Raw genomic sequence first — 144,179 nt, 5'->3', positions numbered from 1 at the left:
TAGTGATACATGTATTACATAAGGATGCAGTCGATGATGTAGAGTACAGTATATACGTATGCATATGAGATGAATAATGTAGGGTAAGTAACATTATATAAGGTAGCATTGTTTAAAGTGGCTAGTGATATATTTACATCAATTCCCATTATTAAAGTGGCTGGAGTTGGGTCAGTGTCAATGACAGTGTGTTGGCAGCAGCCACTCAATGTTAGTGGTGGCTGTTTAACAGTCTGATGGCCTTGAGATAGAAGCTGTTTTTCAGTCTCTCGGTCCCAGCTTTGATGCACCTGTACTGACCTCGCCTTCTGGATGATAGCGGGGTGAACAGGCAGTGGTTCGGGTGGTTGATGTCCTTGATGATCTTTATGGCCTTCCTGTGACATCGGGTGGTGTAGGTGTCCTGGAGGGCAGGTAGTTTGCCCCCGGTGATGCGTTGTGCAGACCTCACTACCCTCTGGAGAGCCTTACGGTTGAGGGCGGAGCAGTTGCCGTACCAGGCGGTGATACAGCCCGCCAGGATGCTCTCGATTGTGCATCTGTAGAAGTTTGTGAGTGCTTTTGGTGACAGGGCCGAATGACAGGCCGAATTTCTTCAGCCTCCTGAGGTTGAAGAGGCGCTGCTGCGCTGGAGGGTCTTCTTCACGAGCTGTCAGTGTGAGTGTACCAATTCAGTTTGTCTGTGATGTGTATGCCGAGGAACTTAAAACTTGCTACCCTCTCCACTACTGTTCCATCGATGTGGATAGGGGGGTGTTCCCTCTGCTGTTTCCTGTAGTGTTGTCTAGAGGGGTCTGTCTGTAGTGTTGTCTGGAGGGGTCTGTCTGTAGTGTTGTCTAGAGGGGTCTGTAGTGTTGTCTAGAGGGGTCTGTCTGTAGTGTTGTCTAGAGGGGTCTGTCTGTATTGTTGTCTAGAGGGGTCTGTCTGTAGTGTTGTCTGGAGGGGTCTGTAGTGTTGTCTAGAGGGGTCTGTCTGTAGTGTTGTCTGGAGGGGTCTGTAGTGTTGTCTAGAGGGGTCTGTCTGTAGTGTTGTCTAGAGGGGTCTGTCTGTAGTGTTGTCTAGAGGGGTCTGTCTGTAGTGTTGTCTAGAGGGGTCTGTCTGTAGTGTTGTCTAGAGGGGTCTGTCTGTATTGTTGTCTGGAGGGGTCTGTCTGTAGTGTTGTCTAGAGGGGTCTGTCTGTAGTGTTGTCTAGAGGGGTCTGTCTGTAGTGTTGTCTAGAGGGGTCTGTCTGTATTGTTGTCTGGAGGGGTCTGTCTGTAGTGTTGTCTAGAGGGGTCTGTCTGTAGTGTTGTCTAGAGGGGTCTGTCTGTAGTGTTGTCTGGAGGGGTCTGTCTAGTGTTTTCTAGAGGGGTCTGTCTGTAGTGTTGTCTGGAGGGGTCTGTCTAGTGTTTTCTAGAGGGGTCTGTCTGTAGTGTTGTCTAGAGGGGTCTGTCTGTAGTGTTGTCTAGAGGGGTCTGTCTGTAGTGTTGTCTGGAGGGGTCTGTCTGTAGTGTTGTCTGGAGGGGTCTGTCTGTCTGTAGTGTTGTCTAGAGGGGTCTGTCTGTGTTGTCTGGAGTGTTGTCTAGAGGGGTCTGTCTGTAGTGTTGTCTGGAGGGGTCTGTCTGTCTGGAGGGTCTGTCTGTAGTGTTGTCTAGAGGGGTCTGTCTGTAGTGTTGTCTAGAGGGGTCTGTCTGTAGTGTTGTCTAGAGGGGTCTGTCTGTAGTGTTGTCTAGAGGGGTCTGTCTGTAGTGTTGTCTAGAGGGGTCTGTCTGTAGTGTTGTCTAGAGGGGTCTGTCTGTAGTGTTGTCTAGAGGGGTCTGTCTGTAGTGTTGTCTGCCCCAGGACCGTGATCCCAGGCCTGTCCGGCTTCCCTCTGAGGAAACACTGCTGCTGGTTGATAGTGCGACTCATTACAGAAGTCGTCTTTGAGGACAGTCATGTCTTGTATTCAAAATGAGGATCATAAAAGAGGTTTCCCATGATGCAATTCAACTGATATGCCACACAGAGCCATGTAAGAATCAATGTGGCTCCCTTTAATGAACAACATGAGAGAGGCTGATTGCTGGGTTAAGTAACGAGAGGTGTAGTGATGTTAAGATGAGCTGACCACTCGAGACCCACTGGATCCTGGCCAGCAGGGGAGAAGACAGGAAGTACACTGTCACCGCCCTCCGAGTCAGCCCTGTAGCCATATCAACGCCCTTAGCCATACAGACACACATTTAAAATTCTGATATCGCTAACATCTCCATGAGCTCAATCGCCCTCATTCCCTTCAGGCAGACCTCGGTTCAAATAGTATCTGAAATATTGTTTGATTGAGCTGAAATAATTATTGATTGAGCTTGCCTGGCACAATATAATCAATAGAAGGAAAAAAACTTAAGTGCAAACGCTGCTCACTGTCACTACTGATGAGCTGTCTGTTCCTGACCACTGAGTGGATCCAACAGGAGGTTCTCCCTCACCGCCCTCAGTCTGCCCTGTGGCGATATCAATGCCCTGCGGCCCCCAGAATTCCAGACACACCTCCCTTAAAGCTACAGTCTGGGGTTCGAAAAACAACAACGCGACTGCCCCGCCTCTTATTTTGGTATAAGTCTGAGAAATGGGATCCATTTAATGTAACCCCTCCTATAGTCACAGAGACAGTTATAAGGTCAACCATCAATGGTACTCTACCTCTTTTAAAGAACCGCTCAGTCCTTCTTTTGAAGAACCGCTCTCCTTCTTTTAAAGAACCGCTAAGTCCTTCTTTTAAAGAACCACTCAGTCCTTCTTTTAAAGAACCGCTCAGTCCTCTTTTAAAGAACCGATCTCAGTCCTTTTAAAGAACCACTAAGTCCTTCTTTTAAAGAACCACTCAGTCCTTCTTTTAAAGAACCGATCCCAGTCCTCCTGTAAAGAACCGATCCCAGTCCTCCTGTAAAGAACCGATCCCAGTCCTCCTGTAAAGAACCGATCCCAGTCCTCCTGTAAAGAACCGATCCAAGTCCTCCTGTAAAGAACCGATCCAAGTCCTCCTGTAAAGAACCGATCCCAGTCCTCCTTTAAAGAACCGATCCCAGTCCTCCTTTAAAGAACCGATCCCAGTCCTCCTGTAAAGAACCGATCCCAGTCCTCCTGTAAAGAACCGATCCCAGTCCTCCTGTAAAGAACCGATCCCAGTCCTCCTGTAAAGAACCAATCCCAGTCCTCCTGTAAAGAACCGATCCCAGTCCTCCTTTAAAGAACAGCTCCCAGTCCTCCCGTAAAGAACCAATCCCAGTCCTCCCGTAAAGAACCGATCCCAGTCCTCCTTTAAAGAACCGATCCCAGTCCTCCTTTAAAGAACCGATCCCAGTCCTCCTGTAAAGAACCGATCCCAGTCCTCCTTTAAAGAACCGATCCCAGTCCTCCTGTAAAGAACCGATCCCAGTCCTCCTGTAAAGAACCGATCCCAGTCCTCCTGTAAAGAACCGATCCCAGTCCTCTTTAAATTACCAAAATAATTATTTGTATTCCCACTGCCCCTGACTTTGAATGAGGACTCAACTCTTTTGCCAGTTCACTTCACCCATGTTGTGGTCCGAGTCCTGTTTGCATTCACATTGTTATGTTAAGAAAGGAATCAAGATATTTTTCCAACATTCACTCAATGCATTCTGGGTTTTTACAAAGAGCAGGACAAGCTATTTCATCAGAATGTGTTATCAGACAGCTAGATATACCTACTTACATTTGGAAGCTAATAGATTGCATTTACAGTGGGGCAAAAAAGTATTTAGTCAGCCACCAATTGTGCAAGTTCTCCCACTTAAAAAGATGAGAGGCCTGTAATTTTCATCATAGGTACACTTCAACTATGACAGACAAAATGAGAAAAAAAATCCAGAAAATCACATTGTAGGATTTTTTATGAATTTATTTGCAAATTATGGTGGAAAATAAGTATTTGGTCAATAACAAAAGTTTATCTCAATACTTTGTTATATACCCTTTGTTGGCAATGACAGAGGTCAAAAGTTTTCACAAGGTTTTCACATACTGTTGCTGGTATTTTGGCCCATTCCTCAATGCAGATCTCCTCTAGAGCAGTGATGTTTTGGGGCTGTTGCTGGGCAACACGGACTTTCAACTCCCTCCAAAGATTTTCTATGGGGTTGAGATCTGGAGACTGGTTAGGCCACTCCAGGACCTTGAAATGCTTCTTACGAAGCCACTCCTTCGTTGCCCGGGTGGTGTGTTTGGCATCATTGTCATGCTGAAAGACCCAGCCACGTTTCATCTTCAATTCCCTTGCTGATGGAAGGAGGTTTTCACTCAAAATCTTACGATACATGGCCCCATTCATTCTTTTCTTTACACGGATCAGTCGTCCTGGTCCCTTAGCAGAAAAACAGCCCCGAAGCATGATGTTTCCACCCCCATGCTTCACAGTAGGTATGGTGTTCTTTGGATGCAACTCAGCATTCTTTGTCCTCCAAACACGACGAGTTGAGTTTTTACCAAAAAGTTATATTTTGGTTTCATCTGACCATATGACATTCTCCCAATCTTCTTCTGGATCATCCAAATGCTCTCTAGCAAACTTCAGACGGGCCTGGACATGTACTGGCTTAAGCAGGGGGACACGTCTGGCACTGCAGGATTTGAGTCCCTGGCGGCATAGTGTGTTACTGATGGTAGGCTTTGTTACTTTGGTCCCAGCTCTCTGCAGGTCATTCACTAGGTCCCCCTGTGTGGTTCTGGGATTTTTGCTCACCGTTCTTGTGATCCTTTTGACCCCACGGGGTGAGATCTTGCGTGGAGCCCCAGATCGAGGGAGATTATCAGTGGTCTTGTATGTCTTCCATTTCCTAATAATTGCTCCCACAGTTGATTTCTTCAAACCAAGCTGCTTATGTGACAGGTTAAAGGAAATATTCATAGCCTGTTATACATTAAAAAAGTATTAGTAAGTTCATAGTATGTGAGGATCTTAAAACATCTAAGGTTAAAATATGCATTCAGTATTAGTTGATAGAGATTGATAACATTCATATAATTGTGTTAAAGTTAAAATCTGTCAAATGGTACGAATTGTGAGAGTAATGTGTAAACGTTATATTGATTACTTTATTTTGTGGTGCCTAAAAGTGTTAATCTGTGATCTACGAAATGCTCTTAATCTATGAGCCGGAGATCGATTGCTCTGGTCTCCACCCATATTCCTGGGGGAAAATCGCGGTCTTTTCTCATTACACTAAACGTTGAATTGAGAATACAACACCGTATCACTGTCGTGATTATTTCTCCCCTGTTTTGTTTTCTCTGCCACTGTTCATCTCTGTCATTTCGTCTTTAATTCCGACATGCCGCCATCTTCTAACTCTGCTACTTCCTCTCTTTCAAGGAACATCATAATGCGAGTCATTAATGCTATGCAGGATTTGTCTTTAACATCTTTTCTCTGTTCGCCTGATATTTCAAGGAAATCACATATCTCTAGTAATTTGTCTTTAGTCAGGGTGTGCAATTCTCCTACTACCTCTTCCTGTAGTTCTTCCAAGGCGCTTGTCATGTTGACAGAACAGGAGGAACTTTTACTGTGCAGGAGTTGACTCTGAATTAGATGGTCCTTACTGTCTCTGATGGTCGATCAATGGCCTCAGTTGACACGTACTTTAACCACTAACTTCCAGCTTCCCTCGAACAGCAACACTTTCCTCACTGCAGCCTGCCTGAGTTGTTATGTGGAGATTTAGCTGGCTCGGAATTCAGCGACCAGGGTGTGGAAACTGGACATCTGAGCAGCTATCTCAACGGAGCCTCCAAAAATGTTACGCCCCTGAAAACAGGGGAGAAATAATCACGACAGTGATACGGTGTTGTATTCTCAATTCAACGTTTAGTGTAATGAGAAAATAATATTTCCTTTAACCTGTCACACTTACCTATTGCAGATTCAGCCTTCCCAGCCTGGTGCAGGTCTACAATTTTGTTTCTGGTGTCCTTTGACAGCTCTTTGGTCTTGGCCATAGTGGAGTTTGGAGTGTGACTGTTTGAGGTTGTGGACAGGTGTCTTTTATACTGATAACAAGTTCAAACAGTTGCCATTAATACAGGTAACGAGTGGAGGACAGAGGAGCCTCTTAAAGAAGAGTTACAGGTCTGTGAGAGCCAGAAATCTTGCTTGTTTGTAGGTGACCAAATACTTATTTTCCACCATAATTTGCAAATAAATTAATAAAAAAATCATAGAAAATCTTTGGAGGGAGTTGAAAGTCCGTGTTGCCCAGCAACAGCCCCAAAACATCACTGCTCTAGAGGAGATCTGCATGGAGGAATGTGCCAAAATACCAGCAACAGTGTTTGAAAACCTTGTGGAGACTTACAGAAAACGTTTGACCTCTGTCATTGCCAACAAAGGGTATATAACAAAGTATTGAGATAAACTTTTGTTATTGACCAAATACTTATTTTCCACCATAATTGGTAAATAAATTGATTAAAAATCCTACAATGTGATTTTCTGGATTTTTTTTCTCATTTTGTCTGTCATAGTTGAAGTGTACCTATGATGAAAATTACAGGCCTCTCTCATCTTTGGGAGAACTTGCACCATTGGTGGCTGACTAAATACTTTTTTGCCCCATTGTATGTCAGTAGTCTAGTGTGAGGGGTTATGTCAGTAGTCTAATGGGAGGGGTTATGACAGTAGTCTAGTGGGAGGGGTTATATCAGTAGTCTAGTGGGAGGGGTTATAACAGTAGTCTAGTGGGAGGGGTTATGTCAGTAGTCTAGTGTGAGGGGTTATATCAGTAGTCTAGTGTGAGGGGTTATATCAGTAGTCTAGTGGGAGGGGTTATGACAGTAGTCTAGTGTGAGGGGTTATAACAGTAGTCTAGTGTGAGGGGTTATAACAGTAGTCTAGTGGGAGGGGTTATAACAGTAGTCTAGTGTGAGGGGTTATATCAGTAGTCTAGTGTGAGGGGTTGTGTCAGTAGTCTAGTGTGAGGGGTTATGACAGTAGTCTAGTGGGAGGGGTTATATCAGTAGTCTAGTGGGAGGGGTTATATCAGTAGTCTAGTGGGAGGGGTTATGACAGTAGTCTAGTGGGAGGGGTTATAACAGTAGTCTAGTGGGAGGGGTTATGTCAGTAGTCTATTGGGAGGGGTTATATCAGTAGTCTAGTGTGAGGGGTTGTGTCAGTAGTCTAGTGGGAGGGGTTATATCAGTAGTCTAGTGTGAGGGGTTATGACAGTAGTCTAGTGGGAGGGGTTATATCAGTAGTCTATTGGGAGGGGTTATAACAGTAGTCTAGTGGGAGGGGTTATATCAGTAGTCTAGTGGGAGGGGTTATATCAGTAGTCTAGTGTGAGGGGTAATGTCAGTAGTCTAGTGTGAGGGGTTATGACAGTAGTCTAGTGGGAGGGGTTATATCAGTAGTCTAGTGGGAGGGGTTATATCAGTAGTCTAGTGGGAGGGGTTATGACAGTTGTCTAGTGGGAGGGGTTTTGACAGTCGTCTAGTGGGAGGGGTTATGACAGTAGTCTAGTGGGAGGGGTTATATCAGTAGTCTAGTGGGAGGGGTTATATCAGTAGTCTAGTGTGAGAGGTTATGACAGTAGTCTAGTGGGAGGGGTTATGACAGTAGTCTAGTGGGAGGGGTTATGTCAGTAGTCTAGTGGGAGGGGTTATGACAGTAGTCTAGTGGGAGGGGTTATGACAGTAGTCTAGTGGGAGGGGTTATAACAGTAGTCTAGTGGGAGGGGTTATGTCAGTAGTCTAGTGGGAGGGGTTATGTCAGTAGTCTAGTGGGAGGGGTTATGTCAGTAGTCTAGTGGGAGGGGTTATGACAGTAGTCTAGTGGGAGGGGTTATGACAGTAGTCTAGTGGGAGGGGTTATGACAGTAGTCTAGTGGGAGGGGTTGTGACAGTAGTCTAGTGTGAGGGGTTATGTCAGTAGTATAGTGTGAGGGGTTATAACAGTAGTCTAGTGTGAGGGGTTGTGTCAGTAGTCTAGTGTGAGGGTTATGACAGTAGTCTAGTGTGAAGGGTAATGACAGTAGTCTAGTGGGAGGGGTAATGTCAGTAGTCTAGTGGGAGGGGTTATATCAGTAGTCTAGTGGGAGGGGTTATGACAGTAGTCTAGTGGGAGGGGTTATGACAGTAGTCTAGTGGGAGGGGTTATGACAGTAGTCTAGTGTGAGGGGTTGTGTCAGTAGTATAGTGTGAGGGGTTATAACAGTAGTCTAGTGTGAGGGGTTGTGTCAGTAGTCTAGTGTGAGGGGTTATGACAGTAGTCTAGTGTGAGGGGTTATGACAGTAGTCTAGTGGGAGGGGTAATGTCAGTAGTCTAGTGGGAGGGGTTATATCAGTAGTCTAGTGTGAGGGGTTATATCAGTAGTCTAGTGGGAGGGGTTATGACAGTAGTCTAGTGTGAGGGGTTATATCAGTAGTCTGGTGGGAGGGGTTATATCAGTAGTCTAGTGGGAGGGGTTATGACAGTAGTCTAGTGGGAGGGGTTATGACAGTAGTCTGCTAAATGACTTAAATGTCTAGTGTGAGGGGTTATATCAGTAGTCTGGTGGGAGGGGTTATATCAGTAGTCTAGTGGGAGGGGTTATGTCAGTAGTCTGGTGGGAGGGGTAATGTCAGTAGTCTAGTGGGAGGGGTTATATCAGTAGTCTGGTGGGAGGGGTTATATCAGTAGTCTAGTGGGAGGGGTTATGTCAGTAGTCTAATGGGAGGGGTTATATCAGTAGTCTAGTGTGAGGGGTTATAACAGTAGGGGAGGTTAGCATTTTAAATCATACCCCCAAGACATGCTATCCTCTCACCATTACAATAACAGGGAAGGTTAGCATTTTATATCATACACCCAAGACATGCTAACCTCTCACCAATACAATAACAGGGGAGGTTAGCATTTTATATCATACCCCCAAGACATGCTAACCTCTCACCATTACAATAACAGGGGAGGTTAGCATTTTATATCATACACCCAAGACATGCTAACCTCTCACCATTACAATAACAGGGGAGGTTAGCATTTTATATCATACCCCCAGGACATGCTAACCTCTCACCATTACAATAACAGGGGAGGTTAGCATTTTATATCATACACCCAAGACATGCTAACCTCTCACCATTACAATAACAGGGGAGGTTAGCATTTTATATCATAGCCCCAAGACATGCTAACCTCTCACCATTACAATAACAGGGGAGGTTAGCATTTTATATCATAGCCCCAAGACATGCTAACCTCTCACCACTACAATAACAGGGGAGGTTAGCATTTTATATCATAGCCCCAAGACATGCTAACCTCTCACCACTACAATAACAGGGGAGGTTAGCATTTTTTGGTAGGGTATGATAGACACACAAATAACTTTCTCACTCATCATTATACACGCTTCATTCAGGATTCTCCTAAATCATGGTAGCATCCACATTTAATGTATTAGTGTTTATAAAGGAATATAAATTTCTATTTACAATAAAAGTGACTTCCAAAATGACATATTATTTATCATTCATTTCTACTGGGCACAATGTCATCAAAACAACAACCCAAATCAAACAGCCAATGACAAACAGCCAATGACAAACAGCCAATGACAAACAGCCAATGAGTGTGTAGAGTCTCAAGAGAGTCTTAGACACAACAACTCAAATCAAACAGCCAATGACAAACAGCCAATGAGTGTGTAGAGTCTCAAGAGAGTCTTAGACACAACAACTCAAATCAAACAGCCAATGACAAACAGCCAATGACAAACAGCCAATGAGTGTGTAGAGTCTCAAGAGAGTCTTAATCAGTAGGTGCTCTGTGCTTTAATACCACAGGTGAATATCGACCCAATACTTTTGATCACTTAAAATGGATGAACAAAAAAAAGTGCTGTAATTTCTACACGGTTCACCTGATGTGGATTAAAATACCCGCAAATTAAAGCTGATTTGTCTGCACTGTGACCTCATAGTCATTGTATCGTTTCAAATCCTGGAGTGCAGAACCAAAACATCAACAACGTTTTCACTGACCCAGTACAGGGAAGATACCCAGCGTCTGGTGATGTTACAGGCCTGGCAGAGCATCACCAGGGAAGATACCCAGCATCTGGTGATGTTACAGGCCTGGCAGAGCATCACCAGGGAAGAAACCCAGCGTCTGGTGACGTTACAGGCCTGGCAGAGCATCGCCAGGGAAGATACCCAGCGTCTGGTGACGTTACAGGCCTGGCAGAGCATCGCCAGGGAAGATACCCAGCATCTGGTGATGTTACAGGCCTGGCAGAGCATCACCAGGGAAGATACCCAGCGTCTGGTGACGTTACAGGCCTGGCAGAGCATCGCCAGGGAAGATACCCAGCGTCTGGTGACGTTACAGGCCTGGCAGAGCATCACCAGGGAAGATACCCAGCATCTGGTGATGTTACAGGCCTGGCAGAGCATCGCCAGGGAAGATACCCAGCGTCTGGTGATGTTACAGGCCTGGCAGAGCATCGCCAGGGAAGATACCCAGCGTCTGGTGATGTTACAGGCCTGGCAGAGCATCACCAGGGAAGATACCCAGCGTCTGGTGACGTTACAGGCCTGGCAGAGCATCGCCAGGGAAGATACCCAGCGTCTGGTGACGTTACAGGCCTGGCAGAGCATCGCCAGGGAAGATACCCAGCGTCTGGTGACGTTACAGGCCTGGCAGAGCATCGCCAGGGAAGATACCCAGCGTCTGGTGACGTTACAGGCCTGGCAGAGCATCACCAGGAAAGATACCCAGTGTCTGGTGATGTTACAGGCCTGGCAGAGCATCACCAGGAAAGATACCCAGTGTATGGTGATGTCGATGCATGGCAGAGCATCACCAGGGAAGATACCCAGTGTATGGTGATGTCGATGCATGGCAGAGCATCACCAGGGAAGATACCCAGTGTATGGTGATGTCGATGCATGGCAGAGCATCACCAGGGAAGATACCCAGCGTCTGGTGATGTCGATGCATGGCAGAGCATCACCAGGGAAGATACCCAGCGTATGGTGATGTCGATGCATGGCAGAGCATCACCAGGGAAGATACCCAGCGTCTGGTGATGTCGATGCATGGCAGAGCATCACCAGGGAAGATACCCAGTGTATGGTGATGTCGATGCATGGCAGAGCATCACCAGGGAAGATACCCAGTGTATGGTGATGTTACAGGCCTGGCAGAGCATCACCAGGGAAGATACCCAGTGTATGGTGATGTCGATGCATGGCAGAGCATCACCAGGGAAGATACCCAGTGTATGGTGATGTCGATGCATGGCAGACTTCAAGCGGTCATTGCAAGCAAAGGATATGCGACCAAATATTAACAATGATTACTTTATTCTACATTGATAAACTGTCCAATGTTTTTTGATGCCTGAAAACTATGACTATGTACAAAAGCTTTCTTTTTCAATTTAAAGTTTTATTAAGTTTTCTTGTTTTTCAATCAACCAACAAAACACATTCCACATTCACAGATGTGGGAAAAAAAGGCTTAAAAATAAATTAAAAAGTCAAAAAATAATAATACATTTGAAAAAATAAATATAAAATTAAAAATGAATGATACACACACACACACACACACACACACACACACACACACACACACACACATACACACACACACACACACACACATACATACGCACATACACACACACACACACACACACACACACACACACACACACACACACATACATACGCACATACACACACACACACACACACACACATACATACGCACATACACACACACACACACACATACATATGCACACACACACACACACACACATACACACACACACACACACACACATACACACACACACACACACACACACACATACATACGCACACGTACTCAAAAACTAAATTAAAATAAAAACACAAAAAATATATATATACCACTTGCAGCAGCACTATCAAGGTTCTTATCAGCTATTTCAAGCATTCGCTGAGACGACGGGCCAATAATTCGTTTTTAGGTTTTACAGCACCTTACACAACATGTATCTGCGCATTTCCCTAGTCACCCCGTTCACTCTGTCCAGTTTGAAATATAGTTGAATAGTGGAGACCAGAGTCTATCAAACTTGGGCTGTCTCTTGTGGAGGTCTTAAGTGAGCTTTTCAAGAGGAAGAAAGTCAAAAATCTGGTCAATCCACATTTTAAATGTAGGAGGGGTATTAGAGGCCCACAATAGAAGAATACATTTCTTAGCAAAGTATGTAATAGTCATAAGCAAATTTTCTCTGTCAGGATCAAGAACAAAGTCCTGCTGGGCATTAAGAAGATAGATACATGGGGTCATATCAAACTGTACCTCTAGTATTTTCTGTGCAGCAGTATGTACAGATTGCCAGAATCTGTCAATCTCCCTACAGCTCCAAAATACATGCATATAGGTTCCACATTCAGAGGTACATCTTTTACAGTTAGGAGACATATCTGTTTTCATTCTATGGAGTCTCAAAGGAGTATAATAAAATTTGTACAAAAATTTGTAATTGGATTCTTTCATTTTTACATTGGTAGAGGAGCAGTATACCCTGTCGCAAACCTCCGCCCATAACTCATCACTGATAGTCAGACCAAGGTCCTTTTCCCAGATTATTTTCAAAGGAGTAAAGGAGGAGCTTCCTTTCTCAGAAAGGAGTCTATAGACGTAAGATATTTAGCCTTTAATGGATTGTGACAAGAAGGGTTTCAACTCAGTTCTAAACCTCCTCTTGGAGGTAAATGAGGAAATGACATATCTAATTTGAAGATATTTTAAAAAATGGGATCTTGGCATATCGAATTCCCTGCAGAGCTCTTGAAATGATTTCAGTGTAGTGGTTTTCTGATGAAATAGGTCTGAAAAGGTCCTGATTCCTAGAGTATGCCAAAGATTAAAGTTGGCATCCCTCAGGGCTTTTGGCAAGTCTGGGTTGCCTACTATAGGTGAGTGAGAACATATTTGGGAGGAAGTGCCCAGGTATTTCTTACAGTCCCTCCACGCTAGTAGGGTGCTGTAAATCACAAAGGTTTTGGCTATGTTGCCCACTTCACTAAAGTTATTAATGAATATAATTGAGCTTAAGGGCAATGAACCACAGGATTGGGCTTCTATCTGAATCCACGTTGACTCTTGTCTGTTTGTGATCCATGTTAGCATGTTGCGGATTTGGGCAGACCAGTAGTACAATTGAAGGGAGGGAAGGGCAAGACCACCTTTACATTCAGGTTTCGATAGAGTGGAAAACTTGATCCTAGGTTTTTTATTGCCCCATATAAATTTGGTGATGCTTTGGTTAGTTGTTTTTGAAGAAGGAAACTGGGAGATAGCATTGGAGCATCTGAAATAAGTAGTTCAGTCTAGGGAGGACGTTCATACGGATTACATTAATTCTTCCTACTAAGCTAATTGGGAGGGAGATCCAGGTTTGGAGATCGTTCTTGATTCGATACAGGAGTGGAAGATAATTTTCCTTAAAAAGGCTATTCAGATCTGGTGTTATGAAGATCCCGAGGTATTGAAACCCCTGTGTTTTCCATTGGAAAGGACAAAGTGTCTTCATAGAGCTGGTGAGTGTAATATTGAGAGGGCAGACAGTGGATTTGTTAAAATTGATCTTATAACCTGAGAACTTGCCATACTGGGCAATTGTGTCTAAAATGAGAGGGAGGGATTTCTCAGGGTTGGATATGTAGAGCAAGATATCATCCGCGTAAAGCGAAATCTTGTGCTGCAGGCCGCCTGCAGAAACACCCATAATACTTGGATTGCTCCTTATCAGCTCTGCCAGAGGCTCCGCCCCCAACAAGTAGAGCAGCGGGGACAGCGAGCACCCTTGTCTTGTGCCCCGTTCCAGAGGGAATCTGTCAGAGTTCAGTCCATTAGTAGTCACCATGGCATTTGGATGGGAGTATAGTGATTTGATCCATTTAATAAAATTTGGGCCCATATTGAACTTTTCTAAGACTGAAAACAGAAAGCTCCACTCCATCCTGTCAAACGCATTCTCAGCATCCAGTGAAGCCAGCAGGACAGGGGTCTTCTGTGCGTTTACTTGATCAATAATATCAAGAAGACGGCGAATGTTATCAGAAGAGTATCTGTCTCTAATAAATCCAGTTTGGTCCGCTTTTATTATTTTGGGAAGAAGAGTGTTTAGTGGTAATTATTTTATAGTCGAAATCCAACAAGCTTATGGGCCGGAAGGACGAGCAGGATAGGGGGTCCTTGTCCTTTTTTAGCAACACTGTAATGCGAGCTGTGTGCATTGAGTCTGGGAGAACTCAGTTTTTGCAAAAATCCTCCAGCATTGGCATGAAGATAGGGCTGAGCTGGGGCCAAAAAGCTTTGTAGAACTCTCTGAGGAATCCATCTGGGCCTGGGGACTTATTAGGTGGCATGGAGGTAATTGCCTCCAGGATCTCCTCAGGAGTGAAGGGGGAGTTGAAATCTTCTTGGTCGGTCTCTGATAGTTTAGGTAGCGAGATTCCCTCTAGGAAAGAGTGGAGTTCTGCCTCCGTGTGTTTTCTCTCAGAGGTATATAGTTTGCAGTAAAAATCATGAAAAGTGGAGTACGTGATGCCGCGGAGCTGAGCAGACGTTGACAAACCGAGCTCTTTAAAGTTATTCTATTTTTACCTAAATAACAACGTTGAAACAATATTCTAACATCGGCTGATAAATTGTCAAGTACTTACCTTCCCAAAGAGCCATGGACCTCCGACCGAGAGGCAAGAAGGACGACCAAAACGTCGTTGATTCCCAAGATAACGATAACGCTACAGCTAGCAAGATTAGCATTAGCCCTCATAACTCAGACGACAGTTCCAGACTGTTGCTCTCAGCAGCCTCTTGCGAGCCTGCCGACATGCTGGCTACTCTCCTCCGGGAAATTCAGGATGGTAACAGAGGTCTTTCTCTGAAAATTGATAAGAAATCGGCTGAACTCCATTCTTCCATTGACGACCTGAAATCCTCCATGAATGATCTCCTTTTGAGAACGACTGAGGCAGAGTTGCGCATTAGCACAGGTGAAGATACCATCGCTAGACATGACCAGGTCTTGACACAACTGCAAAGGACAATGCCTACCTCAAAAACAAGGTAGATCAGATGGAGAACCAGAGTAGGCGTAGTAATATCCGTGTGGTGGGATTGAAAGAGGACAGCGAGGGCCGTGACCCGGTCCGTTTCTTCACTCAATGGATCCCGGAGGTCCTAGGCATAATCAACTTCACCAAGCCGCTGGAAATCGAACACGCCCACAGAACATCAGCGCCGAAACCCCGGCCAGATGAACCCCCACGAGCCGTCCTGATCAGGTTCCTCCGTTTCCAAGACAGAGAGAAGATACTGCAACTCGCAAGAGCCAAAGGGGACTTCACCATCGATGGAAAGAGGGTCAGCCTTTTCCCAGATATGAGCACGGATCTCGCCAGACGCCGCAAGCAGTTCAGACCTGCCGCCAAAGCACTGAAGGAGAAGAACATCACCGGCTACCTCATCCATCCTGCGCGGATGAAAGTTCAGTACAAAGGCCGAAGCCATCTCTATAACACACCGGGAGAAGTGCACACTTTTCTCAAAGAACTGAGCAACGTCTGAGCCAGGACGGTCTCTCTGGGGGATAAGATGCAACGTCTGAGCCAGGACGGTCTCTCTGGGGGATAAGATGCAACGTCTGAGCCAGGACGGTCTCTCTGGGGGATAAGATGCAACGTCTGAGCCAGGACGGTCTCTCTGGGGGATAAGATGCAACGTCTGAGCCAGGACGGTCTCTCTGGGGGATAAGATGCAACGTCTGAGCCAGGACGGTCTCTCTGGGGGATAAGATGCAACGTCTGAGCCAGGACGGTCTCTCTGGGGGATAAGATGCAACGTCTGAGCCAGGACGGTCTCTCTGGGGGATAAGATGCAACGTCTGAGCCAGGACGGTCTCTCTGGGGGATAAAATGCAGTTGGTTTGTTTTCTCTTATCCGGATTGAACTGCTGGTATCTCCCGGTCACTTTAATTGATTTGTACATTTTCAACTAACCGTATCTTCCCGGGGTGAGTTCTATTACATTTACAGGAGAGTATATTTTGGTTTAGTCCATATCTACTGGGCGAAGCAATAAGTGGGTTTAGGCCCACTGCTTTCCCCCTTATTTATGTTCATCTTTCGTAAAGAGACTCAAGCATCCCTTACCGTGGGCAGTAAATATTCAGCCATAAATATCTATTCACAACGTTTGTTTTCAATTTAGAGAGCTCGCAGGTTTTAGTTTACGCCAAGGTTTAGCTAGTAAGAGCAAGATGGAAAGCGAGCAGCAACGTATCTCTACAAGTGTATTCATGTTTGATTGTTGGGACTGTTGTTCTAGTCTGACAATCGGGGTGGGTGGGATTTTTATTATTTTTTTCTTCCTTTTTTCTATGTTTATTGTTTCCTTCCTAAAGAGACACACAGGTCACTTTTGTGCTCAAACCAAAGTTAAAACATTTCCTAATTATCTGCATATGCTAGATTTCTATTCAGTTACATATTTGAAACCCAACCTATGCTTAATCCACTAAAATATGTCACATTCAACGTAAAAGGTCTTAACAGCCCGATTAAAAGGAAAAAAATCTATACATACCTTAAGAAATTAAAGGCTGACATTGTGTTTTTACAAGAAACACATCTTACAGCCAGTGAACACAAGAAATTGAAGAGGGAATGGGTAGGACACGTTTTTGCATCCTCTTTTAACTCCAAAGCAAGAGGAACTGCAATTTTGATAAGTAGACTCATCCCCTTCTGCGTCAACAACACCATCTCTGATCCCTCTGGCAGGTTTGTTTTGGTGCAGGGGCATATGTTTTCAGAGTCTTGGACCCTATTGAATATTTATGCTCCTAACTTCGATGACCATATGTTTATCCAGAATGTCTTCCTTCAGGTTGCTCAAGCACCACCAGGATGGCTACTGGTTGGAGGAGATTTTAATTTTTGCTTAGATACAGTTCTTGATAGGTCTTCTGATAAACCCTCATTTCTTACCAAAGCCGGTATTATCAATCTCCATTCCTACCAAGGTAAATGGAGCATATAGATGGAGACTAAATTCTACACTCCTAAAGCAACCTGAATTTTGTGCATTCATCAAAGAGCAGATCAATATTTTTACTTTGACAAACAAACCCTCTGCTGCTGACAGCTTCATTCTTTGGGACACATTGAAGGTCTATCTGAGGGGACAGATTATTTCCTATACTAAAGGGCTGAAGAAAAAACACGGTGCGGAACTGAGTGCCCTTGAATCTGAAATCTCCGAGCTAGAGAAAACCTACCAAAGAGGCCCGACTAAAGATCTATACGGGCTTTTGGTAAATAAAAACTTAAATATAATATTCTGAACACATATCAAGCTGAGAGGGCCATCACTAAATCAAAACAGCGTTATTATGAGCTTGGAGAGAAAGCTCACAAAGTATTGGCATGGCAACTGAAAGCAGAGGAAAGTTAGAGGACAATTAATGCTATAGAAACTCTTACTAATGAGATATCTTTCAACCCTACTGTAATTAATAATACTTTTAAGAAATACTATGAAGACCTCTACACTTCCCAATCAAGCGATGATCTATCAGAGATCGACTCCTTTCTCTCCTCTCTCAACCTCCCATGCCTGTCAGGGGAAGACAGCGAGCGCCTGAGTGAACACTTCTCAGTTCCTGAATTGTTGGAGGCCATTAAATCCTTACCTTCTAATAAATCTCCTGGGGAGGATGGCTTCCCTCCAGAGTTCTATAAAGAATTTAGGGAGCTGTTGGTCCCCTACCTTATGGAGGTACTTAAAAAAGCCAGAGAAGGCAACTGCTTTCCAGAGTCCTTCTCTCAAGCAGTGATTACTGTAATCCACAAGAAAGGGAAAAACCCGCTAAAGTGCGCCTCCTACAGACCAATCTCTCTCCTTAACACAGATTGTAAACTGGTCACCAAGATGCTATCTAAGAGACTGGAGTCATGTCTTCCCCTGTTGGTCAACCCAGATCAGACTGGCTTCATAATTCATAGATTGTCCTCCAATAATCTCAGAAGGTTCTTTGATATAATTCACCTTACTAACAAAAACAAAATACCTAGTGTCGCAGTCTCCCTCGACGCTGAAAAGGCCTTTGATAGGGTCGAATGGCCACACCTCTTTCGCGTCTTGGAAAAGTTCGGTTTAGGTACCGTGTTTGTAAATTTGATAAAATCACTCTACAAATCTCCTAAAGCTAGGATTGCTACCAATGGGATTACTTCCTCCTCTTTCCCTCTTTATAGGGGGAACAGACAAGGTTGCCCAATTAGCCCCCACCTCTTTGCCCTCGCCATCGAACCGTTGGCTGAGGCTATTAGAACGTGTCCTGACATACATGGCTTTGAGGTGGGCCCCCATACCCATAAATTATCACTCTTTGCGGACGACCTTATCTTATTTCTAACAAGCCCAGAACACTCCCTCTCTCACTTGCAGATCCTACTACAGTGTTATAGTTCTTTCTCTGGATATAAGGTCAATTTTGATAAAAGCGAAATCTTACCGTTGTCTGTCTTTGACCATCATACCATCAAGCACAAGTTTCCTTTCAGATGGTCGCCTATGGGCTTCACATATTTGGGCATAATGGTGGATGGTAACCTGAACAACCTCTATAAACTCAATCTGGCCAGTTTGTTGCAAAAGGTGGAGGTTGACCTTTGTAAATGGATGGACTTACCTCTCACTCTACTGTAAATGGATGGACTTACCTCTCACTCTACTGTAAATGGATGGACTTACCTCTCACTCTACTGTAAATGGATGGACTTACCTCTCACTCTACTGTAAATGGATGGACTTACCTCTCACTCTACTGGGTAGAATCAATATAATTAAAACGAATGTCCTGCCCAGGTTTCTATATCCGTTTCAATCTCTCCCTATCCCTGTTCCCGCAGCATTTTTTTCCTCTCTCGACAAGCTGACCAGACGGTTTATCTGGCACGGCAAACCCCCTAGGGTTGGCCTGGATAAACTGACCCTTGATTACAGTCAAGGGGGCTTAAACCTCCCCAGTTTTAGAATGTACTACTGGGCTGCACAGTCTAGGTTTCTGGCTCAGAGGTTTGACAATGGTCCCTCTCCCTCATGGTTGAACATTGAAAAGCTTGAGGTAAATGATGACACTGGGTCAGATTTGTTTTACAAATGGGACAGAAAATCTATAAAAACCATCACAGACAACCCTTTAATCATACATTCTGTCCTGGCATGGTGCAAACTGCATGAGCTGTTCGGACGAGGGGGATTCCTTTCCCCTAAAACCCCTTTGCACTTGATGGTTTTTGCAACTGCACTTGAAGAAACATTCAAAGTTCTTGAAATGTTCTGTATTAACTGACCTTCATGTCTTAAAGTAATGATGGACTGTCATTTCTCTTTGCTTATTTGAGCAGTTCTGGACATAATATGGACTTGGTCTTTTACCAAATAGGACAATCTTCTGTATACCACCCCTACCTTGTCACAACACAACTGATTGGCTCAAACGCATTAAGAAGGAAAGAAATTCCACAAATTAACTTTTAACAAGTCACACCTGTTAATTGCAATGCATTCCAGGTGACTACCCCATGAAGCTGGTTGAGAGAATGACAAGAGTGCCTTGATGACAGCTTTGCACAAAGAGTGGCTACTTGGAAGAATCTCAAACATAAAATATGTTTTAAACACTTTTTTGGTTACTACATGATTCCATATGTGTTATTTCATAGTGTTGATATGTAGGTGTATCCAAACTTTTGACTGGTACTGTATATATTCTGCATTCTGACATTGCTTGTTCAGATATTTCTAGATTTTTTTCTTAATACATTTTTGGGGGATTTGTATGTATTGTTAGATATTACTAAAGCTTTAAACATAAGCATTTCGCTGCGCCTGCAATAACATCTGCAAAATATATGTACGTGTTTAGTGAAAATGCTTAACAATCATTAACTACAGTTTTAACACAGCAGCTGTTGTGGAACACTGTGATCCTGATTCCCTCAGCCAGCTCTCTGTGATCCTGATTCCCTCAGCCAGCTCTCTGTGATCCTGATTCCCTCAGCCAGCTCTCTATGATCCTGATTCCCTCAGCCAGCTCTCTGTGATCCTGATTCCCTCAGCCAGCTCTCTGTGATCCTGATTCCCTCAGCCAGCTCTCTATGATCCTGATTCCCTCAGCCAGCTCTCTGTGATCCTGATTCCCTCAGCCAGCTCTCTGTGATCCTGATTCCCTCAGCCAGCTCTCAGTGATCCTGATTCCCTCAGCCAGCTCTCTGTGATCCTGATTCCCTCAGCCAGCTCTCTGTGATCCTGATTCCCTCAGCCAGCTCTCTGTGATCCTGATTCCCTCAGCCAGCTCTCTGTGATCCTGATTCCCTCAGCCAGCTCTCAGTGATCCTGATTCCCTCAGCCAGCTCTCTGTGATCCTGATTCCCTCAGCCAGCTCTCTGTGATCCTGATTCCCTCAGCCAGCTCTCAGTGATCCTGATTCCCTCAGCCAGCTCTCAGTGATCCTGATTCCCTCAGCCAGCTCTCTGTGATCCTGATTCCCTCAGCCAGCTCTCAGTGATCCTGATTCCCCAGCCAGCTCTCTGTGATCCTGATTCCCTCAGCCAGCTCTCTGTGATCCTGATTCCCTCAGCCAGCTCTCAGTGATCCTGATTCCCCAGCCAGCTCTCTGTGATCCTGATTCCCTCAGCCAGCTCTCTGTGATCCTGATTCCCTCAGCCAGCTCTCTGTGATCCTGATTCCATCAGCCAGCTCTCTGTGATCCTGCTTCCCTCAGCCAGCTCTCAGTGATCCTGATTCCCTCAGCCAGCTCTCTGTGATCCTGATTCCCTCAGCCAGCTCTCTGTGATCCTGATTCCCTCAGCCAGCTCTCTGTGATCCTGATTCCCTCAGCCAGCTCTCTGTGATCCTGATTCCCTCAGCCAGCTCTCTGTGATCCTGATTCCCAGCCAGCTCTCTGTGATCCTGATTCCCTCAGCCAGCTCTCAGTGATCCTGATTCCCTCAGCCAGCTCTCTGTGATCCTGATTCCCTCAGCCAGCTCTCTGTGATCCTGATTCCCTCAGCCAGCTCTCAGTGATCCTGATTCCCTCAGCCAGCTCTCAGTGATCCTGATTCCCTCAGCCAGCTCTCTGTGATCCTGATTCCCTCAGCCAGCTCTCAGTGATCCTGATTCCTCAGCCAGCTCTCTGTGATCCTGATTCCCTCAGCCAGCTCTCAGTGATCCTGATTCCCTCAGCCAGCTCTCTGTGATCCTGATTCCCTCAGCCAGCTCTCTGTGATCCTGATTCCCTCAGCCAGCTCTCAGTGATCCTGATTCCCTCAGCCAGCTCTCTGTGATCCTGATTCCCTCAGCCAGCTCTCTGTGATCCTGATTCCCTCAGCCAGCTCTCTGTGATCCTGATTCCCTCAGCCAGCTCTCTGTGATCCTGATTCCATCAGCCAGCTCTCTGTGATCCTGCTTCCCTCAGCCAGCTCTCAGTGATCCTGATTCCCTCAGCCAGCTCTCTGTGATCCTGATTCCCTCAGCCAGCTCTCTGTGATCCTGATTCCCTCAGCCAGCTCTCTGTGATCCTGATTCCCTCAGCCAGCTCTCTGTGATCCTGATTCCCTCAGCCAGCTCTCTGTGATCCTGATTCCCTCAGCCAGCTTTAAGTTACACGACACCACTGGCAGAACTAAGGGGATGTTCACAGCCTATGCAGTAATGTGAATCTGAAATGGCACCTTTTTCCCCTATATAGGGCACTACTTCAGACTATGGCACTAGGGTGCCATTTCTGACACAGACATGCCTTTAATGAATAGCTCAAGCTGCTCTCAGGACTACAGAACACAGCAGGAAGAGAAGCAGAGTGACCCAGACTAGCCATGCAGTCACTCTGTCTACTCTGGTTTAGCTAAGCAGGTGGATGAGCTGATGATGTGTGTAGTGTGATTACTGTTAAATGATAGGACAGTCAGTTTGTCATCAGGCCCTGAGGTGAGACAGACAGTGACGTTGTTATCTTGTGGTGAGTGAGTCAGGGAAGGATGAGTCTAGACAGATGGAGAGAAAACGAGAGAGAGGGACTAATCTCCTGGAGGGACACAGAACAGAGGCGTCATGCACTGAATTGTCTTTGATGTGGGCACAAATGGCCATGTTCATTGAGACATGGAGAGAGACAGAAAGACAAGAGGGACAGAGACAGAAAGAGAGACATGAAGAAAGAGACACAGGAAGAAAGAGACACAGGGAGAAAGAGACACAGGAAGAAAGAGACACAGGGAGAAAGATACACAGGAAGAAAGAGACACAGGAAGAAAGAGACACTGGACGAAAGAGACACAGAAAGAAAGAGACACAGGGACGAAAGAAAAGAGGGAGACAGACAGACTGAGGGGGAGTGAGACAGACAGACTGAGGGGGAGTGAGACAGACAGACTGAGGGGGAGTGAGACAGACAGACTGAGGGGGAGTGAGACAGACAGACAGACTGAAGGGGGAGACAGACAGACAGACAGACTGAAGGGGAGGGAGACGGACAGACAGACTGAGGGGGAGGGAGACAGACAGACAGACAGACAGACAGACAGACAGACAGACAGACAGACAGACAGACAGACAGACAGGGGAGGGAGACAGACAGACAGACAGACAGACAGACAGACAGACAGACAGACAGACAGACAGACAGACAGACAGACAGACAGACAGACAGACAGACAGACAGACAGACAGACAGACAGACAGACAGACAGACAGACAGACTGAAGGGGAGTGAGACAGACAGACAGACAGACTGAGGGGGAGGGAGACAGACAGACAGACAGACTGAGGGGGAGGGAGACAGACAGACTGAGGGGAGGGAGACGGACAGACAGACTGAGGGGGAGGGAGACGGACGGACTGAGGGGGAGGGAGACAGACTGACAGACTGAGGGGGAGGGAGACAGACTGACAGACTGAGGGGGAGGGAGACAGACAGGCAGACTGAGGGGGAGGGAGACAGACTGACAGACTGAGGGGGAGGGAGACAGACAGACATTCAGACAGATAGGGGGTCGGCCATGTAGAGGTGACCCAGAGAACAACAGGTTTGGATCATAGTGACCACATCATGTAGAGGTGACCCAGAGAACAACAGGTTTGGATCATAGTGACCACATCATGTAGAGGTGACCCAGAGAACAACAGGTTTGGGTCATAGTGACCACATCATGTAGAGGGGACCCAGAGAACAACAGGTTTGGGTCATAGTGACCACATCATGTAGAGGTGACCCAGAGAACAACAGGTTTGGGTCATAGTGACCACATCATGTAGAGGTGACCCAGAGAACAACAGGTTTGGGTCATAGTGACCACATCATTCTGGCAGGTTCTCTTTACATCTCAGGGAGCCAAACTATACGTCACTGGACTGTGAGAACAAAGACAAATATACAGGGACAGGGACAGGAAATGTACATTGAGACACACTCACACACCAGGAATGTCTGTTGGGAAGAATTGGTGGTGTTACACACACACAGAAGCTTTGATTGGTAAAGTAAAGCCTGGGGGATGAAACATGTCTTTATCTCTATAAACTCTTCAACGATCAACATAAATCTGTCATAAAGCCTTGGCATCGCAACATAAATGTAGATCGTGAAACAGAGTTGAACTCAACAGCTGTCACTCGCTAGGCTGCAGGCGTGGCAATGTGTCTCTGCAAGAAGTTGTGATGCAATGTAGAACCACCCTGTGTGTGTGTGTGTGTGTGTGTGTGTGTGTGTGTGTGTGTGTGTGTGTGTGTGTGTGTGTGTGTGTGTGTGTGTAGGTAGGTAGAACCACCCTCTGTGTGTGTGTGTGTGTGTGTAGAACCACCGTGTGTGTGTGTGTGTGTGTAGAACCACCCTGTGTGTGTGTGTGTGTGTGTGTGTGTGTGTGTGTGTGTGTGTGTGTGTGTGTAGAACCACCCTGTGTGTGTGTGTGTGTGTGTAGAACCACCCTGTGTGTGTGTGTGTGTGTGTGAACCACCCTGTGTGTGTGTGTGTGTGTGTGTATAGAACCACCCTGTGAATCACCAGAGATCACGCATTGATCCGTTACACCGGAAACACCACAGAATCTAAAATAATCATAACTGTGGTTGCCATGGACACATCTACACTCGGAGGACGGGGGGGGAATGTGGTTTGGTTGATGTGAGGTCAGGACTTGTACGATAAGGTGTGGTCCTGTGCAGTCAATGTCATGGACTGAGGACCGCTATGTAGTTGAATGTGGTTTGCTTTTATTAACTATGTGTGTTTTGTTATTGTGTTTTCACTCTGCTCTCTTGTAAAAATATATTTTTAATCTCAATGTGACTCCCTGTTTCAATAAAGGTTTAATGTAAAAAATATAAATAAATATTATACCTCCCTTTAAATCCATGAGGCCATTCATAATGGTTATGTCCAAAAGTAACACTTTAAAATGATGATTTGTCAGTGGAACTAATTGGGTAATAAATCTGATAAATGAACACCTTATCAGATACAGAACCTCAAAATGTTTAAATTCCACCCAAATTGAATCTGTGGAATTTAGTGCAGCAAGAAGAGGAAGAGAACGATGTGTTCAAAGAGGTTTTCAAGAACTGTCGTTTATCTACAAGGAGTAGCCTACACACCTGAAAAGTATGACAGTTGATTATACCTGTGAGATGACAGGTAATAAATTAGGGCAGGACGGAAAGAGGAGCCAAACAGTGAACGTGTCGTCATCGGAAGTTGAAGTCGTTACAGGGATAAAGTGCAGTGCGCATGCGTAAGGCCACAGAGCGGTGGAAGACTCTGGACCGCAGGACACTGAACAGTTCAAACGCAGCGGAGCCAGCGACAGGAACACAAGACTACAACTCCAAACTATCTAAGAAAGAAAGCGGGGGGAAAACCCGTTAACGAGATGCCGGTTACAGAGAAAGACTTGGCAGACGACGCGCCATGGAAGAAAATCCAACAAAACACTTTTACGCGCTGGTGCAACGAGCACTTAAAGTGTGTGAACAAGAGGATAGCCGACTTACAGTTGGACCTGAGCGACGGGCTGCGACTTATCGCCCTGCTGGAGGTACTGAGCCAGAAGAAGATGTACCGAAAGTATCATGCTAGACCTACTTTCCGCCAGATGAAACTCGAGAACGTGTCCGTGGCGCTGGAGTTCTTGGACCGGGAGAATATCCGACTCGTTTCCATAGGTAAGATACCGTTTTAATTAATGTCACGTGGTCCGTCTACCTGATGACAATCCAAGTACTTTTTGTTTGGAATGATATCCTAGTCACTTCTGTATTGACTTTTTGTCTCAATTTGTATCAAATATGTTTAGCTGATCCTAATAGAATGGGCTAGATAAGTTTTATCAGTCGTATGTACGGGATACACATGTATACACCGTGAAACGAAATGCCCACTTGCAGGTTCCTTCTCAACAATGTAACAAGAAATAATGTGATAAAGTTAATGGCTCAGTAGAATATAATGAACAAATACAATGGAAGGAGCGATTTAAAGTCCAACATTTACGTGTTTTGGGAAGAGGGGATTAGTAGGGGGGGGTTAGGTGTTGTAAATTGTGCAGAGGAGAATCAGTCTAGTTAAAATGTTAAACAGTCGGATGTCCTGCATGGATGGGAGCTCGGTCCCAGTGACTGACGGTGCCGTCTGTCTTCACTAAACGTTGGAGGGCCTTGCGACCGTGGACGGAACGTCGCCTGTAATTATGGCACTTTCAAGACAACTGGAGACTCGGAAATTACCAAGCCATGACTTCAGGTCGGAATTCCGAGATGGATGACTGTTCAAAAGATGCCCCCCCCCCGTTTTCCGTGTTCCCAGATGTTTTGAACGCGGCATTATGCCCAGTACATCGGGACATATCTCATTACACCATACGTCTTCACGGAGTCTTGCCGCACTACTGAATGGACAAGTGTATTGTTTGTAATGCAAGATGAATGAGATCCTGTCTCTTTTCGGAGATCTAAATTATTTAGAGCGATTGCAAAATATAACTTGTCATTCAAGACATGATAAATATATGGGTTTTGGGTGTTTTTAACACGTTCTATAACGTTACAGCACGTTGGTCCTGCAGGGCAGCTAGGTAAAAGCATGGTTATGTTAAAGATGCCTCTGTAGCAAGCCGCCACCTAATGATCATTACCATCACAAACTTAGAGGGAGGCAACAGTAATAATTGCCTTAACACCCATTGTGTATTTAACATTCCTATTAACCTAGTACTCACTAATACAAATAGGTAAATGTTAAGTTGCTAGCTATCCCATAAAGCCATCCCAGAAAAACAAAACAAAAAACAAATTCTTCAGTGGTTTGGTAACTTCCAGTTCTTCGCTGGACTGAAGACGAAGCCAAGTTTTGATAATGTCAGAGTATGTAGTGTCTGTCCCGCAATGGGGCCTTCATCTGCAATGGGGCGTAGAGATTCCACCTCGTGGTGGACGTTCCCATTGGCATGCAGCAGAATGTTAAGAGTGCTTATGGGTAATGTGAACCAGGCCTGAGACTAAAGTCCACGTTGTGTCAAGTGTCGCTCAGGTGTGTGACCTCACCTGTAAAAGGTTTTCGTTTGAGGACCTGGGGCGGGTGATGGATCCCCCACAGTGGAGGTGTCCCATAAAACCTAGCTGTCAAACAGGAGATTGGTTCTAATAGTTTGACCACCCTTCATGTTTCCCATAGTGGATTTTTAGAAACCCTTAAAATAAGGGCTCTGTTTCGTGTAGGTTTCCCCTGCTGTGATGTGATAACCATGTAAATCTCACGTAACAGTTTAGTCATTTAATTGTTTGTTGACGAAGTTCCTCACCTTGACATGCATAAACAAAAAAACTCACTTCGTGGGCTTGTTTCCATGCACAGATTTCGGACAGTTAAAAACCCTCTTGCTTCGCTTCTTCCTCTCTGTTGTTGCCTAGTATATTAGGTAATGTCTCAGTGTGATGTTTTAAGGTGCAATTCCAGTCTTTTAATTGGTTACCACCTTGTACCTGTTTGTAGATTGGCAGATGTGTACAATGTTATATCAATATTGGCAAGGTTTAATGTTGGCCGTCTAGTACGGTTGGTCTTTTACAAATGGTAGAGGAAGATGCAACCTGGTCACAATTCTTGCTGGTGTGATGGCACACTGCAATGCTTCACCCAAAAAGATATGTGAGTTTATCAATGTTTACATATGAATGGCTTTTTAATATGGTCCTACATTTGGCACGAGGTTAGAAAGTCGCAATTGTAAATGAGAACTTGTTCTCAACTTGCTTACCTGGTTAAATAAAGGTGAAAAGTGCAGCTCAAGTTTCCTCCTGAGGTGCTGACCTGTTGCACCCTCTACAGCCACTGTGATTATTTCATGCTGCTGATCGTTGAACATGTGAATATCTTGAAGAACGATCTGGCCATAATTGCCATGTTCTCTTTTAACCTCCACCCGGCACAGCCCTCAGAGCCTGGTTTCTCTAGGTTTGTTTCTGGGGAGTATTTCCTAGCCACTGGGTTTCTAGATCTGTGTTGCTTGCTGTTTGGTTTCAGGATGGGTTTCTGTATAAGCACTTTCTCAACTGCTGATGTATGAAGGACTTTATAAATACTTTCGTTTGTCCTGGGGATCGGTTTGTGAATTTATCTCTCTGTAGGTGAGGGATCGGTTTGTTTGAACAAAGTCTCAGAACCAGCTGGCTGAAGGGACTCTTCTCTAGGTTCATCTCTCTGTCGGTGAGGCCCCTGTGGGATCAAGTGCCTTTGAACGGATATGGTAGTAGGTGCCAGACGCACCAGTTTGTGTCAAGAACTGCAACGCTGTGTATCAATAACGGTCCACCACCTAAAGGTCATTACGCCAACTTGACACAACTGTGGGAAGCATTGGAGTCAACGTAGACCAGCACGCCTGTGGAACGCTTTGGACATTTTGTAGAGTCCACGCCCTGATGACTTGAGGCTGTTCTGAAGGCAAGCGGGGGGGGGCGGGGCTCAAGCCGTGACTGAGGAAAGACATCTGTATTATCCTTTTTAACTACACGTTAGTTTATGTACCCCCCCCCCCCCCCCCCCCCACAAAGAAACTTATTTCAGGCCATGTTGTATAGCAGGCCCTCGTGCCAAGTTGAGTCCAACACCTCTTTGGAATCAACAAAGCATGTGAGGATTTTATTTGTTGGTTGTCTTATCAATTAGGTTGTGATGACTACGTGGTAGTGCCAGACGCTTTGTGTGTGTGCGTGTGTGTGTGCCAGACTAGAGACCTCTCCGGCGCTCCCACTACATGTACACCTTGTTTACCACCAAGAAGTGGTGGTAAATACCCATGGAACAGCTTGGGATTTACCTACAGGTTTCATTCCAGTGGTAAGCCAGGATTAGACGTTGCTAAAGCTTTGGACGTCTCGTCTATTGGCAAGGAGACATTTGCTCAGGACATTGTTTTCACTGAGAATGTTGTATTTTGTTGTTTTTATGCTGCAGAGGCAGTTCCTGAGGTTGCTGTTAACGCAGATTCCACGGTCGTTGTTGGGGTTAAATATTGTTGAAGATGCCGGCGCTGAGGATAGTGTTAAGGATTTGTGGTCGGTATATTATTTTGTTTGGGATACCGTCCACACCACAGTCCGTTTTGGGTTGTCGGGTGTGTTTTGTCTTTAGCAGCTTAGTTGTAAATGATTGTGTGAGGGTTTTTACTAGTTTCTTTGTTTTATAGAGCTGAAAAGTGTTTTATCCATCGAGCTGTTTTGACTAGCTCGCTCTTCATGTTTGTTTAGTGTGTTCTAATTTTCCCAGAAGTGATTTGATTCTTCAATCACCAGGGTCTGTTTTCAGTCATGCTATTCCTTGTGTTTTTTTTCTTCTTGTGTTTTGGCTCTGTTTTAGCTTCCGCCTTCACTATGGTGAAACACCTGTGGTTTTCTGGGTCTTTCTCGTGCCTTCGTAATGGATAAAATCCACGTTGCTTTAACAACATCAGAAACATGCTTGGTCTTGTGTGTAATCAGGTGTTCTTCAGGTGTCCGATCAGTAATCCAAACCAGCAGGGAGACTAGCTTGATGCGCGCACACACACACACACGCAGCAAGGCGAAGTTGGTTCACACCTGTGGCGTTTCAGCTGCCAAGGAGAAAGAACAGCGTGTGTTTATATCAACTAGGTCCTTATCTTTTAAAGCCCTGTATGAACACAATGTATTTACCCAGCCCATTTACTAGTTTAGAACGTCAAACATAACATGCATCACCATGGAAACGCCTATTATAGGGTGTGTGTGACCTGAGATCACTCCTCTTTGGTCTCCAGGAAACATGTGGTTGATGGATGGAGGGATGGTAACCTGGCAACATGATAACTTCAAAGCTGAAGCTCTGGTTACCTAATAGTTTGTTATTGGCTTTTGATCTGAAAACCATGAGTTAAGCAGCACATGCTCCAACGTGATTATTAAGTGATGTACGAGTACCTGATTTTTTTTAAATTTATTTTTTAAATGAAAGGTTAAAGTAGAAATGTAGCTATTCATACCCTGCAGCTGACGTCATAGATGACCGCTTCAAAAAAAAAAAAAGAACAAAAAAGTTGCTGCTATTTTGAGTACCATTACGACAAACAGAACCCATCCGTCAGGCTACATAATGTGCTCTATATGCTCTGTTGTCGACTGCCACAACAAGAAAGGGGGAAATGCTGTTATCTCTTTCTATAAACCGCCAAAAGATCCAGGCCGAGTGCTGAAGTGGTTGGCAGCGATTTAAATAATACTTAAAATATATATATATATTTTTAAATTTAAATATTTATTGTTTAAAATCAAATAAAAAGTGGACACAATGTAATGTCTTTGCAGTGCTCATTTTGTTTCCGGTGAATGCTAATGTTAGCTAGCTAGCTAGCTCTCTTCAGTCTTGTAAAGGATCGCTAGCTAGATGGTTCCACGGATGTGCTAGTTAACCTCCATTATTTGCTCAGTAGATAAGGCCACTGCTAATAGAACTCATTTTAGCTAGACTAGCTGTCTTGCTGTGTGCTAGCAAGCGAGTACTGATGCTAATAGCTAGCAAGTGGTGTGTGTGCCAGACTAGAGACCTCTCCGGCGCTCCCACTACATGTACACCTTGTTTACCACCAAGAAGTGGTGGTAAATACCCATGGAACAGCTTGGGATTTACCTACAGGTTTCATTCCAGTGGTAAGCCAGGATTAGACATTGCTAAAGCTTTGGAGGTCTCGTCTTGCTCGTACACCTACACAAATAAGCCCAACATTAACGTGTTACATTGTATTTACACACACATCTGTCGTGACCAGGATGTGAGTCAGTCAGACTCTACCAGTCATCACTTCTCTATCTGTTGTTCTGCAGGACCAGGATGTGAGTCAGACTATTGAATATTGATTGATTTTTGAAGAGGAAATAAGCAAATGGCAGACCAGCTCACTACTTAACTTTAATCCTAAATGAATGTTGACCTGAGAACCGACCCCAGCCTTCTGCAGCACTAGATTCTGTCTCGGGTTCATTAGGGACAAAATGGAAGACAATTGAGTAATTGTCACTATCCCCATTGTGTATTTTGAAACTTTGTTCCTATGGTGCTCCCAAATGAATACAATTTACCTGCTTTATGACTCATCTCCCATGATGCATGTTGACTTTCTCAATCTTTAAAAATCAATGCACACAGACACACACAGAGAAATTGCGACATGCTTCGCACACAACAGGTGGAGATGAACAAAATGACATGCTTTCTGACGGGCCCTTCCCAACAATACAGTGAAATATTTTATTTTTATATTACTTTTTTTACCTTTTATTTAACTTGGCAGGTCAGTTAAGAACAAATTCTTATTTTCAATGACAGCCTAGGAACAGTGAGTTAACTGCCTTCTTCAGGGGTAGAACGACAAATAGAAGGATAATGACAAGGAATTAATACTTCGGTTCGGTGTAAATTATGTAGATGTCAGTGGCGGTTGTTTTTAAGATGTTTTAAGATGCCATTTTTATTGTTTGAGCTTGGCCTTTTTTTATTGCTGTGTATTAGATGACTGTCATTCATATTCCATTTACCCAGCTCAATGTAACATGGATAGGTTTACACTAGGATTTAATACTGATAGGGTTACACTAGGATTTAATACTGATAGGGTTACGCTAGGATTTAATACTGATAGGTTTACACTAGGATTTAATACTTGGATGCGTTGTGCCTTTACACCTGTGGATAGACCATGTTATTTCCTTAGTGACGTTAAATTCTCCGAACCGTTCCACTGTAGCCCTGTCTGTGGATGGATTGGGGGGGGGGGGGGTGGTACTCAGCCCTCCGTTTCCTTTTGTTTTACTGATGTTGAGGGAGAGGTTGTCATGGCACCATACTGACCCACCCCCCAAAATAGTCTGTCTCGTTGTCGGTGATCAGGCCTATTACTGTCGTGTGATCAGCTAACCTGATTATGGTGTCAAATCGTGCGCTGCCATGCAGTCGTGAGGGAACGGAGTACAGGAGGGGACCAGACAGTGTTGAGGATCAGCGTGGCAAATGTGTTGTTACCTACCCTCACCACCTGGGGGCGGCCCATCAGGAAGTCCAGGATCCAGTTGCAGAGGGGTGTTTAGTCCCAGGGTCCTTAGCTTAGTGATGCGCTTTGAGGGCACTATGGTGTTGAACGCTGAGCTGTAGTCAATGAACAGCATTCTCACACAGGTGTTCCTTTTGTCCAGGTGGGAAAGGGCAGTGTGGAGTGCAATAGACTGCATCATCTGTTGGGGTGCTATGTGGAGTGGGTCAAGGGTGACTGAGATTGCATACGCTATATAAAATCTTTCTGTCCAGGAGGCTCTAATACAGTAGTCAGTACTATATAAACCCTTCCTGTCCAGGAGGCTCTAATACAGTAGTCAGTACTATATAAACCCTTCCTGTCCAGGAGGCTCTAATACAGTAGTCAGTACTATATAAACCCTTCCTGTCCAGGAGGCTCTAATACAGTAGTCAGTACTATATAAACCCTTCCTGTCCAGGAGGCTCTAATACAGTAGTCAGGACTATATAAACCCTTCCTGTCCAGGAGGCTCTAATACAGTAGTCAGTACTATATAAACTCTTCCTGTCCAGGAGGCCCAGCTCTAATACAGTAGTCAGTCAGTAATATATAAACTCTTCCTGTCCAGGAGGCTCTAGTACAGTAGTCAGTACTATATAAACTCTTCCTGTCCAGGAGGCTCTAATACAGTAGTCAGTACTATATAAACCCTTCCTGTCCAGGAGGCTCTAGTACAGTAGTCAGTACTATATAAACCCTTCCTGTCCAGGAGGCTGTAATACAGTAGTCAGTACTAAATTAACTTTTCCTGTTGGTAGATTGGTGAGGTTGTTGCCAGCCCTGTACTACATAAGTTTGCCCTGGCCTAGCAGAACCTCTACACCACCCCTCCCCTGGGAAAGGCCTTGGTGTGTTTTGAAGGCTGTTGAAAGCCTCCTTACCCCTCCCACACCCCTCCTTACCCCTCCCACACTCCTCACACACAGACATGCACACACACACTCATCTGCTTCTCGTGAACGGTTACAAAACTTGAGTCTCTAGAAACAGCGAGGTCATGCTGATGGAATCCTGCTCCATGTTTTACCGCCCCTGGCCACCGCAAGAGAGGCCCCTCGCAAGAGAGGCCCCTCGCAAGAGAGGCCCCTCGCAAGAGAGGCCCCTCGCAAGAGAGGCCCCTGGCCACCGCAAGAGAGGCCCCTGGCCACCGCAAGACAACTGGGAAGAGGAGAGGTCGAGTAATACTGACATGGAGAGTTAATGATGGACTGGCTCATATGGCTCCCTGCATTTTAGACAGAGCTTGTGGGAATAAGCTTCTGTTTTGAGTCTGTAGTCCGTGGCTGAATGGTGACCTCTCGGCAGTGGGGATTCACTCATTCCTCTGCACTAGGCAAGCAGAACATGTTCATTCATTTAACTCTCTTCGTCTGCCATGTCACAGCAGCAGAACCAGTGTCATTTAACTTCGTTACCTTGTGCTTGTGAAATCAGGAGCTAGCCCCATAGCCCAACGGTAAGACTGTAACAGGGCTTTTCCTATTTTAATGGGGTGGTTGTTCAGGCTGTGGGTGCTTTTCAGCTTGGCTTAATTGGTGATGAATTTCACCCAGGAAGGCACGTGAAACGCACCCCTCATCAGGGACTGATCCTTCCCTAGAGACTGTTTTTAAAAAAATATTTAAAAAATAAAAAGCTCTTCTGGTTGCCGTGACGACGTCCCCAACTGAACTCTTAAGACCAGGTTCTAAGGATGAAATATCAGAATTCAAAATTGTAACAGTTGTTGCTGTAGATCGTTTTCGATGTCCCGAGCTACGCAAATAAAATGAGCTGTATTATGCAAATCCTTTGGTGATATCGTGGCACAACTGACCAATCGAAACTCACTAGCTTTGCAACCCTTAGTGAATTGGCTGTTGGTACGTAGTACTACCTAGCATGCTTGTTAGCACCCACATGAGTGCGACGCTAGGAGAGACTCCGCTATATAGTGCAGTAATATACAATGGTGCTCTCCCTAAAGCTTTGTGTCCCCTGCCTAATGGGACAACCACAGAGCATGCTCCACTTGCCCGGCTGCCATAAATTGTCAGTCTTTCAATTTTACAATGGGGATGACCAGTTTTAGGTTAAGCCTCCTGGAATTCATTAGTGTTTCGCCCCCCAAAAATAGGTTTTGGCGACGAGGTGATTGATTTACTTCCCCAGAGTGTTTAACTGAAAAATACAATGCGTCTGTGCTTTTTGAAGGAACTAGCGCAATTGCTAACTATCATGCTAGCACATACCCCCATAGACTGCCATTAATTGTGCTAACACTAGTTAGCATTGGCTTGCTAAATTATCTCAGTCTTCCTTCAAACTGGACACAGACATGACATTATATCCACAAGTTAATGTGACTCTGCCAGTAGATCGAGGGCCGCTTTGCCAAAATCCTGAAGTAACCCTTTAAGGTCCATGCTACAGGTTCTGAAGTTTGACCTGGTTACCACCAGGAGGACAAATGGAGGGGAGGAAGGCCCCATAACTCTGGGCCCACCTCTGTCATTGGTACCACTACTATGCAGTCTACAGTGACGGGTTTGGGTCAGGTCCTACGCCTGCCTTCCTTCCCTCAGAGGCTTTTTATGCTGCTCAGAAGAATACCTTGGTCTTCAAGGGCACTGTCTCCATTCTGTGACTGAATTATACAGCGTGATTGAACAAGCAGTGGGACTTAGTGTTTTCGTATCACTGCAGGGTTAGCGTTGTGAAATCTCAATGTTCAGTATAACCTATCCATCACAACCTTCACTCACTGTCTCTAGTGGGAATGTTTAAACGAAGTTGATTCGTAACTGAAACCACTTTCTTTTTTCTTTCTCTCTCTCTCTCTCTGCGCATTAAAATCACAGTGCAGCTATCACATTTTCTGTTTCTTTTTTTTTTTTATAGCCTAACTAGGCGATGGGCTATAAAGGCCTGGGGTAAAGTTGTTAATTTAAATCAAACCAGAGTTGAACTTTAGACTGTGGTGAATTGACGAGGGATGCTAGACAAGGTGAGATACGGATTACCAAGACGGCAAGAGCAGAAAGACTTAAGCTCATTGTATTTGTCACATGTGCCAGACAACATGTGTTGACTTTAAAGGGAAATGTTTACTTTACGAGCCCTTAACCAACAATGCAGTGTTAGAAAGTGAGACAGCCTCGTTATTATGTAACTATGTACAAAGAGTGCTGGTACAGAGTTACCTTTTACGGTGAGATGCCAAGCAGTGGCCATATGAGTGCCCATGCCTTGTCTTTTCAACCTCCTGAGGGGGAAGAGGTGTTGTCCTCGTCACTGTGTTGGTGTGTTTGCACCATGATAGGTCCTTAGTGATGTGCACCGAGCAACTAATGATGCCAGTGTGTTAAGTCTTCGGTCTGTAGAATATCCTTGTCTATTCATTGATCATAGGCCCTGCTTTACTGAAGTGGTGAGACAATAAGTCAAGAAATTGCCAGGATACAGTATCCCATCGCGAGATTCAACTTCTGATCGCTGGTCCTAGTGTATCACTCTGACTCGGTCTGGTGGTCAACATGCCTATACTGTGCCCCTCACTAGCTTGCGATGAAAGATGCAAAGTGTTCGACTTGTTTCCATACTACCGAGACGACTCATTTACAAAAACATACTGATTCTTAGGAGTTGATTCCTTAGTGGAATCTAATCTTGACACAAAATACTGATTCTTAGGAGTTGATTCCTTAGTGGAATCTAATCTTGACACAAAATACTGATTCTTAGGAGTTGATTCCTTAGTGGAATCTAATCTTGACACTCTGAAATGGGAGTCGACGTTCAAAGAGTTGGAATCAAGTCTTTTGGAGTTGGTAGAGCAAAGAAGTCAAGTCCTGTATGACAATACTATGAAGTTAAACGATACTGAGTTTTGGATACTGAAATACAACATTTGCTAGGTGGAATTGAGGACCAGTAATGTCGGGTGCAATTGCTTCACTATCTGAACGGGGTCTCACCCCAAGACTCAAACCGGTGCTGTCATTTGTGAATTCACATTTCAGCTGTGGAAATCCTCCATTTTTATTTTTAACAAGTTCTTTCCCTTGACTTATATTGTATCCTAGTTATATCTCGTGTCGGTACTTTAGTTAACTACCCAGCTAAATCTGGTACGTTTACAATAAGGTCTTCATATGCACTGTCCCAGTAAAACGGCGTTTTAATAAAGGCCTGATTTAGTTGTGGTTCTGTCTGTCCTTCGGGTCGGTGGGCGTACAGGGCTTAGTCCTCCAGAGCACAGAGACGTTTTAAAGTCTAGTAATTCTTCTTGATGGATGATGTGGTGGACCCTGTGCCCTTCACCTTCCCACTTCCCTCTCGCTCACCTTCTCTCCACATGGAGGTATGGCATCTCACAACCTGGTGCCACTCGGACCAGGCCACAATACCACTCTGTTACAGAGAAAAGGAAACCCGAGGCCTGAGCTTGGTGGCCTCTTATCATATGATCTCATGCAGCCATTAAGTTTATTAAAGGAATTTTTCACCCAACCTCGTCCCTCTCTCACCCCCACCTCGTCCCTCTCTCACCCCCACCTCGTCCCTCTCTCACCCCCACCTCGTCCCTCTCTCACCCTCAGAGCATGTAGGCATAACCTAGCCTGTAACTAGGGGTTTAGTGAAAACAAGAACACTGGGAAAGCTTCTTTTTAGACCAGCTTCCTGACTCCTCAGTCCTCTTAAAGGTGAGTTGCTGCTCTGTTATTGGAGTATGAGGTGCTGGGAGCTAGGTGGGGCTTGGTAGTTAATAAATAACTATGTTGTGTTTGTCCCCCCCCACCCCCCACCCCTTGCACACCATGGGTTTACGTCATTCACTCTGTTGGAGGAGTAGCTGTAAGCCTCTGAACACACCCTAACTCACCGGGGTGGCAGCGAGTTGAGCTTTATCTTAACATTATATTAGACAGAAGCTGTTTGGCAAATAAATGTTATTTGTGACATGCTTTGCAAAACAGGTGACAGAGTGAAAACATGAGATACATTTATTGGAACTAAAATACCTCGTTTAATTAATCACAACTCCTGAGCAGTTTTCTGTGCCTGTGCACCGTAGCCCGAGACTGCTGCACAGTTCCCTGGGACTGCAGTGCAGAAATATCAGAGAATCAAGAGATTGCAATTCACTTAACTTTCTAGCGCCGTGGTCACCAACCCGTCAAACGTGATCGACTGGTCCATCTTTAATGCATTCCTAGTCGCTCGCCAAACATTTCTGTAGATAAACAATGATAAAGCCTTGTAGGTGTTTTACTCTTCATGGGCTGTTGGCAGTAGGTGCACCTGATTTCCACTGCCTGGCGTGCCGGGTAGGTGAACTTGCAATTTTTTTTTGAACCATTTCATGCGTCTGAAGATACAAACTGCCTTCCTGGCGGGCCAGAGAGCAAATGAAGTGCACTGATGGGAGACCTCTCTGATAGGCCTGCATTATGATCAAATAGCCACATTGGTCTACTTGGCCGCATTTTTAACTTAAAGCGGGTACAGCCTCAGTGTTCACAGTAAGGAGGTTTTGACAATGTTGAAGTTTGCGCTCAGCAGACCTGAAATTTTGCTCAGTGCTAAAAAAAAAAGGGGTGGGGTGGGGGGGGCAACTTGCCGAGTCGATACAACGTAAGGCTCATTTACAGTTGGTCTATCAAGATGTCTGTAGACAGTTGTCGTCCAACAAACTCGTCGTTATGAAAAAGTATAAACACAAAATTATAGGCTGCGTGACATCAGCAGCCTGGTGGTCTGAATTAGCATAACGGGTGCATTTTAACACCAATAAACCCATCTGTTTAAAAATAAATCCATCTGTTTTTAAAAATATATTTAGTATATGTCAATTTAACAAACCAGGTAACTAAAAGCAACTTCCTAAACAATGTTTTGGTTTGTTTCTAGCTTGTTAGCTGATGTGCCAGTTCAAGTAATGATATCATAGCTGACAATGTCTTGAACTTTGACCCCGTCTGCGTCAACTATAGTCAGTTTACAGGCAGTCTACTGGAGTATAAAGTGAATGCTGTTTTGGCCATAGACAGTTGTTGCATTCTAATTGTCTAGAGTCATGTCGTTAGACGAGGTATAAACCAGCCTTATCACCTGGGGCAGTGATTACTGCTGTGAGTCTTTCTGGGCAAGTCTGAGCTTTCCACACCTGGATTGTGCAACATTCTGTCCGTTATTCTATTCAAAGTTCTTCACGCTCTGTCGAATTTGGTGGTTGTTCGTTGCTTGACAACCATTTTCAGGTCTTGCCATTTATTTTTCAAGCAGATTTAAGTCAACTCTGTTACTTCCTCTCAGGAACTTTCACTGTCTTAGTAAGCAACTCCAGTGTAGATTTTTACATTGTGTTTCGGGTTATTGTCCTGCTGGAAGGTGACTTCATCTCCCAGTGTCTGATGGAAAGTAGACTGAACCAACTTGTCCTCTAGGATTTTGCCTTTCCGTAGCTTCACTGTTTTATTTTTAATCCTGGATAAACTCCCAAGTCCTTAAGTACAAGCAGACTCATAACATGATGCAGCCACCACTGTTTGAAAATATGGAGAGTGGTACTCAGTGCTGTGTTGGCTTGGATTTGCCCCAAACACAACACTTAGAATAAGATGCATGTTTTTAAGTAAAGTCACTGTTTTTAGTGACAGGGTGTATTGATATACTTTGAATGGTGTTTTTAACTTAATGCTCAAAGGGATATTCAATGTGTGCTTTTATTTACCCATCTACCAATAGGAGCCCTTCTTTGTGAGCCAATGGAAAACCTCCCTGGTCTTTGTGGTTGAATCTGTGTTTGAAATTCACTGCTCGACTGAGCGACTTTACAATTATCTATGTGTTGGGTACAGAGATGAGGTAGTCGTTCAAAAAGCATGCTAAACATTGTACACAGTGAGTCTGTGCAACTTGTGATTTTAAGCACATATTTACTCGTTAATTTATTTAGGTTTGATAGAGGTTGAATACTTAATGACTCAAGATATTTTTATTTTTTATTGTCTAAACATATTCCACTTTGTGGTCCCAGTGATGGCAATCTCAATTTAATCAGTTTTAAAATCAGGCTGCAACAATGTGGAAAGTCTAGGTGTAATTACTTTCTGAAGGCAGTGTGTGTTTTGGGTGGGTTGAGTGGTGTGTGTTGGGTGGGTGGTGTGTGTGTGTGGAGTCCGCTGTGCGGCATTAATGGAGATGGAGCAGATATTGAGTAATGTTTCTTATCAGGAACCTGTCAGAACAAGTTTAACAATAGGGTGTGGACTTATACTGGAGTGGCAGCAATATCCTTTCACTCTCACTTTCTCTTACTCTTTAGAGCTCACTTTCACTCATTCTCTCTCTGGTGTAGGCTGAGAAAGTGATTGAGATGCTGTTCCTTTCTTTGTGAATCATTAACTCAAACACCAGTAACTTCAGGAGGTGGAGAAATTCTCCTGCAGTTTTGTCTCCACAGCTAGATGCCTGCGCCTAAAATGGCACCCCGTTACCTCCCTTTTAATGCTTTACTTCAGGGGATAAAGCCTGAGATTGCAAAAGTGTGTGTGCTGAGCGTTGGGTAACCAGGTAAATGACGGAGGCTCTGCCTGTGCAAGCCTCTGTTTGACGAGCTGTGAATTATAGTTGATGTTAGGGAATACAGGCAGCTGCCAGAACACACACTTTGTGTGTAGTCTCATTCCCAGATGGCGCAGTATTCCCTTCCCTAACTGCACTACTTTTTAACCAGAGCGCTATGGGCCTTGATCAAAAGTCATCCACTACACAAGGAACAGGGTGCCATTTGGGACTGAACATACAGGGCATTTAGAAAGTATTCAGACCCTTTGACTTGTCCCACGTTTTGTTACGTTACAGTTTTATTTAAATCTTTTTTTTCCCCCCATCTACACCACACTGTTGGTTGTTGTTCAGCAGTCTGATGGCTTGGGGGGGTAGAAGCTGTTCAGTAGTCTGATGGCTTGGGGGGGGTAGAAGCTGTTTAGGAGCCTTTTGGACCTGGACTAAGTAGTAGCTTCCGTCTGGCCACTTTACCATAAAGGCCTGATTTGGTGGAGTACTGCAGAGATTGTTGTCCTTCAGGAAGGTTCTCCCATCGACACAGAGGAGCTCTGTCAGCGTGACCATCGGGTTGTTGGTCTTCTCCCTGTCCAAGGCCCTTCTCCCCAGATTGCTCAGTTTGGCCGGGCAGCCAGCTCTAGGAAGAGTCTTGGTGGTTCAAAACTTCTTCCATTTAAGAATGGTGGAGGCCACTGTGTTCTTGGACCTTCAATGCTGCAGAAATGTTTTGGTATCTTTCCCCAGATCTGTGCTTCGACACAATCCTGTCTTGGAGCTCAACGGACAATTTCTTTGACCTCATGGCTTGGTTTTTGCTCTGAAACACTGTCAACTGTGGGACCTTTTATATAGACAGGTGTGTGCCTTTCCAAATCATGTCCAATCAATAGAATTTACCACAGGTGGAGTCCAATCAAGTTGTAGAAACATCTTAATAATGTTAGGGCTACTAGTTCCCCTTTGGGAACTCACCCCACCCCCCCTGAGCTGTAATGTGGCGCAGGGAACGCAAGAAATAATCCTAAAAATATTTAACCTCCACAGAATCGCTTGAAAAATGGCTCAAATGAAAGATAAAGAAGTTATTTATCTACCCAGCAAGTCAGATTTCTAAAATGTTTTACGGCGAAAACATAGCACATATTTATGTCCAACCACCACTGCATACATACTTCATTAGCTTAGCCAAGTAGGAAAAAATATGCAATCAACAAACGCAGGATTAAAAGAAAAATAATTTCACTAACCTTTTGAAATCTTCATCAGATGACAGTAATATAACATGTTACACAGTACATTCATTTTTTTTCAATAATATGCAATATATATCCATAAATATCTGTTTACAATTATGCATCGTTCAAAAAATGCTACTCCAATGTCAGGAGAAATAAATAGCTCCGGCAGATAACGTCAGCAAACAAGGAATACACATCATAAACTTTGACTAAATATGCATGTTTTACATATGTATGGCAAGATAAACTTCTTCTAAATGCAATTGCTATGTTACAATTATTTTTAACGTTACATTTGGCGTTTACTAGGCTATAATAGAGAGTCGGCCAAGCTGTGGTTTAATATTTCTCAGTTAGCATGCTGACTCCTCTATCATGGAGTCGGCAGAAACCCAAAATGAAGACGTAAATATTCCCTTACCATGGCTGTTCTTGCTTCAGAAGACGTGGAAGGGTTAATACTCACCAAGTTAGCGTTCAGTTTGCAAGTCTGTGTCTTTCCGTTCTCAAACTAGACACTTTTCAGTCAAATGTATGCAAATTTCAAGTGGCTGCGCACCAAAACGATGCGAAAGTATACATTATATTTAACGAGTAAACTTATCAAACTATGTTTATAATTAAGCCTTAGCATGTTATAAAGGTCTACAGCAATCGTGAGGGCGAACAGATTAGCACACGTTGTTCAGTCTGTCCTGGGAGAAAGAGAGAAATCTTCAGTCTCCCATTGGTGAATTTTTTTTTGTCGTCACCGGGGCCTGGTTTGGTCCGCTGAACGTCTCGTGAGCACGTGATTCTCGGAGATCAGTTACAGGCCTCATCTTCAAAACAGGCTTCACGCTGAAGACATAGAACGTGTTTCCATGGTTATAGCTCTTTGGGAAGTGTGTAAACAATGATCGTTTCATATCGAAGTGAGGGCAACTTTTCCCATTACAAGAGAGACTTTGGGAGAATGCATGCCCTGAGAGTTCTGCTTTAGCTAGAGACAAAATTTAAACGGTTTTATAAGCTTTAGAGTGTTTCCTATTCGATAACAATTTTTAATTGCATATATTAGCAACTTTTGACAAAAATTTATCATGGTTTATATGGGTGCCGAATTCCTCCAGAAGGGGCAGTATTCAGGGCTAGCCCTAACAGGTTTTAAGGATGATCAATGCAAACAGGATGCACCTGATCTCAATTTAGTCTCATAGACAAGGGTCTGAATACTTATGTAAATAAGGTATTTCTGTAAAAAAAAAAAAAAAATCATTAGCAAACATTTATATACCTGTTTTCACTTTTTTATGGGGGGGGAGAAATTAATTTAAATACATTTTAGAAAGGATGTAACGGAAAAGATGGAAGAAAAATAGTCAAGTTGTCTGAATATTTTCTGAATGCACTTCATATTGAGGGTGTTTCTGAACTGGGTTTGAACCGTCGTACTCTCTTCTCTGTATTTTCACTCTCTGCCACTTCATAATCTAGTGTTTCCCCATGTTGTTGTGTTATCAGTGTGTCGCTATGGGAACAGATCAGAATAACACAGAAACTGTCCTCGGAACTGTCTTAACAGGCTCTGCATGTAACGGAGGGGGTACTCACGGGCATGAAACTAATTTCGGGTGTTGACATGGCAACCTGAGTCAGCAGTCTGGTGATTGGTTGGTTTGACCTTAAAGTCGAGACCTGGCGTTGTTCCAAATGGCTGAATGCCCCGCCCCTTTCCTACCAGCAACATGGACGTCACCCAACAACCAATCACCAGTTTGTGATAGTTGGCGTTATAATGGTGTTTTCCTGGTGGTTTAGAGCCACTCTCGTATAAACTCAGCAAAAAAAAAGAAACGTCCTCACTGTCAACTGCGTTTATTTTCAGCAAACTGAACATGTGTAAATATGTGTATGAAAATAACAAGATTCAACAACTGAGATATAAACTGAACAAGTTCCACAGACATGTGACTAACACAAATGGAATAATGTGTCCCTGAACAAAGGGGGGTCAAAATCAAAAGTAACAGTCAGTATTTGGTGTGGCCACCAACTGCTTTAAGTACTGTAGTGCATCTCATGGACTGCACCAGATTTGCCAGGTCTTGCTACCCCACTCTTCCACCAAGGCACCTGCAAGTTTCCAGACATTTCTGGGGGGAACGGCCCTAGCCCTCACCCTCCGGTCCAACAGGTCCCAGACGTGCTCAATGGGATTGAGATTCTGGTTCTTCGCTGGCCATGACCGAACACTGATGCTCCTGTCTTAATCCCCGTTTCCTGTCTTATAGAACGGCTGTCAGTGGTGCTGTGAAAAGACATCAGACAGAACAGGGAGGATGGGTACGGTCTCAAAGGAGTTTTACCTTGTCCCCTGTGCAGCATGAATATCACAGGACGAAGAGGACTTCAAACCCGGCCGCTGCTGGGCCAATTGTGTTCCGCCTTATGGGACTCCCAGTCACGGCCAGTTGTGATACAGCCTGGAATCGAACCATGGTCTATAGTGACGCCTCTAGCACTGAGATGCAGTGCCTCAGACCGCTGTGCCACTCGGGAGGGCTCTTCCTCTCCCCATAACCCTTCAGACAGGCCATGGTCTACTTTACGCAGCAATAACCCCTTCAGTCATATTTCATCTTGATGTCTATTTCTTGTGCATCCAGCCAGTGTGGTTTTAATATTTCTGCAACATTGTTAACTCAACTTTTCAGATTTTGCAACTATCCTCTGCTGTCCAGCTGTGTACATCAGGTCCCAGTGTTTGTGACCATGAGAAACACCAGTACAGCAGTCATCAGTATTATCAGTCCTGTTAATCTCTGGGTGTATTCCAAACAGCACACCTATTGTCTATGGGGCCTGGTTATAGGGTGCCATTTTACTACAGAGACCTTGGTCTGGGATTACACTGCCTCAAACAGGTCTGTTCTGGTCAGGGAGCGGGTCTCGGGACTGGAAGTCTCTGGAGCTACCTGCCTCCACTGTCAACAAAACGGCAAGACTCCGTCCCCTGGCCACCTTTTTAGTAAGGTAAGTCATTGTACCAGTAAAGAAGTGAAATAATAGCCCGTCCCCTTGGCCCTCGGGTAGAAGTGAGAAGTAGAAATGCTTGTCTGTGAGATCGACACGGCTTCAACCATAACAATGACGAGCTTAAAGTTCAGTCTCGAGACCCAGTTACTTCCTGGGGGCTTTACTTGGAAACGACGTAAGATTTAGGAAGTTAACTCTTGCGTTACTCAGGTGGCATAACGTTTATTTGGATGTTGACCAGACAAACGGCTTGTCTGAAGTCTTTGTCTAAACTCAGCTCATCAGAAACTTGATGGAACCTCGAACGCCCTTTTTTTTTTCCATGACCTGGTTGTCTCGATGTTCAGACTAGAGACATTCTATCCAATGGATTTACCATCAGACATGACTCAACAATGAGCATCTCAGTCGGACTGAAATTATAATTATTTATTTTTTTCCCCCAACAGCCCTCTAGTCAACTAAAGTGTTGGCCTGATGTCATTGGTCTCTATTGTTAATGATAGATTCATCTTTCAGCTTTGGTAATACCCACTTATAGAATAGCACTTAGCTTTGGAGATCAGGGTGTGGCCAGACACCCAGCACAAACACTGCTGTGTTTAACCAACACTTATTTGAAGTGGCAACAAGGAGAACCCGCTCGTTTACTGAGATGTGTGTTGAAGATGTTCTGTGTGGTAAAATGTGTCGGTAGTATATATATATATATATATTTTTTTTTAGGTCTGTTCAGTTAATAAAGCAATCACGCTTTCATATCGACAATTAAATAAAAACATTAAATGCACTCTGCATTATGTGGGTTGACTGCTGTAACAATACTAAATAAAACGAGATATGGTAGTGGCTGTCTATCACTTATTCGCATTACTTTAATACAATAAGTTGTGTTCATTACACGTTTTATTTAAAGACTTTAGTTCTAAGTCTAATTTTATATAGAGCTGCTTCCTGTGTCTGTCTGCCTCAAGTAATGCAACGTATTTTGCTGTGATGACACACTGTGGTATTTCACCCAGTAGATATGGGAGTTTATCAATATTGGGTTTGTTAATTCTTTGTGGGTCTGTCTAATCTGAGGGAAATATGTATTCTTTTGGCAGGAGGTTAGGAAGTGCAGCTCGGTTTCCACCTCAAGTCTGTGTGCACGTAGGCAGACCTGGCTCGAAAGAGAAGACGGGCTAAGGCGACCGTTCTCAATTGCAAGGCTCAGTCTGTACATAGTCAAAGATTTCCTTCATTTTGGGTCAGTGGTCAGGTATTCTGCCACTGTGTAGTCTCTGTTTTGGGCCAAATAGCATTCTAGTTTGCTCTTTAAAAAAATATGTGTATATATATTTCCTGTGTCAATTAATTATCCTTGCTTTCTCATGTGTTTGGGTCTAATTGTGCTGTTGTCCTGGTGCTCTGTGGGGTGGGTTTGTGTTTGAACAGAGCCCCAGGACCAGCTTGCTTAAGGGGCTCTTCTCCAGGTTTCTGTCTGTAGGTGATGGCTTTGTTTTGGGAATCGTTTCCTTTTAGGTGGTTGTCAAATTGAATGGCTCTTCTGGTAATTGATAATTAGTGGGTATCGGCCTAATTCTGCTCTGCATGCATTATTTGGTGTTCTACGTTGTACACGGAGGATATTTTTGCAGAATTCTGCATGCAGAGTCTCAATTTGGTGTTTGTCCCATTTTGTGAAGTCTTGGTTGGTGAGCAGACGACCATAAAGGGCAATGGATCCTAATTGATATGCCCCATTTTCTGTTCCGATTGATGGCATAGAATGCACTTGTTGCATTTTGTTAGCTGGTTCAGTGTTGTGGAAGGTACCTGTGGCGGTGATGTTTAGGGTGTATATATATATATATTTTTTTTTTTTGTGCTAGGGCAATGGTGTCGCTGGAATTTGTATTTGTGGTCCTGTCAACTGGACATTTTTTTTGGAACGCCATAATTTTTGGTCTGACTGATTTACTGTCAGGGCCCAGGTCTGGCAGAATCTGTGCATAACATTTACATTTAAGTAATTTAGCAGACGCTCTTATCCAGAGCGACTTACAAGATCTAGGTGTTATTTTTAGGCCCTCCTTGGTTGGGGACAGAAGCACCAGATCAGCAAACAATAGACAGTTGACTTCAGATTCTAGTAGGATGAGGCCTGGTGCTGCAGACTGTTCTAGTTCCCGCGCCAATTCGTTGATATATATGTTGACGAGGGTGGGGCTTAAGCTGCATCCCTGTCTCACCCCAAGGCCCTGTGGGAAGAATTGTTTTTTGCAAATTTCAAACGTACACTTGTTCGCACATGGATTTTATAATGTCGTATGTTTTACCCCAAACACCACTTTCCAACAATTTGTATAGCAGACACTCATGCCAAATTGAGCTTTTGCCTCTTTTGGTTTGTTTGTCAATTAGGGTGAGTATGTAGTCTGTCATGTTGTACTGTAATTTGGTAAAAAGACAATTTGACATTTGCTCAGCACATTGTTTTCACTGAGAATGCACTAGTCTGTTAATGATAATGAAGAGGATTTTCCCTAGGTTGCTGTTGACTCATTTACATCGGTCTCCACTTTGGGGTGATAAGTCATTGATTCCAAATATTGGGGAAGCTAAGGACTGTTAAAGAGTTTAAGTATAGCCTGTTGGAATTTGGTCTGTATATTTGATCATTTCATTGAGAATACCATCAACACCACAGGCCTTTCTGGGTTGGAGGGTTTGAATGTTGTACCTCATTCAATGTCATTTGAGAATCCAGTGGGTTCTGGTAGTCTTTAATAGTTGATTCTAAGATTTGTATATGGTTTTGTGTTAGAGCCCAAAAGATTCTAGTGGTGGTGTCTCAGTCTGTGAGACATCACCCCCCCCCCCCGGTGAATCTCCCCTTTCAAACTTGTTTCCTTCCCCCTCATCGCCTCCTTTCTCCTCTTGACCGCCCCTCCCTCCCATGGCCACCCTATTGCTTCTTTCAAACATGTTTTCTTCCTTTGCTTTGTAATTGAGATTTATGCTTAAAGCCTGGTGAACCCCTATGGGGGGTGCGGTGCTGCTGCTGTGACTGTGTATAATTCCAGGCCAGAAAACCATCCAGAGTGGTTTGTCATTTTTAACTTCTTGGCTTCAGTGTCTTAATGCATACAGCCAAATGTACCGATGACACTGCAATCCCGTGCAGACATTTCTCTCCCTTTACTGTAGTTCAGCAAACAATGATCCATGTAGGATAGAGGAATCCTAAGTCCTCCTACTTCCACACTAGATGGTTTCTAGAGCAGAGGACAGACACCATGTTGGGTGTATATATGGTGTTTCTATAGTAATATGACTCTTGACTTCAGGGCACTCTGACCGTTTTCACACTGGATGTGTAACCAGGCCAGCTCAGTAGTGATGAAACACCCTTTTGTTGGCTTCGTCCCAATGTCCTGTCCTTGGCTGCACTGTCTGTCAGGACCCTAAAGCCCTGTCTAGACCTGACCGTTCATGTAGCTTTTATATATTCTGATCGTAAGAGTTCTGCTCATGGCATTAGGAACACGTCCGGATTCCATTTTCCTGCGCTATATTCAAATTCCAGTGTGCCTTCTACAAATGGAGGAATAAGTCAAATACGATAACACCAACTGATGGTTTTAGCTAACTAGCCAGCTAACCTCCTGTAGCTAGCTAACTAGCCAGCTAACCTCCTGTAGCTAGCTAACTAGCCAGCTAACCTCCTGTAGCTAGCTAACTAGCCAGCTAACCTCCTGTAGCTAGCTAACTAGCCAGCTAACCTCCTTCGTAGCTGTTCGGTTAAAATTAGCCAGCTAACTCCTGTAGGGGACCCCAGGCTTTAACTAGCCAGCTAACCTCCTGTAGCTAGCTGGCTAGCATTTGATGCCAACAAACCCTTTTGACACGCTGGAAAAGTATTTCCTCCAACGTCATAATGTTACGGTCCAAATCCCATTGGTCCCAAAACAAAAGTTTTATCTGTGGATTTGTGGGAGGAGTACTGATGTCGCCCACTGTGCTTTTGGGAAGCCTGGTTTGCATTCCTGACCACCTCCTTGAAGTGGTCAGACAGATCGGAACACAATCCGACCAAAAAGTAACTTTTGAGTCGAGACCCGTATTTTCAATGCGATCTTTGTATCCTGATAGCAGAAGTGGCATGTAAAGTATAGACCTGACCTTGGTGTCTGAAGTGATCTTTATCTTGTTGGTGATTGTACTGGGTCATTACAGTATTGGGACACATTCATTGTGGACTCTCGCTAGGTGCTACACCAGGTATAATATTCCCTAAATAGTTCATTACTTTTAACCATAGCCCATAGGTGTCTGGTAAAGTAGTGCATTATGTAGGGAATAGGGTGCCATTTGGAACATATCACACTCTTGTTCCTCTGTCTGCTCATACAAAGCTGAGGCCAAAATGGAGTCCTGTTTTGTAGTTGAATTTTTCAGAATGGTCTTTGTGGTTTTGGGCACACTAGGATTCTAAATAAGTTTGTAGCAAATGGTCTGTGGGGGTCATGATGGAGGCTTTGACAAATGATTCAAGCATTGACTCAACACCCCGGCGAGGCCGCAACAGATACAGGATTCCCCAAATAACTCTAGGGTAGGATGTCCCCCACCAAGACGAGCCTGTCTACTGATGTCCCCCACCAAGACGAGCCTGTCTACTGATGTCCCCCACCAAGACGAGCCTGTCTACTGATGTCCCCCACCAAGACGAGCCTGTCTACTGATGTCCCCCACCAAGACGAGCCTGTCTACTGATGTCCCCCACCAAGACGAGCCTGTCTACTGATGTCCCCCACCAAGACGAGCCTGTCTACTGATGTCCCCCACCAAGGCAGCCTGTCCAAGATGTCCCCCACCAAGACGCCTCTACTGATGTCCCCCACCAAGACGAGGCCTGTCTACTGATGTCCCCCACCAAGACGAGCCTGGTCTACTGATGTCCCCCACCAAGGCCTCTACTGATGTCCCCCACCAAGACGAGCCTGTCTACTGATGTCCCCCACCAAGACTAGCCTGTCTACTGATGTCCCCCCCCACCAAGACGCAGCCTGTCTACTGATGTCCCCCACCAAGACGAGCCTGTCTATGATGTCCCCCACCAAGACTGATGTTGTCTACTGATGTCCCCCAAAGTGACGAGTGTCTATGTGTCCCCCACCAAGTGTCTACTGATGTCCCCCACCAAGACGAGGCCTGTCTACTGATGTCCCCCACCAAGACGGGAGGTCTACTGATGTCCCCCACCAAGACGAGGCCTGTCTACTGATGTCCCCCACCAAGGAGCCTGTCTTTGTCCCCACCAAGACGAGCCTGTCTACCAAGACGGCCTGTCTACTGATGTCCCCCACCAAGACGCAACTGATGTCCCCCACCAAGACGCAGGCCTGTCTACTGATGTCCCCCACCAAGACGAGCCTGTCTACTGATGTCCCCCACCAAGACGAGCCTGTCTACTGATGTCCCCCACCAAGGGGCCTGTCTACTGATGTCCCCCACCAAGGCAGGCCTGTCTACTGATGTCCCCCACCAAGACGAGCCTGTCTACTGATGTCCCCACCAAGACGAGCCTGTCTACTGATGTCCCCCACCAAGACGAGCCTGTCTACTGATGTCCCCCACCAAGACGAGCTGATGTCCCCACCAAGACGAGCCTGTCTACTGATGTCCCCCTACCAAGACGCAAGTCCCCACCAGACCTGTCTACTGATGTCCCCCACCAAGACGAGCCTGTCTACTGATGTCCCCCACCAAGGCGAGCCTGTCTACTGATGTCCCCCACCAAGACAGGCCTGTCTACTGATGTCCCCCCACCAAGACGAGCCTGTCTACTGATGTCCCCCCACCAAGACGAGCCTGTTACTGATGTCCCCCAAGACCCTGTCTAATGTCCCCCACATTGTCTACTGATGTCCCCCACCAAGTGCCTGTCTACTGATGTCCCCCACCAAGACGAGCCTGTCTACTGATGTCCCCCACCAAGACGAGCCTGTCTACTGATGTCCCCCACCAAGACGAGCCTGTCTACTGATGTCCCCCACCAAGACGAGCCTGTCTACTGATGTCCCCCACCAAGACCCTGTCTAATGTCCCCCACCAAGTGTCCCCCACCAAGACGAGCCTGATGTCCCCCACCAAGGAGCCTGTCTACTGATGTCCCCCACCAAGACGAGCCTGTCTACTGATGTCCCCCACCAAGACGAGCCTGTCTACTGATGTCCCCCACCAAGACGAGCCTGTCTACTGATGTCCCCCACCAAGACGAGCCTGTCCGTTTTTATTCAGAACTTGAATTAAAGTGCAGTATGTTGTGTATTAAAGTACCTTATGGTTAAGGGGAGGGGGATGTTTTTAACATTAGGTACTAACAATATTACCACGAGGGAGCCAGCAGGGGTGAGGAGGGTTGGTGTGTCGAGTTAGAGCTGTTCTGTTGCATTGTGGGTGTTTTATAGGAGATGAGATGAGGGTTGGTGTGTCGAGTTAGAGCTGTTCTGTTTTAACACCCGTGGGTGTTTTATAGGAGATGAGATGAGGGTTGGTGTGTCGAGTTAGAGCTGTTCTGTTGCATTGTCTAGTTTTAACACCAGTGGGTGTTTATAGGAGATGAGAGGAGGGTTGGTGTGTCGAGTTAGAGCTGTTCTGTTGCATTGTCTAGTTTTAACACCAGTGGGTGTTTATAGGAGATGAGAGGAGGGTTGGTGTTCTCCTGTTGCATTGTCTAGTTTTAACACCAGTGTGTTTATAGGATGAGAGGAGGGTTGATTAGAGCTGTTCTGTTGCATTGTCTCCCCGTGGGTGTTTTATAGGAGATGAGATGAGGGTTGGTGTGTCGAGCTGTTCTGTTTTAACCCCGTGGGTGTTTTATAGGAGATGAGATGAGGGTTGGTGTGTCTTAGGCTGTTCTGTTGCATTGTCTAGTTTTAACACCAGTGGGTGTTTATAGGAGATGAGAGGAGGGTTGGTGTGTCGAGTTAGAGCTGTTCTGTTGCATTGTCTAGTTTTAACACCCGTGGGTGTTTATAGGAGATGAGCTTGGTGTGTCCTGTTCTGTTGCATTGTCTGTTTTAACACCCGGGTGTTTTATAGGAGATGAGATGAGGGTTGGTGTGTCCAGTTAGAGCTGTTCTGTTTTAACACCCGTGGGTGTTTTATAGGAGATGAGATGAGGGTTGGTGTGTCGAGTTAGAGCTGTTCTGTTTTAACACCCGTGGGTGTTTATAGGAGATGAGCTGGCCTTCTCCCGTAGGTGTTTATAGGTGATGAGCTGGCCTTCTCCCGTGGGTGTTTATAGGTGATGAGCTGGCCTTCTCCTGTGGGTGTTTATAGGAGATGGGCTGGCCTTCTCCTGTGGGTGTTTATAGGAGATGGGCTGGCCTTCTCCCGTGGGTGTTTATAGGTGATGAGCTGGCCTTCTCCAGTGGGTGTTTATAGGAGATGAGCTGGCCTTCTCCAGTGGGTGTTTTATAGGAGATGAGCTGGCCTTCTCCCGTGGGTGTTTATAGGAGATGGGCTGGCCTTCTCCAGTGGGTGTTTTATAGGAGATGAGCTGGCCTTCTCCCGTGGGTGTTTATAGGAGATGGGCTGGCCTTCTCCAGTGGGTGTTTTATAGGAGATGAGCTGGCCTTCTCCAGTGGGTGTTTATAGGAGATGAGCTGGCCTTCTCCAGTGGGTGTTTATAGGAGATGAGCTGTCCTTCTCCCGTGGGTGTTTATAGGAGATGAGCTGGCCTTCTCCAGTGGGTTTTCAGAATGAAGCTTCAAAACAACATTTAATTAATTATCCTCAAGGGCTGTCAATCAGAACACTGCAGTTCTGTCTCTTGTGTTCTCCTTCCTTCCCTTCATACTCGGATCTGATGGTGGTTTAGGTGACAGAAGTTGCTGGGAGCTGTAGTCGTGTGACTGGCTGTTAATGGGTTTATGGGGGCGGGGCTCATTGTTCTCCTACATCCTCATTGGCTCCCCTGAGGTGGTGATCTCATCCGAGAGGAATTCCCTCCACTATGTACTACACCACACACAGCTCCAGCTTGGCAGCCCCCTGTACTGTCCCGTGAAATCATACATGACTTACTCCATTAGCTGCTCGTCTGTCTCCCGCTCTGCAGAATGGCATGGGTAGAAACCGACTGCTCTCGGGGCAGGCCTGGTTAGAGCTATACTGAACCTAAATATCAACGCATGTGACAATTTTCACTTAAATGTAAGGAAATGTATCCATTGAAAGAAATTTGGGGGGGGCCCTAATCTATGGATTGCACATGACTGGGAAGGGGTGCAGCCATTCTAGGCCCACCCACATTCTAGGCCCAGCCAATCAATTAGTTTATCCCCAAAAAATAGCTTTATTACAGACTAATCCACCCCCCCCCTCAACTTGATATCTGTGGCGTTGTGTGACACAACTGCACATTTGATTGTCCCAAGCACAAAGTGCACCTGTGAAATGATCATGCAGGTTTAATCAGTCTTGATATGCCACACCTGTCAGGTGGATGAAATGCTTACTCGCGGGGATATAAACACATTTGTTCATAACATTTTTAAGAAGCTTTTTTTAAATTGTAATGGATCATTTCTGTGATCATTTATTTCAGTTCATGAAACATGGTAAACTTTACATGTTAGATTCACTAGCTCCTGATGTAGGGTCAACAAGTGTCCTGGGAAAGGGTGTGTGACACACAGACAGGCGGACGGACAAACAAAGGCCTCTGTGGTTCTCACACAAACCGGTTTATCTGCTACCCCACAGAGGACCATGGTCTCTACCACGTACTCACACAGCCCTGTCTTCTCCGACATGTACATTTACCACTCAACTTGTATTTATTTATCTGTTATTTTACCAGGTAAGTTGACTGAGAACACGTTCTCATTTGCAGCAACGACCTGGGGAATAGTTACAGGGGAGAGGAGAGGGATGAATGAGCCAATTGTTAACTGGGGATTATTAGGTGACCGTGATGGTTTGAGGGCCAGATTGGGAATTTAGCCAGGAATGTACAGACACCAGAGATGTTAAGTACCAACAGCCTTTCTGTTTGGCGTGTCTAGCTCTCGCTGGGTCTTCGTGAATACCTTTCCTGTTTGGCGTGTCTATCTCTCGCTGGGTCTTCGTGAATACCTTTCCTGTTTGGCGTGTCTAGCTCTCTCTGGGTCTTCGTGAATACCTTTCCTGTTTGGCGTGTCTAGCTCTCGCTGGGTCTTCGTGAATACCTTTCCTGTTTGGCGTGAATACCTTTCCTGTTTGGCGTGTCTAGCTCTCGCTGGGTCTTCGTGAATACCTTTCCTGTTTGGCGTGTCTAGCTCTCTCTGGGTCTTCGTGAATACCAGAGCAGGAAAGATGGTGCCGACAGACGACTTTGCTATTTGGACCTTTTTTTTTTTCCTGTTATTTTTTTGTATTTAAAGCTCACACCGTTATCACTTCAAGTACTTTTGAACTATGAATCAACAACTACTAATCTCAACCTATTTCGGCTCCTACTTCAACTCAGCTATTCCCTACTTTACACTGGACCCTAATCCATTATTTTGGGCTACCCAAGAGACTCAAGTGACAATGCTGTAGAAGGGCTGGAACCCCCCCCTTTTACATTTAATGTTTTATTGGATAAAGTCTAGATACTGGAGAACAAGATCGGCGAGCTCATTTCAAGAGTTTCTACCAATGGGATGTTCATTTTTCTACCATAAACCGCCTCAAACGTTTCAGAATTTGTCGGTACATAAAACACCACCTCACAACCGCAGACCACGTAACCACGCCAACCCAGGACCTCCTACATCCGGCTTCTTCGCTCCGTGGGATCGTCTGAGACCAGCCACCCCGGACAGCTGATGACACTGGGTTTGGATAACTGAAGAATGTCTTCACAAACCGTCTCGGGGAAGCTCGTTGTCCAGGGTCTTGACCCGACTGCATTTCGGTGTCGTAACTGACTTCAGTTTGCAAATGTTTACCTTCGATGGCCGCTGGTACTTAGAAGTTTGTGGCTTAATCCCGGTCTCAACTGGACCGGGTAGACTGACTGTATGGCGTCATGTAGGTGAGCGGGTTACTGATGTCAATGTTCTGAACAGAGCGCCCCATGGGGGGGGTGTATGGTAAGGGCAGGCATAAACTACGGACAACTAACACAATTTCGCATTTTATCGATTAGTTATTTTTGAATGCACAGCGATACCAGGATTAGATCCTAAGTCCCATTGTCGTGCCATTCATTCATCACCTCATGTTTCTGTACACAATTCCTGGAGTCTGAAAAATGTCCCAGTTCTACCATAATCACCAGACATGTCGTCCCATTGAGAAACTCCTGGTAGAGACGAGACATTATCTGTAATCATCACGCCTGTCTATGTAACAGTATATACTTTACGTCCGTCCCCTCACCCCGATCAGGGCGCAAACCAGGGGCCCTCTGCACACATCAAGTCACCCTCGAAGCATCGTTAACCATCGCTACACAAATGCCTCGGCCCTTGCAGAGCAAGAGGAACCACTACAAGGTCTCAGCAAGTGACGTCACCCGATTTTTGAAATTCTACCAGCGCGCACCACCGCTAACTAGCTAGCCATTTCACATCGGCTACATCTACATTCCACCACTCAGCGAGCTGTACAGGGCCATAAACAATGCACCACCGCTAACTAGCTAGCCATTTCACATCGGCTACATCTACATCCCACCACTCGGCGAGCTGTACAGGGCCGTAAACAATGTTCGCCCAGAGGCAGCTTTTTATAGTGGTCGGAGACTTTAAAGTGGGGAGACTAATCCTTTTTCGCACCACGTCTCGTGCACCACGAGGCGCTAATACTGGACAACTTTTAGTCTACCTATAGAAATGCATGCAAGGCCCTCCCTCGCCTTGCTTTCAGCAAATCAGACCATGACTCCATCCTCCTGCTTCCCGTCTACAAAAACTCTAACCGAAGTACCAGTGACGGGCTCAGTATTGATGGTGTCAGACAAAGCGGATGCTAAGCTACAGGACTGCTTCGCTAGCACAGACTAATGTTTCTGGGTGGGGATGCTGGTTCTGCCAGGACTGCCTGCTGGTTGTGTCTTGGTCACATGGCTCAAATCCTCTCAATCCCTTCCTCTGTATTACTCAGCTTAATATCAGATAATATGATTTAGTTTGAGCTGTAAGATGAAAGCTGCTTGTATTAACTACCATACTGAAGGAATTGGTTGAGACTTTACAGAAGTCCAGCTTAGTCTAAGTTATTGTCTCATGTAGTCGGTGGTTGTATTTGTTAAATGTTGGCACAGCGTTAGGTTGCATCCTGTTGACCGACTGCAGGTGGGGCCAGCAACACAACTCTCCAGCAACACAACTCTCCAGCAACACAACTCTCCAGCAACACAACTCTCCAGCAACACAACTCTCCAGCAACACAACTCTCCAGCAACACAACTCTCCAGCAACACAACTCTCCAGCAACACAACTCTCCAGCAACACAACTCTCCAGCAACACAACTCTCCAGCAACACAACTCTCCAGCAACACAACTCTCCAGCAACACAACTCTCCAGCAACACAACTCTCCAGCAACACAACTCCAGCAACACAACTCTCCAGCAACACAACTCTCCAGCAACACAACTCTCCAGCAACACAACTCTCCAGCAACACAACTCTCCAGCAACACAACTCTCCAGCAACACAACTCTCCAGCAACAACTCTCCAGCAACACAACTCTCCAGCAACACAACTCTCCAGCAACACAACTCTCCAGCAACACAACTCTCCAGACACAACTCTCCAGCAACACAACTCAGACTCTCCAGCAACACAACTCTCCAGCAACACAACTCTGTCCAACACAACTCTCCATGGTGTCATCAGAACCAGTCAGCGTTTTAATTTTTGGGATAGACAAATCTGATGCAGACCTTCCTATGTCGGTACATTTTTACTGTTGAAGAGGCTTTCTACAATGCTAAATAGACATGCACTGTAAAATGGTGTTTCTCCAGTGTTTTCATTGGACTTATGAAAGACCATTTTTAACCATAACGTTTAGGTTTTCTAACTCGCCATTGTTACTGTTAACGGTTTAGGCTTTCTACAACGTTTCACTCACATCCTCAGTATACTCTCTGACGCGCCAGACAGTTGGTGTGTCTGGATGAGACTTCAGTATTATTCCCCATTTTTATTTGCTGGCTAATATTTTGCCTATATGAAATTAACCTTGTAATGTAACATCAGTTAATGTCCTCTGTTATGTAGGGTAATACATTTAATGTCTGCAGGTTATTGTGGCACGATCTTAGTCGCACACTTCCTGTCCTTGGAATGTTTCCTGAACTGAAGAAACACTAAGACAGTCATTGTTACAGCTCCCTCCCCTCCCACATTGCCCTCTCGCTCCCTCCCTTCTGTAGTATGGATGTTGTCTAGGAGTGTTTGTTTGGTCTCCATAGCAACTGGGGAAGAGAAGAAAAAAAAATAAGCAGCTTCCAAAACCCCCTTCAATCGTTTATCTGGTTTGGAATTATGTGTTTGGAATTTGGAACGTAAAGTGGTATTTGGAATGTAAGGGTTGTGCATGAGACATCTAAAGTGTTGGTTTCAACTCATTCATGACTCTTCCTGTTGGTGTTAGGACAGGTGTTAGATGGGGCTGTTTTAACTGACAAACCTTTTTTTTTAAAGTGGATTAAATTGATGAAACCAAGACTTTTTGTTACATATATTAAGACTAAAGTGTTAAGTCCAATTTATTTCCAGTTAATTTGAATAGACAGGCTTTCCTGTTGAGGTAAATATCGCTTGTGAACAGCCGCCCGCTGTAAGGCAAACTGGTTCCTTCCTGTGGTTTGATTTCCTTTCCAATCAGCGGAGTAAGGAGACTCTAGATTTAAAGGTCTATATCGTAGTTTGGACGTAGGCCTGTAGCATTCACCTCCCCAAAGTGGATTTCCAGATGTGATGTCGGCTCCCAGGACACACTATCTAAACTGATGGGACGACTTGATGTTTTCCACTGAAGAGCAGAGTTCAAAGACCTCATTTGATCTAACGTACCATAATGAGTCTTGTGTTTCTATACGGGTGGAGGCCGTTAGCCAGTCATTTCTACTACAGTTCATAGTATAGCTTCACTCCCTGGACATTTAATTTCCACATTATCTAGTGGTGCACCAAGTGTTCTCTTTTCCCTTGCTTGGTGCCCGACTGCACCTTAGTTACTTCTCTAGATTTACGACTGCCACTCAAGTCCAAACTAGTCGGTTCTGTTCTTCCCTGGCCTTATTCCATACACCTGGCTGGCTTGCTGGCTGGGGTGAGAAAAGGACAGGATTTAGTTGAACCAGAATGAAACAATGGAACTGATTTGTCCTAGCAAGTTGTGTTCTGCTGAATTCAAATACCTTGTTCCCTTTCCCCCACCCCCTGGTTCTGGAAGCTATTTAAAGGGATAGTGTGAGATTTTGGCAATTTAAGCCCTTTGCTTTCACTTGCAGTTAGAAGTAAGTTGACGGTTGTTTATGTAAACCGTTGCTAACTAGCTTTGGTACAATGACTGGAAGTGGCGCTAACGCTAGTTAGCAACTTCCTTAACTTCACGCAGATGCATAAGTATCCATGGGTTCATCGGACAGAATCTGACACTCGCTTTAATTTTACGGCTGGGCCTCGAAGGACTGCCCCTTTAAGCTAATGAGCAAAATACTAACTAATTGATATTTGTTGTCTCAAAATAATGGTCGTTTTTATCAAGTTTTTTTGAAAAGTATTTAACAACTTGCCTAGTTAAGTGTAATTAAGGTTGTTGCCATGACGGCCTACCCCTGGGAAACCCTCCGCTAGCCCGGACACCGATGGTCCCATAATGCACTGCCCTATGGAACTCCCAACTATTCAATGACATGCCCCCATAACTGGTTTTTAACCTCCTGTTTGATATTAACTTCTGTGTTTATCGACTTATTTAGGACGGCAGCGGGGCATGACTTGTTCAGTGGCAGAGTAATAAGGTTTATTTCATGAGCAGTCCCAATGACCCCCTAGCAGCTCAAATGTCTAGAGACATGGTCTTTAGCGTTGCTAAATGTACTAATGTAAAGGATGAAATATCTTCCTCTATCGTCCCCTCTGTCGTTGTACGTAGATGTGGTGCTTTTCAGTTACACCAAACGGAGCTGGCAGGGGTGTGACGTGCCCTAACCCTCTTAGTCCCCCTACATCCTCTGGGGAAGCCATGTCTACCAGGCCCCTAACCCTCTGGTCCCCCTACATCCTCTGGGGAAGCCATGTCTACCAGGCCCCTAACCCTCTGGTCCCCCTACATCCTCTGGGGAAGCCATGTCTACCAGGCCCCTAACCCTCTTGTCCCCCTACATCCTCTGGGGAAGCCATGTCTACCACCTCTTCCCTTCCCCCTCTCTGGGCTGGCTGGGGACCAGGAACCGGGGGTTTGTGTTAATGGTTCAATGTGATTCTAGGACTCATACACATAGCAGTTCAGAGGGTCTTAGCTATTAGCAGGAGAATTTCTCCCTTCTGCCTGTCATGTCAGCTCCCTTATCCTCTCTGGCATGCTCTGTCTGGCGTGCTCTACTCTCCTCCAGCAGTGCCTCAGACAGTGAGGCTCTGACTTAGTCCTGCCCTCTCTAAAGAGATGTTTGGCCTGCAGGGTCTTTCCAGTGAAGTAAGGTTAAATGAGTCATTCCCTCTGTGATGGACCATGTACAGCTGGGAGCCTTCCCAGCCTCAGAGCTGCTAGGTTAGGGCTGTGAAACTCAATTACTGGGGGGGTGGGCTGATTTAATCAAATTAATGTTATTGATTCGTTAGGTACTTGGCGCTCACACCCTTCCAGGAATTGAGTTTGACGTCCTTGTTCTAGGTGGACAGTTAAGGCTGCAGCTGGAGAAGGTCCAACTTCAGCAGGCCTCTGGTAGTAACATACTGTAGTTGTTAGGAACAGCCGAGGATTCCCAAGGCGTAGTAACAACCGCACCAAGACATTTCCCATTAGAGGTACCGTAGTGTCAACTCTTTATTTGAGCTAACACCGCTGATTTTGTCTACAGATTGACGAACCGTAACCTCAGCAAAGCAGTTGCTTATCAACAAACAGTCATTACTATCTGGACTATCCAGTGTTTTTTTCCCCTAGTTTACTCACCCAGGAGTGGCGGGTCGCCAGGTGGTTAGAGCGTTGGACTAGTTAACCGAAAGGTTGCAAGATCGAATCCCCCCCCCCCCCCCCGAGCTGACCAGGTAAAACTCTGTCGTTCTGTCCCTGAACAAGGCAGTTAACCCACTGTTCCCCTGTAGGCCATCATTGTACGTAAGTATTTGTTCTTAACTGACTTGCCTAGTTATAACTAGCATTTGTCCTGTGGAACGTTGGAAGAGGGGTTGTCTGTCAGTATGCACCACACACAGTATATAGTATATATATACTCTTTGGGAAGAATGATGGCTCTTGGTTTCTGAAGAATAGGCTCTCAACCCCAATTTCAATACAAATGGGCTATATTGGTGAGGGGGGCTGTATTGCCAAAGCAAGTGAAGTAGATAAACAAAAGTGAAAAACAGTAAACATTACTGAAGTTCTGAAATGTCGTATGTCTATACATACCTCTCTCTGTCACCATGGTGATGGCCACTTTCCACCCACCAATGTCTTTGTCAGGGTAACTCGACACAGACTGACACAATAACACGGCTCTGGGGGCAGACATGTTTGTTGCTCCTAGGGAACTGTTCAAGGCCTTATTTACTTCAATTATAAGACTGGGATCTGTGAAATTAAAGTTTAGCTAGTACCCGCTGAGTTTTACTTTGTATTTTTAAAACAGAATTGTTTCGGAAGGGCCAGTCGAGTTAAATGACTATATTCCACAGGTGCTTTATAGAGAACAAATGCTTTCCCTAAACTATGCTACACACACACGGTGATCCTGCAGAATAAACTGCTTTCCTCAGTCTGCTGCTGTTGTCAAACTGTCTCTGGGTTGTGTTAGGTACTCCACTTTAGCTGGTTGTCTTGGTCTTAATGTAACACATTGAAGCTGGTTTTTCATTTCCTTTTAGAGCCAGGTCAGCTACTATGGGCCCTGGTCTAAAGTAGTGCTCTATAGGACCCTGGTCTAAAGTAGTGCTCTATATAGGACCCTGGTCTAAAGTAGCGCACTATATAGGGTGCCATTTCAGATGCAACCCGGTACAGCCCCTGCTATCAAACTGCCAGGGAATTTCTGTCCAAATATCAGAAAGTGCCTGGTCTCTCACCCTGCCATATGCTCTCAAAGCGGTCTGCCTGTTTGGTATACATCTAGGGGCTCTGGTCTGAAGCCATAGGGTTCAAGCCAGTACTGTTTGTATTTATTAGCATAGTGAGAATAGTAATGGCCCCAGGACTGGACCCTGTGGAACTCCCCATATTTTAAGTCATAGTAAGTAATAATTTGTTTATGACGCTCCACACAACTCTTACAGCCAAGAAGCTCAAACTAAAACAGAACCACAATGTGAAAATATAGTTTAAATAGAAAATTTACATTTTGTACAAATGTATTTTATTTTACACACAGTAAACACACTGGGCTGTGTTGGGTAGGGTGTGTCATCAGCTGTGGGTTAGAGTTCAACTCCTGCTCTGCTCACACCATTGTTATGTGCTTGCTGACAGGATGTTTGGCAGAGATGGCTGATACTGTGTACACACACACACACACACCTTGAAGCGGTGTGAGTGGTGCAGTTGTGGACAGGGCGCAGCCCCTCCAGGTTGGGCAATGTTCTGCTCTGACCGAAAGATTGACAAACTGCCCATCCCGTCTCTATAGCAGTCTCTTGTTGTGGTAATGTGTATAATGAATTACACACCGCTTGAGGAGAACACCTATTTAATGGTTCTGTACTAAATGGCTCCCTGTTCCCGTAGGGCTCCAGTCAAAAGTAGTGCACTATATAGGATATATGGTGCTATATAGGACGCGTCCACTGTTTGAACGATAAATCACTTCTGTAAACTGTTGTGACATAGCTGTTGAGCAATATTTTTCAACAGCTATCTGATTTCCCAACTGTTTTAGAGGACACAATCTCTTCTCTAAACTTCAAGGTTTAATTTTGTTCAATTGTTTTTTTTTAAACTGTCTACTTGTGGACCCCATGCCCCGAGCAATGGTTTTCTACCTGATGTTGTACAGCTACATGTGTCTTACTCTGGCCAAAGTCAACTGTTTTCCTCCTTATCTGCAGTCTTCAGAGATGAGCTAATGGGGGTCCCCCTATTGACATCAGTGAGTGAAGCTGTTTTGGTGTTGTGTTGATCAGGATGGCCTCACCAGTACGGTGTGAGGGAGAGCTGTGATACTGTATGGGTTGAAGGTCATCTTATCCAGGGAATTTAAACATGAAGACAGTACAGTGCCTTCAGAAAGTGTTCATACCTCATGGCTTAATCTACATTTTGTAACACTTTTGGAATTCAGGCTGTATATTTAATATTCTCCTCCATCTACACACACACTAGCCCGTAATGACAACGTGAACTTTGTTTTTAGAAATGTTTTGTTAATTTATTGTAAATCTAAATATTGCATTCACACCCCTGAGTCAATACTTTGTAGAAACACTTTTCTTGGTAAGTCTCTTAGTAAGCAACTCCAGTGTAGATTTTTACATTGTTTTCGGGTTATTGTCCTGCTGGAAGGTGACTTCATCTCCCAGTGTCTGATGGAAAGTAGACTGAACCAGCTTGTCCTCTAGGATTTTGCCTGTCCGTAGCTTCACTGATTATTTTTAATCCTGGATAAACTCCCAAGTCCTTAAGTACAAGCAGACTCATAACATGATGCAGCCACCACTGTTTGAACATATGGAGAGTGGTACTCAGTGCTGTGTTGGCTTGGATTTGCCCCAAACAACTTTTTGTCCTGAATACAAAGTGTTAATTGCTTTGCCACCTTTCTTTGCAGTATTTTAGTGATTTGTTTAATGTTTTGGAATATTTTTATACTGTACTTCCTCTTCACTCTGTCATTTAGTATTGTGGAGTAACTACAATGTTGCTCCATCCTCAGTTTTCTTATTACAGCCATTAAATTCTGTTTTAAATTCCCTATTGGCCTCATGGTGAAATCCCTGAGTGGTTTCCTTCCTCTCCGGCAACTGAGTTAGGAAGGAGGCCTGTCTTTGTGTACTGATACACCATGCTCAAAGGGATATTCAATGTCTGATTTTTTTTTTTCTCTCCAATGGGTGCCCTTTGTGAGGCATTGGATCTCTCTGAAATGTACTGCTTGATTAACGGACCTTACAATTATCTGTATGTGTGGGGTACAGAGGTTAGGTAGTCATAAATATCATGTTAAACACTTACACGCAGTGAGTTGTTGTAACTTGTTAAGCACATTTTTACTCCTGAATGTATTTAGGCCATAATAATAATATATTTTATATATAATAATAATAATAAATACTTACTGACTCGAGACATTCCAGCTTTGAAATGTTAAAAATATTAATAAAAAAAAAAACGTAATTTCACTGACATTATGGGGTTTGTTTAGGCCAGTAACAAAGTTGAAAAATATTTTAATTCCGTGTGGAAAGTCAAAAGGATGTGGACTTTCTGGAGGCACGATCTGTTTTGTCAAGAAAAATACTGGCATTGTCAAGACTTTCTCCTCCTCTGTCCTTTGTCTTCCTCCTGCTCCTCCCTCCTTATTGCTTTCAACCCCTCTTCCTCCCTTGTCCATCCTTCATCTTCCTCCTCCCTTCATCCAGACAGTAAATGGTGTTTGTGGATGTGAACCTAAAATCTGATCCTAGATCTGTCTTGCCCTACCAGACTCTAAGGCCATAGTGGATGGTAACATGAAACTGATCCTGGGCATGGTGTGGACCCTGATCCTCCACTACTCCATCTCCATGCCAGTGTGGGAAGACGAGGTGGATGACGAGGCCGAGAAGAAGACTCCAAAGCAGAGGCTTCTGGGATGGATCCAGAATAAAGTGCCAGACTTGCCCATCAACAACTTCAGCAGAGACTGGCAGAGTGGCAAGGCCCTGGGAGCCCTGGTCGACAGCTGTGCTCCAGGTAGGTTCTGGGGGTCAGGGTGTGTACAACAGTGTCCATTCTGATGTCCAGAGGTTAACTGGTGGTGAGCGTGTGCTTTTTGTTATTGGGTGGGTGTTTAGGATAAGGTATTGGATAATGTGAGTGGTTTTTTTATTGACGTTATTGTTTGTGCAGGTCTGTGTCCTGACTGGGAGACGTGGGACAACAAGCCCTCGGACAACGCCCAAGAGGCCATGCAGCTAGCTGACGACTGGCTGGGCATCCCTCAGGTGAGAATAACACTGTTTTGTCAGGGAGCCCTCTGGTCCCTGTCATTTGTTTCTGACAGTAAACTACTGACATTTCTCCCAAATAAAAATGTAATTTAGAGCATTTATTTACAGAAAATGAGAACTGGTCAATATAACAAAGCTGCAGTGTTGTCAGACCTCGAATAATGCAAAGAAAATAAGTTCATATTTTTAAACACAGTACTAATGTGTTAACTTAGGAAGCTGACAGTAGGTTATCGAATCAATCAATAAAAAAAAAATACACCACGCTTCACTATAAATTGTAAAGACAGATTCATAATTTTAGTGGTTAATTTTTTTTTTTTGAGTTGTATTTACCTACCAGGTGGGTGCAGCATTCAAACAATCTAAAGCGTTATTGAAATCAATCATACAACACGCCCAAGTTAAACGTCTGCAAACAGTCTCGCTGTTCCAAGAGTAATTGACATTATTTATACAACGGGTGGGTCTGAATGCTGATTGGTTTAAACCACATTCCAGCCGGTGTCTAGTCCACAAGTTACCACTGGCTAAATGTATGCTGTTAAAATGCCTATTTACTCTGTTCAATCTCACTGTGCAAATCCACTGTCTCATCAGCCCAGCCAGGCAATTTATAAACTTGATGTCCACTTTAAAAAGCATGTAGACATGAGCTCAGGTATAAACCTGTGTCTCTCATATTGGCAACATTGTAGTAACACTCCAGACTTCCTCTGTGGCGTTAACCCTGACTCTTTTACCCACAGGCTCAACACCAGCAAACTTTTGTTTGAATACTGAAATCTGTAGATTAGATCATTTGACGCTGACCACTTTTCCTGACCGATGTGACGCGAACAGCAATGATTATAGGTTGTCAGCAGAACTCAGGGCCTCATTGTGTGTTGTCTGGAGAGGCTATCTGATATTGTCGGGTGTCTGTCTTCTGTCTTAGGTGATTGCACCAGAGGAGATCATTGACCCCAGTGTGGATGAACAGTCCGTGATGACCTACCTGTCCCAATTCCCAAAAGCCAAACTGAAGCCTGGTGCTCCCCTCAAACCCAAACTCAACCCCAAGAAGGCCCGTGCATATGGACCAGGTAATATATATATAGATATCTTTTATCCAAAGTGACTTTCAGTGCAGTGAGTGCGTTCATTTTTTAATATCTGATACCTGAGGAAATGTTACCCACAACCCCAGCATTGTGAGGAATAACTTGTCCAAAACATCACAACATTACTAGGCCCAAGCTTATTAATAATGACACCTTTTTCTAAGTGTGCCTGCCAAACACGTATCACGAAGCAGTCTACACCGAGTCGACAAAACATTAAGAACACCTCCCTAGTATTGATTTGCAACCCCCCTTTGGCCTTAACAGCCTCATTCATCATTTAGCCGTCTTATTGCTTATGGGTAGAAGTTGTTCAGGGTTCTGTTGGTTCCAGATTTGGTGCACTGGTACGGCTTGCCACGCTGTAGCAGAAACTGTCTATGGCTTGGGACTGGAGTCATTTTTTTTGCTTGTTTCTAACACCGCCTGGTATAGAAGTCCTGGATGGCAGGAAGCTTGGCAGGAAGCTTGGCCCCAGGGATGTACTGGTGCCCTACTCATCACTCTTTAGAACCTTACGGTCAAGGGCAGTGCAATTGCCATACCAAGGGGCGACACAGCCAGTCAAGATGCTCTAGAATTTTCTAAATCTTTTCAGCCTCCTGAAGGGGAAGAGGCGTTGTAGTGACATCTTCACAACTGTTTGGGTGTGTGGACCATGTTAATTCCTTACCGATATGGACACCGGAACTTGAAGCTCTTTACCCACTCCACTATAGCCCCATTGATGTGGATGGGGGTGTGCTCAGCCCTCCGTTTCCTGTAGTCCACGATCAGCTGTTGTCATGACATTGAGGGAGAGGTTGTTGACCTGGCACCACAATGCCAGGCCTCTGACCTCGCCCCTATAGGCTGCTCATTGTCGTCGGTGACCAGTCCTACCCGTCAGCATACGTGATGGTGTTGGAGTCAGCGTGGCAGATGTGGTGTTGCCTACCCACCTGGGGGGCGGTCCACCCTGGAAGTCCAGGATAGAATTTGTTAGGAGGATTGAGTGAGGGAGAGGATTGTATAGCCGTGTATGTGTTAAGATCTAGATTTACTTATTTTTCTCCTCGTTGCAGGTTACATGCTGGTAAATGAGGAAAAATCATTGGAGACAAGAGACGCACGCTGACTGTGCAATTTCTTGTTTGCTTATGGGTCTATACAGCTCATTGTGTGTGTGTGTGTTAATGCAAGCTAATCATGAGGTATTCTAACTCTGGCATAAACTTGAGACTTCCTTAACATGAGATCACCAGCTGTTGACACACACCCCTCTTCCCTTCGTCTTCTATCTGGTTTCGACGATGCAAAACGGAAAATAACAGCGAGTTGTATTAACATGTCCTCGTTCAGCAACGACTCTGACAAACGGGACAGGAGTTCTTCAGGACCCAGGATCGTCTCGGACAGAGTTCGCCCAGTCTGTTCTGATTGCACTTTCACCAGTAGAACAGAGGGCGATGGTGATCTATTTGTTGGCCAACATCGTCAGGATGCCGGCTCGCTCGTTTGAGTTTTTTTTCACTGCCATTACCTTGAGTCCCGGGGATTAGGGCCTGGTCAGACTTGTTGAAGTAGAAGCTGTGTTCTGTCTTAGAAAATTATGGCAGAGACCGGGGCGGCAGGGTAGCCTAGTGGTTAGTGTTAGAGTGTTGGACTAGTAACCAGAAGTTTGCAAGTTCAAACCCCCGAGCTGACAAATCTGTCGTTCTGCCCCTGAACCCACTGTTCCTAGGCAGTCATTGAAAATAAGAATTTGTTCTTTAACTGACTTGCCTAGTTAAATAAAGGTAAAATAAAAAAATGATATACAAAGATCAGTTTACAATCACTAATGAGACAGATTCCGTAAGTGTTATTTCATAGTTTCGATGTCGTCACTATTCTACAATGTAGAAAATACTAAAAACAAAGGAAGAGGACAAATGCATTGATAGAAGACACCATTTATCTGCTCTATTAAAGCTGATCTCCCCTCTTTAAGGAAACACAATGGAGAGGTCCACCTGTGAATTCTGTTGCTTTAATGCCTGGTTCATTCCTTACTGGACAGGATGGCCTGGATTCCCCATCTGCTCAATAATGCACCGGCCGGCTATAGGTTCAGCAGCACTTTCCCTCCCGTCATCAGACCGGAGAATGAAAGCACCGTGATCTCTGTTCCATCCATATGCTACAGTGTCAGACCCCCTGGTCTCTGTAATCCTTGGACCCTGAAGAGGACATGCTTTTCCTCCGTGTAACAAAGTCCTGGATTTCACATTGCTTTCTGTGAAAGAGAACCCACTGCTCGGACACTTTATTTGCACTCCGTTCCAAATCGACGTCATTGATCTGATTCTGAATCCGTTACTGAAGGATGAAGACCTGCAGTACTACAGACCTCCGGAGACTGTTATTGAGTACAGTCTCCTGCATCTTCTACAGTAGTGTCTGGTGTATTAATCAGTCGGATCTCTCCCTCCCCAGGTCTGGAGCCAGTAGGTAACAGGGTGTTGCGTCCTGCTGTCTTCACGGTGGATGCTTTCAGTGCAGGTCAGGGACAGGTCACTGTTTACGTGGAGGATCCAGAAGGAACCAGAGAAGAGGTGAAGGCGGTTCCTAACGAAGGGAAGAAAACCTTCAGTGTCACCTACATACCCCAGGTTATGGGTCATCACAAGGTACAGTACAGCCAAGTCCCTTTGTAAAACATTCATGCAGCTAACCATTACTACGAACTGATCTTGTGCCATTCTCCCACAACTCTGTCTGTTGCGGTGACCGTATTTCCGCCACACCAGTGGTCATGAGTTATGAAGGTAGTCGAATTCCACATGTAGTCACGGTAACTAGTCTTCTCCAAGCTCTGATGCTGCTTATGGTCATTAGTAGCCTACCAAACTTGTTAACTGCCTGGTACTCGGCACTCTATTGTCCCTCTAATCACTCTGACATCAATGCAAATTTAATGGACAATCTAATCAAACACTTCATGAGAGCTCATGTTGCACAACATTTCTATAGGCTATGCAATTGCGTGTGAAAACAGAGTGATGGCCTCTACTAAAAAGAGGAGGATTCCATCAACTTTCTATCAACTTGGCCTATTTATTTCTCAACTTTCCTAATATTAAACTTATTAGGCTCATCTTTACAACAGGAGTATAGCCTACCTGACCGGTTTGAACATGATCTACGGGAAAGTTGTCGTCCTGCTATTTAATAGATGACGTGTTTTTTTTTTTGCCACTTCCCCTTTTCAAAATGGCTGCATGATAATGATCCGTTCTAAATGTAAAGACCAGATGATTAAATCAAGAATAGTCTGATGGGTCCTATCCTGATCCTATCGCTTGTGCGTTATTATTGTAATCATAATCGCACACCTCATGTAGCCGACCCCATAGGCCTAAGTTATTTGGTCACTTTAGTTGTGATGAACTTAATTTAAATTAAGGACATCAATCCATTTTTACAAGGGGTTTAGAGCCTAACTGGGATACATAAGCAGAGTTTATGTTCACCATAAATGCACCTTTATAATAAAAGCATTAACTGCATAATCACATTTAGAGGTTGCTTTTGATAATGGTGTTTTCCCGCTAATAGCCTACTGTGTGTTTCTGCGCTTAAAATGTGAAGAAATACATGTTAAGCTAAACTTTATGATCTATTGCGTCAGCCACATTGCGTAAAAAATGTTTTTTGATGATAGTATTAATTTGAGCACTATTTTTTCTCGCTACTGTTCCAGACTGTTTTAGAATATTTATTTCGCACAGAATAGTATAGGTTGACCTATGTACTATGGGGGATATGAGATTGCCGTAGGCTAGTGCTTTTCCTGTTCGTTAGGCTTACTCTTGTTGGCTGACAAATTCAATGTGGACAGTTCTTCACCTTGGAATTGAAATAAGACGCGTGTGGTTGTCTTCACTTGTAGCCTGTGAGAAAGCGCTGATCACATGAGGTGCTTCTGAGCATGCAGCTGGGAGAAGAGAATTATAAGTATTATATTTAGCCCAAGGGCAAAAGGCATGGAATTAGTTTATTTTGCGTTCATTACGGCAAAGGGGATGCCGTCAAATTCCAGGCTTTATAAACCGCTTGTCAAATTGTGGAGAGATTGAAGTGTGTGCAGCCTGCACAAAAAAAAACAATTCAGAGCTCGTGCCTTTTCCAAGCAACTTTTTTCAAATCATTAATTGCATCATGCAACCTTACAATGTATTAAAAATCTGAACATGTAGCCTAACGTTTGTAGAACAAGTTACATTTAACTCTACGTTAAGCATTTAATAATACCTATTTCTTTCACCGCTCAACACAGAACGTGTGCACTTCCTCAAATTGTTTGGAGAAAATATTTCTATTTTATTCAGCTTTGTGCAATTGTTTTCTTCATACTATAAAATAATGCCACTGAATTGTAAGCAAATCTAGTCAATTAAATGAACTAGTGTAGCCTACAGCCATATGGCATAGCCAGATCAGGACCTAACATGATGAACTAGTGTAGCCCACAGCCATATGGCATAGCCAGATCAGGACCTAACATAATGAACTAGTGTAGCCTACAGCCATATGGCATAGCCAGATCAGGACCTAACATAATGAACTAGTGTAGCCTACAGCCATTTGGCATAGCCAGATCAGGACCTAACATAATGAACTAGTGTAGCCTACAGCCATATGGCATAGCCAGATCAGGACCTAACATAATGAACTAGTGTAGCCTACAGCCATTTGGCATAGCCAGATCAGGACCTAACATAATGAACTAGTGTAGCCTACAGCCATATGGCATAGCCAGATCAGGACCTAACATAATGAACTAGTGTAGCCTACAGCCATATGGCATAGCCAGATCAGGACCTAACATGATGACAACACAGAGGATGCTATTCTGTTCTTCTGAAATAAACTACATTTTCTTCATATCATGTTTCTTTAGACCTGTCTAAAATAAATAATGGATTTATTGTGATGGTGTAGACTATATTACATGGAGTTATTGTGATGGTGTAGACTATATTGCATGGATGTATTAGAATGTAGATGTTCCAGAGGTCTCCATCAGTGGCTTGGTAGGCATGTGTGGAAACCTGAAGATTGCCATTTACCAGGTGACACAATTTGACCGCCCCAGTCCTACCCACAACAGCATCTTCACTTCATTTGGCAAGCTCTTGATTCAGTTCTAGAGTCAAGTTCTTCACTTGACCTGGAGCTTGTCTGATAGTATCTAAATTGTTTGGCGGCATGAGATACCACTTCCATGTTGATTTTCTGACGTTGTTGTTGTCTTGTCTAGGTGACTGTGCTGTTTGCAGGCCAGCAGATCCCCAAGTCTCCGTTTGAGGTGAGCGTGGACAAGGCTCAGGGAGACTCCACCAAGGTTACAGCCAAAGGGCCTGGACTGGAAGCTATAGGAAACATAGCCAACAAACCTACGTACTTCGACATCTACACTGCAGGTTGGTTCTCCTCCCACAGCTCCTTCTGTTAGTAGGATAATAACTAACCAAATACGCTGGTTTGTTGAACTTTGTTTATTAGCAGTTGTTACTTTGTGGACTGGTCCCAGATCTGTATGTTTATGGCAGAAAAGTGAATCTAGGTGCTTTGGCTAAAGTATTGCTGTGTTCCTCTCACAACTAGGGGCAGGAGTGGGAGAAGTGTCGGCTTTAATCAAGGATCCCCAGGGCAGACCGTTGGAGGCCATGGTGGAGGATAAGGGAGACAGTGTGTTCAGGTGTACCTACAAGCCCACCCAGCAAGGTCCTCACACAATCACCGTCACCTTCGGAGGCATCGCCATACCCAAGAGTCCTTCTACTGTCAACATTGGACCAGGTGAACACTAATCTAAGCCTCGTGAGGGGTGGGGTTAATCAATTATATGGATTGTATTTTAACCTTCTGAAGACAATCCAGACATTTTACATTTTCAACCCCACTAAACCTTCTGAATACTTTTTTTAAAATTGAAGAGCTTTATTTCGATTCTAGAACCCCTGTTCCCTAGTTCTAGCTTTTACCCAGAACTCTGGCTAGATTGTAGAACCCCCTGTTCCCTAGGTCTAGCCTATATACAGAACTCTGGCTAGGTTCTAGAACCCCCTGTTCCCTAGGTCTAGCCTATATACAGAACTCTGGCTAGGTTCTAGAACCCCCTGTTCCCTAGGTCTAGCCTATATACAGAACTCTGGCTAGGTTCTAGAACCGCCTGTTCCCCAGGTCTAGCCTATATACAGAACTCTGGCTAGGTTCTAGAACCCCCTGTTCCCCAGGTCTAGCCTATATACAGAACTCTGGCTAGATTGTAGAACTCTGGGTCTGACACAATTGGGTGCACATAGTTTGTCTTGTTAGTTTCCACTGAATGGTCAGCTGCCTCCCCCGGCTCAACTCATGTCTCACCACCTACAGTACTTACTCACCCTCTCAGGGGGGCGGTGACCTGGCTCGACTCTGGCTGTCAGGTAGCTGCTGGGTCAGGGCTGAGAGGGGATGGACAGGTGTGATTAGGAAAAGATGAAAGTGGACAGAAGGAGAGCATTAGGACTAAAGGCGTCAGCATGGTTCGGCTGGCGCCTAGACAAACTTGGCTAGCTGAACAGAACCAGTGTGCTTGCATACACTCTTAAGTCCTTCACTTAGAAAAAGTGGCAATAGTAGTGTTTGTCCATTAAGAACTCAAGATGTCATTAATGTTGAAGATTTTGCGGCGGAGGTCTAAGTGGTAAATATAACTAGGCTGTTTGCTGCATTATTTCTCGAGGGGGGGGACGACAAGTCGTCTCTAGTTGAATGACAATACTTTGTTGACGAATCCCTACTGTTTACTAATCACCGATGACTGGGTGTAGACTTTGGCTCTGAACTTCGGCTTGCCTCCAGAAAAAATGTGCCCGAACAGCCAAACTCTCACCGAAGTCCAAAATGTTGTCAGAATATATGGCCAAACTTTTTGGTCTGGGAAGCATGTGGAAGCCTTAAGCCAGGACATGGTGGACAGGGGAGCTGGCAGCCTTGTTCAGCCCTTCTCTCTTCCTCCTACAGCCTAGCTCATAAAACCCTAAATTCCATCTCCCTGATGCACCTTTTCCACGCCACAACGACCTCACGGCGCAGTACACCACGGTGCCATGACTCTAAACCCTCTGTGGCTTTATAGACCCACAAGTTGATTTTCCAAAACAAAGGATTTGTAGTCAATTTTATTCAAATGGATAACTGAAACCGAGGTGGTTGTTGAATTGGGAAGTGAGCATCTATTTACTGTTCGTCTACAAACCCCCTCCGACTTCAAGCCTTCTCAGTTTGGAAGCATATTACAGGTTAGTCTTGGTGAGGTTTGTGGTAGAGTTGTAGGCTTGTCCCAAATGGCACCCTGTTCTCTTCAGTACACTACTTTTGTCCAGAAGTATCCCAAATGGTAACCTATCCTCCATTTAGACAATTGTTTTCTTTAGTCATGTTGATTATTATGTCTGAATGAAGCCCCCTTCATGTCAACTGTACTTTAGGCGTCAAGCAATCTTCTCTCCCCCTCCCGTTCTACTCCAACTGCTTGAGGCTATTCCAATGCAATGTGTTGTTTCCTCATTAGTTTGATTTACAAGTAAGCAGATAAGGTCTAGAGTTGATTTCAAGTGTGTTATTTGTAATATGTTGCTGTTGTCCCACATATCCCAGAGGTTGTGTCCCAATCTGGCCAAAAGCCAGAGAAAATGAACGGCGCCAAATTAAAATAAATTACTATAAAAATCAAACTTTCATGAAATTACACATGTAAGATAGCAAATTAAAGCTGCACTTGTTGTGAATCCAGCCAACATGTCAGAATTTGAAAAAGCTTTTCGGCGAAAGCAAAAGATGCTATTAACTGAGGATCGCACCATAGTAAACAAAGAAGCATATTTCAACCCGGTTGGCGTGACACAACGCAGAAATACAAATATAAATCATGCCTTACCTTTTAACGAGCTTCTGTTTGCACTCAAATATGTCCCATTAACATCACATGGTCCTTTTTGTTTGATTAATTCCGTCTATATATCCAAAATGTCCATTGTTGCTTTTGATCCAGAAAAACACCGGTTCCAACTTTGGCAATGTGACTACAAAATATCTCAAAAGTTAACTGTAAACTTTGCAAAAACATTTCAAACTACTTTTGTAATACAACTTTATGGAATTTAACGTAAATGATTAATAAAATTGAAGACTGGGTTCAATACAGGAAGAAAACAAACTAGCTAGCTTTCTGTTCAATACAGGAAGAAAACAAACTAGCTAGCTTTCTGGTCACGCGCCTCTATCTAACAGTACACTTCAAGTTACCCTTGTTCAAGATGGCCGTACTTCTTCATTACACAAATTGAATAAACTCAACCAATTTCTAAAGACTGGTGACATCCAGTGGAAGCGATAGGAACTGCAGGAAGGTCCCTTAGAAATCTGTATTCCCAATGAAAACCCATTGAAAAGTGACCCCAAAACAAAAAAAATCAGAGTTTAACCTCTGGGTTTCGCGTGCTAAATAAGTTCAGTTATACTCACAGACATGATTCAAACCGTTTCAGAAACTTCAGTGTTTTCTATCCAAATCTACTAATGATATGCATATATTCTGGTGATGAGGAGCAGTCAGTTGAATTTGAGCATGCATTTCATCCGGACGTGAAATTACTGCCCCCCCCCCGTCACCAAGAAGTGAACCCTCAATATGAAGTCCAAAGAGCGGTCACTGCCAGTGAAGCAAGTCATCAGGCTGAAAAAAAGAGCGGTCACTGCCAGTGAAGCAAGTCATCAGGCTGAAAAAAAGAGCGGTCACTGCCAGTGAAGCAAGTCATCAGGCTGAAAAAAAGAGCGGTCACTGCCAGTGAAGCAAGTCATCAGGCTGAAAAATCAAAACGAACCCTTCAGACATGGCAAGACACTTGAGGTGTGGCCACTATTTGGTACATTCTTAAAAAGAACACACTGATCTCAGGAACCCCAAAAGGCCCAGAAGACACACAGATAAACACTGTGTTTGACAAAATAATTATTTCCCTGGTGAAAAACCCCCTTTTGTCCAGATAAAGAACGCCCTCCAGGAGGTCGGCATGTCTGTCAGTCTACATTGAAGAGAGAAGACTTCATCAGAGTAAATAAAGATCTATTTACCACAAAATGTAAACCCTCAAACAGGACGACAAGATTAGTGTCCCAAACAATGTCTAAAAGAAAAAGCCTGTACAGTTCTGGAACAACATCCTATGGACAGACGAGACAAAGATGAACTGGTACCAGAAGGATGAGTGTATGGAAACTGCTCATGATCTGAAGCATACCACCTCATCTGTGAAGCATGGAGGAGGAGGTAGTGTTATGGCCTATATGGCTGCCAATAGAACTGGTTCTCTTGTATTTATTGATGCGACTCCTGACAAATTAATTATGCTGATGAATTATGAACTGTTTAGGGCTATTTGCTCAGACTAGGCCAAATGCTTCAAAACTCATCTGGACAGCGCTTCACAGTGCAGATGGACAATGACCCGAAGCATACTGCGAAAGCAACCCGTTATGTGGACTGTACCGCAATGGCTAAGTCAATCACTTGACCGGAATCCAATTGAGCATGCATACCACTTTCTGAAGGCAGAACACCCCAAGAACAAGCAGGAACTGAGGACCGCTGCAGTAAAAGCCTGGCAGAGCATCACCAGGGAAGAAACGCAGCATTTGGTTCCAGACTTCAGGCAGTCATTGACTGCAAATGATTTGTAACCAAGTATTAAATCTCACAATTTAATATACTTTTTAGCCCCTAAATTTGAGACCACTTAAAAAGTGCTGTAATTCCAACACCGTTCACCCGATTTAGATGTAAATACCCTCAAATTAAAGCTGAAAGTCTGCGGTGTGGTGACATACACAGCCTAAATGAGAACATGGTTAATGTCCAAATATTAATGGACCTGACTGTAAATGAGTTAAGTACTGATATGCAAAACTGCTTCAGTAGTACTTTAGAGTATTTTACTCCGCTGGTCTTTAGCACAGGACTTATTCACTATGTTGACCCACTACTGGGAATACATGAATGAATAAAGATATTAGTTTCAGGGCTTAAGTGATTCATGTATTAAGTCTCCTTTTGTCTTCTGTGTTTCAGCGTCAATGCCAGGGTCGTGTCGTGCCACAGGGCGTGGCCTCCAGCCCAGAGGTGTCAGAGTGAAACAGGTGGCTGACTTCAGAGTGGACACCAGGAACGCAGGGAGTGGGGATCTCAAGGTCTCAGTCAAAGGCCCCAGTGAGTTAATAGTTAATACAACGCTCTTATTTTTGTAATTTTTTTCATTAGATGGTTTCTGACCCCTTTTAACCTAGAAGTTCCATTGAGGTCAGAAGACCAACTCCACCCCACTTGGTTCTCTAAATCTCCCTCCTCCACTGACCCCTCTTCATCCTACCCTTCTCCCTCTCTTTCCATACCCTTCTCCCTCTCCGCTCTCTTTCCATCCTACTCCACTCTGTAGTAAAAGCCACCTCCTGCTGGTGTCTCTATAGCAGGGGTCTCCATCCTTTCCTAGCATATATTTTGTCGTGACTGGGTGTATTGATACACCATCAAGTAACTTCCAATAGGTACCCTTTACGAGCCCTTGGTCTTGGTGGTTGAATCTGTCTGAAATTCACTGCTCTACTAAGGGACCTTTACAATTACCTGTGTGGGGTACAGAGATGTTGTAGTCATGGTGTTAAACACTATTGTGCACACAGTGAGTCCATTCAACTTATGTGATTCGTTACGCAAATGTTCTCCTCTTGAATTTGAGTGTTTCCGTAACAAAGGGGTTGAAGACTTACTAACTCGAGACATTTCAGATTACATTTTTTAAATGAATTTGTCAACAATCCTAAACACAATTCCACTTTAACGCTACATACGGACTGATGGCTGGCGCTGGCTGGCTACATACGGACTGATGGCCGGCGCTGGCTGGCTGGCTACATACGGACTGATGGCCGGCGCTGGCTGGCTGGCTACATACGGACTGATGGCCGGCGCTGGCTGGCTGGCTACATACGGACTGATGGCCGGCGCTGGCTGGCTGGCTACATACGGACTGATGGCCGGCGCTGGCTGGCTGGCTACATACGGACTGATGGCCGGCGCTGGCTGGCTGGCTACATACGGACTGATGGCCGGCGCTGGCTGGCTGGCTACATACGGACTGATGGCCGGCGCTGGCTGGCTGGCTACATACGGACTGATGGCCGGCGCTGGCTGGCTGGCTACATACGGACTGATGGCCGGCGCTGGCTGGCTGGCTACATACGGACTGATGGCCTGGATACAGTAGGCTGGTGCTGGCACTGGTCTAGAGAATGGTTTGACCACCATGGTTGGTAGAGCCAGTCCACCTGGAAGTCTGACCAGAAATCCTCGACCGTCGGCCTCGTTGCCCTGCTAAACCTGGTCCCAGATCTGTCTGTGGTAGAGCCAGTACACTAATGAGCCCGGCCGGTGCTAGAGAAGCTGGACCCGGGTCAGTCGAGACATACTAGTAGCACTGTGTTACAAGACCTGGGTCTGCTCATTAATCACTGACACACATACCATGCTACTACCAATTTGTATCACTCATCCCTCTCCCTTGTAACTATTCCCCAGGTCGTTGATGTAAATGAGTGTTCTCAGTCAACTTTAACTGGTGAAAGTACGGGTTAAATAAGCGTATCTACCTGTTGTGGTGATACTTTTAGCCCCTGGAGGCTGTTTATCATAACGACCTTTATGTTTTGTCACAGACAGTTTTACTACTCATCACAGTGTTTATACCAGGAGGTTGTCTGGATCTCCTTTTGTCATGTAGATCACATCATTAGGCTCTTTGTTTTCAAAGCCCTACTTCATAAGCTTCCCACTTAACTAATGTCGCTGATAAAATGCTAATTTACAAATGACCAAACTCGTTCAGACTCCTTTCGGTGGTACATCAGCCTTGTAATATTCACAATCTCAAACATATGTTTTGATTGGATGCTGTGATGTCCTTAGGCCTAATTCAGACTTAGAAATGTAAATTTCTAACAAAAAAAAGTATTTTTTGTTATTTTATTGTGTTTTTTGTGCAAGGTTCATTTGTAAAAGACCTTAGTGTTAAAACCTTTGTCACCAGGGAAGTCATGTTAATTATGCTTTCCTCTTGTATCCTCTCCTCCTTCTCTCCTCTTTCCTATCCTCTCTTCTCCATCCTCTCTCCTCCCTCCTCCATGTAGAAGGTATGGAGGAGCCAGTGAAACAGAAGGAGTCTGGTGATGGGGTGTTTAACTATGACTATTACCCTCACGCCCCTGGGAAGTACACTGTCACCATCACCTGGGGAGGACAGCACATCCCTAAGAGGTGAGATGATTGGACCAGGAGCGTCAAAGGTTTCACTTTCCCGTTCTCTATGCTTTTGGATTGTTCATGGAAAAACAAAAGCTCCATATATTAGACTGTCACCTGACATGTTGGGGTTGAGTTGGTTTCTTTTGGGTCACGTATGACGACTAGAGCCGTGCATGTATGTGGTGGGAGGGGCTTGGCTTGTCCGTGGCTGATTGTTCGGTCTCTACATGTTGGTGAGAACTCATTGGGATCTAGGGACTGAGGTGAGGTAGAACGTGGGACTTAGGGATCTAGGGACTTGGGGATCTAGGGACTTGGGGATCTAGGGACTTGGGGATCTAGGGACTTGGGGATCTAGGGACTTGGGGATCTAGGGACTTGGGGATCTAGGGACTTGGGGACTTAGGGACTTAGGGATCTAGGGACTTAGGGATCTAGGGACTTAGGGATCTAGGGACTTAGGGATCTAGGGACTTAGGGATCTAGGGACTTAGGGATCTAGGGACTTAGGGATCTAGGGACTTAGGGATCTAGGGACTTAGGGATCTAGGGACTTAGGGATCTAGGGACTTAGGGATCTAGGGACTTAGGGATCTAGGGACTTGGGGATCTAGGGACTTGGGCGGGGATCTAGGGACTTGGGGATCTAGGGACTTGGGGATCTAGGGACTTGGGGATCTAGGGACTTAGGGATCTAGGGATCTAGGGACTTAGGGATCTAGGGACTTAGGGATCTAGGGACTTAGGGATCTAGGGACTTAGGGATCTAGGGACTTAGGGATCTAGGGACTTAGGGATCTAGGGACTTAGGGATCTAGGGACTTAGGGATCTAGGGACTTGGGCGAGGTAGACCGTGGGATCTAGGGACTTGGGCGAGGTAGACCTTGGGATCTAGGGATCTAGGGACTTGGGGATCTAGGGATCTAGGGATCTAGGGACTTGGGGATCTAGGGACTTGGGGATCTAGGGACTTGGGGATCTAGGGACTTGGGGATCTAGGGACTTGGGGATCTAGGGACTTGGGGATCTAGGGACTTGGGGATCTAGGGACTTGGGGATCTAGGGACTTGGGCGAGGTAGACCGTGGGATCTAGGGACTTGGGATCTAGGGACTTGGGATCTAGGGACTTGGGATCTAGGGACTTGGGATCTAGGGACTTGGGATCTAGGGACTTGGGATCTAGGGACTTGGGATCTAGGGACTTGGGATCTAGGGACTTGGGATCTAGGGACTTGGGATCTAGGGACTTGGGATCTAGGGACTTGGGATCTAGGGACTTGGGATCTAGGGACTTGGGATCTAGGGACTTGGGATCTAGGGACTTGGGCGAGGTAGACCGTGGGATCTAGGGACTTGGGATCTAGGGACTTAGGTAGAACGTGGGAGCTAGGGAGCTGTGTGTCACATTGTCTCACATTTCCCGTCACCAGGGCTAGGCTCTGTACCCTGAGAAAGAGACTGTTGGTCACAGACAGATTAACTTAACAAGCAACCCTGGAAATGATGCTTTTAGTGTGTAAGACCTGGTTTCAGCATGAGGAAATTGATTCATTTTTATGCCACACTGACGATGGAAACCTGTGAAATTATGTAACTGAAAATAATTTACTCTGTCACAGTTCGCTGTGAGTGGATTTAGTCTAACATTTTATTTCCATATCTTCATCGGGGTTTACTACAATGGGGATTGGATTACAGGTCGTAACGCAGTCTTAGAGGGCTCTGGCAATGCTAATACAAAGCTTGGGAGACTGTTTAGGAAAGGGCTCTGGTCTGTTCGTGCTCGGCATGGTCTCCTGGAATTACCCCCATGCTGTTACCATGGTGTTACTAAGCATTGAACAGGCTCCCAGCTGACCCTGTGTCAGAGCCAGTGCTCTCCGTACCAGGTTGAAATGGCTCTCTATGGGACGGTTCACCCATTTTTTTTGAACGTGATATCGTTTTTGGGCGTCTGAGTAATGTTCTGTCGATTTCCCGGGGTAATTTAATGTTTTCATGTGTATACGAGCTCTTGATCAGACACTCGGAATAAATGGAGCAAAACTGTTTTCTGTCATTTTATATAATTTATCTTTGACTTGATTGCTGCCTTACAAAACATTTTGGGACTAAATCAACACTAATGAAACAAATGCAAAGAGTTTGAGGGTAATGTTCCTAACCACAGGCCCTTTTAAAGCCATTTTATGGAGAGGTCTGCTTGGCTACGGTACCACCATGCCTGAGAGACGGATTAGCTGGTATTACCTCCCAGACAGACTGGGTAGTCTGCCTGTTACCACGGTCTGTCTCTGCATTGAACAGGCTCTCGGCTCCCAGCGTTACTCACCTTAATGGCTGTCTGCCCCTCCCACTAACTTACAGACCTTTTTAAAGGCCATGTTCTGAAAACAATCCCTACTTGTTCCTGTGCAGAAAGACACCACTGTACTCGGTAGCGATGGCAAGGCAAAGGGGACATGAAGCACATAGAAATGAGATACTACAGGCAAGATTATGGGTTTCACCAATCCCTCTGTAGGGTTGTATTTTATTCCCCCCCCAACTCTTTGGAACATATGTCTAACTATTGTCTCTGTCCCAGTCCGTTTGAGGTGGGTGTTGGTCCGGAGGCGGGCCCTCAGAAGATCAGGGCCTGGGGGCCAGGTCTGGAGGGAGGCATGGTGGGTAAATCGGCTGACTTTGTGGCGGAATCCATCGGCACTGATGTGGGAGTTCTGGGTAAGTTGAAGACACGGTTTTTGAATCAAGGCGGTCTGTGTTTTTGGTCTGTAGGTCCTACCGCTAATGCGTTGACTTTGTTCTTCAACAGTTTTTAATCAACCAGATGTTGTATATCTGCTTGCTGTAGCTCCCCCCCAAACAAATATCATTAAAGCTTTCAGTGATGCACATCCAGTGTTGACATTCCCTACATTACTCATCTCAAATGTATGTACTCTGTACCATGTACTGCATCTTGCCTATGCCGCACGGCCATCGCTCATCCATATATTTATATGTACATATTCCTTTATTTTTGTATGTGTGTATAAGGTAGTTGTGAAATTGTTAGATTACTTGGATATTACTGCATGTTCGGAACTAGAAGCAGAATCATTTAGCTACACTCACATTAACATCTGCTAACCATGTGTATGTGACCAATAAGATTTGATTTGGTCTTTGTTAGAGATGAGCCATTCTACCCTCCCTCTAACAGGCTTTGCCATCGAGGGCCCGTCCCAGGCTAAAATAGAGTGTGAGGACCAGAACGATGGTTCATGTGATGTGAAGTACTGGCCATCGGAGGCAGGGGAGTACGCTGTCCACGTGATGTGTGACGACGACGATATAGAGGATAGTCCCTTCATGGCTTACATCGTTCCTGACAACCAGGACATCAACCCCAGCTTGGTGAGTGATGTCACTCTTCCTGTCTCCTGGGGGACACCAGTAGTGAGACATGGAGGACCTAGTACAGAGCCCTGGGGGACACCAGTAGTAAGACATTATAGAGGACCTAGTACAGAGCCCTGGGGGACACCAGTAGTGTTACTGTTAGTATCTGCTGCTCCAGTAGCATATCTGTAACTGTGATATTGTTTCAGGTGAAGGCCTACGGTCCAGGCCTGGAGAAGAGTGGCTGTGTCATCAACAAACCGGCAGAATTCACTGTCAACACTAAGGATGCTGGGACAGGCCCCCTGAAGATCTCTGCCCAGGTAAGAAAACCCTACACTCGTACACACACACACACACACACACACACAGACACTAGTGGTAACTATGTTGTCTCTAACCCACAGAGTGCCGAGGGCGGTCCCCTCGACGTTAAGGTGAAGAAGACTGGAGACGGTGTCTACGCCTGTTCCTACACGCCCGTTGCCGCGGTCAAACACACAGTCGCCATCACCTGGGCAGGAGTCAGTGTACCCAACAGTCCCTTCAGGGTAAGACCACCGCAGGACAAAGGTCCCTGAACAAAACATAACCGCTCTGCAGGGTAATAAGACTAAAACAACCGCTGTCTGGTGTCCCAAGGGGGAGGGACGATCGTTACATAACAACAACCACTCAGGAGAATACTACTTACGGTATCCTAACCACTAGACTGTAATCTAATCATGACCGCCTTGGAGAGTCCTGAAGCATATCTAACCGATGTCACTCAGGAGAATACAAAATATGAACCTAAGAAGCCTCTCATTCTGATAACCACATACACTGAGGAATACTGTACATTTTGTGGTCAGTAACACCACAGATGTATAGCTGATGCGTAATATAGTTGACGAACATATATTTATAATTTCAGGAATATTTTCTTACAATGATCAAAACGCCATGTGGTTACTTGATTGTCTATATTTCTATACTTTCACACTACAATATATGTGGTTTATTTGTTAATAAACACTTTCTATTTCTGTAACGATTTAATCCAATCGATATAAGCACATACATTGGTGAGAGCGTAAGACATTATGTTATTTTAGTCTCTCTTTTTAAACTTCATTCGTGTCTGTCACGTCAAGATTCGTGTCTGTTGCCTAAAGAGTTTAATATCCGTAGTCTTTCTATCCACTGAGACGTTTGACAAAAAAAAAACCAATGTTGATTTACTCGTTTAAGAAACCCATCTGTAAGGAAGTTGCAAATCTTTAATTCGATGTATCTAGTAGTCTCAGCATGACACTATGCTGCCGGTCTGTTTGACTCGGGCCGCTGCCCACCTAAACCGGATCAACTACATTTCTAGAAGACACAGTTAGGAAAAGGACCACAGTATCTATTACAACTACTGTCACACGTTACTGATCAGTACACTATTTAAAAACATGTTAGCGTTTCATTCCACTTCAACCATTCATACCAAATGATCTCCAACTGATCGTTTAACTTGTTGGTGTTTTATTAGGTTGAAGATATTTTCATATGATCCCATCACAACCTACCAGGGTATTATAGTCCTGTGAAGTTGGCCAAGGGGGTTGGTACATTTTTGGAAATCAATCTCAAGGTTTAGCAGAATTTGAGGTCAATCTTTAGGCCCTCTTTTCAAATAAGATTCATCTGAGATTTAATTTAGGCTACATTTTTTTACCAGATCAATGAGCTTCCTTGTTCACATTTTCTGCCCAGAGTAGTGAACTCCGCAGGAGGCTAGTAAATGTTGGCGACAGTCTGTCCATCCCCTTTTCCTCTGATAATCCGTCTTCATATTCTGCCGGGTTCACCTTAAATAATTCGCCCTGAAACTGAACTGTCAAACGGGCGAAAAACGGGCCTTTCTTTCCCACCAAGTCAGCCGTTGTTTAATCCGATTTATCCAAGGAAGGCAATACTGTAGTTACTAAGAGTCTGTAACTGTCAAAGTTGCCTAATGGAGGAAAGAAATATCGCACATGTGCTTACCCAGATCCAGATTGAATATATACATTTTATTTAACTAGGCTAGTCGGTTAAGATCAAATTATTATAAATAACAATAGTATGCACTTGATGTGGCTATAATATTACTTGTTAAAAATATATCTGTTATACATCGGTTTTTATGGACAACAATCAGAGGCCTACCAACATGTAAAATATTCTGCAGGGTAAGACGAGATACAAATAGCGAGGCCTAATACTGTTTTGAGCAGTGATTTTTTTAATGAGTTTGTTTGGCTTTTGTAACAATTTTTGAAGTAAAGAAATGACATGATCAAATCAGAGTTCTGGCAGAACCCAAAACCATCCTTTTTTTTTTGTATTGGCTTCTTGGCAGTTGACCCCTCCCTGCGCAAAGCACGTGGCCTAGCTGAACCTGCGCAACAAACGTAGCCTAGCTGAACCTGCGCAACAAACGTAGCCTAGCTGAACCTGCGCAACAAACGTAGCCTAGCTGAACCTGCGCAACAAACGTAGCCTAGCTGAACCTGCGCAACAAACGTGGCCTAGCTGAACCTGCGCAACAAACGTAGCCTAGCTGAACCTGCGCAACAAACGTAGCCTAGCTGAACCTGCGCAAAGCACGTGGCCTAGCTGAACCTGCGCAACAAACGTAGCCTAGCTGAACCTGCGCAACAAACGTAGCCTAGCTGAACCTGCGCAACAAACGTAGCCTAGCTGAACCTGCGCAACAAACGTGGCCTAGCTGAACCTGCGCAAAGCACGTGGCCTAGCTGAACCTGCGCAACAAACGTAGCCTAGCTGAACCTGCGCAACAAACGTAGCCTAGCTGAACCAGGACACTGACTTCAGATAGATGATACAATCGTGTATATATAAACTATTTTTGGACGGTGTGACTTTCCATTGTTTTGTTGTAGTTTGCAGTTTGTACGCTTCCTGTTCCTGTTTCCTGTTATTGTCCTAAACGTTGTTACTGTCAATTCTCTGAAAACTCAAACGGTTCTGTGCGCTCCGACCTGGGTGTCTTTCCAGAGGGGTAAAGCAGAAGGGGAATTTCCATTGGACCAACAAGGTACTGTTGTCGTTGTTGTGCAGGTGACTGTTGGGAAGGGCAGCCATCCTCACAAGGTGAAGGTTTTCGGTCCAGGAATAGAGAGGACTGGACTGAAGGCCAATGAACCCACACACTTCACTGTGGACTGCACAGAGGCTGGGGAAGGTAACCCATACACACACACACACACACACACACACACACGTGCCGACTTGACACAACTGTGGGAAGCATTTGGTGTCAACAAGGTCCAGCTTCACTGTGGAACTCCTTTCAAACACTTTGTAGAGTCCATGTCCCTGACGAATTTAGGCTTTTCTGAAGGCAAACGTGGCTGCAACTCAATATTAGGAAGGTGTTCTTAATGTTTTGTCCACGCAGTGTGTGTTTCAGGGGACACTCAGTGTGTGTATATGTGTGTTTCAGGGGACGTGAGTGTGGGTATCAAGTGTGATGCCAATATAATCAGTGATAAAGAGGAGGACGTGGACTTCGATATCATCCCAAATGCCAACGACACCATCACTGTGAAGTACATCCCTCCTGGAGCTGGACGGCTCACCATCAAGGTCCTCTTCACTGACCAGGTAGGTGACTGATAACACACAGCAGTTTATTACGCTCAGTTCCCGTTTTGCTTTTTAGGGCAAGGCAGCACTCTTAGGACCCAGATTAAACTTAGTCCCGGACTAGAGGCTTAATCTGTTTTCAGGAAACGGGCCCTTAATGTGGAGCGTAATAGCCCGTTCACTTGTCTTTGTGTTTTTAATGTCTAGTTTTTTTTAACGTATGTAAGATGTCTAAGTAAATGTTTCCATCCTGTGCAAATAGGTTTTATTGAAGTTTTCTGTTTTGTAGGAGATTCCCATCAGCCCGTTCAGGGTCAAAGTGGAACCTTCCCATGATGCCACCAAGGTCAAGGTCGAGGGTCCTGGAGTGGCTCGTTCAGGAGTGGAGTGTGGCAAACCGACCCATTTTACGGTGCACACTAAAGGAGCAGGCAAGGCTCCCGTGGACGTCCAGTTCACTGGTACCGGCAAGGGAGACGCTGTCCAAGACTATGACATCATCGACAACTACGACTACTCGCATACCGTCAAGTATACTCCAATACAACAGGTAACTACGACTACTCGTATACTCCAATACTTGAGGTGACTACTCTCCTACCGTCAAGTATACTCCAATACAACAGGTAACTACTCGCATACCGTCAAGTATACTCCAATACGACAGGTAACTACGACTACTCGCATACCGTCAAGTATACTCCAATACGACAGGTAACTACTCTCCTACCGTCAAGTATACTCCAATACAACAGGTAACTACTCGCATACTGTCAAGTATACTCCAATACAACAGGTAACTACTCGTATACTGTCAAGTATACTCCAATACAACAGGTAACTACTCGCATACTGTCAAGTATATTCCAATACAACAGGTAACTACTCGTATACTCCAATACAACAGGTGAGTCAAAGCACCAGACATGGGTTCCAATAGTATTTAACATCTTTCATTTTAATTTAATTTATTATTTTAATTAATTCAATTTTAACTTTGAGTTTGATCTAGCCTGTCTGGATTGCCATTTTGAGTGTTCTGTTGGTCAGCTAAACCAGGCAAGCTCAATCAAACACCGCTGAAGTCTAAACTATTTCAAATAGTATTTGAGCCATCTCTGTCAACGTTATTGTGCATGTTAAAATGGCTATCCCTTATTTAGTGGTTCTTCCAGCCAGATAAGAGCCCCACACTGGACCTGTCATAATACCCATAAAACCTAGCTGTCAAACAGGGAAATGGTTCCAATAATTTTCCCACCATTCATGTTTCCCATAGTGGATTTTTAGAAACCCTTAAAATAAGGGCTCTGTTTCGTGTAGGTTTCCCCTGCTGTGATTTGATAACCATGTAAACCTCTCTAGGACAATGTGACTCCTCATCAATATGTTCGTCCATATTTACTCGGATTCTAAAATGCTAATGAGCGTCAAAGTAGACCTCACGCAAAACTACAAATCCCAGCAAGCTCCTGCACGTCATCTCTAGCTGAAACCTTTGCTGAACAAGTATTGTGTCCATGTTAAAGTTGCGCAAGACAATTCACTTAATTGTCCATTTATAGATAAAACCAAATCACCAAGGTATTTATAGTTCTTTATAATAACCTACTTTGTGTTTTTGTTTTTTTGCGTGTAAATACAGGCTATTATATTTGAGTCACCTTGTCCTACAGAGATTTACAAGGTTACAAAACGTCACACCAGGGGAAGTCGACATCAAACAGCCCTTATTTTAAGTGTTTCTAAAAATCCTCTATGGGGAAAACTATTTGGAACCATTTCCCTATTTGACTGCTAGGTTTTATGGGTATTATGACTCATGCTCCAATCAATTCACATTTTATTGGTCACATACACATGGTTAGCAGATGTTAATGTGAGTGTAGCGAAATGCTTGTGCTTCTAGTTCCGACCGTGCAGTAATATCTAACAAGTAATTTAACAAATTCCACAACTACTACCTAATGGATTAAGGAATGGCATAGGAGTATATGGATGAGCAATGACCGAGCTCTGCTGTGGTACTGTGTAGCATCCTGTCTAGGGACAGGTACTCTTTTTACCACACATTCTTCATCTGTGATCACTAGTATAGGTAAAGGCTCAATTAATGTGGTGTTTGTCTCTGTCTCACTCTCGCTCTCTGTCTCTCTCTCTGTATGTCTTGTTCTCGCTCTGTCTTCCTCGCCCTCTGTGTGCCTCCTCTCTGTCTCTCTCTCTCGGTCTTGCCGCTCTCTGTCACTTTGTCTCTGTGTGCCTCCTCTGTCTGTCTTGCTCTCGCTCTGTCGCTCTCTCTCTCTGTGTTGCGCTGTCTCTGTCTCTCTCTCTCTGTGTTGCGCTGTCTCTGTCTCTCTCTCTCTCTCTGTGTTGCGCTGTCTCTCTCTCTCTGTGTTGCGCTGTCTCTCTCTCTCTGTGTTGCGCTGTCTCTCTCTCTCTGTGTTGCGCTGTCTCTCTCTCTCTGTGTTGCGCTGTCTCTCTCTCTCTGTGTTGCGCTGTCTCTCTCTCTCTGTGTTGCGCTGTCTCTCTCTCTCTCTGTGTTGCGCTGTCTCTCTCTGTGTTGCGCTGTCTCTCTCTGTGTTGCGCTGTCTCTCTCTCTGTGTTGCGCTGTCTCTCTCTGTGTTGCGCTGTCTCTCTCTGTGTTGCGCTGTCTCTCTCTGTGTTGCGCTGTCTCTCTCTGTGTTGCGCTGTCTCTCTCTCTCTCTGTGTTGCGCTGTCTCTCTCTCTCTCTGTGTTGCGCTGTCTCTCTCTCTCTCTGTGTTGCGCTGTCTCTCTCTCTCTCTGTGTTGCGCTGTCTCTCTCTCTCTCTGTGTTGCGCTGTCTCTCTCTCTCTCTGTGTTGCGCTGTCTCTCTCTCTCTCTCTGTGTTGCGCTGTCTCTCTCTCTCTCTCTGTGTTGCGCTGTCTCTCTCTCTCTCTGTTGTGTTGCGCTCTCTCTCTCTCTGTGTTGCGCTGTCTCTCTCTCTCTCTCTCTGTGTTGCGCTGTCTCTCTCTCTCTCTCTCTGTGTTGCGCTGTCTCTCTCTCTCTCTCTGTGTTGCGCTGTCTCTCTCTCTCTCTCTCTGTGTTGCGCTGTCTCTCTCTCTCTCTCTCTCTGTGTTGCGCTGTCTCTCTCTCTCTCTCTCTCTGTGTTGCGCTGTCTCTCTCTCTCTCTCTCTCTGTGTTGCGCTGTCTCTCTCTCTCTCTCTCTCTGTGTTGCGCTGTCTCTCTCTCTCTCTCTGTGTTGCGCTGTCTCTCTCTCTCTCTCTGTGTTGCGCTGTCTCTCTCTCTCTCTCTGTGTTGCGCTGTCTCTCTCTCTCTCTCTGTGTTGCGCTGTCTCTCTCTCTCTCTCTCTCGCTGTCTCTCTCTCTCTCTCTCTGTGTTGCGCTGTCTCTCTCTCTCTCTCTCTGTGTTGCGCTGTCTCTCTCTCTCTCTCTCTCTCTGTGTTGCGCTGTCTCTCTCTCTCTCTCTCTCTGTGTTGCGCTGTCTCTCTCTCTCTCTCTGTGTTGCGCTGTCTCTCTCTCTCTCTGTGTTGCGCTGTCTCTCTCTCTCTCTGTGTTGCGCTGTCTCTAGGGAGAGATGGTAATCATCATAACGTTTGGAGGAGATGTCATCCCCAAGAGTCCCTTTGCTGTGGGAGTGGCTGCCCCTCTGGATGTCACCAAGGTCCAGGTCAACAACCTGGATGGCAGTAAGTAGTGTTATCCTTTGACCTAGCGGACGCTAGCTTCCTACTGGATCAGCTGAGAACTTCCCAGCTGGTGTTTAGCTGGCAGCATGCCTCTATGGTGCTACGACAGTTTGCCATTTCAGGAAAAGCCCTTTTCATGAACCCCCTTCCCTACCACTAGTGGAGGTGGGAAATTGTTACCTGTGTGCCTTCGTAGGATTGTCTTGGCGCTTTGTTTCTTTAGGACGGGTCTTTAGAAAGGCTGTGTGCTGAAATGTTAAACTATATCCCCTCTCCTTGTTTGTTCAGGAGTGGAGGTGGGGCAGGACCAGGAGTTTGTGGTGGGCACCAAGGGAGCGGGAGGCCAGGGTAAACTGGAGGTGAAGATCAGCAGCCCTAGCGGTAAGCTTGTCCCCTGTGTGTTGGAGGCTCAGCCTGGGAAGAAACCCGAGAACAGCACGGTGAAGTACATCCCCAAGGAGGAGGGTCTCTATGCTGTGGAGGTGAACTACGATGGACACCCAATCCCAGGCAGCCCCTTCCCTGTGGAGGCCACACTGCCTCCAGACCCCAGCAAGGTACAGCCGTACACTGATGTACAATGTCATGACTCACTGTAATTACCTTGTAGTTTCATGTTATGAATCCCCATTGTTGCCAAGGCAGCAAGCTACTCTTCCTGCGGACCATCAAAAATGAAGGCAGTTATATACATTATAATACCATTTCTAGACATTAAAATGAATTTTACAACAGATTTCACAATACATTGTGTCCTCAGGCCACTATACTACTGCAACGCAATCTATATGTGTATTTCCCTGTCTCTTCAATCCCCGCTGTTCCATAAGGTGTTTTTTTTAAATCTGTTTTTAATCTAATTTGACTGCTTTCATCAGTTACCTGATGTGGAATAGTTCCATGTAGTCAAGGCTCTGTGGTACTGTGAGCCTCCCGTAATCTGTTCTGGACTTGGGGACTAATCTGTTCTGGACTTGGTCTTGGACTGGGTGTCTGAGCTGTGTGTTAGTAGTTTAAACAGACCTCTGGTTGCCATGTCTTGTGAGGTATGGATGGGTGTCTGAGCTGTGTGTTAGTAGTTTAAACAGACCTCTGGTTGCCATGTCTTGTGGGGTATGGATGGGTGTCTGAGCTGTGTTAGTAGTTTAAACAGACAGCTCAGTATCTTCAGCTTGTCAACACTACTTACAAAAACAAGTCGTGGCGCAGCAGTCTCTCACTACAGTCATTGGTTCGAATCCAGGCTGTATCGCATCTGGCTGTGATTGGGAGTCCCATAGGGCGGCACACAATTGGCCCAGCGTCGTCCGGGTTTGGTCTCGGGTAGGCAGAAATTGACTTACAATGACGAACTACTTGACAAGTTAATTTAAATGAGGTTAATATATTTAATTAAATAAACATGTCATCTCTCCTTTACTTTGAGAGTTTGACCTTCATATTAATAATTTTAGTCATTCTGCCCTGTTCTGGACCAACTGTAATTCTCCCAAGTCCCTCTTTGTGGCACACGACTGAACAGTAGTCCAGGTGAGATACAACTAGGGCCTGTAGGACCTGCCTTGTTGATGGTGTTAAGAAGGTAGGGCAGCGCTTTATCATGGACATACAACAGTAGCTAAGATGGGGAGAAGTATCAATATGTTTTGACCATGACAGTTTACAAATCAGGGTTACTCCAAGCACTTTAGTCTCCTCCAATTTCTTTGTAATCATTATGAGATTTAGTTGGGGTTGAGGTTTAAGTGAATGACTTGTCCCAAATATAATGCTTTTAGTTTTGAAATATTTAGGTCTAACTTAGTTTCTAAATGGGTGGCAAGAAATAACTGCAGGTCTTTAAGTGTTGCTGTAATTTCAGTTGCTGTAGAAGGTGACGTGTGGTGTTGAAGCACCTGCATACATAAATGCACTCCTTAATTAATGAAGATTGAAAAAAGGGGGCCTAGACAGCTTCCCTGGGGAATTCCTGATTCTACCTGGGTTTTGTTGGATAGGCTTCCATTAAAGAACACCCTCTGTTCTGTTGACATCTAACTCTTTATCCACACTGAAGTATAACAAAACAGTTCCCACAATCCTATCAATTTCTCACACAAGTGATGGATTGGATAAGTGCCATGCATGTTGAATGCCCTCCACTATAAGCATGCTGAAAGTTTGGTAAGTTATTTACTGTAAAATAGCATTGTATCAGGTCAAACAATTTTTTTTTTTTTAAACTAAGCATTGGTAACAGGCTGGTTGGTTGGCTGTTTGAGCCAGTAAAGGGGGCTTTACTATTCTTAGGTAGTGGAATGACTTTACCTTCCCTCCAGGCCTGAGGCCACATACTTTCTACTAGGATGAAATTGAAGATGACAGATAGGAGTGGCACTATTATCCTCAGTTATTTTTCCATCCAAGTTGTCAGACCCCGGGGTCTTGTCATTGTTGATAGACAACAATAATTTTTTTCCACTTCTTCCACACTCACTTTACGGAATTCAAATTGACAATGCCTGTCTTTCATAATTTGGTCAGATATACTTGGATGTGTAGGTTCTACAGGATGTCAGCTAGTACAGCGAGTGATTGATCCCCAATCTAATGGATTATTTCATGATTATTTTTTTTGCTTTTGTTTAGTGGCGGTTGGAATATCTCGATTCTGGAAAAAAAAGATCACTTCATGTTTGAGACATTTAGCATTATCTCAAAGTACCTGTTTGATTATTTAAAACTGCTGGTTTGTCTGTCCCTCCAGGTTAAGGCGTTTGGTCCAGGTCTGAAGGGAGGTTTGGTGGGGAATCCCGCTGAGTTCACCATCGACACTAAGGGTGCAGGGACCGGTGGCCTGGGCCTGACTGTGGAGGGGCCCACCGAAGCCAAGATCGAGTGTTCTGATAACGGGGACGGGACCTGTAGCGTGTCTTACCTACCCACGGAGCCAGGAGAGTACCTGGTTAACATCCTGTTTGAGGAGACCCATATCCCAGGATCCCCCTTCCACTCTGACGTCAACTGCCCCTTTGACCCCACCAAGGTAGGGACGCAGATACGTGAACACTGCACTTGCGTACACTGGTTAACTGTAGCTCAGTTGGTGGAGCCTGGCGCTTAAAATTCCAGGGTAGTGAGTTCAAATCCCGGGACCACCCACATGTAAAAATTGTGAGCACACGACTGAGTCGCTTTGATAAGAGCATTTGCTTAATAGCACATAATATATACGGGAAATTCAGACCCCTGTACTTTTTCTATTTATTTTTTAACATTATAGCCTTATTCTACAATTGATGAAATCGTTTTTTTTTTGTCATCAATTTACTCACAATACCCCAATGACAAAAGTAAAAAAAAGGTTTTTAGAAATGTTTGCACATCTATAATAAAAAAAAAAAAACAGGAAATATAACATTTACGTGAATATTCAGACCCTTTACTCTGTTTGTTGAAGCACCTTTGGCAGCGTTTACAGCCTCTAGTCTTCTTGGGTATGATGCTACAAGCTTGGCACACCTGTATTTGTGGAGTTTCTCCCCAGATCCTCTCAAGCTCTGTCAGGTTGGATGGGGAGCGTCGCTGCACAGCTATTTTCAGGTTTCTCCAGAGGTTTTCGATCAGGTTCAAGTCTGGGCTCTGGCTGGGCTACTCGAGGACATTCAGAGATTTGTCCTGAAGCCACTCCTGTCTTGGCTGTGTGTGCTTAGGGTATTTGTCCTGTTGGAAGGTGAACCTTCGCCCCAGTCTAGCAGGTTTTCATCAAGGATCTTTCTGTACTTTGCTCTGTTCATCTTCGTAGATTGATTTGAGGGGGAAGAAAAGATGTAATACATTTTGGACTAAGGCTCTAACCTAACACAAATGTTGAAAAAGTCTGAATACTTTCCCAATTAAGTGTGTACTCACACACATCCTTTTCATTGCTTTCATGCCGGACAGTAATAACCAACCTGGGACTTATAACACAACATCGTTAAACTCGTTTTTATCATATTTACTTTTCTTGCTCATACTGTTTCGATTGTACTGATGTTTTAGGGAGACTGATTTATCATTCATTACAAAGTAAAAACCTATACGACTACTGATGTTGAATGCCCTTATTGTAGCCAAGTCCCTCTGGATGAGGGTGTCTGCTAAATGACGAAATACCTCTAAATATCTTTGTCAGGTGGTGGCATCTGGCTCGGGGCTGAAGAGGGCCAAGGTGGGAGAGGTCAGTGTGGTGAATGTGGACTGTTCCAGGGCTGGACCGGGTCAACTCACCCTGGACGCTGCCTCTGATTCTGGCAACAATAAGGCGAAGACTGAGGTGTGTACCATGGGAGAGTGGTGATCTTAACAAATTGGAATATTAAATATTTATAGAAATATAAATTGCTTAATTGAACTGTTCATATGATGGTAGGAACCCTACTTACTCTAGCCTTATTAACCTGTTTGTTGTTCACTCTTGAAGTAGTCAATTTTTCTTAGAAGTCCTGCATATCAATCTCATAGAAAAGCTTAGTTGTAAGCTAACTAATGTGCTTACAGGTACAAATCCCCTTATCAATAGTTTACGTTTTTAAATCATTAATTAATTCAGGTGATCGACAACAAAGATGGCACCTACACAGTGACCTACGTGCCCCTGACCGCTGGGATGTACACCCTGCTACTGAAGTACGGAGGCAAGGCGACGCCCGGGTTCCCTGCCAAGGTGATGGTCGACCCCGCAGTGGACACATCCAGAATCCAGGTGTTTGGCCCCGGAGTGGAGGGAAAAGGTAGAGTTAATTTACAAGACACTCTGTTGCTCTTTGGGGTGTATGTTTCTATAAAGCACTTTGTGACAACTGTTGACGTACAAAGTGTTCAAAATCAAATGTTTTGTTTTGTGTGTTTTTTTTTTTTGACTGGCACTGAGAAGCAAACTCATGAAACCCAGTGTTCATGTATTGTAGCGTGTCTCTTGGCAATCTTTAACCTGGGTAACTGTAGGAGAGGATTGACTTTATTGTCCCTCTGGGTACAACCTACTCCAACTGAAAGTGACTCAATCTTTAACCTGGGTAACTGTAGGAGAGGATTGACTTTATTGTCCCTCTGGGTACAACCTACTCCAACTGAAAGTGACTCAATCTTTAACCTGGGTAACTGTAGGAGAGGCTTGACTTTATTGTCCCTCTGGGTACAACCTACTCCAACTGAAAGTGACTCATCTTCATTCTGATCGACCACAACTGCTGTTATAGTTTGCCGGGTTAACATGACACCAGGAGCCCTTTTGTGTAGTGGAGAACATTGCTTTGTCAAGAAGAAATGGGAGCGTTTCTAGGAGCATGTCGGGCTTCTGAACAACGCTGTAGCTGTTGAACAGTGAAGTCTATAAAAACCATTACCTCACCTCAGAGCAGTGACATAAGGAACATCACGTCACCACTGCTGCCTCAATGAAAGACCTATTAGAGTTCAAAGGGGCAGTTGGTGAGGATGGCAAGTTGACAACCCCCACACAAATACACAGACGTTGAAAAGGGCCAGCTGTGGAGTAGCACCCCTGGACGGAGAGCAGTTTTTTTTTGTGTGTGTGTGGGGAACAAAGTTAACAAAAGCTCAACATGACTTGGAAATGAGTCGACCAAAATTAACTATTTATTTAATTTAATTTCTCTCCAGCGTTGTTCCGGGAAGCTACTACGGAGTTCACAGTAGATGCCAGGTCTCTGACTAAGAAGGGAGGTGACCACATCAAAGCCCAGGTCAGAAATCCCTCTGGTGCCATGACTGACTGTATCGTCACTGACAAGGCGGACGGGACCTATGGCATTGAGTACACACCCTTTGAAAACGGTAAAAAAAACGGTGGCCTTTTGAGCCTTTTGTTGATGTAAAAAGGGTATTATGAATAGATTTATGTGGTTGGTTGTCCAAATGGTTGAAATCTCTCTGATCTCCTAGGAGTCCATGCTGTGGAGGTGCTGTACGATGAGTCTCCGGTCCCAAAGAGTCCCTTCCAGGTGGGGGTAGAGGAGGGCTGTGATCCTACCAGGGTTCTGGCTAAGGGCCCCGGGCTCCAGGAGGCCATCACAGAGGCCCCCAACAACTTCTCCATCATCACCAGGTAGGTACACACACACATGTTCATGTCTTAAGACACAGAGAAGGAGGGAGCGATGTTCATTCATCTTCTTTTAAAACCATTTCTCCTGTTTGGTGTTTAATGAACCCAGGTATGACGGCACTGGTCAACAGGGGAAACCTTTACTGAACTAATGCTCAAGTCGTTTGGTTCAACCCGGTCTTAAATCACCCGTTTGTCACATTCTTTGTGAATAACAGGTGTATACTAACATTGGAATGCTCACTTACGAACCCTTTCCAACAATGCAGAGATTACATTTATGTTTAAATGACACAAGGAATAAATACACAACGATTAACGACAACATGGCTGTATGCACAGGGTACCGGTACGGTATCCATGACAACATGGCTGTATGCACAGGGTACCGGTACGGTATCCATGACAACATGGCTGTATACACAGGGTAGCCTAGTGGTTAGAGCGTTGGACTAGTAACCGGAAGGTTGCAAGTTCAAACCCCCGAGCTGACAAGGTACAAATCCGTCGTTCTGCCCCTGAACAGGCAGTTAACCCCACTGTTCCTAGGCTGTCATTGAAAATAAGAATTAGTTCTTAACTGACTTGTTAAATAAAGGTAAATAATGTGTATGAGGTAATTGAGGTGGATATGTACATGTGACTAGGCAACAGGATAGATGATAAACCGCAATGTATCTGAGTCAATAGAGTTCAACTATATTAGTCGTCCTATAGCTTGGGGATAGAAGCTGTTCAGTGTGTAGTTTCCGGACTTGATGCATCAGTTCTGCTTGCCGTGCGGTAGCAGCGAGAACAGACTATGACTGGGGTCTTTGGCAAAAAAATGTTGGGCCTTCCTCTGACACCGCCTGGTATAGAGGTCCTGGATGGAAGGAAGCTTGGCCCCAGTGATGTACTGGGCCGTACACACTACCCTCTGTAGTGCCTTGTGGTCGGAGGCAGAGCAGTTGCCATACCAGGCGGTGATGCAACCAGTCAGGATGATCTCGCTGGTGCAGCTGTAGAACTTTTTGTGGATCTGAGGACCGATGCCAAATCTGTTCAGTCTCCTGAGGGGGAAGAGCCTTTGTTGCTCTCTTTACAACTGTGTTAGTATGTGTATGGACCATGATGGCTCCTTAGTGATGTGGACCACGGTGGCTCCTTAGTGATGTGGACCACGGGGGCTCCTTAGTGATGCGGACCACGGGGGCTCCTTAGTGATGCGGACCACGGGGGCCCCTTAGTGATGCGGACCACGGGGCTCCTTAGTGATGCGGACCACGGGGCCCCTTAGTGATGCACCACGGGGCTCCTTAGTGATGCGGACTACCCCCTTAATGCGGACACGGTGGCCCCTTAGTGATGCGGACCACGGTGGCCCCTTAGTGATGCGGACCACGGTGGCCCCTTAGTGATGCGGACACTGAAAAGCTTGAGGCTCTCGTCCTGCTCCACAACAGTCCTGTTGATGTCTACCATTAATACAGTAGTCTGCTCTAATCCTGTGTTTTTCCCAGAGGGGCAGGTATCGGAGGCCTTCTGCTCTAATCCTGTGTTTTTCCCAGAGGGGCAGGTATCGGAGGCCTTCTGCTCTAATCCTGTGTGTTTTTCCCAGAGGGGCAGGTATCGGAGGCCTGGGCATCACAGTCGAGGGCCCATCGGAGTCTAAGATGTCCTGTAAAGACAATAAGGACGGCAGCTGTAACGTAGAGTACATCCCATTCGTCCCAGGCCTGTACGACGTTAACATCACGTATGGAGGAAAACACATCCCAGGTAACGAGACTCTACTACAGGGTTTCCCTAATGGCCCCCCCCCCCCCCCCCCCTGGGTGAACATGTGGTTGTTGTCCTAGCACTGCATGGCTGACTCAAATAACCCACTCATCAAGCTCAAATAACCCACTCATCAAGCTCAAATAACCCACTCATCAAGCTCAAATAACCCACTCATCAAGCTCTGTGTTTGAGACTATGCTGCAGAGTTAAAGATTGGTGTGTGTGTGCAGGTGGGTTTTGGCAGGGTGATGTCGTTGTGTTTGTATGTGTATGTTTTGTGTTTTCAATCAAATAATTACCAAAACATTTTATCAGCTGTGTAGTGCTAGTGTAACCAATGTGAAATGGCTAGCTAGTTAGCGGTGGTTCACGCTAATGGCGTTTCAATCGGTGACGTTACTCTTGGAAATAGTTGTTCCGTCTTTGCTCTGCATGGGCCGCGGCTTTTGTGGTGCGATGGGTAACGATGCTTCGTGGGTGGCTGTTGTGTGCGGAGGGTCCCTGGTTCGAGCCCAGGTTGGGGCGAGGACAGGGACTGAAGCTATACTGTTACACTAGGTCAAAGCCATAATGTGAACCTGGGGGGGTTGGGGGAACCTGGGGGGGTTGGTAATGCAGGAGGTCCATGAAATTAGATTGAACAAAAAAAGGGGTGGGATACTGAACCAAAAATGTAATTGCTTGTCGACAACGTGGTCATAGGCTTGGGAAAAAGCGAGTGCCGCTGGCATTTCACCTGATAAGACCAGATTTTAACATTATTTTAACTAAAATATAATGGGGTTCCCGGTTTTCCTGGGCAGGGGGTTCCCTGGGTTGCTGGTTTTTCCGGCAACTGTCTGTTATCCTGTAGAACCACGGATACTCCAGTCTGTCCACCTGCCAGTTGGTTCAAGGTACCAGTGAAGGTTCTATTTGGTGCCCGGAGTTTCACCTTAACATTGATTTTCTTTTCTGGTTTAGGAATAACTCCAAGCCCAGCTGTTAGTGTATCTAACTCCCTCTCTCTGTCCATCAGGCAGTCCATTCAAGGTACCAGTGAAGGACATGGTTGACCCCAGCAAGGTGAAGATCTCTGGACCCGGCGTGAGCTCAGGTGTCCGCGCCAATATCCCACAATCCTTTACTGTGGACTGCAGCAAGGCTGGGGTGGCTCCGCTGTCTGTAGCCGTCACCGCACCAAAAGGTGAGGTTTTGATTCAGTGTGTGTGGTGGCCCCTCTCTCTGTGGCTGTCACAGCACCCCAAATGTCAGACTGGGTTAGTTTTATTTCTGTTAGTTGTAAGAGGCGACGGGGAATTTACCCAGAGAGACTTGTGGCGACTACAGCAACTTTACCCAGAGAGACTTGTGGCGACGACAGCAACACATTTGCATGCGGCAGAGAATTGTTCTGCTGTTTTAAAGCTAATTTCCAGCAATTCTACACCTTTTCTACACTTCTTATGAAGTCGTACTCAGGGGTGTGAATACTTACACTTGGACTTTTATTTAATTTGTATTTCACCTTTATTTAACCAGGTTGTTCAGAACAAGTTCTCATTTACAACTGTGAAACGTATGTGGACACCTGCTTGTCGAACATCTCATTGCAAAATCATGGGCATTAACATGGAGTTGGTCCCCCCTTAGCTGCTATAACAGCCTCCACTCTTCTGGGAAGGCTTTCCACTAGATGTTGGAACATTGCTGCTATAACAGCCTCCACTCTTCTGGGAAGGCTTTCCACTAGATGTTGGAACATTGCTGCTATAACAGCCTCCACTCTTCTGGGAAGGCTTTCCACTAGATGTTGGAACATTGCTGCTATAACAGCCTCCACTCTTCTGGGAAGGCTTTCCACTAGATGTTGGAACATTGCTGCTATAACAGCCTCCACTCTTCTGGGAAGGCTTTCCACTAGATGTTGGAACATTGCTGCTATAACAGCCTCCACTCTTATGGGAAGGCTTTCCACTAGATGTTGGAACATTGCTGCTATAACAGCCTCCACTCTTCTGGGAAGGCTTTCCACTAGATGTTGGAACATTGCTGCTATAACAGCTTCCACTCTTCTGGGAAGGCTTTCCACTAGATGTTGGAACATTGCTGCTATAACAACCTCCTCTCTTCTGGGAAGGCTTTCCACTAGATGTTGGAACATTGCTGCAGGTCGGGCACTGATTTTGAGTGGTTAGGTCTGGCTTGCTGTCGGCGTGCCAATTCATGGGATTGAGGTTTTGGTTCTTCCACACCGATACAGATCTCTGCAAACTATTTCTGTATGGGGCCTCGCTTTGTGCTTGGAGGTATTGTCATGCTGAAACTGGAAAGGGTCTTCCCCAAAGTTGGAAGCACAGAATTGTCTAGAATATCATTGTATAATGTAGTTTTAAGATTTCCTAGACCATTATTCTTCCGCCACCGAACTTTAGTTGGCACTCATTCAGTGAGGTCGTTCTCCTGCCACCCGCCAAACCCAGATTCGGCCGTCGAACTGCCAAATGGTGACACATGATTCATCACTCCAGAGAACACGTTTCCACTGCTCCAGAGTCCAATGGCCACAAGCTTTACCCCCGTCCAGCCGACGCTTGGCATTGCGCATGGCGATCTTAGGCTTGTGTGCGGCTGCGTCAGCCATGATGCTCCCGGCGAACAGTTCTTGTGCTGACGTTGCTTCCAGAGGCAGTTTGGAACTCGGTAGTGAGTGTTACAACCGAGGACAGGCGATTTTTATACCCACTACACTTCAGCACTGGCCCGTCCCGTTCTGTGAGCTTGTGTGGCCTACTACTTCGTCACGAACTGACTTGTTTGGTAAGGTGACATCCTAGGACAGTGACACGTTTAGACCTTTCTATTCCCAATGTTCTCCGTTTTACACACCTGTCAGCAACGGTTGAGGCTAAAATAGCCGAATCGACTCATTTGAACGGGTGTCCACATACTTTTGTATTTATTTTATGTCTAATTCAATACAACTTTTTTTGTGTTCAATACCAATATTTTCCATTTCCGGTACGATTAAGGTCTGTACTGTCCTGATGTCAGGTGTGTGTGTGTGTGTGTGTGTGTTCTCAGGTGTGGCTGAGCCGGTGGAGGTGACTAACAACGGAGATGGAACACACACTGTAGCCTACACCCCTTCAGTGGAGGGACCCTACTCTGTAGTGGTCAAGTACGCTGACGAGGAGATCACACGCAGGTAACTCACTGATCTTGACTCTGTTACATCGAGTACAGTGTGTTTTTCAGATGGTTGTCTGTCAATTCTTTAGCCACAGGTATTACAGCAGATAAACCCATTTTTATTGTGATCACACTGTGATCCCAGAGTTTTCCCTCTGAAATGTCTAGGAAAATCAAATGGGCAGTTAACATTTTTTCTTAAAAAGAATCTTTAAACTTCACGTGAGTAATATTCCTCGACTACTAAGGTTCAGTATGTTGGAACAGAGACCGATTTTTAGTTGCTGTACTTCCGAGAACACAAACGCATCTTTCATCGTGTCACCAGACAGAACCGTGCCCTAGGCCTATCAGTATAGGCAGGTCAGTCACCAGACAGAACCATGCCCTAGGCCTATCAGTATAGGCAGGTCAGTCACCGGACAGGCAGAACCATGCACTAGGCCTATCAGTATAGGCAGGTCAGTCACCGGACAGGCAGAACCGTGCACTAGACCTATCAGTATAGGCAGGTCTATCAGTATAGGCAGGTCAGTCACCGGACAGGCAGAACCGTGCACTAGGCCTATCAGTATAGGCAGGTCAGTCACCGGACAGGCAGAACCGTGCACTAGGCCTATCAGTATAGGCAGGTCAGTCACCGGACAGGCAGAACCGTGCACTAGGCCTATCAGTATAGGCAGGTCAGTCACCAGACAGAACCGTGCCCTAGGCCTATCAGTATAGGCAGGTCAGTCACCAGACAGAACCGCGCCCTAGGCCTATCAGTATAGGGCAGGTCAGTCACCAGCAGAACTAGGCCTATCAGTATAGGCAGGTCAGTCACCAGACAGAACAGGTCAGTCACCAGACAGAACCGTGCCCTAGGCCTATCAGTATAGGCAGGTCAGTCACCAGACAGAACCGTGCCCTAGGCCTATCAGTATAGGCAGGTCAGTCACCAGACAGAACCGTGCCCTAGGCCTATCAGTATAGGCAGGTCAGTCACCGGACAGAACCGTGCCCTAGGCCTATCAGTATAGGCAGGTCAGTCACCGGACAGAACCGTGCCCTAGGCCTATCAGTATAGGCAGGTCAGTCACCGGACAGAACCGTGCCCTAGGCCTATCAGTATAGGCAGGTCAGTCACCGGACAGGCAGGTCAGTCACCGGACAGAACCGTTTCTTCAATTTAGGTATTTTTTTAAATGAAAGTTAACGGTCCCCTGTTAAATGTTTACACCTTAATTCTAGACCCTACCTGTGACGCCCTTCTAGATTCCTCCAGTTTTATTGTTTACTTCCTTGTCCAGTCCCTTCAAGCTGCGAGTGCTGCCTACCCATGATGCCAGTAAGGTGGTGGCTAGTGGTCCAGGTCTAACCACCGGAGTGCCAGCCAGCTTTCCAGTGGAGTTCACCATCGATGCCAAGGACGCAGGAGAGGGACAACTATCCGTCCAGATCACAGTGAGTTCACCTGAGGGTTGTATTGTGGTTCGCAAAGCAGGCTGGACTTTCGAGAAACCTATAACGGCTAGTGTCTAGGTGGTGGTCGGGGGGGGGCAGCCAGACGGCGGTTGTCGGGGGGTCAGTCCCGGGAACCCTCCCTTTAACAGGTAACTGTACAGAACCGGCCAGTAGCACTGGCAGGTCAGTCATGGATGGTACCTATCAGTATAGGTCAGTGGACAGAACCGGCCCTAGGCAGTAGCACTGCTCTATGGATGGTCCCGGCCTAACTGTAGACAGGCAGTAGCACTGCTCTTCATGGATGGTCCCCTGTTAAATGTTTAGACTGTCAGTAGCACTGCTCTATGGATGGTCTAGTGGTCCAGGTCTAACCACCGGAGTGCCAGCCAGCTTTCCAGTGGAGTTCACCATCGATGCCAAGGACGCAGGAGAGGGACAACTATCCGTCCAGATCACAGTGAGTTCACCTGAGGGTTGTATTGTGGTTCGCAAAGCAGGCTGGACTTTCGAGAAACCTTTAACGGCTGTGTCTAGGTGGTGGTCTCGGGGTAACTGTAGACTCAGTAGCACTGCTCTATGGATGGTCCCGGTAACTGTAGACGGTCAGTAGCACTGCTCTATGGATGGTCCCGGTAACTGTAGACGGTCAGTAGCACTGCTCTATGGATGGTCCCGGTAACTGTAGACTGTCAGTAGCACTGCTCTATGGATGGTCCCGGTAACTGTAGACGGTCAGTAGCACTGCTCTATGGATGGTCCCGGTAACTGTAGACGGTCAGTAGCACTGCTCTATGGATGGTCCCGGTAACTGTAGACGGTCAGTAGCACTGCTCTATGGATGGTCCCGGTAACTGTAGACGGTCAGTAGCACTGCTCTATGGATGGTCCCGGTAACTGTCAGTAGCACTGGGATGGTCAGTAGCACTGCTCTATGGATGGTCCCGGTAACTGTAGATGGTCAGTAGCACTGCTCTATGGATGGTCCCGTAACTGTAGACGGTCAGTAGCACTGCTCTATGGATGGTCCCGGTAACTGTAGACGGTCAGTAGCACTGCTCTATGGATGGTCCCGGTAACTGTAGACGGTCAGTAGCACTGCTCTATGGATGGTCCCGGTAATTGTAGACGGTCAGTAGCACTGCTCTATGGATGGTCCCGGTAACTGTAGACGGTCAGTAACCGGTCCCGGTAACCCTCCCTTTTACAGCCTGGTAAATATTTAGTAAATCAACACTAAATATGTAGGAACAATTTAGTCTTTAACACGAGAACCAAAGAAGGAAGTAGGAAGGAAGTACTACGTACTTAGTAGTAACATATGTAAATACATGTAGCTTATTACTATGTGAATGTGTAGTAACGTCAGTCTCTTTAAAGAGTAATACCTAAAACACCAACATCCTCTTGGTCTTCTCTCCCGTTCTACTTTACCTTGTAGTTTCCTGTATGTTCGTACTGAACGGGACTGTAGGGGGGGGGGAAAGTGTCGTCTTTTCACACAGAATGTACAAAAAAATAAAGGGAACACTTAAACATATTTTAATGAGAATATTTAATTCATTCAGATCTAGGATGTGTTATTTTAGTGTTCCCTTTATTTATTTTTGAGCAGTGTAGTTACTTGTGAGGGACCACTGCCCCATGTCCTTGTCCTACCAACAGATTGTTCTGCATAACAACGTCCTATCACATGATTTTTTTTTTCTCAGCCAATTGGCAGAAGAACACATTACACAACACACCCCATGCCAGGACTCCAGACAAAACATTTTCCTCAGTTTAACCAGTGACACAAACTGTTCCCCCCCCCCAGTTGGTGCCACCTGATTATGATTTTGGTTGAAACAATTTCTTTCTGCGGCAAAACAAAAACCAGTTATTTGCTTTCGACTAATACACTCTTTTAAATAAAATATCTTTCCAAGAACGAGTGATTCAAGATATTGATGTGCCGACCTAATGAATTGTGGGTTATTTTGGGGGGCTAATTGACCACACGAGGAAGTGAGAACTCAAAACACATTAGCTAGATTGCTAACACTAAATATAATACGCACTGCCAGTAGTCATGTAGTAAACTAACAGGAAATATAATACGCACTGCCAGTAGTCATGTAGTAAACTAACAGGAAGTATAGTACTCGCTGCCAGTAGTCATGTAGTAAACTAACAGGAAGTATAGTACTCGCTGCCAGTAGTCATGTAGTAAACTAACAGGAAGTATTGTACTAACAGTAAATGTAATGTCCTCATTAGTTATAGCCTGCCACCCTATGCACTTGACATGGCCAATTGTGCGCCTCATATATACATATATATATATATATACACGCCATATCAAATATCTTGATTGTAAAATAGTTGCTAGTGAGCTTAATATTAAGATGACAAATAATGAATTACTGGGTGGGTTAGGGAGTTTTTCCTAGCCACCGTGCTTCTACACCTGCATTGCTTGCTGTTTGGGGGTTTTTAGGCTGGGTTTCTGTCCAGCACTTTGAGACATCAGCTGATGTAAGAAGGGCTATATAGATACATTTGATTTGTTAAGCAGGATCACGTGTATAATAGGTCTAAAACATTGTTTTTCTCAGGACCAAGATGGGAAGCCGAAAAGGGTTGGTATCCAGGACAACCGTGACGGGACCTATCTGGTGTCGTACGTACCTGACAAGGTGGGGCGGTACACCATCGTGATCAAGTACGGAGGAGATGAGATCCCTGCCTCGCCCTACCGGGTCAGAGCCACGTCCTCAGGAGACGCCAGCAAATGCACCGTCACAGGTGAGGGAGTCGTCGGTGTGCTTTGGAATATACTGTTGTCATGGGTGTCCGACATATGACCTGCATTCTGGACCTCAAGCTCATCCAATCACGGAGCACTGCAAATTTACATTTTTTTTAATTTGCTAGTTTTTGGCGGAAAGGAAACTGTTAACTACAGACTTCTTTGGGCTCAAACGTGGAAACACAGTGGTCGGTCTGTAGTCCTAGCACCGGTGTGGAGGTAATGTGTCGTTACACACGCGTCCTTCCAGACTGATAGGATATACTTTCCTCTCCCGGGGGGGGTATATACTTTCCTCTCCCGGGGGGAATATACTTTCCTCCCTCTCCCGGGGGGGATATACTTTCCTCTCCCGGGGAGAATATACTTTCCTCTCCCGGGGGGGATATACTTTCCCTCTCCCGGGGGGGATATACTTTCCTCTCCCGGGGGGGGATATACTTTCCTCTCCCGGGGGGGGGGATATACTTTCCTCCCCGGGGGGGGATATACTTTCCTCTCCCGGGGGGGGATATACTTTTCTCCCGGGGGGATATACTTTCCCTCTCCCGGGGGGGATATACTTTCCTCTCCCGGGGGGGGATATACTTTCCTCTCCCGGGGGGGATGATATACTTTCCTCTCCCGGGGGGATGATATACTTTCCTCTCCCGGGGGATGATATACTTTCCTCTCCGGGGGGAAATATACTTTCCTCTCCCGGGGGGAAATATACTTTCCTCTCCCGGGGGGGGATATACTTTCCTCTCCCGGGGAAATATACTTTCCTCTCCCGGGGGGATATACTTTCCTCTCCCGGGGGGGATATACTTTCCTCTCCGGGGGGGGATATACTTTCCTCTCCCGGGGGAAATATACTTTCCTCTCCCGGGGGGGTATATACTTTCCTCTCCCGGGGGGGGATATACTTTCCTCTCCCGGGGGAGGGAGATGTATCGTGGACAAAAGGTTTTGCTGCTGCCACATAAATACAGAATCAAATGGAGACAATGCACATTAGAATAACATCCTACACGCCTCTCGCCACAATTATAACAGCCTGGTGTTCATCTGAGCTTTTAAGTTACGGTTTTCTTCTCCACACTTCTCTTTCTATCTGTTATTCCTACCAGGTCCTGGTATCGCCCCCGTCATCGCGGTCGGGGAAGAGGTGGGCTTTGTGGTGAACGCTAAGGCAGCTGGGAAGGGGAAGGTGACGTGTATCGTGGTGACGCCGGATGGGACCGAGGTGGAGGCTGATGTCATCCAGAACGAGGACGGAACATTCGATATCTTCTACACCGCCCCGACCCCCGGGAACTATGTCATATACGTACGATTTGGAGGGGAGAACGTCCCCAAGAGCCCCTTCAAAGTCATGGTGAGATGCAGGGTGGTGGAACTCTACTGTTGGGTGAGATGCAGGGTAGTGGAACTCTACTGTTGGGTGAGATGCAGGGTGGTGGAACTCTACTGTTGAGGGGCGGGTGCAGGGTGGTGGAACTACTGTTGGGGGCGGATGCAGGGTGGTGGAACTCTACTGTTGGGGGCGGATGCAGGGTGGTGGAACTGATGCTGGGGGCGGGTGCAGGGTGGTGGAACTCTACTGTTGGGGGCGGATGCAGGGTGGTGGAACTACTATTGGGGGCGGATGCAGGGTGGTGGAACTCTACTGTTGGGGGGCGGAGAGATGCAGGGTGGTGGAACTCTACTGTTGGGGGCGGAGAGATGCAGGGTAGTGGAACTCTACTGTTGGGGGCGGAGAGATGCAGGGTAGTGGAATGATGCTGCCGGGAGATGCAGGGTAGTGGAACTCTACTGTTGGGGGGGGGAGAGATGCAGGGTAGTGGAATGATGCTGCCGGGGGATGCAGGGTCGTGGAACTCTACTGTTGGGGGGGAGAGATGCAGGGTAGTGGAATGTATGCTCTAATATGTTATGAAAATGCATCTCTGTATCTTTGTCTGATCCTGTGCAGACATTTTGGATCCTGTTTCAGTTGTGATGGTGATAAGATCATGTCTTTTTAGATTGTGTGTGTGAAACCTGACATGGTTGTGATTTCCCCAGGCGACTGATGAGGATCCAATGATGCAGCAACAGTCAGCCAATCAGCAGTCAGCTGCTCCTGGAGCCGCCGGATTCCAGCCCTGGGTACAGAGTAGAGAAACACCTCTATCCATCTCCCTTCCTTCCTTCCTTCCTTCCTTCCAGCCCTGGGTACAGAGTAGAGAAACACCTCTATCCATCTCTCTTCCTTCCTTCCTTCCAGCCCTGGGTACAGAGTAGAGAAACACCTCTATCCATCTCTCTTCCTTCCTTCCAGCCCTGGGTACAGAGTAGAGAAACACCTCTATCCATCTCTCTTCCTTCCTTCCTTCCTTCCAGCCCTGGGTACAGAGTAGAGAAACACCTCTATCCATCTCTCTTCCTTCCTTCCAGCCCTGGGTACAGAGTAGAGAAACACCTCTATCCAGCTCCCTTCCTTCCTTCCAGCCCTGGGTACAGAGAAACACCTCTATCCATCCTTCTGTCACACCCATCCTGAACTGCACCTCAAGGAGATTCCTCCATGCCTCCCTTCCTCCCTCTGGCTGTCCCTGCGCCTCTGAATTATCTCTGATCCCTGACACTGAATGATCACCCTCCCTCTCATGGTGTCCTTCTCTCCCTCCATGCCTCCCTCCCTCTCTCACGGTGTCCTTCTCTCCCTCCATGCCTCTCTCCCTCTCTCACGGTGTCCTTCTCTCCCTCCCTCTCTCACGGTGTCCTTCTCTCCCTCCCTCTCTCATGCCTCTCTCCCTCTCTCACGGTGTCCTTCTCTCCCTCCATGCCTCTCTCACGGTGTCCTTCTCTCCCTCCATGCCTCTCTCTCGGTGTCCTTCTCTCCCTCCATGCCTCTCTCACGGTGTCCTTCTCTCCCTCCCTCCCTCTCTCACGGTGTCCTCTCCTCCAACTTCATAAATGTCACTGAATGACTCTATATTCTCTCCCATCATATTTATAGGAAATGGCTGTTCATGTGTAATGGCTGACTATTTCTTTGGGCTAATATTCTACCGCTCTCTGATCGTACACTGGAGAAACGGGTGTCCCATGCCATGTTAGTTCCATTGCGTTATCTTGTCTCCATCCTGTCCTCGTTGTCAGTCAGCGCCCCCCCAACCGTGGCACCATGCCAGACCCATTACAGTGGAAACACGGGACGCCTCTCTCCTGTTCCTACCACAATAGGAATGGGTGGGATCACACACATATTCCTCGACTACTAAGGTTCAGTATGTTGGAACAGAGAGCGATTTTTACTTGCTGTTCCTCCGAGAACACAAACACATCTTTCATCGTGTATAGTCAGGTCAGTCACCGGACAGAACCGTGCCCTAGGCCTGACTATCGAGGGTATATCAAAAGCTGAATTTGGCAAAGTCTTGGCTTGCAATGTCTATCAAAATGCATCTTCTGTCCTCTACTCATCCTCTTCTCTTCCCTGCTCATCTACTATATATTACCACGGTTACAGGTATTTGGGTTTCTCTTCCTCGCTCTTCCCAGGAGTTCTGAGAGCTGTTTTTCCAGGTATCTGTTATCTCTCTCTCCACCCATCCCTCCTTCCTTTACTCCATGCACCCCTGTACTCCTGCAAGAGGCACCGAACGGAACCGGTCTGCCCTGATGGCTTGTATCCGAATCCCTGCCTACCTGATTTTTCTCTTACCTCTGCTTTTACTACAGGACAACTCAGGCAGAATGAGATTGTAAATGGTAGAAATACAGTGGAGATGTCACTCTTCCTGTTTTGACAGATCTCCTACCAAAGACATATCAGTCACGTTTTTAAAGATCACCCTCTCCCCCTTGTTTCCCTCTCCCCTCCCCCTTGTTTCCCTCTCCCCTCCAGGTCACAGACGGGTCCTATAACCCAGCCAACCGTATGAACGGAACCGGTTTCAGGCCCTTCGACATGGTCATTCCTTTCGCCTTCCGCAAGGGAGAGATCACAGGTGAGATTCTGAACAATAACTATGTAACTTCCTGTTGAGGGAGAGATCACAGGTGAGACACAGACCACTGCAGTAACAGATCAAGGGCCATATCATAGGTGAGTCATTGACAGGCATATCTTTCCAGTAAGATCGGATGGAGAGGAGGCCTGTCTCATCATTAACCTCTCTGGGATATTCGGGACGGTAGCGTCCCACTCAACAGCCAGTGAAAGTGCAGAGCGCCAAATTCAAAACAAATCTTAAAATTCCTCAAGCATACAAGTGTTTTACACCATTTTAAAGACAAAGTTCTTGTAAATCCAGCCACAGTGTCCGATTTCAAATAGGCTTTACAGCGAAAGCACCACAAACGATTGTTTGGTCACCACCAAGTCACAGAAAAACACAGCCATTTGTCGATAAAGACAAGTATTATGCATGGCATTTTAGATGAACTTCTCCTTAATGCAACCGCTGTGTCAGATTTCAAAAAAGCTTTACGGAAAAAGCAAACCATGCAATAATCTGAGTACAGCGCTCAGACAATAAAACAGCCCCAAAAATATCTGCCATGTTGTGGAGTCAACAGAGGTCAGAAATAGCATTATAAATATTCACTTACATTTGATCTTCATCAGAATGCACTCCCAGGAATCCCTGTTCCACAATAATTGTTTGATTTGTTCGATATAGTCCCTCATTTATGTCCAAATACCTCCTTGATGTTCGTGCGTTTTAATACACAATCCAAAATCACGATGTGCCGGCGAGTCCATGCGGAAAGTTCAGAAAGTTATATTACAGTTCGTAGAAACTTGTCAAACTAAGTATCGAATCAATCTTTAGGATGTTTTTATCATACATCTTCAATAATGTTCCAACCGGACAATTCCTTTTGTCTGTATGAAAGCAATGGAACGAGGGGTAACTTTCACATGAACGCTCGTCACGAGCTCATGGGACTCTGTCAGACACCTGGCTCAAACAGCCCTTATGAGCCCCCACTTCACAGTAGAAGCATCAAACAAGGTTCTAAAGACTGTTGACGTCTAGTGGAAGCCTTAGGAAGTGCAATATGACCAATATCCCACTATCTTCGATAGGGCGCGAGTTTAAAAACTACAAACCTCAGATTTCCCACTTCCTGGTTGGATTTTCTCAGGTTTTTGCCTGCCATATGAGTTCTGTTATACTCACAGACATCATTCAAACAGTTTTAAAACCTGTGTTTTCTATCCAAATATGCATATTCTAGTTTTTATTGCTGAGTAGCAGGCAGTTTACTCTTGGCACCTTATTCATCCAAGCTATTCATTACTGCCCCCCCAGTCTCAAAGAAGTTAAATAAACTAATTGGAATGAGAAGCTTCTTGGCACAGTGACCTGTCTATTTGTAGGGCAGTGTGGAGTGACCTGTCTATTTGTAGGGCAGTGTGGAGTGACCTGTCTATTTGTAGGGCAGTGTGGAGTGACCTGTCTATTTGTAGGGCAGTGTAACTCTTCTCCTACGTTCTCTCTCTAGGTGAGGTCCACATGCCGTCGGGGAAGACTGCTCAGCCTGAGATCATGGACAACAAGGACGGGACAGTCACAGTGAAGTTTGCCCCCACTGAGGCCGGTCTACACGAGATGCACATCAAGTACAACGGAACGCACATTCCAGGTCAGAGCACACCACACGCACGGACACACAACGTGCACGGACACACAACGTGCACAAACTACGAGCACGGAGAAACCACGTGCACTTTCAGGTGTTTACTTGTTTGTTTTGCTGGTCGAATAGCAGGCTGGAACAAAGGCAAATATCTCCAACGCAGGAACAGATCTCTCACACACCACACAGGGCACAGAGGAGTGATGAATATCCTGTCAGGATTCCTGTGTGTTGACGTCATGAACAGGACATACCAGGGAGAGGCGGAGGGAGGGGGGAGAGGCGGAGGGAGGGGGAGAGGCGGAGGGAGGGGGAGAGGCGGGGGGAAGAAGAGAATCGCTCAGTTGTAAAGATCCTCCTTTCTGCGATATTCTGTTTTAAGCTCAGACCCGTTGAGATGATGCTTGATAGTTGGTGAAAGACCACTCTTGGGGATATCAGGAGAATGTGTCGATCCCTCCCTGGGACCCTTGGAGGGCTACTGTGGGGGTACGGTGTGAGGAATGGAGGGTTAGTGTGGGGGTACAGTGTGAGGAATGGAGGGTTAGTGTGGGGTACGGTGTGAGGAATGGAGGGCTACTGTGGGGGGTACGGTGTGAGGAATGGAGGGCTAGTGTGGGGGTACGGTGTGAGGAATGGAGGGCTACTGTGGGGGTACGGTGTGAGGAATGGAGGGTTACTGTGGGGTACGGTGTGAGGAATGGAGGGGGCTAGTGTGGGGGTACGGTGTGAGGAATGGAGGGCTACTGTGGGGGTACGGTGTGAGGAATGGAGGGTTAGTGTGGGGGTACGGTGTGAGGAATGGAGGGTTACTGTGGGGGTACGGTGTGAGGAATGGAGGGCTACTGTGGGGGTACGGTGTGAGGAACGGAGGGCTACTGTGGGGGTACGGTGTGAGGAATGGAGGGTTAGTGTGGGGGGTACGGTGGGGATCGACACCTGATCTCTGCTGTCCAACCTGGATGGATATTTGTTGTTATGCAGACGAGAGCTCTGCATCAGCGTACTATGAGTTTTGATGCTCAGACTCAGTACTCGTAGACTACCACCACGTGTTATAGGACCAGGAGTTGTTCTGTCTGATCAAGGACAACTCCTAGCCCTACGTAGTGTTTATCGTCTCAGGTTGATGACGTTGTCGTTGTCTCTTCAGAGTCTCCTCTGCAGTTCTATGTGAACAACGCCAACAGTGCCAATGTGACTGCCTCCGGTCCCGGTCTGGTCTACGGCGTCGCCAACAAGACCGCCATGTTCACCATCTACACAGAGGACGCTGCCGAGGGTACGTACAGAGTAGTTTGCTCTGAGGTGGGAATTGAAATGCGTAGGATAGCAGAGACTTTCATGTTTTACTGTAAATGATGACTAGTCTGGTAGATGCCGTGGCTGTCCGGAACATTCTTATGAAGTGTTAGAGGAACCATCTGATCCCCATTGACTGTTTCTGACTGGTCTCCAGGAGGTTTGGACTTGGCCATCGAGGGTCCTTCCAAGGCAGATATCACCTGTGTGGATAATAAAGATGGTACCTGCACAGTGACCTACCTTCCTGTTCTCCCTGGAGACTACCATATCCTGGTCAGATACAACGACAAGCACATCGCTGGCAGCCCCTTCAACGCTAGGATCACCGGTAAGACACACACACACACACACAACGCTAGGATCACCGGTAAGACACACACACACACACACAACGCTAGGATCACCGGTAAGACACACACACACACAACGCTAGGATCACCGGTAAGACACACACACACACACACAACGCTAGGATCACCGGTAAGACACACACACACACAACGCTAGGATCACCGGTAAGACACACACACACACAACGCTAGGATCACCGGTAAGACACACACACACACAACGCTAGGATCACCGGTAAGACACACACACACACAACGCTAGGATCACCGGTAAGACACACACACACACACACACACGCTAGGATCACCGGTAAGACACACACACACACAACGCTAGGATCACCGGTAAGACACACACACACACAACGCTAGGATCACCGGTAAGACACACACACACACACAACGCTAGGATCACCGGTAAGACACACACACACACACAACGCTAGGATCACCGGTAAGACACACACACACACACACAACGCTAGGATCACCGGTAAGACACACACACACACACACAACGCTAGGATCACCGGTAAGACACACACACACAACGCTAGGATCACCGGTAAGACACACACACACACACAACGCTAGGATCACCGGTAAGACACACACACACACACAACGCTAGGATCACCACACACACACACAAGACACACACACACACACAACGCTAGGATCACCGGTAAGACACACACACACACACACACAACGCTAGGATCACCGGTAAGACACACACACACAACGCTAGGATCACCGGTAAGACACACACACACACACACGCACACAACGCTAGGATCACCGGTAAGACACACACACACACACACGCACACAACGCTAGGATCACCGGTAAGACACACACACACACACACAACGCTAGGATCACCGGTAAGACACACGCACACAACGCTAGGATCACCGGTAAGACACACACACACACACACACACACACAACGCTAGGATCATAACACACTTTCTTGCTCTCTCTCTCTCCTAGCCTTATTACAACATACCGGTGCCCTGCAATGAAAAGACTAACGGTACACTCACACTCTCTGAGAGAAAAGCACATGGTCAGTGGCTCAGCTTGTGGTATGCCGCGGTACTGCACGTTGGCGTGCATGACGTCATCGTTGCCGTTAATGCTTGTTTGGCCACTAGAGGGCGTCTTTGAGAAGTTGTTTTTAAAGACTAGGAGCTGTAGGTTTGACAGTCTTGCTTCTCTGTTGCTGTTTTGAGCAGGACTTATTGGCATACCGGCCTCTTTCAATATACAGTATGTCATGTTATCCATGTCTTTAAATACCGTCAAACATTTTTGTTATTAAACGAAATAACAAAAGGAGCCTTGAAGAATAATAGAAATGAATAAATCGTAACTTGTCGGTTGAAGTCGTTGAATTCACAAATGCGTTTGACTGTTTGTAATATTGGCTGTACTAGGACTTTAAAATATTTTGTTTAGAACAGACTAATGGGGTTGATTCTAATTTGTTTGTAAATTATTTGTTTATTTATCTAAAATTAAATAGATTCATATTATGGTGTTTCTTTTCCAAGAAAGAGAGGCTACTGTCAAATGCTTTTATGTCGGCCTGTGTTTCTCTTAGAAGATGGAGCAGTACAACGTGACTGGTCAGGACTAGGCCAAGGTTACTAAGTGACGAGCAAAATGATCCTAACATTTCCACACCCTAGTTCTAGTCTAACCAATACCCAAACAGATATTCAGTGAAAATACTAAATCAGATTTATCAAGACCAGTCTCCATGCTCGTCTCAGAGCAGTGTGTAACGGACCAGTCTCCATGCTCGTCTCAGAGCAGTGTGTAACGGACCAGTCTCCATGCTCGTCTCAGAGCAGTGTGTAACGGACCAGTCTCCATGCTCGTCTCAGAGCAGTGTGTAACGGACCAGTCTCCATGCTCGTCTCAGAGCAGTGTGTAACGGACCAGTCTCCATGCTCGTCTCAGAGCAGTGTGAAACGGACCAGTCTCCACGCTCGTCTCAGAGCAGTGTGAAACGGACCAGTCTCCACGCTCGTCTCAGAGCAGTGTGAACGGACCAGTCTCACGCTCGTCTCAGAGCAGTGTGAAACGGACCAGTCTCCACGCTCGTCTCAGAGCAGTGTGAAACGGACCAGTCTCCACGCTCGTCTCAGAGCAGTGTGAAACGGACCAGTCTCCACGCTCGTCTCAGAGCAGTGTGAAACGGACCAGTCTCCACGCTCGTCTCAGAGCAGTGTGAAACGGACCAGTCTCCACGCTCGTCTCAGAGCAGTGTGAAACGGACCAGTCTCCACGCTCGTCTCAGAGCAGTGTGAAACGGACCAGTCTCCACGCTCGTCTCAGAGCAGTGTGAAACGGACCAGTCTCCACGCTCGTCTCAGAGCAGTGTGAAACGGACCAGTCTCCACGCTCGTCTCAGAGCAGTGTGAAACGGACCAGTCTCCACGCTCGTCTCAGAGCAGTGTGAAACGGACCAGTCTCCACGCTCGTCTCAGAGCAGTGTGAAACGGACCAGTCTCCACGCTCGTCTCAGAGCAGTGTGAAACGGACCAGTCTCCACGCTCGTCTCAGAGCAGTGTGAAACGGACCAGTCTCCACGCTCGTCTCAGAGCAGTGTGAAACGGACCAGTCTCCACGCTCGTCTCAGAGCAGTGTGAAACGGACCAGTCTCCACGCTCGTCTCAGAGCAGTGTGAAACGGACCAGTCTCCACGCTCGTCTCAGAGCAGTGTGAAACGGACCAGTCTCACGCTCGTCTCAGAGCAGTGTGAAACGGACCAGTCTCCACGCTCGTCTCAGAGCAGTGTGAAACGGACCAGTCTCCACGCTCGTCTCAGAGCAGTGTGAAACGGACCAGTCTCCACGCTCGTCTCAGAGCAGTGTGAAACGGACCAGTCCCCACGCTCGTCTCAGAGCAGTGTGAAACGGACCAGTCCCCACGCTCGACCACACGTGGGTAGGCTATTCCTTCAAATCCTATTTGAACATTGGATAACTTTGGGAGTTTCAGTAAGCAACCATTTGCCTTCAATTGCATTAGCCTACTTTATTCCAATATTTCTGCCGTTCAGTGATTTATTCCCGCAGTAAATCGTTATGGATCCATCCAGATGAGGTTAGAAACCAGATGGGTGACGTGACTCGCACACATCATTTAATAGGTTTAAAGTCCCTAAACTCATCAAGAACCCGTCGAGTGGTTGGCTTCTTTTGTATTCCAATGTATTGGACAGACTGCTAAACCAGTGTTGTGTTTACAGTGCACTTTCACTCCATTCTGACTCTCTACCAATGACACCAGATCTTTATTTATATTCACTTTTTAACGTTCTGCCAGTAAATGTAATCAATAAAACACCTATTCCTGACCTGAAGTGTTTCTGTAAGTCTCATCCTGAATGGTCAATGTGACTGCCTCTAACTCACTAACCCCTGTCTGTGTCTCTTCGCAGAGGAGAAACGTTGTTCCCAGTTGAAGTTGGGTTCTGCAGCTGACTTCTCCCTGGACATTACAGAAACTGACCTGTCTCTACTTACCGCCAGCATCAAAGCCCCCTCTGGCCGCGACGAACCCTGTCTGCTCAAGAGACAGCCCAACAACCACATCGGTAAGACCTGACCCTAACCCGACAACCACATCGGTAAGACCTGACCTTAACCCGACAACCACATCGGTAAGACCTGACCTTAACCCGACAACCACATCGGTAAGACCTGACCCTAGCCCGACAACCACATCGGTAAGACCTGACCCTAACCCGACAACCACATCGGTAAGACCTGACCCTAACCCGACAACCACATCGGTAAGACCTGACCCTAACCCGACAACCACATCGGTAAGACCTGACCCTAACCCGACAACCACATCGGTAAGACCTGACCTTAACCCGAAACCCGCCGGTAAGACAGCCCGCCCGACAACCACGTCGGTACGACCTGACCCCAGCCCGACAACCACGTCGGTACGACCTGACCCTAACCCCAGCCCGACAACCACGTCGGTAAGACCTGACCCCCTAGCCCGACAACCACTTCGGTAAGACCTGACCCCAGCCCGACAACCACTTCGGTAAGACCTGACCCTAACCCCAGCCCGACAACCATCCATCTTGTAAAGCATGTCTGCTCCCCCTGGGGCATGTCTGCTCCCCCTGGGGCAGGGCTGCTCCCCCTGGGGCAGGGCTGTGTGTCCTGTGAATCAGCTTAAACCTGTACAGTCTTGATTATTATTCTTCAGCGGTAAACAAATGTGTGGAATAACTGTTCGCCTGCCGCGATGTGACAATAGCGCTCCCTATACTTTCAATGCATTTTTACACCGAAGGTGGGTGAACTGTTGGTCTGTTTACCCACTGATTCAACTGACTGAAGGGCTGGGAGTTTTCTTGAGGAATTACATTTGTTTGGCAAGGGATTATCGAGACAGGTGATGTATGTGATGGTATATACCATGTATGAGTAGGGTCACTTACAGGTGACTGCACTGGTATGTATTTATGTCTGACCTATAATAAATTAATCTATGTCTAGATTAAAATAGCTTAGCAGGGCCTCTAACTCTCTCTCCCTGCCCCTCTTTCTGTCCCATCTACCCTCCCATCTACCCTTCCCTTTCTTCCCCCTGTCTTTCTCCCATTCCCTTCTACTTTTCTGTCTCCCCCCTTTTCTCTCTCCCCTGCCCCTCTTTCTGTCCCATCTACCCTTCCCCTTTTCTGTCTCTCCCCCCCTTCTCTCTCCCTGCCCCTTTCTTTCTACCTCTCCCCAGGTATTGTCTTCATCCCCAGGTATTTCCTTCATCCCGAGGGAGGTTGGGGAGCACGTGGTGAGCATCAAGAAGAATGGCTGCCATGTTCCCAACAGCCCCATCACAATCATGGTTGTGCAATCTGAGATCGGCGATGCCTCCAAGGTCAAGGTGTACGGACAGGGGCTGGTCGAGGGACACACCTTCGACGTGTCTGACTTTGTGGTCGACACACGAGAAGCAGGTGAGTGTCTTGAATAGTACCCTAGAACTGGTTCTAGGCATTACAACGGCCCAGGGTCACCCCGCCAAACTCTGTTACTACTACCCCCTCCACCTAAAATAATGAGTCTCCTATTGGAATGGTTGCTTTAAGAGGCCATGGGGGTTGATTTTGGAATTAGTGTCACTAATTAGTCTCTCGTTCTTACGGGCCTGGTTCCTGGTTCTCCTTGCCTGGTTCTCCAATTCCTGGGTCTCCGGGCCTGGGATCCTGGGTCTCCGGGCCTGGGTTCCAGCGTTTCTGTTCCCCGTTATTGATTCTCACACCTTAACACACACTTCACACATGGTCTCTGGCGGCGTCTCAGGTTCCGTTAATGGTAGATAACAACATAAGTGAGAGAATTTAAGTTTCAGCCAAAACCTCTACAGTGTGATTAGGACCTAGGATGTTGTAGAGTCAGTGGGTGTGTCCCAAATGGAACCCTATTCCCTATTGGCCCTGGTTAAAAAGTAGTGAACAGGCTGTGGTTTGGGACACAGTCGTTGTGATTGGGTAGAATAGTAGGGCCTCCAATCAGACTGGGTATGGACCAGGCCTACAGATATACAGGAAGAGAATGAACCATAACCCCATTATTTAACCTTTAACACTGTATTACGGCAAACTCAAAACTATTATTTCTGGAAACCAGAGATGTGATTGTGTTATTAAGTTTAGTCTTCGTTGGCTGTATAATGTGAATGTGATAATATGTGGCTTTTACGTCTGGATTTGTCAGTCCATGTCCAGCGTCATGGTTGGATAGAAATCATCTTTTGATTTGGTCAAATGGTCCCAATGGTTTCCTAAACAGACACAACTGCTGAATGCATTTAAAGAAAATGTTTTTCAACCTTTTTATTTAACTAAAGTCTGAACAAATTATTATTTACAATGATGGCCTACAGCGGCCAAACCCGGACGATGCTGGGCCATTTGTACACCGTCCTATGGGACTCCCAATCACGGCCGGTTGTGATACGGCCCGGGAATCGAACCGTGGTCTAAGGCACTGCATCGCAACCGCTGCGCCACTTGGCAACACATTGCTCAGTCTCACTCCCAGAACTGTGTCTGACTGGTATTGTTGTCCCCTAGGCTACAGGGGTCTGATCCTGTCTATCCAGGGTCTGACTGTTGTCTACTCTGTTGTCACCCAGGTTATGGGGGTCTGGCCCTATCTGTTGAGGGACCCAGTAAGGTGGACATCCAGACCCAGGACGTGGAGGATGGGACATGTGTCGTCTCCTACTGCCCGTCAGAACCAGGCTCTTACATCGTCTCCGTACGCTTCGCTGACCAACACGTGCCAGGTGAGTCTACGTACAGCTCTGTTATTGTACCAAAAGGATCAGGGTCAACGAGGAGGATCCTACCAATCAGGTTTGAGTAGTTAACGAGGTAACTTTGGGGTTCGACTCGGGATAACTTGTCATAGGAATGTGGCTCACCTTTTAGCCAGGTACATTTCTATGACGATGAATCCTTTAGCACTAACCTGCTCTGCGGCAGGCTAACTCAATGGGGGGACGGCTGGCTAGACCATACTATTTACCACTACAAACTGATGCTGGCCCTAAGACGGCACTCTACCAGCTGTATACGACCATAAAGCAAACAGGAAAACGCTCATCCAGAGGTGGCGCTCCTAGTGGCCGGTGATATTAATGCGGGGAAACTCAAATCCGTTTCACCTCATTTCTACCAGCATGTTAAATGTGCAACCAGAGGGAGAACAAACTCTATTTCCGCCTTTACTCCACACACAGAGACTCGTAAAAAGCTGCAAATCTGACCGTAACTCTCCTCCTGATTCCCGCTTACAAGCAAAAACTCAAACGGGAAGTACCAGTGACCTACTTAATAATGAAGTGGTCCAATGAAGTGGTCCAATGAAGTGGTCCAATGAAGTGGTCCAATGAAGTGGTCCAATGAAGTGGTCCAATGAAGTGGTCCAATGAAGTGGTCCAATGAAGTGGTCCAATGAAGTGGTCCAATGAAGTGGTCCAATGAAGTGAATGCTAATCTGCAGGACTGTTTCCCTAACAGACTGGGGTATGTTCTGGAATAATCCGATGTCATTAAGGAGTTAATGACATCAGTCATCGGCTTCTTTAACTACGTTGACAAAATCGTCCCCACAGTCGACCGTATGTATACAAAGGGTAACCCAGCCGCGAGCTGCCCAGTGACACGAGCAGATGAGCTAAATGCCTTCAATTCTCATCCATCTACACACAATTCCCCATAATGACAAAGCAAAGACGGGTTTTTAGAATTGTTTGCACATTTTATTAAAAATAAATCTGATTTACATAAATATTCAGACCCTTTACTCAGTACTTTGGGTAAGCACCTTTGGCAGCGAATACGGCTTTGAGTCTTATTGGGTATGACGCTACAAGCTTGGCACACCTGTATTTCTAGAATGCCCTTCGAACCAATTAGAACCAAGTATTCAACAACTCTGTGGTATTAGAGTTAAATATAACTCTACTAGATTACTGCCTGGTCTCCATCCTGGTACTTCTAAAAGCCTGGTTTCTACCACAGCCTTCTGGATTTGTGACAACTTCCTCTTTTTTTGATTTGGGAACAAATGAAAACGTGGCTCAGACTAGCCCGTGGATTGATGTTTCGGCGTTCGACTAGCCACGTGCAACATGGGCGGACGAACAATATCCACCATCGTTGTACGGTTGAAGCCAGAGCTGGAACGTGAAGAACTGAAGCTAGTTCGCTTTAGAAAACCCTGAGTAGATGTAACTTGCTACGTAACTAAGATGCCCATCTGGTGTTGCAGCAGAGCTTGTAGTTGTGAATTATCTAATTTTTAAAATGGTATAATGTTAATTTGATTAATTTCTTCTAAAATGAAGTGATCGTGACCCTTGACCCTGCTATGTGTTCGTCGCCACAGGTAGCCCGTTCTCGGTGAAGGTGACCGGTGAGGGCCGTATCAGAGAGAGCATCACCAGGAGACAGAAGGCTGCTTCCATAGCCACTGTCGGTAGTGTCTGTGACCTCAACCTCAAGATACCAGGTAAGAACACCTATAGAATGTATTATCAACCTGTGTATGTATTTATATATATATATTTTTTTATTTTTATTTATTTATATATATTACCAGCCTGTGTATAACCTATATATATATATATATATTACAAGCCTGTATATAACACACATAATAAATTACCACCCTGAAATGTTTTAATATTGAAAGTTGGGGGTATTAGCAGTTTTATGTAACCTTTCACACTGAATTGTTTAGTTATAACAGGCCTTTAATTTGTTACATTCACTGACCGGCAAGATATATTTTATATTAAACAATTTCAGTGACATTTGGTCCACAAGTTATTCATTTCTTATGTTCGGACCAGTTTGCTAGTCGCCCCGCCCCTCTGTACGTTCGCCCCGCCCCTCTGTACCTTCGCCCCGGCCCTCTGTACCTTCGCCCCTCAATTGACTCTGGGAAGAGTATTCGATTCAGGTATGAATGAGTACAGATGTGTGCCGAAAGTACGTTTCTGAAATGGGGCATTCTATCTGGGGGGCCATAGATTGGAATTTGACAGACATATATTTTTCCATCTATTGATGTTGAGACAAGTATTCTTTGTAATTTTAAAGGTTTAAATTAACATAATTTGCAAAGCTGATTTAAGTTTACTGTGTATGTTGACGACAAAGCTTGTTGGCTGTTCAGCCTCATGCCGAGGTAGCAAGGACTTTGTCCAAAGTTTGTCTGCTATAACTGAAACCACATGGACAGAAATATTAGGGTATGTCTACAAGTACACACACTACTTCTAATCTCCCCATAGTACAGTAGAAAGAAACGTCTCTTGTGGAGTTTATTTCTGAAACACACAGACCTCTGGGAAACCGTGTCTTGTTCAGAAGACGTGTCACTTGGCAGCCAAGTTAGAACAGCTCATCGAGTGCCTGCCAGCTCCCTCTGTTCCCTCTCTAATTGTGGCTCTGAGGCCACACGCCCATCCATGTTTGTATAGGCCATGCCGATGGAGGGTTGGCCAACGCTGTAGAATGAGTATTGGACTGTAGAGGATTTACTGTTGGCTATACCAAGGAAGTACGATGGGCTGGATGAGGCCCGTTCACTGGAGCGGTGTGCTGATGTCATACTCTGGGTGTGGACTGAACCAACAGTGTTATTTTGGGGTGGGGGGTTACTGGGTTCCCTGTACTACTGATGTCCCTATTCTACATGGGTTCTGAGGTTTCTTTATCCTACTTTGCTATTTCATCTACTTTTGTATTTCCTGTTTTCCTGTTGCCATTTCCTGTACCCGGGCCTCTCTCTTTCCAGCCCTGATTTCTCTATCCCTATCCCTGTTTCTCCCTATCCCTGTTTCTCCCTCTCCCTGTTTCTCCCTCTCCCTGTTTCTCCCTCTCCCTGTTTCTCTCTCCCTGTTTCTCTCTCCCTGTTTCTCTCTCCCTGTTTCTCTCTCCCTGTTTCTCTCTCCCTGTTTCTCTCTCCCTGTTTCTCTCTCCCTGTTTCTCTCTCCCTGTTTCTCTCTCCCTGTTTCTCTCTCCCTGTTTCTCTCTCCCTGTTTCTCTCTCTCCCTGTTTCTCTCTCCCTGTTTCTCTCTCCCTGTTTCTCTCTCCTGTTTCTCTCTCCCTGTTTCTCTCTCCTGTTTCTCTCTCTCCTGTTTCTCTCTCTCTCTTTCTCTCTCTGTTTCTCTCTCTCCCTGTTTCTCTCTCTCCCTGTTTCTCTCTCTCCCTGTTTCTCCCTCCCTGTTTCTCCCTCCCTGTTTCTCCCTGTCCGTCTCTCCCTGTCTCTCCCTGTCTCTCCCTGTTTCTCTCTCTCCCTCTCTCTCCCTGTTTCTCTCTCTCCCTCTCTCTCCCTGTTTCTCTCTCTCTCTCCCTCTCTCTCTCTCCCTGTTTCTCTCTCTCTCTCCCTCTCTCTCTCTCCCTGTTTCTCTCTCTCTCTCCCTCTCTCTCTCTCCCTGTTTCTCTCTCTCTCTCCCTCTCTCTCCCTGTTTCTCTCCTCTCTCTCTCTCCCTGTTTCCTCTCTCTCTCTCTCCCTGTTTCTCTCTCTCTCTCTCTCTCTCTCCCTGTTTCTCTCTCTCTCTCTCTCTCTCTCTCTCTCTCTCTCTCTCTCTCTCTCTCTCTCTCTCTCTCTCTCCCTGTTTCTCTCTCTCTCCTCCCCCTGTTTCTCTCTCTCTCTCCTCTCTCTCCTGTTTCTCTCTCTCTCTCTCCCTCTCTCTCTCTCTCTCTCTCTCCCTCTCTCTCTCTCTCTCTCTCTCTCTCTCTCCCCTCTCTCTCTCTCTCTCTCTCCCTCTCTCTCTCTCTCTCTCTCTCTCTCTCTCTCTCTCTCTCCTCTCTCTCTCTCTCTCTCCTCTCTCTCTCCCTGTGTCTCTCTGTCTCTCTCTCTCTCTCTCTTATAGTGACGTGGTTCCTTCTGGCTCTATCCCAGGAAATCCTCTATGGTGTATCTCCTATATGTCGCTCCCACTGCTCTGTGTGGCTGGGGAGCCGTGGAGGGTCCCATGGGTCCCCTAGAGGCAGGGTGGTGTCCAGGCTGTCTGGTCTGGTACTGGGCAGGGCCCCGGGCATGTGGAGGACCTCTGGTGTTACCCTGGTTCTAGGCAGGGACTCAACTGCTTCTTCCTTGGTACGGTGCAGGGCGGTGGGCATGTGGAGCGCTGCTACCCCCCTGGCGAGGCCCACAGGGCTGGAGGGTGCGTTGATAGCATTGGGCTTTCGGATGGCGAGGTTGGCAGCATGAACGCACTCCATCACAGCATGTCACAAGTGTGTGTGTGCTCGTGCCTTCACATGCACCAAGAGTCTTGAAGATTATTCCGTTGTATGTAAAGATGCATGTTTTGGTTTCTTTTATGTTCTGCTTTTAAAAGTTAAATATCAACATTACCCGACTTTCTGGAGGGAGGAGAGGGACTGAGAGAAACTGGGAGACTCTCCTGCTCTTTCTGCTGTGGACTAACATCTCCCTGCTCTGCCCCCCTCCCTTCTCTGCCCCTCTCCCTCCCCCTGTCAGAGATCGACATCCATGACGTGTCAGCCCAGGTAACCAGTCCCTCTGGCGCCACAGAGAAGGCAGACATGGAGGCGGTGGGGCCCAGCACCTACTGCGTACGCTTCGTTCCCCATGAGATGGGAATTCACACGGTGGATGTGAAATACAGGGACCAGCACATTCCAGGGAGCCCCTTCCAGTTCACTGTGGGGCCCCTGGGAGAGGGAGGGGCTGGAAAGGTCAGGGCTGGTGGACCAGGCCTGGAGAAGGCCGAGTGTGGAGAACCAGGTAGAGCCATCTGTTGATATATCTCCATCTGTCTCCCAGATCCCTCTATATACCTTCATCACATCTCTCTCCATATGGGGGAAAATGTTACACTCTATAATATTTATACGGGTCTCCTCCTCCTCCAAGCTGAGTTCAGTATCTGGACACGGGAGGCTGGTGCCGGTGGTCTGTCCGTCGCTGTAGAGGGGCCCAGCAGAGCTGAGATCTCCTTTGAAGACAGGAAGGATGGATCCTGTGAGGTGTCCTACGTAGCTCAGGAGCCTGGTAGGGACACGGCACCTGGTCACTTGTGTCAACTATCTGTCCAACATATAGTTTAAAATGTTCAAATCTATTTTTGTATGCTCAATGTTTTACTGCATGTCTGAAGGTTGGATGGGTCTGCTTGGTCAAGGTAACGGTGTACCTGGCTGTGAACCTGTGCTTGCGTTTTAAATAGGCATTTTGGATATGTGAATAAATACTGTTTTTATAGTATGTGAATTTAAAATTGAGAATGCTTTAAATGCCAGGATGTTATACTCCTTTCAGCTTTTCATGTAGTAGAATTCACTGCACGCTATTGAGGAAGAGAATCGTCTATAGAGACCCACGTGTGTCTGACAACATTCGCAGAATACAAATCTGTTCAGTCTCCTGACAACTGTCTTGGTGTGTTTGGACCATGTTAGTTTGTTGGTGATGTGGAACTTGAAGCTCTCGACCTGCTCTACTTCAGCCCCGTCGATGAGAATGGGGGGCCTGTTCGGTCCTCCTTATCCTGTAGTCCACAATCATCTCCTTTGTCTTGATCACGTTGAATGAGGTTGTTGTCCTGGCACCACACACGGGCCAGGTCTCTGACCTCTCTCTGATTTCAGACAGACGCGGTCTGTACAGTACCAGAATGATTTGTCAACACACACATCTTTCTCCACAGGTGACTACGAGGTGTCTGTGAAGTTCAACGAGGAGCACATCCCAGACAGCCCGTACCTTGTGCCTGTCGTGGCGCCTACGGACGACGCCCGGCGTCTCACTGTTGCTAGTCTTCAGGTGAGACACAAGGAAACACCCCCACACCTGCACCATGTCCGCAGCTATTTTAGTTAAGTGTTTAACACGGATTCATTAGTGAGATCCACATCTTTCAACATTACCACACTTCCCTTGTACTCTTTATCTAACAGTGGAACTAGAATTGTTACATCACCTTTAAAATAGATGAAATAGAGATTATAAGGTAGTGGTCAGCCCGTCGACTGTAATATATTCCGGAGTCGCCTCCCTACCACTGAGGAAGTACAGTTCCCGCTCAGCCCAGTCAAAACTGTTCGCTGCTCTGGCCCCCCAATGGTGGAACAAACTCCCTCACGACGCCAGGACAGCGGAGTCAATCACCACCTTCCGGAGACACCTGAAACCCCACCTCTTTAAGGAATACCTAGGATAGGATAAAGTAATCCTTCTCACCCCCCCCCCCCCCCCCTTAAAAGATTTAGATGCACTATTGTAAAGTGGCTGTTCCACTGGATGTCTTAAGGTGAACGCACCAATTTGTAAGTCGCTCTGGATAAGAGCGTCTGCTAAATGACTTAAATGTAAATGTAATCTTCAATCTGATTGGATAACGGGTTTTAAAAAGGGGAATGACTCATCACTGTATGTTATTAAAGGTATCAGTAGTATGATCTGTGGAGGACAGATCAGCTACACTGTGTTCCAGATCTATCAGGGAGGATCTTTCTGGCTCTGCTAAGGTCTCAGCTGGGTGATAAAAGACGTATGAAATGGGTTCTCGTGACGACGATGGACTGGACCCGTTGACTCCAAATGATTAGCACTTAAACAGCTTTAAAAAAAATAAATTTAAAAAATCCAACTTCTTGTTACAGCTACCAGGTGCTCTTTATACAGACAAGGTTAAACGCATACATACCCTATGTACTCACACACAGTGTTAGAGTACACACACACACACACACACACACACACCGAGAAATCCAATATTATTTTACACTTGATTTTGATAGACGACAGTTTGGCTTACTAGGTGGGGACTATTAACTGCAGGATCTCTGTACCATCTATTGGGAACTATCCAAATGAAGTATGAGCTTAATTATGTTGTGAAATAGCTGCGGGACATCCTTCAAACTGGTGTGGGACTCTGGTGTTTCTCTTGTGTTTCAGTTAAAGGCTTTTAACAGCATCAGCATCATTCTGGCTCGCTGCTTGGTTGGCTAATGCAGAGAGGAAGCCCCCCCCCCCCCCCCCCCTCGGTCTGACCTGGTTTAGTCTTCTACAACCTTTCTAGTAACTAGATTTTAGTTCTATCCCCCTGTAGTTCCCTGTCCTGCCTCTGATATCCCCCCTGACCCTATAGACCTGTCCTGTCTATAGTAGACTACCTAATTGGGCTCAGGTCTACCTCTCTAGGCATTAGCTGGTCCAAGCTGAGCACAGAGCAAATACAAAGGTGGTATTCTATATTGTTATGATGCAAGTCTCCCCAGCCGAGAGGGTCAGCCTGAACAAGGTGATTTGTAGGTTCTGAACTCGGGCTGATTGTCTCCGACGTGGGGAGTACCTTGATTTTTATAAAATGGTAACCAAAGTGTTGTATACAATTTTATAATGGGCATGTATTCTTGGCTCTGAAGTGGCAATGCAAAGCCACAGCCTTGGCTGACCAATCAGACCAGCGCTGATAATTGGTTCTCCATGGGACACTCCCTCTGACTGGGTGTGTAGAGCATTTTGGGAGGGGCTTCACTAACCTGTTGATTGGCTGCCTCCAGGAGTCTGGCCTCAAGGTAAACCACCCAGCATCCTTTGCGGTACATCTGAACGGTGCCAAGGGAACCATCGACGCCAAGGCCCACTCACCCTCTGGAGCTCTGGAGGAATGTGCTGTGTCTCAGCTAGAGCAAAGTGAGGCTTCCAAGGGGACGGGCTAAATGTGTCCGCTGAGTATTCACACCCCTCAACTTTTTCCACATTTTGTTACAGCCTGAATTTGAAATGAATTAAGTTGAGTGTTGTTGACACTGGCCTGCCCATAATGTCAAAGTGGAATTTATGTTTTTAGAAATGTTTACAAATGAATTACCAACGTGAAGCTGAACTGTCTTGATTTAATAAGTAAATATTCAACCACTTTGTTATGGTAAACCTAAATAAGTTCAGGAATAAAAATGTGCTTAACAAGTCACATAATAAGTTGCATGGACTCACTCTGTGTGCAATAATAGTGTTTAACATGATTTTTGAATGACTACCTCGTCTCTGTACTCCACACAAACAATTATCTGTACAGTCCCTCAGTCGAGCAGTGAACTCAAACAGATTCAACCACAAAGACCAGGGAGGTTTTCCATTGGCTCACAAAGAAGGGCCCCTATTGGTAGATGGGTAACAATAATGAATAAAGCAGACATTGAATATCTCTTTGAGCCTTGGTGCAGTTAGTGATTCCAGTGTGTGTGTGTGTGTGTGGAGTAAGTGGAGGGGAATAGTTTCTGAAGGCTCAGTAGATGTATAACCCCTCTTGATTAAAGCGTTTATCCGTTCTGTCTCCAGATAAGTATGCTATCAGGTTCATTCCGCGTGAGAACGGGCTCCACTCCGTCGACGTCCAGTTCAATGGCAGCCACATCCCCGGGAGCCCCTTCCAGGTGCGGGTGGGAGAGCCTGGTCAGAGTGGAGACGCAGGGCTGGTCACTGCACACGGAGCTGGACTGGAGAGAGGGACCACAGGTGACCTTGTTACCACTTTACTCTAACCTTTAACACAGCCTTTCTTCCTTCTCCGAAGTTATTGGGACTGCTGCTGTTGGTGGTAGTTACCGAAAGGTTGCTGGATCGAATCCCCGAGCTGACAATGTGTCTTTCTCCCCCAGTTAACCCACTGTTCCCCGGTAGGCCGTTAATTGAAAATAAGAATTTGTTCTTAACTGACTTGCCTAGTTAAATAAAGGCTACTGTTGCTGCTACTACAGTACTTTCTCTCAGGTTGCGCTTACCGGTCTTTCATATTGGACTCAACATATGTACTGGCACCTAGACAAGATCTGACCAATTAGGGAAAAACCCCGTGCCCTAAGTATCACCTAAATGATAACTGGTGTGTATCCCCTAAACCCCAGTTCAAACTGCTCCACCCCCTAGTTATACCTCCTGCGCCTTAGAAGCCCCCTGCAGGTTAGATGACACCAGGCTTTACCTTTAATAGTCCGACCTGGATCAGGTTACCCAGTTTTATTTCTGTGTAGATCTGATCCTTTCACATGGTCAGTCAGGGGTTTCTAAGCCGTGTTTGTAATTGTCTACACACACACACCCCACACCACACACACACACACACATCCACCCACACCACACACCACACACAAACACACCCCACACCACACCCACACACACACAAACACACACCACACACACCACATCCTGGTAACACATGAATGTGTCGACATAAAAGTCAAGTTACCAACAGTGTTACTGTTTGGGTTGTAACATCCTCTGTTTCCTGTATCTAGCCCAAGTGAGGATGCAACCCAAACGGCACCCTAGTCCCTATTTAGTGCACTACTTTTGACCGGAGCCCGTGACATTGGAACAATATGAGTGATACATTCACTGATAATCTGAGAGACAGTCTGTTTTTAAACCGCCATTATTCAATGTTAAAGTTATGTCTCAAACATCAACCATTTCCTCCATTTTTAAAACTCCCATTTCTATAACAAGCATGAAACTAGGGAAGGCCTGAGGTCTGGATAACAGATGTGGGTCATGTCCCACACTGCACCCTGTTTCCTACCACAGTGTAGTGTACTACGTAGGGAATAGGGTGCCATTTGAAATGCAGACAATGGTTTTTACGAGGGCTGTAGTGCTTTGAATGGTGGTGAAGAAGAACAGGCTTATGGAGGAAACATAAATCACGTCTTTATGGTGGCCTGATCTCCCAGAATTCAGTCTGCTTGCGCACACAGAATCCTTATAGTGCACTACTTTTGACCAGGTAGTGCCTCTCATAGGGACCCATAGGGCTCTGGTCAGAAGTAGTGCACTACGTAGGGAATAGGAAAGCATTTGGGAAGCAGGTCAACTCTGTGCAGATGAGACCTGGGTTCAAATACTGTTCTGAATCTTTTCAAATAATTTAAGCTGTTGACCTGCAGAATAAAAACAATAGAATAGTCACAAATGTGCAAAGTATTTCAAATGTGTCAAATTCTACTTAATTCAGGTCTGGTATATACCATCTGTATATTCTGCCCAGGCAGCGCGCTCTCTCATGTATATGTGTATGTATATGTGTATATGTATGTATATGTATGTATATATATGTGTATATATGTGTGTATATGTGTATATGTGCATATATGTGTGTGTATATGTGCATATGTATATGTGCGTATATGTGCATATGTATATGTGCATATGTATATGTGCATATATGTGCATATGTATATGTGCATATATGTGCATATGTATATGTGCATATATGTGCATATGTATATGTGCATATATGTGCATATGTATATGTGCATATATGTGCATATATGTATATGTGCATATATGTATATGTGCATATATATATGTATATGTGCATATATGTGTATATGTATATGTATATGTATGTATATATATGTGCATGTGTACATTACTACTGTAGATCAGTGTCAGACAGAGTTATATATTTGATGTTTAGTGAGCAGACAGGTCAGAGACTGGTTTATCTGCTCTTCTGATCTCAGTACAGTACATATGTCTCTGTCACATGGCTGGTGAGGTTAAATCTAATTTCATTGGTCACATATACATGGTTAGCAGATGTTATTGGTCACATACACATGGTTAGCAGATGTTATTGGTCACATACACATGGTTAGCAGATGTTATTGGTCACATACACATGGTTAGCAGATGTTATTGGTCACATACACATGGTTAGCAGATGTTATTGGTCACATGGTTAGCAGATGTTATTGGTCACATGGTTAACAGATGTTATTGGTCACATGGTTAGCAGATGTTATTGGTCACATGGTTAGCAGATGTTATTGGTCACATGGTTAGCAGATGTTATTGGTCACATACACATGGTTAGCAGATGTTATTGGTCACATATACATGGTTAGCAGATGTTAATGCGAGTGAAGTGAAATGCTTGTGCTTCTAGGTCCGACAATGCAGTACTGTAATATAAGTAATTTAACAATTTCACAACTACCTTGTGTGTGTGTATAAGTGTAAAGGAATGAATATGTAATAAAGATGCATGAATGAGTGATGGTACAGAACTGCATAGGCAAGATATAGTAGATGGTATCGAGTACAGTATATACATATGAGATGAGAATGTAAACACAGTGGCATAGTTAAAGTGTCTAGTGATACATGTATTACATAAAGATGCAGTAGATGGTATAGAGTACAGTATATACATATGAGATGAGTAATGTAGGGTATGTAAACATAAAGTGGCATAGTTTAAAGTGACACATTTATTACATCAATTTTTCCATTATTAAAGTGGCTGGAGTTGAGTCAGTATGTTGGCAGCAGCCTCTCAATGTTAGTGGTGGCTGTTTAACAGTCTGATGGCCTTGAGATAGAAGCTGTTTTTCAGTCTCTCGGTCCCAGCTTTGATGCACCTGTACTGACCTCGCCTTCTGGATGATAGCGGGGTGAACAGGCAGTGGCTCGGGTGGTTGTTGTCCTTGATGATCTTTATGGCCTTCCTGTGACATCGGGTGGTGTAGGTGTCCTGGAGGGCAGGTAGTTTGCCCCCGGTGATGCGTTGTGCAGACCTCACTACCCTCTGGAGAGCCTTACGGTTGAGGGCGGAGTAGTTGCCGTACCAGGCGGTGATTCAGCCCGACAGGATGCTCTCGATTGTGCATCTGTTAAAGTTTGATGGTCTTAGGTGACAAGCCAAATTTCTTCAGCCTCCTGAGCCTTGTTCACCACGCTGTCTGTGTGGGTGGACCATTTCAGTTTGTCCGTGATGTGTACGCCGAGGAACTTCAAACCTTCTCCACTACACTCAATCATTGGCGTGTGGATGAGTCTGTCACATGGCTGGTGATGTTAAACCATTGGTTCAAGTAGTTCCAGATCCCAAAGGAAAGAATAATCACTGCAAATCTGGACATGGATCTACTGAACAGATGGCCTGGGACTTCCCTTAACATAAGACCACCTGAGTTCTGAAAACACCTGACGAACTTTAATTGGATCTACTGAACAGATGGCCTGGGACTTCTCTTAACATAAGACCACCTGAGTTCTGAAAACACCTGATGAACTTTAATTGTGGAGCGTAACGTCCCTTTAAATCCCTTGAACCTAACCAATACTCAAACCGCCCGCGGGCAGGTTTCTGCTTCACCCCTGTCCAAAACCTACCTCAACCCTCTCTTCCTCTGTCTTGTCTCTAGGCCAGCAGTCAGAGTTCATCATCAACAACACCAAGGCGGGCCCCGGGGCCCTGGCGGTGACGATTGAGGGCCCCTCCAAGGTCAAGATGGACTGCCAGGAGTGTTCAGAGGGATACAAGGTCCAGTACACTCCCATGGCCCCTGGGAACTACCTGGTTTCCATCAAATATGGAGGACCCAACCACATCACTGGCAGCCCCTTCAAGGCCAAAGTCACAGGTAGGTCTGCAGTAGAACCCTATTCCCTATGGAGTGCACTACTTTTATACCAGGGCCCTACGGCACCATATTCCCTATGGAGTGCACTACTTTAGACCAGGGCCCTACGGCACCATATTCCCTATGGAGTGCACTACTTTAGGCCAGGGCCCTATGGCACCATATTCCCTATGGAGTGCACTACTTTATACCAGGGCCCTATGGCACCATATTCCCTATGGAGTGCACTACTTTAGGCCAGGGCCCTATGGCACCATATTCCCTATGGAGTGCACTACTTTAGGCCCAGGGCCCTATGGCACCATATTCCCTATGGAGTGCACTACTTTAGGCCAGGGCCCTATGGCACCATATTCCCTATGGAGTGCACTACTTTAGGCCAGGGCCCTATGGCACCATATTCCCTATGGAGTGCACTACTTTAGGCCAGGGCCCTATGGCACCATATTCCCTATGGAGTGCACTACTTTTATACCAGGGCCAGGGAATAGGGTGCCTTTTCAGACCGGGTTATTGATTTGAATCAATCTCTTCCCTCCTCTCAGGTCAGCGCCTGGTGAATGTGAGTAACGCCAGTGAGACGTCCTCCCTGATGGTGGAGTCAGTAACCAAATCATCCAGTACCAACTCTCACAGCGCCCTGCCTCGTTCTGCCTCCGACGCCAGTAAGGTGGCCACCCGTGGCCCAGGCCTCAGCAAGGCCTACATGGGTCAGAGAGCCAGCTTCTCCGTCGACTGCAGCAAGGCTGGTAAAGGAGACATTTTATTACTTAGAGACTTTGGGTCCTTGAAGTTATCATTAATCCTATTATAATTATCATTAAAATTGTGTTTAATTATCATTTATTCCAGTATCATTATTGATTTGATTTATTATAATTTCTTATTATTCCAGTATATTGTTATTGTTACTCCTATTATTGTTAGTTATTAGTAGTAGTTAACATTAGTTTACTGGGAGCTAAGCTCAACCTGACAGAAACAAGATGGCAGACTTGTTTGGCTACTAGGTTTATGTTAGAATGTGGTTACTGTACTGGTTCTCTGTTAGCATTACAGATAAATCACATATGACAGTATTACTATGTGGTAGAGCATTCCAATGTTGCTTTGTACGTCTCTTCCGGGTAAAGTATGCCTTGGCTCCATCATCCATCAGTTCATCAATAAATACATCCTGTTTCCTGTAGGTAAGAACATGTTGCTGGTTGGCGTCCACGGCCCCCACATCCCCTGCGAGGAGGTATCAGTGAAACACATGGGGAACGTGCAGTATAACGTCTCCTATATCCTCAAGGAGAAGGGCGACTACATCCTGGTTGTCAAGTGGGGCGAGGATCACGTCCCCGGCTCCCCCTTCCATGTCACTGTCCCCTAGAGACCTGGGCGAAGCTCCAAATGGCACCCTTATTCCCTCTGTAGTGCACTACGTTGACCAGTACTGCATGAGGAATAGTGTACACTTTACTGTCCTCTCTTCACCTCTATGCCATCTGTCTACCAGACGGTCCTCTTCACCTCTATGCCATCTGTCTACCAGACGGTCCTCTTCACCTCTATGCCATCTGTCTACCAGACGGTCCTCTTCACCTCTATGCCATCTGTCTACCAGACGGTCCTCTTCACCTCTATCCCATCTGTCTACCAGACGGTCCTCTTCACCTCTATCCCATCTGTCTACCAGACTGCCATGGAGGGGAGGAGCCAGATATTTGTTTAAACACAAAAACCCCTTAATACACCCTATAGTTATTATTATGAATGGAACAATTTGCACTCAACAATAATATAGTTTAAAGTAAATGAATGACATTGTTATCAACTAAATATGTCAAAACAAGTTAACCGAGCCCAAGTGATTAAGTCTAGACTTAAGTTTTTTGTTTACTACTGATGGTTGTGGTGATTGTACAGCAACACTATAGATGTTATCCTATGTTTTCAGCCTAAACACCTGTGATTCAGCCATGCTGAATGCTGCACAAGATCACTACTCAACCAACCCCTAATTGTTCTGTTTCTACAAACTACTGTTTTTTTTTTTGCGTGTGTGTGGACTGGACTGAGAGTTCTGCGACTGTCTTCATGGTGGGTTAAAAAATGCGCTCTTTAAAAGCTGGAATGTTCTGGGGTTTTTGTACCGCCTTATTCAGACCTGTTCTTTATTTAGCTGTTGACCCCAAGTCTTACGTATTAATAACTATGTAATGTAGGTCGATAGGAGAAGAGATGCAACTGAACTAAATGGTAGTCTACTCTCTTAACGTTGGACTTTGTCGTAATCTGAATTGGTTTCTGTTCAGCTTTTGAATTAGCGTTTTGACCTTAATCTGTACGTCAACTCTTCTCTTACCCCAAAAAAAACCAATCCGTCTCGAGGACTTTGCCAATTCCTGTCCTTATAACCTGTATCTTCAGCAATAACTTCTGAGAATAAATATGTATTTGTACTTTCTGATGCCTGTCGTATGTTTGTTTCATCAGTGCTTGTTTTGGGATGAAAGTTAAAATGACAAAAAGCTGTTTTTTTTTTTTTGTTTTCTCACAGTATTGATTGGGTGGCATAATGTGAGAATACATGCCCAGGAATTATGTACATGTGATCATTTAAAATAAGATGGCTTACTGACACATCTCCTATTAGAGAGACTAGAACTTCCAGAGTATTCTGAACATTGACAAGATGGTAATGAGTATTAAGATGGACTGTATAAGAAACTGTTCTACGTCAACATGTTATCATACAGTACCTTCGGGGAGTATTCACATCCAGTCACTTTCTCCACAGTTTGTTGCAGCCTGAATTCGAAATGGATTGAATTGATATCGTCACTGGCCTACAATACACAATACATAATGGGGTTTTTTTCTTCAAATTTTTACAAATTTAATACAAGGTTCAAACCTGAAATGTTTTGATTCGACTATTCAACCTCTTTGTTATAGCAAGCCAAAATAAGTTGAGGTGTAAAAAATGTGCTTTACAAGTTGCATGGATTCAATTGCTGACATTTTAATCCTAGTAAAAATTCCCTGTCTCAGGTCAGTTAGGATCAACACTTTATTTTAAGAATATGAAATGTCAGAATTATTTATTTCAGCTTTTATTTATTTCATCACATTCCCAGAGGGTCAGGAGTTCACACATTCAATTAGTATTTGGTAGCATTGCCTTTAAGTTTAACTTGGGTCAAATGTTTTGGGTAGCCTTCCACTATTTCTTTCATCACATTCTCAGAGGGTCAGAAGTTTGGGTTCAAATCCCCAGGAGCCCGACGGTAGACTGGGCTCAAACCCCCAGGAGCCCGACGGTAGACTGGGCTCAAACCCCCAGGAGCCCGACGGTAGACTGGGCTCAAACCCCCAGGAGCCCGACGGTAGTTAGTCTAGTTCGTCTAGCCAGTTATCTGAACTTGTAGTAATTATGGCTAAATTACCTACCGGGCACACGGGGCATGTGCCACCCTCTGACCACAGCATACCCCCAGTTAACTTAACCCCTGACCATGAGGCCCTGGGTAAAAGTAGTGAACCATTTGGGACACTGAAACATTCAATTGAAGAGCAAAATCTGCAGAGTCAAGAAAACCAGATTTTAGTAATCTGAACAGTGCCCCCTATACACTGTGGCAAAATATGGAACCTTTTTGTCCTTGTTCCTAGGTCATCAACAGTGAAGCCCCCCCTTTACTCTAAAATCCCCATTCTAATGATATTATCGTGGGTATATCCCAAAGGGCACCCTATTCCTTATATAGTGCACAACTTTTAGACCAGGTTCCATAGAGTGCACCATCCAGGGTAGAATAGTTTGCTATTTGGGAAGGCAGAGGGTGAATGAATGGCTTCCCTGTATTTCAGATTAGAATACTTTGGGAACTGATTCAAGCTTCCTGGATGTATTTTGTTTTATAGAGATTATATTAAAACAGGAATTTAGGAACACTATGTTTTTGTTTTTCCCTTTTCATTATGAAATTAAATGATTTGCATTTTTCTTTGAACTCTTCTGGTAAGGAAACTATTTCTGTAGTTCATTGTCTCTGGGCAGATCACTACTCTTATAGACATTTTACATTTACATTTAAGTCATTTAGCAGACGCTCTTATCCAGAGCGACTTACAAATTGGTGCTTTCACCTTATGACATCCAGTGGAACAGCCACTTTACAATGGTGCATCTAGGTCTTTTAAGGGGGGAGAAGGATTACTTTATCCTATCCTAGGTATTCCTTAAAGAGGTGGGGTTTCAGGTGTCTCCGGAAGGTGGTGATTGACTCCGCTGTCCTGGCGTCGTGAGGGAGTTTGTTCCACCATTGGGGGGCCAGAGCAGCGAACAGTTTTGACTGGGCTGAGCGGGAACTGTACTTCCTCAGTGGTAGGGAGGCGAGCAGGCCAGAGGTGGATGAACGTAGTGCCCTTGTTTGGGTGTAGGGCCTGATCAGAGCCTGGAGGTACTGAGGTGCCGTTCCCCTCACAGCTCCGTAGGCAAGCACCATGGTCTTGTAGCGGATGCGAGCTTCAACTGGAAGCCAGTGGAGAGAGCGGAGGAGCGGGGTGACGTGAGAGAACTTGGGAAGGTTGAACACCAGACGGGCTGCGGCGTTCTGGATGAGTTGTAGGGGTTTAATGGCACAGGCAGGGAGCCCAGCCAACAGCGAGTTGCAGTAATCCAGACGGGAGATGACAAGTGCCTGGATTAGGACCTGCGCCGCTTCCTGTGTGAGGCAGGGTCGTACTCTGCGGATGTTGTAGAGCATGAACCTACAGGAACGGGCCACCGCCTTGATGTTATTTGAGAACGACAGGGTGTTGTCCAGGATCACGCCAAGGTTCTTAGCGCTCTGGGACGAGGACACAGTGGAGTTGTCAACCGTGATGGCGAGATCATGGAACGGGCAGTCCTTCCCCGGGAGGAAGAGCAGCTCCGTCTTGCCGAGGTTCAGCTTGAGGTGATGATCCGTCATCCACACTGATATGTCTGCCAGACATGCAGAGATGCGATTCGCCACCTGGTCGTCAGAAGGGGGAAAGGAGAAGATTAATTGTGTGTCGTCTGCATAGCAATGATAGGAGAGACCATGTGAGGTTATGACAGAGCCAAGTGACTTGGTGTATAGCGAGAATAGGAGAGGGCCTAGAACAGAGCCCTGGGGGACACCAGTGGTGAGAGCACGTGGTGAGGAGACTGATTCTCGCCACGCCACCTGGTAGGAGCGACCTGTCAGGTAGGACGCAATCCAAGCGTGGGCCGCGCCGGAGATGCCCAACTCGGAGAGGGTGGAGAGGAGGATCTGATGGTTCACAGTATCGAAGGCAGCCGATAGGTCTAGAAGGATGAGAGCAGAGGAGAGAGAGTTAGCTTTAGCAGTGCGGAGCGCCTCCGTGATACAGAGAAGAGCAGTCTCAGTTGAATGACTAGTCTTGAAACCTGACTGATTTGGATCAAGAAGGTCATTCTGAGAGAGATAGCGGGAGAGCTGGCCAAGGACGGCACGTTCAAGAGTTTTGGAGAGAAAAGAAAGAAGGGATACTGGTCTGTAGTTGTTGACATCGGAGGGATCGAGTGTAGGTTTTTTCAGAAGGGGTGCAACTCTCGCTCTCTTGAAGACGGGAGGGACGTAGCCAGCGGTCAGGGATGAGTTGATGAGCGAGGTGAGGTAAGGGAGAAGGTCACCGGAGATGGTCTGGAGAAGAGAGGAGGGGATAGGGTCAAGCGGGCAGGTTGTTGGGCGGCCGGCCGTCACAAGACGCGAGATGTCATCTGGAGAGAGAGGGGAGAAAGAGGTCAGAGCACAGGGTAGGGCAGTGTGAGCAGAACCAGCGGTGTCGTTTGACTTAGCAAACGAGGATCGGATGTCGTCGACCTTCTTTTCAAAATGGTTGACGAAGTCATCTGCAGAGAGGGAGGAGGGGGGGAGGAGGATTCAAGAGGGAGGAGAAGGTGGCAAAGAGCTTCCTAGGGTTAGAGGCAGATGCTTGGAATTTAGAGTGGTAGAAAGTGGCTTTAGCAGCAGAGACAGAGGAGGAAAATGTAGAGAGGAGGGAGTGAAAGGATGCCAGGTCCGCAGGGAGGCGAGTTTTCCTCCATTTCCGCTCTGCTGCGGAAAGACAGACGTAGTAGTACATTGTCTCTGGGCAGATCACTACTCTTATAGACAGACGTAGTAGTTCATTGTCTCTGGGCAGATCACTACTCTTATAGACAGACGTAGTAGTTCATTGTCTCTGGGCAGATCACTACTCTTATAGACGGACGTAGTAGTTCATTGTCTCTGGGCAGATCACTACTCTTATAGACGGACGTAGTAGTTCATTGTCTCTGGGCAGATCACTACTCTTATAGACGGACGTAGTAATTCATTGTCTCTGGGCAGATCACTACTCTTATAGACAGACGTAGTAGTACATTGTCTCTGGGCAGATCACTACTCTTATAGACAGACGTAGGCATCCACCGGTTTCTAGTGCTGAGCGATAAGTGCTGTTTTTGAGGTTTACATTTTTTGGGAAAACATGAAATGCTCTCTGCATTATGTGGGTTGACTGCTGTAACAATACTGAATAAAACAACATATACAAGTCCCAGGATGGTAGTGACTGTCCATCACGTATTCACATTACTTTAATACAATATTTAAGTTGTGTACATTACATTTTGTTTTATTATTTAATTCCATGTCATCTAATTTACATCTTAGTAGTAGTTCAAAGTATTAAAAGACATAATGACTGAATACCAACTCCCTCTAGATTATGTCTTCTGTCTCATATGTAGCAGGCCTAAAATTAACACAGATTGGAAAAGTAGTCACGCAATGGATTATGTCCATTGTAGTTCATTATTAAGTTTTCTGTGTTAAAACTATGTAGGACATATTATGGGACAGTAATGATGACAAAACCCTGTGAGTTTTTTTATTTTGAATTTCGTGGTCGCAACATTGAGAAGTTGCAAGTTAAAGATGTGCAAATAAATGTTACGAACTTTGTTGCACGATGTGTAAAACATTGCGCGAAGGTCGTAAACGTGCAACTTGACATTTGAATACCTTCAATGAGATTTGCGTAATTTATTTTCAGAATGATTACTAGTCCAATTTACGACTGAGTATTCTGCCTGTGAATCAAAAAAAATACACTAGCAGATTGTTCATCTGCGCTCGGAGTTCAGTCACTGTTGTCACGTTGCCAAGAGACTTTGTAAACTTGTAGGGAGGAGATTCTTTGAGCAGTTTGGGGCAGGACTCTTAACTCCTGGCCAATCAGCCAGAAGCCCAGTTTCTCAGATCCACATTAAGCCGACAGTATTCCTGGATTTATTTATTTTTTTTGCTATGGAGACTCTTGTAAAATATCAATACACAGTATGCTCCCTCAGTGAGAAAACAGTACTCTAGTACTACAGTGCTCCCTCAGTGAGAAAACAGTACTCTAGTACTACAGTTCTCCCTCACAGTGAGAAAACAGTACTCTAGTACTACAGTGCTCCCTCAGTGAGAAAACAGTACTCTAGTACTACAGTTCTCCCTCAGTGAGAAAACAGTACTCTAGTACTACAGTTCTCCCTCAGTGAGAAAACAGTACTCTAGTACTCCAGTTCTCCCTCAGTGAGAAAACAGTACTCTAGTACTACAGTATGCTCCCTCAGTGAGAAAACAGTGACTACAGTTCTCCTCAGTGAAAAACAGTACTCTAGTACTACAGTATGCTCCCTCAGTGAGAAAACAGTACAGTTCTCCCTCAGTGAGAAAACAGTACTCTAGTACTAGTACTACTAGTGAGAAAACAGTACTAGTACTAGTACAGTGCTCCCTCAGTGAGAAAACAGTACTCTAGTACTACAGTTCTCCCTCAGTGAGAAAACAGTACTCTAGTGAGAAAACAGTAGACTACAGTTCTCCCTCAGTGAGAAAACAGTACTCTAGTACTACAGTTCTCCCTCAGTGAGAAAACAGTACTCTAGTACTACAGTTCTCCCTCAGTGAGAAAACAGTGAGAAAAAAACAGTACTCTAGTACTACAGTTCTCCCTCAGTGAGAAAACAGTACTCTAGTACTACAGTTCTCCCTCAGTGAGAAAACAGTACTCTAGTACTCCAGTTCTCCCTCAGTGAGAAAACAGTACTCTAGTACTCCAGTTCTCCCTCACAGTGAGAAAACAGTACTCTAGTACTCCAGTTCTCCCACAGTGAGAAAACAGTACTCTAGTACTACAGTTCTCCCACAGTGAGAAAACAGTGAGAAAAAACAGTACTCTAGTACTCCAGTTCTCCCTCAGTGAGAAAACAGTACTCTAGTACTACAGTTCTCCCTCAGTGAGAAAACAGTACTCTAGTACTACAGTTCTCCCTCAGTGAGAAAACAGTACTCTAGTACTACAGTTCTCCCTCACAGTGAGAAAACAGTACTCTAGTACTACAGTTCTCCCTCACAGTGAGAAAACAGTACTCCAGTTCTCCCTCAGTGAGAAAACAGTACTCTAGTACTCCAGTTCTCCCTCAGTGACTAAACAGTACTCTAGTACTCCAGTTCTCCCTCACAGTGAGAAAACAGTACTCTAGTACTACAGTTCTCCCACAGTGAGAAAACAGTACTCTAGTACTCCAGTTCTCCCTCAGTGAGAAAATAGTACTCCAGTTCTCCCTCAGTGGGAAAACAGTACTCTAGTACTACAGTTCTCCCTCAGTGAGAAAACAGTACTCTAGTTCTCCCTCAGTGGGAAAACAGTTCTCCCTCAGTGGGAAAACAGTACTCTAGTACTCCAGTTCTCCCTCAGTGACTAAACAGTACCTCTAGTACTCCAGTTCTCCCTCAGTGGGAAAACAGTACCTCTAGTACTCCAGTTCTCCCTCACAGTGAGAAAACAGTACCACTAGTAGTCCAGTTCTCCCTCACAGTGAGAAAACAGTACTCTAGTACTACAGTTCTCCCTCAGTGGGGAAACAGTACTCTAGTACTACAGTTCTCCCTCAGTGAAAAAACAGTACTCTAGTACTACAGTTCTCCCTCAGTGGGAAAACAGTACTCTAGTACTCCAGTTCTCCCTCAGTGAGAAAACAGTACTCTAGTACTACAGTTCTCCCTCAGTGAGAAAACAGTACTCTAGTACTCCAGTTCTCCCTCAGTGAGAAAACAGTACTCTAGTACTCCAGTTCTCCCTCAGTGAGAAAACAGTACTCTAGTACTCCAGTTCTCCCTCAGTGAGAAAACAGTACTCTAGTACTACAGTTCTCCCTCACAGTGGGAAAACAGTACTCTAGTACTACAGTTCTCCCTCAGTGAGAAAACAGTACTCTAGTACTACAGTTCTCCCTCACAGTGGGAAAACAGTACTCTATAACTACAGTTCTCCCTCACAGTGACTAAACAGTACTCTCTCTATAACTACAGTTCTCCCTCAGTGAGAAAACAGTACTCTAGTACTACAGCGCCATCATCTTGAACAGAAGCAGAACTGCTCTGTCGCTTGCTGTGTTCGCGTTCCGTCCTGTTCTGCAGTTCTGTCAGATGGGGGCGCTGTGAGTTTGGCTAACTGGTGAAACATCCTCAACTCTCTCTTCACACTCTCACACAGATGCACCTGCCTGGAACATATTGGTCTCTGATTAGAGCGAGAGAGAGAGCTCCAAAAGGACAGGCAGAACAGTAATAACAATCTGACCATACTGAGAGAGGAGCTGCAGGAGAGACAGAGGACAGGCTGCAGGAGCAGCTAGATCACCACTCTATGGCCTGCCCTCACACAGCAGAGGAGACCAGCTCAACCAGCCAGGCTTCCCCAGCCCTGCCTGCTGCACCCCTCCTTCCCAACCCACTGACAGCGGCACCGGCACAGACCTGCCACACCCCAGCTCCAGCTCCAACACCCACTAGCCCCCCCTCTGCCCCCTCCAGTCCAGAAAATACATTGGCTGACATCATCCTGTTGATGGACTCAAATGGAAAGTGTGTTCAGGAGAGTCAACTTTTCCCTCGACACAAAAGGAGAAAGGTGTGGTGCCCAACAACGCAGAGGGCCATGGAGCTGCTTGATAAGGCCCATCTCGGGTCGCCAAGCCACATAATCATACACACCTGAAGCAACGACCTGCGTGCTCAGCAGGAGAGGGTGGCGACTTCACTACGGGGAGTGATTGAGAAGGCCTCCGCAATCTTCCCCAACTCAAGAATCGTGGTGTCAACCCTTCTACAGAGGAAGGACTTCCACCCTGCCACAATCCAAAGAATAAACGCCAGCCTCTCCCGGGACTGTGCCCTGCGACCCAATGTACACCTGGCCCCCCATCCCACCCTCGATCTGGACTGTCTCTATGACCATGTTCACCTGAACAGGGAGACAGTCCCCACCACCCCACCCTCGATCTGGACTGTCCCTATGGCCATGTTCACCTGTACAGGGAGACAGTCTCCATCCTTGCCAACACTCAAGGACGTCGATTTAAACCGCAACCCGACCTCTCCACCCAGGAACAGCGGAGCAATCTCCACCCCTCCGAGATCACCGAGACAACACCCACGACCAGCACCACCAACCTCAATGCCCACCACAGCCAGCGCAGCACAGACCACCCCAGCCCAGCTTCAGAGCTACCCAGACGAGGCCTCCCACCCCCCTGCGCCCCACCGCAGACCCACACTTGGAGGAGCCACAGCCCAGCAGGCAGAGCTATGCACTGGCTGTGAGAGGAGCAACTTGCCCAGCCCCCACCAATGAAATGAGTGACATTAAACAAATGCGGAGTCTACTATTCTCACATCTCGCTCATCATCACTCAATACCTAGGTTTACCTCCACTGTATTCACATCCTACCATACCTTTGTCTGTACATTATACCTTGAAGCTATTTTATCGCCCCCAGAAACCTCCTTTTACTCTCTGTCCCAGACGTTCTAGATGACCAATTCTTATAGCTTTTAACCACACCCTTATCCTACTCCTCCTCTGTTCCTCTGGCGATGTAGAGGTGAATCCAGGCCCTGCAGTGCCTAGCTCCACTCCTATTCCCCAGGCGCTCTCTTTTGATGACTTCTGTAACCATAATAGCCTTGGTTTCATGCATGTTAACATTAGAAGCCTCCTCCCTAAGTTTGTTTGATTCACTGCTTTAGCTCACTCTGCCAACCCTGATGTCCTAGCTGTGTCTGAATCCTGGCTTAGGAAGACCACCAAAAATTCTGAAATCTTTATCCCTAACTACATTTTCAGACAAGATAGAACAGCCAAAGGGGGCGGTGTTGCAATCTACTGCAAAGATAGCCTGCAGAGTTCTGTCCTACTATCCAGGTCTGTACCCAAACAATTTGAACTGATTGCCCCCCATCTATCTTCAGAGTTCGTACTGTTAGGTGACCTAAACTGGAACATGCTTAACACCCCAGCCATTTTACAATCTGAGCTTGATGCCTCAATCTCACACAAATTATCAATGAACCTACCAGGTACAACCCCAAATCCGTAAACACGGGCACCCTCATAGATATCATCCTAACCAACTTGCCCCCCAAATACACCTTGTTTTCAACCAAGATCTCAGCGATCACTGCCTCATTGCCTGCATCCGTAATGGGTCAGCGTTCAAACGACCTCCACTCATCACTGTCAAACGCTCCCTGAAACACTTCAGCGAGCAGGCCTTTTTAATCGACCTGGCCGGGGTATCCTGGAAGGATATTGACCTCTTCCCGTCAGTAGAGGATGCCTGGTTATTTTTTTAAATGCCTTCCTAACCATCTTAAATAAACACGCCCCATTCAAGAATTTTAGAACCAGGAACAGATATAGCCCTTGGTTCTCCCCAGACCTGACTGCCCTTAACCAACACAAAAACATCCTATGGCGTTCTGCATTAGCATCGAACAACCCCCGTGATATGCAGCTGTTCAGGGAAGCTAGAAACCATTATACACAGGCAGTTAGAAAAGCCAAGGCTAGCTTTTTCAAGCAGAAATTTGCTTCCTGCAACACAAACTCAAAAACGTTCTGGGACACTGTAAAGTCCATGGAGAATAAGAACACCTCCTCCCAGCTGCCCACTGCACTGAAGATAGGAAACACTGTCACCACCGATAAATCCACTATAATTGAGAATTTCAATAAGCATTTTTCTACGGCTGGCCATGCTTTCCACCTGGCTACCACCTGGCAACCCCTACCCCGGTCAACAGCACTGCACCCCCCACAGCAACACCAAAGCCTTCCCTATTTCTCCTTCTCCCAAATCCAGTCATCTGATGTTCTGAAAATCTGGACCCCTACAAATCAGCCAGGCTAGACAATCTGGACCCTTTCGTTCTAAAATTATCTGCTGAAATTGTTCAACCTGTTCAACCTCTCTTTCGTATCATCTGAGATTCCCAAAGATTGGAAAGCAGCTGCGGTCATCCCCCTCTTCAAAGGGGGGGACACTCTTGACCCAAACTGCTACAGACCTATATCTATCCTACCCTGCCTTTCTAAGGTCTTCGAAAGCCAAGTCAACAGATTACCGACCATTTCGAATCCCAACATACCTTCTCCGCTATGCAATCTGGTTCCAGAGCTGGTCATGGGTGCACGTCAGCCACGCTCAAGGTCCTAAACCATATCTTAACCACCATCGATAAGAAACATTACTGTGCAGCCGTATTCATTGACCTGGCCAAGGCTTTCGACTCTGTCAATCACCACATTTTTTATTTATTTTTATTTCACCTTTATTTAACCAGGTAGGCAAGTTGAGAACAAGTTCTCATTTACAATTGCGACCTGGCCAAGATAAAGCAAAGCAGTTCGACACATACAACGACACAGAGTTACACATGGAGTAAAACAAACATACAGTCAATAATACAGTATAAACAAGTCTATATACAATGTGAGCAAATGAGGAGAGAAGGGAGGTAAAGGCAAAAAAGGCCATGGTGGCAAAGTAAATACAATATAGCAAGTAAAACACTGGAATGGTAGTTTTGCAATGGAAGAATGTGCAAAGTAGAAAATAAAAATAATGGGGTGCAAAGGAGCAAAATAAATAAATGAATTAAATACAGTTGGGAAAGAGGTAGTTGTTTGGGCTAAATTATAGGTGGGCTATGTACAGGTGCAGTAATCTGTAAGATGCTCTGACAGTTGGTGCTTAAAGCTAGTGAGGGAGATAAGTGTTTCCAGTTTCAGAGATTTTTGTAGTTCGTTCCAGTCATTGGCAGCAGAGAACTGGAAGGAGAGGCGGCCAAAGAAAGAATTGGTTTTGGGGGTGACTAGAGAGCTATACCTGCTGGAGCGTGTGCTACAGGTGGGAGCTGCTATGGTGACCAGCGAGCTGAGATAAGGGGGGACTTTACCTAGCAGGGTCTTGTAGATGACATGGAGCCAGTGGGTATGGCGACGAGTATGAAGCAGCCAACAAGAGCGTACAGGTCGCAATGGTGGGTAGTATATGGGGCTTTGGTGACAAAACGGATTGCACTGTGATAGACTGCATCCAATTTGTTGAGTAGGGTATTGGAGGCTATTTTGTAAATGACATCGCCAAAGTCGAGGATTGGTAGGATGGTCAGTTTATATGGTCAGAATATGTGGACAACTACAAATATCTAGGTGTCTGGTTAGACTGTAAACTCTCCTTCCAGACTTACATCAAACATCTCCAATCCAAAGTTAAATCTAGAATTGGCTTCCTATTTCGCAACAAAGCAGCCTTCACTCATGCTGCCAAACATACCCTCGTAAAACTGACCATCCTAACAATCCTCGACTTCGGCGATGTCATTTACAAAATAGCCTCCAATACCCTACTCAACAAATTGGATTCAGTCTTTTTTCTGCCCTTATCTCACCTCATTTGCTCACATTGTATATAGACTATTATTGTGACTGTATATTTGTTTATTCCATGTGTAACTCTGTGTTTGTGTCGAACTGCTTTGCTTTATCTTGCCCAGGTCGCAATTGTAAATGAGAACTTGTTCTCAACTTGCCTACCTGGTTAAATAAAGGTGAAATAAATCAAATAAAAACATGTGATAGGCCGAGGGTCATGGATGCTCACATGTGATAGGCCGAGGGTCATGGATGCTCACGTGATAGGCCGAGGGTCATGGATGCTCACATGTGATAGGCCGAGGGTCATGGATGCTCACGTGATAGGCCGAGGGTCATGGATGCTCACGTGATAGGCCGAGGGTCATGGATGCTCACGTGATAGGCCGAGGGTCATGGATGCTCACATGTGATAGGCCGAGGGTCATGGTAAGATGAGCACAAGAACTCCAGCATCCTCACACTACATCCACCCAAGTGGCATGACATAAATACTATCTTAAATGATAAACAAATCACATTTGCGTAATAAGAGTTTACGTTAATTGAAAAATCCTATTTTAATAGTTCTTGTTGGATTGTTTGTCTCATTTTGAAGGTAAAGAAAAAAAAGTTCTGAAATCTTTTTACCTTACATGTTGGAATGTACAAGGATGGAAGTCCTCTGCTTTTGGGCTAAAGAGCAGAAACCCAGACTTCCTGAAAGACATTGATGATGTTGATATTGTAGTACTACAGGAAACATGGTGCAGAGGTGATGTTTCCACTGGCTGTCCACTAGGTTATAGGGAGATAATCATACCAACCACTAAATGAAAAGGAATCAGACAGGGCAGAGACTCGGGACAGGGCAGAGACTCGGGACAGGGCAGAGACTCGGGACAGGCCAGAGACTCGGGACAGGGCAGAGACTCGGGACAATGCTAATATGGTATAAATCTGAACTAACTCATTCAATCAAATTGATCAAAACAGGATCATTCTTTATCTGGTTAAAAATCAAAGAGGCCATCTTTACAGATAAAAACGTCTTCCTCTGTGCCACATACATTCCCCCCTCAGAGTCACCCTACTTCAATGAAGAGAGTTCCTCCATTTCCTCCACATACATTCCCCCCTCAGAGTCACCCTACTTCAATGAAGAGAGTTCCTCCATTTCCTCCACATACATTCCCCCCTCAGAGTCACCCTACTTCAATGAAGAGAGTTCCTCCATTTCCTCCACATACATTCCCCCTCAGAGTCACCCTACTTCAATGAAGAGAGTTTTTCCATTCTAGAGGGGGAAATTAGTCACTTTCAGGCCCAAGGAAACATACTGGTCTGTGGAGACCTGAATGCTACAACAGCAGAAGAACAAGATACTGTTAACAGTCATGGAGACAAACACCTACCAGGAAGCAACAACCCCCCTGCAGTTCCTGCAGCTCTGTCGAACACTGGGTCTGTTCAATGGTAGGCTGAGAGGGGACTATTTTGGTAGGTACACCTACAGCTCATCCCTTGGCAGCAGCACTGTAGACTACTTCCTCACCGACCTAAACCCAGAGTCTCTCAGAGCCTTCACAGTCAGCCCACTAACACCTCTCTCAGACCAACCCAGAGTCTCTCAGAGCCTTCACAGTCAGCCCACTAACACCTCTCTCAGAGCCTTCACAGTCAGCCCACTAACACCTCTCTCTGAGCCTTCACAGTCAGCCCACTAACACCTCTCTCAGACCACAGTAAAATCACAGTGTATCTGAGAAGAGCAGAACCCAACCATGAAGCATCACGGCCCAATAAATTACATGGTACAAAACAGGCCTATAGATGGATTGCAAACAGTACAGACATCTACCAAAAAGCAATTAGTTGCCAAAAAATACAATCGCTCCTGGACAACTTTTTAGCCTTA

At 45.7% G+C, this 144,179-nt stretch overlaps 1 protein-coding gene across 1 annotated transcript; it reads left to right on the top strand.

The window, feature by feature from the left end:
- Positions 1 to 24,804: 24,804 nt before the first annotated feature.
- Positions 24,805 to 130,936, top strand: flnbl (filamin B, like). Its single transcript, XM_029646657.2, has 46 exons — positions 24,805 to 25,259; positions 62,328 to 62,576; positions 62,733 to 62,827; positions 63,771 to 63,918; positions 66,394 to 66,587; positions 69,221 to 69,383; positions 69,568 to 69,762; positions 74,078 to 74,215; positions 76,189 to 76,315; positions 78,893 to 79,029; positions 79,511 to 79,704; positions 79,899 to 80,012; positions 80,097 to 80,240; positions 82,783 to 82,906; positions 83,168 to 83,328; positions 83,600 to 83,860; positions 86,859 to 86,976; positions 87,265 to 87,533; positions 89,723 to 90,001; positions 91,133 to 91,273; positions 91,550 to 91,730; positions 92,623 to 92,796; positions 92,905 to 93,067; positions 94,668 to 94,828; positions 95,850 to 96,017; positions 97,895 to 98,018; positions 99,295 to 99,448; positions 102,046 to 102,235; positions 103,352 to 103,599; positions 104,289 to 104,372; positions 106,117 to 106,219; positions 107,724 to 107,864; positions 109,012 to 109,140; positions 109,318 to 109,491; positions 112,972 to 113,127; positions 114,307 to 114,510; positions 115,692 to 115,844; positions 117,452 to 117,574; positions 120,563 to 120,829; positions 120,959 to 121,096; positions 121,752 to 121,867; positions 123,613 to 123,745; positions 124,394 to 124,570; positions 128,263 to 128,481; positions 129,027 to 129,230; positions 129,672 to 130,936. The coding sequence occupies exons 1-46, from the start codon at positions 24,968 to 24,970 to the stop codon at positions 129,857 to 129,859; spliced, it is 7,815 nt and encodes a 2,604-aa protein (XP_029502517.2). The 5' UTR covers positions 24,805 to 24,967; the 3' UTR covers positions 129,860 to 130,936.
- The last annotated feature ends 13,243 nt before the right edge of the window (positions 130,937 to 144,179 follow it).

Source organism: Oncorhynchus nerka, linkage group LG2 (assembly GCF_034236695.1).
Source record: "Oncorhynchus nerka isolate Pitt River linkage group LG2, Oner_Uvic_2.0, whole genome shotgun sequence".
Classification (NCBI taxonomy): domain Eukaryota; kingdom Metazoa; phylum Chordata; class Actinopteri; order Salmoniformes; family Salmonidae; genus Oncorhynchus; species Oncorhynchus nerka.
The sequence above is the reverse complement of the archived record's forward strand: the minus strand, read 5'-3'. Positions and strand labels throughout refer to the sequence as shown.

Coding starts and splice junctions, on each gene's coding strand:
- flnbl (XM_029646657.2), top strand. CDS start 24,968: ATGCCGGTTACAGAGAAAGACTTGGCAGACGACGCGCCATGGAAGAAA. Junction 62,828..63,770: donor ACTGGCTGGGCATCCCTCAG/GTGAGAATAACA, acceptor CTTCTGTCTTAG/GTGATTGCACCAGAGGAGAT. Junction 120,830..120,958: donor GGCCGAGTGTGGAGAACCAG/GTAGAGCCATCT, acceptor TCCTCCTCCAAG/CTGAGTTCAGTATCTGGACA.